Source organism: Nothobranchius furzeri, chromosome 11, assembly GCF_043380555.1.
Source record: "Nothobranchius furzeri strain GRZ-AD chromosome 11, NfurGRZ-RIMD1, whole genome shotgun sequence".
Taxonomy (NCBI): Eukaryota; Metazoa; Chordata; class Actinopteri; order Cyprinodontiformes; family Nothobranchiidae; genus Nothobranchius; species Nothobranchius furzeri.
In genome coordinates, this window is record NC_091751.1 from 26,105,883 (window position 1) to 26,250,061 (window position 144,179).

The 144,179-nt window shown below is 43.7% G+C and overlaps 4 protein-coding genes across 9 annotated transcripts in view; 2 read left to right on the forward strand and 2 right to left on the reverse strand.

Moving 5' to 3' along the window:
* Positions 1-6,907: 6,907 nt before the first annotated feature.
* Positions 6,908-14,379, forward strand: LOC129164590 (uncharacterized). The gene is made up of 2 exons (XM_054745158.2): positions 6,908-14,229; positions 14,297-14,379. Exon 1 carries the CDS (start codon positions 7,188-7,190, stop codon positions 11,547-11,549), a length of 4,362 nt encoding a protein of 1,453 aa, XP_054601133.1. The 5' UTR covers positions 6,908-7,187; the 3' UTR covers positions 11,550-14,229; positions 14,297-14,379.
* Positions 14,380-35,417: 21,038 nt separating this feature from the next.
* LOC107383278 (inactive phospholipase C-like protein 2) lies at positions 35,418-102,867 on the forward strand. Its single transcript, XM_015955806.3, has 12 exons — positions 35,418-35,836; positions 81,259-81,360; positions 81,528-81,677; positions 81,856-82,016; positions 92,679-93,135; positions 93,362-94,570; positions 94,675-94,924; positions 96,290-96,576; positions 97,800-98,003; positions 99,391-99,466; positions 102,339-102,448; positions 102,547-102,867. The coding sequence occupies exons 1-12, from the start codon at positions 35,582-35,584 to the stop codon at positions 102,706-102,708; spliced, it is 3,423 nt and encodes a 1,140-aa protein (XP_015811292.1). The 5' UTR covers positions 35,418-35,581; the 3' UTR covers positions 102,709-102,867.
* Positions 102,868-104,819: 1,952 nt separating this feature from the next.
* Positions 104,820-137,602, reverse strand: tbc1d5 (TBC1 domain family, member 5). Of its 2 annotated transcripts, XM_015955807.3 has the most exons (23): positions 137,481-137,602; positions 124,895-124,946; positions 122,634-122,735; positions 122,052-122,109; positions 121,835-121,943; positions 121,573-121,662; positions 120,591-120,665; positions 120,104-120,171; positions 119,911-120,013; positions 118,844-118,932; positions 117,721-117,771; positions 117,558-117,627; positions 116,149-116,321; positions 115,906-116,048; positions 114,912-115,018; positions 111,591-111,676; positions 109,772-110,058; positions 109,629-109,682; positions 107,994-108,202; positions 107,816-107,915; positions 107,591-107,670; positions 107,265-107,522; positions 104,820-105,861 (listed from the first exon to the last, which is right to left on the reverse strand). In XM_015955807.3, the coding sequence occupies exons 3-23, from the start codon at positions 122,731-122,733 to the stop codon at positions 105,574-105,576; spliced, it is 2,598 nt and encodes an 865-aa protein (XP_015811293.1). In that variant the 5' UTR covers positions 122,734-122,735; positions 124,895-124,946; positions 137,481-137,602; the 3' UTR covers positions 104,820-105,573. The 2 variants fall into 2 exon arrangements, with proteins under 2 accessions (XP_015811293.1, XP_015811294.1); XM_015955808.3 differs by lacking the exon at positions 109,629-109,682.
* Positions 137,603-144,154: 6,552 nt separating this feature from the next.
* Positions 144,155-144,179, reverse strand: part of satb1a (SATB homeobox 1a) — a 29,113-nt gene continuing 29,088 nt past the window's right edge. For all 5 annotated transcript variants that reach the window (XM_054745195.2, XM_054745190.2, XM_054745184.2 and 2 more), the window contains one exon: positions 144,155-144,179. This exon is cut by the window's right edge and continues 984 nt beyond it. The gene's annotated coding sequence lies outside the window, so the exon portion shown is untranslated.

A 144,179-nucleotide genomic window follows, 5' to 3' on the forward strand; every position in this document is an offset into this window, starting at 1 on the left:
AGCTCCGCCAGTGCGCCCTCAAAAACATAAAGAGAACCGAGGATAACTGGCGGCAGACACGGAGAAGCTTGAAGAATACCTCGCGAAAAAACTCTAAAATCATGAACGTTTAATTCCCTGTGACTGGAGGAGTGAAAAGATGCGCAGCAAGCGTTTTATTTGTGGACGGAAATGACAGGAAAAGTGGGTTTAGGTTTAGAGGTGGCGAGCGCATGAAGTGGAATGAGAGACAAATATGTCCGTGTTAAAAAATCTCTTAAATACAAAAAACACAATATAAACACACTATCTTGGACCGATACATGACAGGATACCACAGAACAGCGCTACGCCCTCTGTTGTCCTGCAGGGCAATTGCTTTGCAACACTCTCCAGGAGACGGAGAAGTATGAGAGCAAAACGCTTCCGTCAATCCGTGCGTGTCTGTCCCTTGCAGAGCTGATGGAGAAGCATAAACCAGGCTTTATACACAGTCTGAGTAGAGACAAGAGTTAAAAATAAGCAACATTACCACAGAAAACAAGGGATTGCATTATCCTATGTCCAATTTTAGAGTCTTAATTTATTATAATTAAACATTACCTTGATTTCACCATCTGAAATCACTGCCTGGGTTCCATTTTTCAAAGCCTCGATTGTCCTGTAATTTAGATAAAAATACATCTTATTAGCAAATGAAGAATACAAGCACATGTAAGGAGTTTTGTCAGTGTCACTTGAAGAAGTCCGATATTCATTTTAGATCTATATTTAAGGCCTGTAACTTCTGAATGATTTGCAGCTACATGTGCTTAAATCCGGTAATATTAATATAAACCAAACCCGATCAAAGCAGTCAGTCGACAAAAATATCTATTTTTTATAAGGTTAGGATTATTCTGAAACAGAATCAGAAGGAGGGCGGCATTAATTAGAGAAGCGGCTACTATTTCAAAGTTATTGTACCTGTTGCAGGACACCTGATTTGTGCAACCACAGTAGAATGATCCAGCACACCACACACAATAACTGAAAAATATTTAGAGATATTGAAAGCTAAGCTTGTCCAGAAAATACATTTTATTTCTGGGTGCACAGGACCAGTTCCAGTGTGGGCCAGATGCTGAAAAATAAATTCATAAATCTGTCTTTTTTGAAGTTTCACAAATCAGAGGAAGGTTTCACAAATCACAAACTATGTTTTATGCATTCCTACGAGCCCAGAATAATCTAAAACAGGTTTGAAGAGTGTATGTGTTGTAGGTTTTGAGCTAGAGCAGAATAAAAATGGTCAGAGTAGAGAAAAATTGGGTGTATTAGCCCTTTAGCCATTTCCCGAATCGGAAGCTAACTTTAGCCTCGTATGAAAGCTAGTGATTGAAACCACTTACAAATCTCTGAAAATCTACGCTTTTTAATTAAAAAAGGGTATTAATAACGTTTCAGTCAAGTCAGTATTAGAAATCGTGGTCTTTATATCATATCTAAATTATATATAAAGTTAATATTATTACTTTAACAGTTTTAACAAACAGGGAGACCAGAAAAATCAAATAGCTAAGTTAAAGCTAAGCTAAAATTGCTGATAGCTTTATTTATGTAGCTTTTGTGTTAGCTAGCTTGTGAACTCCCTGCATTAGTTATGTTAATATTGATACAGTTAGCTATGAAACACGGTGCCTTTGCAATAATTCTCTGGTAAAGCTTTAAATGCTATAGTGCCTACATTTAAGAACTAAGAACGGTTGCAACAATTAGTTAATTTCATCCTTACCTTTCCTCTTTGAAGCCCGCCGAGTATGGTTGAAACAAAAACACAAAACCAATGTAGTGGCCGCCAAAAAAAGACCAGACGGAAGTTACGGTGTAACTATGGTTCTGTGAGTTCCTGGATGACTGCCAGTGGCAGTAAACAGAGTGGACTCGTCACACGAGGTCCTTCTGGTGGCGCCAGACTGGCCCATGAGGATCTGGTTTCCACTGCTTCTCAGTCTGCTGAACGGAGAGCCGTGGCGGTTGCCGGCGAGACGAGACCTCCTGTCTCAGATGGAGGGGAGGATTTGGCATCCGTCCCCAGATCATCTTCGGCTCACGGTGTGGCCATTGAAAGGGGCAGGCAGCCCCAAGTCGGCTTAGAGCCCTCCATCCAGCAGGTGCTGGATAGTGCCAGGGCTCCGTCTACAAGGGCCACGTACGCTCGCTGTTGGCAGCGGTTCTCTACCTGGTGTTCCGGCAGGGACGTGGACCCTGGTTCTTGTCCCCTGCATGAGATTCTGCGGTACCTCCGACACCTGTTTGACAAGGGCCGGGCCGCCTCGACCCTTAAGGTACACCTGGCGGCTATTTCGGCCAACCACCTCTTGGTGGATGGCAGGAGCATTGGGGCTCACTGTTTGGTGACCCAGTTTCTGCGGGGCGTGAGAAGGTTGCGTCCTGCCTTGTGCAGGCCGGCACCTGCTTGGGACCTTCCCCTGGTCCTGCAGGCCCTGTGTGGGCCACCCTTTGAGCCGATGACTACCGTCCCATTGGCAGTGGTGTCTGTGAAAACTGCCTTTCTCTTGGCAGTGACGTCAGCTAAACGGGTCAGTGAGCTGCACGCACTGGACATCAGCCCCGCCTGCCTGCGGTGGAAGGCAGATGGGTCGGGGGTGACGCTGTGGCCCAACGTTGCCTTTCTTACCAAGGTTCTGCTCGCTGGCTACGTGAATGCCGCAATCAAGCTGGGGGCGTATTTCCCTCCCCCATTTCATTCGGAGGAACAACGGCGGGCGAATTTGCTGTGCCCGGTCCGGGCACTGCAGCTCTATATTGTGGCCACAAACACTGTCCGGCAGTCGAACCAGCTGTTTGTCTGTCACGGAGGTGTGAACAGGGGTCGGGCCCTTTCGAAGCAGAGGCTGTCGCATTGGGTCGTGGATGCCATTGCGATGGCTTATGCGGCAGTGGGTGCAGTGGCTCCCCCTGGGATCGTGTGCCATTCCACCAGGAGTGTTGCTACATCCTGGGCGGCGATGAGAGGTGTGCCACTGGCGGACGTCTGTGCTGCGGCGTCCTGGGCAACTCCGTGCACGTTTTCACGCTTCTACCGCCTCAACGTTGGCCACGGGTCCGCGCTCGCTTCGGCGGTGCTGCCTCTGGCGGCTACCTCCTGAGTGACGGTGAGTTTTATGTTCCTCGTGACACTTCTGGCATAAGTCATCCACTCTGTTTACTGCCACTGGCAGTCAGGAGGGAACGAAACAGAACTTCCCGCCGAGGTCTTTCGCTCGTCGATTTTCCGGTAAAAGTAATGACACGCCATCTTGTTCTCGACACACCAGCTGATGTCTGCAGCCAGGTCCTACTCTCCAGCTGCCTTGTTCGAGATTAGCAGCATAGATATGTATAAAAACACTAGATGCCTCCTCCCCGCTGTTCGCCAATGGGATGCGACGCAGGAACGTGGCGGCCATCTTACCTCATACAGCTGACCCCTTTCTTTGCACTGGGGTGAATGGTGCATATACTATTTAAATAAAACTAACTTGCTCAGTTTTAAACCGATTTTCAAAAGGTTTGATTTGTTATAAACGCCAGAGATATGCCTATGAAATAGGATGGGTTTGGCCCAGAAATTCCTGTTATTTCACTCCACAAAACATTTAATCTTTCATAGATAATACATTTAATTGTAAGCTACAGCAACTTAAAGTATAAACAGCCCATTTTCTGTCTGTCTGTATATATATATATATATATATATATATATATATATATATGTATATATATATATATATATATATATATATATATATATATATATATATATATATATATATATATATATATATATTCCTGGTTTGTGAAATACGGTTTGTGTAGAGATGAGATTTCAAGGTTCTTTTGAGGTAAAGCCCACATTGACAGAACACCGATACAAAATGTGCACCCCAACAAGTAAGACAACCAACACCCAAATCTGTCAGCCAGAATCGGCCCACCAGCAATAAAATTTCACCCAGCAAATTATTTTGTATTTTCACTATTTCTTAACTTTTGTTTTTTTATTTATTGACTTTAATTTATTAATTATAAGCTCTTTGGAAATGCTTTCTGAAAAAGTTAGGAAATAATCAAAAGATAGATTAGGTTAATAAATAAGATGGATTACAGTAATAAATAAGATAGATGGACAATGGATTGATCTTGTGAAGGAGGTTTTTAACATTCATAAAACCAAATAAACAATGTATAGAAGAAAGCAACTTACAATGTATAACCTATAGGGCATGTTGTGATCTGTGGGGGAAACCGGAGTACCCGGAGGAAACCCACGCATGCATGGGGAGAACACGCAACTCCACGCAAAAAGGCCATAGCCGAGTTTCGAATCTGCGACCTTCGTGCTGCGAGGCAACAGTGCCAACAACTGCACCACCATGCAGCCTTACCGGGCAGTCAGGAGTTTATATTCTTCAGAAATTTCTGGGAAACAGTGCATTTGGTGAGGTTTACAAGGGTTTAAAACAGGGAACAGCTGAAGCAGTGGCTCTGAAGTTTATCACCATTGATTAAGTTAATCGATCACTTTGAATATAATGACAGCTTCTGTTTAGTGTTTGAAACATATTACATGAATATATTTGGTTTATTTCAAATGAGAGAGGGGGAACCACTAGATGTCAGTCAAGTCCAGGTGGTTTGCCCACGACCTGCTGGTGGATCTGAGTGAACTCAAAAAAGGGAAGAAGACAAATCAAAATACACCAGATTTCATTGTTACACAGATCTTGGATACAGAGGTTGATTCTGATGAGGAAACTTCAAAGAATGAAAGCATTCAAAAGAACTCCCTTTAGTTTGAGGATGTCACCATCTGTCAAGGGGAAAGAGTAATAAGACATAATTAGGATGCAGTTTAAGTTTTAATAACTTTTATTTCTAATAAATTTCTATCTTTCCCTTCATGTAAAGATACAGAATACATTCTTAGTGAGTTTAAACTAGTGTCTGATTCAGCTTTTTAACTTTCAGTGCAGTTTTAAATATTTGAAAGAATTCTATTACAATAATGTCCGTCTGTGAACATCAGAGTGGTAGAGGACAAACAAATCTTCATGAGAAACATTTTTAACTTCATTTGTCCATGCAGCTCTTTACTCGCTCCAACTCCAGTTACTAATCCATCCCAACTAGAGGAAGCTGTTTTTATTCTGAGACGGCCATGGTCAGTTTAGTTAGAGATGTAGATCATTTGACAGACAGCAGCAGCATTTGGCATATCATCAATAAAGTAAAATGTGATCATGAACATGAGTAATTATTTTATTTTTTCAGTTTAACCACATGATGCTGACTTCCGTGACCTGCTGAAGCATGCTACACACTCAGGATAACCATGGTAACACGACGTGTCTTCCAGAATAACCAGAGCTGAATCAGGACGTCTGAACAACAGAACCTTGACAACGTTGGTACTTACTGCAGGACTGTTCATTTGCATCTGTTAAATTATTTATCACTTACGGTCAGGTTGGGATTAGAGTCTTTACTTGAAGACAGAACAAGAAGAATTATTAACAATGAAATATCAGCATAAATAAATAACTAGATCATTAATTAATAAGTTTCAGGTCAAACTGCTGCCTTTGCATTCATGTCCATCTTCATGTATTCACATGATCCTGAGTGGTGATGAGCAACAATCAGGTGGGTGGAAGCATCTGGTCTGATCAGGGAAGGAGTAAATGCTGGTAAGTGGAGTGGTGCAGCTGGCTAGGTGATGGGGCCTTTTCCAGGATCACTGGTATTAAAAGGAATGGTAAGGGAGCTAAAATCCCTCCAAAAACACCACCCATCTGTACTGGTGCTGGAGTGTTGGTGGGGGTTTGCTTGTTGTGGTGCTAAATGATGTGTTTCTTTGTTTTTGTCTCTTTTCATCTGGGTTCTGGTGTCAGAGAGAGGGATCCTCTAGTCCTGAAGAAGTCTGGAGCTTGCTGATCTCACTGAAGCAGTTCTTTTGTGGGGTCTCGTGAGACTAAAACATGTCAATGCCTGACTTAAAATGTTTGTGCAGGTTGAACTTATCAGAGTTCTCTGTTATTATGATCTCTGGCTTTTAATAAAGAAATAAATAAAAAATGTTTTTTTTACTCACATATGCTGTTTTCTAATAAGGTTTTAACCAGAAATAGCTTTATTTAAATTAACATTTTAATAAATTAGTTACTATTTTACACTAGTTGTTAGGGTGGAAGGACAATCAGCAGGGTTATAGATGCATTTACAATCACATGTTTTCCCCCAAGTTATTAAAAACGTGTTTTAAATTAGTTTAGATCATCTCATGTTCCATCTGACAGCAGGCAGAGAACAGACAGACTGAAGATTAAATCCTGGAAACAGTTATCTCTCCTGCTTGGAAGATCTGAAGGAACTACTGACATTAAAGTCTATATTAAGACAAAAAGAAGAGCATCTATGCTAGCATGCAGAGAACAGAAGCTCTCAAATTATAAACCACATTCTTTCATTGATAGGTGTATTCTATAAACACTTATTTTTATACAATTATACCTATTTTAGCTAAATACGATCTGTAACCCACGTGTTTTCTACGTTTTGTTTGCAATATATCTTTTAAAAATATAAAGTTGATAAATGTTTGTGGCGCTCCAAAAAATAAATGCTTTGATAAAATACATAATTAGTGTAATAATAAACATACATTATCGGTCAAAAAATATCTGTAGAAATGAGAAAAGGGTCGTTTTAGCGTCGAGTCCGGCCAGTAACCGCTCATGTTGACTAGCAGCGCTGAGCTGTTAGCGTTAGCATTAGCAACTAAGGGCACCGTAAATCACGTGACCACTGCTTTGATGATGCCACGTGACCACTGGGTGCTTTGATTGTGTCACGTGACCACTGGGTGCTTTGATGACGTCACTACTATGCGTCGTCATATAAAGGTCGGATCACATTCCAAATATCATTCTGAACAGATCACAGCTCCAGAGCGGTTGTGTAGCATAAACATCCCTTCTGACAGTATTTAGAAGGACTCATTCTTTTACCGACAGGAACTTGGTGAGTAGCCTATCACAGTCAAAAGCTGAAATCAAATCAGTTTTAAGAGACAATCCATATTTTGAACTTGATAAGATTCAGTTATCAGTCACCAGTCTTTCAGCTTCAGTATTCAGAACTGGAAAACAGCCAATTAAGCTAAAATGCCTCTTAAGTTTTACAAAAACGAGATCCTTACCGGGCGATCTGGAGTTTATATTCTTAAGAAATTTCTGGGAAAAGGTAATTTTGGTGCAGTTTACAAGGGTTTAAAACAGGGAACAGATGAAGCAGTGGCTCTGAAGTTTATGGATCGCCGTGACTCGGCTTTCGGAGAAGTCATTATATTGGAACATCTCAGAGAACTCCAGGCTCATGAGAACGCCCTGATTAAGTTCATCGATAACTTTGTTCACAATGATCGCAACTGTTTAGTGTTTGAGATGCTGGATATGGACTTATTTGACTTAATGGAAATTAGACAGAAAAAACCACTAGATGTCAGTGAAGTTCGGGTGGTTGCCCGCGACCTGCTGGTGGCTCTGAACGCACTGAAGAATGCTGGAGTGACTCACGCAGATATAAAACCAGACAATATTATGCTGGTTAATCATCAGTCGCAGCCTTTCAGAGTCAAGCTGATAGATTTTGGGGTTGCTATAGAAACATACAAACTACGGCGTTATGATACCATACAGGTGTGTGGTTTCAGAGCACCAGAGGTGAACTTAGGTCTCCCTCTGACTGAAGCCATTGACATGTGGGCTGTTGCCTGTACACTGGCCTTCATCTTTCTTGGAGATCATATTCACAATACTATTTGTGAGTTTAAAAATATGAGGCAGATCTTTAAGCTCCACGGTCTGCCTGACCAGGATTTACTTGGCAAGGGAACGAAAGTGGATCGCTTTTTCATTTTTGACCAGTCAAACCAAACTTGGAGGTTTAAAACACCACAGGAGTATACGGAGAGGATAATCATCGATGGCGACAAACATGATGTTGCGTTAGACTCTATCGATGACTTTTTAACAATTCATCCAGAAATACAAGACCCCTTTGAGTTAGAAGATCTGCAGGCTTTCGTAGACCTCCTGAAAAAGATGTTTACAGTGAATCCCTCAGAGCGGATCACTCCAGAAGAAGCTCTAAATCACAGATTTATAACAATGAGCCACCTTCCTCCTACCAGCAATAACTCATATGTGATATGGGCATATAAAAAAATGAAAGTTTATCGAATGGAGAAAGAAGAACCGAGCATATCCCCTGATTTCAATGTAAGACAGACTCCTGACAGAAAATCAGATCTCTCTGATTTCAATCCATCTGATTCTGATCTGTCTGACTTTGATTCATCAGATTCTGATCTGTCTGACTTTGATTCATCAGATTGTGATCTGTCTGACTTTGATTCATCAGATTCTGATCTGTCTGACTTTGATTCATCAGATTCTGATCTGTCTGACTTTGATTCATCAGATTGTGATCTGTCTGACTTTGATTCATCAGATTCTGATCTGTCTGACTTTGATTCATCAGATTGTGATCTGTCTGACTTTGATTCATCAGATTCTGATCTGTCTGACTTGGATACAGATGAAGAATCTAATGAGCCAGCGAACACATCAGATTTTCAACTCCTTAAGATTCAGGAAGCTAATTTTGCAGATATGAAGTTGCACGATTCAGAACTGGAAGGCAGCAGAAGAGACAGACTAGATGAAACATCGTTTGAATTATACAAAGATCAAACAATCACTGGGGAATCAGGAGTTTATATTATTCAAAAATTTCTGGGTCGTGTTGCTTTTGGACAAGAGGTCAAGGGTTTAAAACAGGGGACAGATGAAGTTGTGGCTCTCAAATTTATCCACAAAGACAACAGTGAATCAGCTACCGCAGAAGCCACTATATTGAAACATCTCAAGGAGCTCCAAGCTGACCAGAAGAACCTGATCAAGTTAATCGATCACTTTGAATTTAATGACAGCCTCTGTTTAGTGTTTGAGATGCTGGACATGGACTTATTTGGTTTACTTAAAACGAGAGAGTGGGAACCACTAGATGTCAGTGAAGTTCGGGTGGTTGCCCGCGACCTGCTGGTGGCTCTGACCGCACTGAAGAATGCTGGAGTGACTCACGCAGATATAAAACCAGACAATATTATGCTGGTTAATCATCAGTCGCAGCCTTTCAGAGTCAAGCTGATAGATTTTGGGGTTGCTATGGAAACACACAAACTACGGCGTTATGATACCATACAGGTGTGTGGTTTCAGAGCACCAGAGGTGAACTTAGGTCTTCCTCTGACTGAAGCCATTGACATGTGGGCTGTTGCCTGTACACTGGCCTTCATCTTTCTTGGAGATTATGTTCACAATACTATTTGTGAGTTTATCAATATGAGGCAGATCTTTAAGCTCCACGGTCTGCCTGACCAGGATTTACTTGGCAAGGGAACGAAAGTGGATCGCTTTTTCATTTTTGACCAGTCAAACCAAACTTGGAGGTTTAAAACACCACAGGAGTATACGGAGACGATAATGATCAATGCCGACGACTATGATATTGCGTTAGACTCTATCGATGACTTTTTAACAATTCATCCAGAAATACAAGACCCCTTTGAGTTAGAAGATCTGCAGGCTTTCATAGACCTCCTGAAAAAGATGTTTACAGTGAATCCCTCAGAGCGGATCACTCCAGAAGAAGCTCTAAATCACAGATTTATAACAATGAGCCACCTTCCTCCTACCAGCAATAGCTCATATGTGATATGGGCATATAAAAAAATGAAAGTTTATCGAATGGAGAAAGAAGAACCAAGCATATCCCCTGATTTCAATGTAAGACAGACTGCTGACAGAAAATCAGATCTCTTTGATTTCAGTCCATCTGATTATGAACTGTCGGACTCAGATCTCTCTGAATTAGAAGATTCTGACTCTGGTCTGTCTGACTTTGATTTATCAGATTCTGATCTGTCTGACTTTGATTCATCAGATTCTGATCTGTCTGACTTTGATTCATCAGATTCTGATCTGTCTGACTTGGATACAGATGAAGAATCTAATGAGCCAGCGAACACATCAGATTTTCAACTCCTTAAGATTCAGGAAGCTAATTTATCAGATATGAAGTTGCACGATCCAGAACTGGAAGGCAGCAGAAGAGACAGACTAGATGAAACATCTTTTGAATTATACAAAGATCAAACAATCACTGGGGAATCAGGAGTTTATATTATTCAAAAATGTTTGGGTCGTGTTGCTTTTGGACAAGAGGTCAAGGGTTTAAAACAGGGGACAGATGAAGTCGTGGTTCTCAAATTTATCCACAAAGACAACAGTGAATCAGCTACCGCAGAAGCCACTATATTGAAACATCTCAAGGAGCTCCAAGCTGACCAGAAGAACCTGATCAAGTTAATCGATCACTTTGAATTTAATGACAGCCTCTGTTTAGTGTTTGAGATGCTGGACATGGACTTATTTGGTTTACTTAAAACGAGAGAGTGGGAACCACTAGATGTCAGTGAAGTTCGGGTGGTTGCCCGCGACCTGCTGGTGGCTCTGAATGCACTGAAGAATGCTGGAGTGACTCACGCAGATATAAAACCAGACAATATTATGCTGGTTAATCATCAGTCGCAGCCTTTCAGAGTCAAGCTGATAGATTTTGGGGTTGCTATGGAAACACACAAACTATGGCGTTGTGATACCATACAGGTGTGTGGTTTCAGAGCACCAGAGGTGAACTTAGGTCTCCCTCTGACTGAAGCCATTGACATGTGGGCTGTTGCTTGTACACTGGCCTTCATCTTTCTTGGAGATCATGTTCACAATACTATTTGTGAGTTTATCAATATGAGGCAGATCTTTAAGCTCCACGGTCTGCCTGACCAGGATTTACTTGGCAAGGGAACGAAAGTGGATCGCTTTTTCATTTTTGACCAGTCAAACCAAACTTGGAGGTTTAAAACACCACAGGAGTATACGGAGACGATAATGATCAATGCCGACGACTATGATATTGCGCTAGACTCTATCGATGACTTCTTAATGATTCATCCAGAAATACAAGACCCCTTTGAGTTAGAAGATCTGCAGGCTTTCGTAGACCTCCTGAAAAAGATGTTTACAGTGAATCCCTCAGAGCGGATCACTCCAGAAGAAGCTCTAAATCACAGATTTATAACAATGAGCCACCTTCCTCCTACCAGCAATAGCTCATATGTGATATGGGCATATGAAAAAATGAAAGTTTATCGAATGGAGAAAGAAGAACCGAGCATATCCCCTGATTTCAATGTAAGACAGACTGCTGACAGAAAATCAGATCTCTTTGATTTCAGTCCATCTGATTATGATCTGTCGGACTCAGATCTCTCTGAATTAGAAGATTCTGACTCTGGTCTGTTCGACTCCGGTCTGTCTGACTTTGATTTATCAGATTCTGATCTGTCTGACTTGGATACAGATGAAGAATCGGCATTTGAAAAAAGGAAAGTTTATATAATGTAGGAAGAGGAAACAAACGGCCCGTCACCTGATTTCATCGTGGGACAGACCGCTGACAACAAATCAAATCTCTTTGATCTGAATCTGTCTGATAACAATCTGTCAGACTCAGATCTCTGTGAATTAGAAGATTCTAACTCTGATCTGTCTGACTTAGATACTGACGAGCCAGTGAACACGTGAGAATTGGATGTTGACAAGTTTCAGAAAGCTGATTTATCAAACTTTAAGCAGTACGATTCGGAACTGGAAGCCAGATGAAGAGACAGCCTAGATGAAATGTCATTTGAATTATACAATATTTTCTTAGATAAGTTTATTTAGACAAGTGGTCAAGGGTTTAAAACAGGGGGCAGATGAAGTCGTGGCTCTCAGATGTGTCCACAAAGACAACACGGGAGCAGCTACCAGAGAAGCCACTATATTAAAACATCTCAGGGAGCTCCAAGCTGACCAGAAGAGCCGGATTATGTCAGTCGATCACTTTGAATATAATAGGAGTGGCTGGATAGGCCTAGAAAAAAATGTGGGGTCTGCACTTCAGATTAGTCAGTGTGTTAGCTCTAGTAGAGTTCAGCCTGTGGCGTTGCATTGCACGTTCCTTTATTCTTTCTCATAAAAAAAAGCAAAAAGTCCATTACACTCAGATCAAAATTGAAGAATGCAAAATTAGTTACACTACTGTGGATACAGAGGAAGATTCTCAGGAGGAAACTTCAAACTTAGCATTCAAAGTTTTAACGTTTAGTGTTAGCGTTTAGTTTTAGCGTTTAGTTTTAGCGTTTAGTTTTAGCGTTTAGTGTTAGCGTTTAGTGTTAGCGTTTAGTTTTAGCATTTAGTATTAGCGTTTAGTTTTAGCGTTTAGTTTTAGCGTTTAGTGTTAGCGTTTAGCTTTAGCGTTTAGTGTTAGCGTTTAGTTTTAGCGTTTAGTTTTAGCGTTTAGTTTTAGCGTTTAGTGTTAGCGTTTAGTTTTAGCGTTTAGTGTTAGCATTTAGTTTTAGCGTTTAGTGTTAGCGTTTAGTGTTAGCGTTTAGTTTTAGCGTTTAGTGTTAGCGTTTAGTTTTAGCATTTAGTATTAGCGTTTAGTTTTAGCGTTTAGTGTTAGCGTTTAGTTTTAGCGTTTAGTTTTAGCATTCTAAAACTGGGTTAGGCCATAACAGGGCTGGGGTTAGTTGGGTTAGTAATAAAGTAAACAAACAAAAAAATAAATAAAAAAAAATAATCCTCTACTATTAATCGCCACCTTATCGCGGTGTAGGGGTTTGCGTGCCCTGATGACCCCAGAAGGTATGTTGCCTGGGACTGTTTGTCCCTGTTAGGTTCTGCCATGGCAACTGGGCTCTGGGTCAGGGGCCAGACTAAGAGCGATTAATTAATTCTTATTAGGACTACAAAAGCAGTGGAGAAAAACTCTCTCCAAGACTTTTTAAATGATTGAGTTTTAGTAGTTACGTAGTTGGTATAAAAGAAAAGTTTTCACAGAAAATATTTTCCGTTATCTAGATCAGTGGTTCCCAACTTGACCCTCCAAAGGGGTCCCCACAACTGTGTCTGTGCTGAGGTTGTTGGGTTACAAAGATTATTTATTATTTGTAAAAAATTACTTTTCTAAAATCCCAATTACACGCCCAACTGTGTAATCAAAAATATGTATAGGAGTTACAGCACCGCATGTCTGTGCAGTTTGTAACTAATCATGTGTGATGTGTGTTTGTAGATGGGGTTGGGGGGGTCCTGGCTTGTTTTCAACACTGGTACGGGGGTCTTCATGGTAAACAGTTGGGAACAACTGATCTAGATGAAATATGGTGTTTACTAATTTAAAAACTGTAGAAATTTTAAAGTAGTATATTTTATTCTGAAAGTATTTACAGGAAGTGCCAATCATCTTGTTTAACTTGATATAAACGCTGTGGTAACAGCTTCTGTCCGCAGGAGGGCGGAAACATCCTTCATCGTGAAAGTCAGACAATGAAGGGTTTGCTTGTTTCAACCATCGACATGTGGTTTCTACCCAGTTGATCTGAAAAATTACATAAATCCCTTCAGTCAAATGCTGATTACAAATAAACCAATTAAAAATCAATTTAGACAGAAACATGTATACAAAAGTATTTCTATTTGTTAATGCTTATTTTGTGCATTTGGTTTAGTTTTATTTCTGAATTTCAGAGGTTATTTTTAAAGTTATTGATGAAACAAGGACCAGTAAGTAGACTGGATGCGGTCAAAACTCCAGAAGATGGCAGTAATGCAGCTGTGCTGCTAAACAGCTCTTTAATACCAGGACCATTTATCACGGTCCGTGGTGAGCCTCCTGCATGTAACCTGTTTGTTCTGAGTATTGTTGTAGGTGGGTGTGTCTGAGAGCCACCAGCTGCAGCTGATCCCGTCATCAAGGCCCAGGGGATTTAAGGAGCAGCGTGACACTTCACCACGCCGGATGATTGCTCAGCTTTGGGTTTCACTCCACCCTCCACCATCTCAATACCAGCTCAGATTCCTGCACTTCATCTCATGCTGTCTCCTCCCCTGGCCGCCCGCTCTCAGCCGCTCACCTGCACCCACCAAGCCTCTGCTCCTACCTCCTCTCATATTCGACAGCCCCTCCTCCTTCTGGAGCCTTCCTGCTCACCCGGACCTGACCTAGCCCTTCCAGAGGCTCTCACCACTATCTACATCAGTAAGCTCTCCTCCTCATATTATCCTCCATCATTCCCTCCATATACTCACTCTTTCTCCCTCCTCAGAATCCTCTCCTGGAGCCTTGCTGCCAGCCTGCACGTCGCCTGTTCCCGTTCCTCTGATTTAATAATAAAGAACGTTTTACTTACTTGCCGGTTTCTTGTGATGATTCTGCATGTCGTGGGTCAAGAAACTCTCACCCGCCATGACACCATTAGCTTTACAACAGGTGTTTATTATAAAATACTCATCTGTGTCCGTATGTTTTTAAACTACTGAGTGTGACTTTTATGTTGTGGTTTATTATCAAAAGATTAATGGTTAATAAGTTTTATTATAAGATTAAACTCAGACACATACAGGATTATTGATGTTTCACAGATAATTTCAACTACTGTGAATATTTGATGAGTTTCATTCTGATCGTGATTCGTTTCAGCCACAAACATTCCGAGGAGCTTCTGCAACGTGCTACCTGATGGTGACATGCAGTCGAGAGGACAATAGAAGCTCCAGGTGTTTGTGGAATGTCAGAGCTTGTGTGTGTGACAGAGCGTGTGTGTGTGAGTGGTAGGTGAGTCTGTAACAGTAACTGGTCTGGCTCAGGTCAGGATGTGAGAACGTGTCCATGAGTTGAACCTGCTCCACCGTCCCTAAGCTGGCCTCTCGGATCGCTGCGTAGAACTTCTTCTCCTCCCACGATGGTCCAGTCCAGAAACTGATATCGAAGCTGAAAGGCTCTGGGTGCAGAGAAAAAGGACAGAAAGGCGTCCCGGGAGGTGGGCCATGTGAAAACTGTCTTATGAAACGTGGCTCGTGAGACCAAAGCAAACGCCAGTCAGGGAGTGAAAACAGGAGAAGGTGAGGAGGTCCAGGTTCAGAGAGACAGTGATGGTGACATGGCAACTATCAGCTACACTGCTTTGAAAAACCTCACCAACCAAACCCAGTGGCTCTACTGTCAACTGCAGGCTTCTCTCCTCTGTTGCTACAGAGACTCTGTAGGGAGAAAGGAGTTTGTCCAGCCTACTTCTTAGTAATTTAATTGGCTCGGTGTCTGAAGGGAAAACACCTCTGAGGAGAAGCTGGTGGAAAGCAGGCAGGGCCCACAGGCTGATGGCTATGTTCCTGAACACCACACCACTAATGCCAAAGAATGAGCTGATGGCACCATTACAACCCTCATCGTTTTTATTCTTTTCCCCTTCAGACCTCACATCTCTCCCCCCACTCCCCCCCTGAAGCTGTGCTTCTTTTCCAGCCAGAAACTCGTTCAGCTGAGGGAGCAATGACGGACGCAGCACATATAGACTGCTTTCCACTTCAGGGTGAACATCACTGGAGCACGCCGGCCATAAGCTCTTCATCCTGCTCTCTTTATTGCAGGCAGCTTTTGAAGCACTTGATGCTTTTTGTATGTTTGGATCTTTTCCTTCAGCGGGACAGGTGAGGTCTCTCTGCAGCAGGTGGACCCAGTAACAGGACTGTCACAGTCGTTCACACGACAAGACGGGAGAGAAAGTGGACAACGGAGTCAAGTTTTATCGCTTCCCGAAGTGGAGAAAACATCACGGTAAATGTGTGGAGGAGCTCACAAGGAGACGCCAGATGGCGTGGATAGCTGCAGTGAGAAGGAAAGATCTGACTTTCAACTACATTCCTCCATCAAAGAGGGTGTGTTCTCTTCATTTCTACTCAGGTAATTTCATTTAACACAACTTTTAAAGGCTACACGTGAAGCTAACGTTATAAATGGCATATTACGTTTGTCGACAACCAGAAAGTAAACAATGAGGTGGTGAGTTCGTTCCCCTCATCTAAAAAAAAAAGAAACATCTTCCCTTGGTGCGTGTGTGCGTGCGTGTGTGTTGTACATACTGATGACCATTTTGACCGTTTCCCCTACAAAGTGAGGACATTTTCTTGGTCCTCACGTTTTTCAGAAGCTTACTAGTAGGGATGGGCGATATGGCCCAAAATTGTTTTCACAATAATTTTAGGTATTTATTACGATAGCGATAAATATATGTGTGTGTGTGTATGTATGTATGTATATATATATATATATATATATATATCTTCCTAGATTTGTTGTATGAAATATATACAGTGATAATTACACAATGGTTCAAATAATGACAAGTTTAAAATGTATACAGCTTCTGTATTTATTTGTACTTTTACTGTGCATAAACAGTAGCAAAAATAGTACAAAAAGCAAAAGAAAACCATTTCTCCAGTGCCTTCAGTTGTTTCAAAATTACAACGGAGTGCCACCGTAAGTGAAACCTTATAACATCATATTAGGGCTGCACGATATTAGGAAAACCTGCAATATTCGATAACGGTGCTTAATATTGCGATATTGATATTACTTGCGATAAATGAACAAATACTAAAGTATGCAGTGTTGATGTCGTCTGGCGTGTGACTTCTGCTCTGGGTTCAAAGCAAACAAAAACTAATGCATGAATTCCATGACAACATACCATTTTTATTGCTAAAATATGTAGCTGCACCTGCTACTGTATTAGCAGCTGCACCTGCTACTGTATTAGCAGCTGCACCTGCTACTGTATTAGCAGCAAAACAACAAACTGCATGCATGCAGTTTCTCAGTGACTTTAACACATCACCACCACCATAAAACTTTTTCTGATGCTCCAAATACAGAAAAACATCCCTTACCAGGGTTTTTTGAATAAATAAAAAAACTCAGAAAATAAGTTTAAATGTTAAATAATAGTTAACATCACTTAAACGCAACAGCAAACTCTCTCATTGCTACTGAACATTTTCTCCACCTATGTGGTTATGATATAAGGCTGTTGCTGCAATTGGGAAGTGATCTGTGCTGGGCCAAACTAGGAGAATATTAAGATTTTTTGAGGGAAAGAGAAAAACAATTGTCTACCTTTCAGAAGAGGAACTGGCAAAAAACTACATGGAAAATATGTGAAAACGTTTGTTTTTAACCTCAAATTGAACAAGTTTACCTAGATCTTAAAAAGCAGCTCAGATGATGAAACTGCAACCAGTGGCGGCTGGTGAAAAATATTTTTGGTGGGGCTGTGCTATTTTTTTTTAACAAACTTGTGCTTTCTGAGCTTTGTGCACAACTTCACTATTTCCTGAATTAAGCACAGCTCTTTTATTTCCTGTCTTACATCATTGGACAAACTGATTAATCCAGGTGCGTCTGACTATTGGCACGCTGCCTTGCGGACCAAGGTTGAAAAATACTGCATTAAATTGCACATAAAATAACATGACCATGAATGGTCCACATCCACATTACTGTTTGTGAAACTAACATACTGGAGAATTTCATCACAATAATATTAAATAAACAAGTATGTACCTGATCTTTTGCATGCTGTTGGTGAAGCTCTGGATGACCCCTGTGATGGAGACAGAGTCAATGTTCTTCTTCTGCAGCTGGTTTAACAGCATGTCCACATGTGGCATGATCTTGTGACACAATGCCAGCAGAAAGCCGAAATCTTCTTCCTCCAGCATTCTCACAAAGCCTCCTGCCTCTCTCTCAGTGACTGTATCAAAGTCATCCGAGTCTCTGATCATCTGGAAAAATCTGAGGAGGTCATCCTTGTGCTCATACACTGTGTTGACATCTCTCTCTTGGACAAAATGTGCCGGTTCTGATCCACTTCTTCCTTGTGTTTCTTCACTGCAAGCCTGTGCCCCACGTCTCTAGCTGCATGGCAATGTTAGCTCTGCCTAGCATAGCTAGCTTCATCGTGTTGTCCATGTGTGCCCGGGATAACTCATGTTTCTTCACCTTCTCAGAAAAATGTTTCATGTCTGTAACTCCTGACTCAATCCATGCCTTATCTGTCCCAGCCGTTTTGAATAACAAACACGGAAAGCAAAATAATGCATTAGCGTGATTGCATCCAGCTAGCCAAGCCTTCCTGGTGTACCAATTTCGGGAGAAGCCTGTGTGTACAGTTTACCTCTCTCCTTCTCCTGCTGGCTTATCTTTACGTCGGGCTGATCTGGTTCAAGCTCTTTGACATTAAGTTTTTCCACCATAGTTCTCCTCTCGAACGGATACTGGAGAAGAGACCGAACTGAATTCAGTGGCTGCTGAGATCCGGTATCCATGCTGGTTGTAGGCTCACTGGCGGTGTCCATGTTACATCTGCGTCACGACCAAAAATGTGCTGGAGTAGTCGAGACTCTGCCGAGTTCTACCGAACACCAACGAAAGCCTTGGGCGGTACCTCTATCGCCCATCATGCTTCTGAAACAACGTCGACGCTGATTGGATTCCCATTCCTACCGTTTGATTTTCTTGTCAGCAATTGGCCGGCTGCTTCCGTGCTGTTTGGGCGATTGAAACACAGCCAACAGCCTTTCTGTCGCCTCCACCGCTCGGCAGAGAGCTTCTCACCAATATAGATATATGATTTGTTTTTGTTACAAATCACACAATTAACTTAGAATATGTGATTCTAAGCTAAGACTCGTGCTCTCATTGGTTCCACCCAAGTTCCTCCCACTGACGCTAGAATCGAGACAAAAAGATCTGTAACACTGTAGATTTGAGGTTTGTACCTGTAGAATGAAATGTGTGTTTTGAGAGTTTTGATTTCAAACTTGTACCTTGATTTTTTCAATTTGGAAGTCTGCTAGTTACAAAACGAAAGTTTCATGTTTCTGAATGAATGTTTGATGTTACAAAATGAGTAGTAAATGTACAAAATAAAAGTTTGATTTTACAAAATATAAAATACATGTACAAACCACAATGTTCCTGTTACAAAACAAGAAATACAAGTACGAATTGAGAATTACAAGTTAGAAAACTAAAGTTACAAGTTATGAATCCAAAGTTACATGTGATGAAACATGTTCAAAGTTACAAAACTTGGTACAAGTTACGCTGAATATTGTCCCAATCCTAGCTCCATAGAGGCTAACATCACCACCCGGTGGAAAACTAGCGACATGGAGGTGGGTTGATTCACCGGCACATGTCGAAGTCAGCCCGGTAAAAATGATTAACGACACCGAGCGGACTCACGTTCATGTTTGAAAGCAGCGCTGATTCCAGAAACCTCAGCACAAAGTGTGCTTGTTGCTCTGAGCCAGCGTGCCGAACAAGGGAACGGCGCAGCTAAGTTCGGTTCGGGTGTTGCTTTCCATCCTAAGGGTCTACGTAGGGGGCGGGCGTATTATGTGAACGGACCCATCTGATTGGCCGCATATCAGATGGGCTACATTTGATTGGTCAAATAGTACTTCAGCGTAAAAAACAGAGCTGGTTTACAAAAAGCTGATGTATGACACGGATGGAAATATTGAACCAAACATTTATCGCCGTTTTTGACGTTCTTTGCGATGGGCCTATCGCACGTCCCGTTGTCCCGATGACGATAATTTTTCGATATATTGTGCAGCCCTGCATCATATCCTTGTTAATGTTACCTGATAAACCAATTAACCTATCCCCACAAGCTGCATGTCTTTGGAGACAACTCACGCAAACATGGGGAGAACATGAAAACTCCACACAGAAAGACCCTGTAACAGTGCTAACCACCGTGCTGCCGTAATAATAACATTAATTAACATTGATGAAGAAATGTAAAGGGGCATGCCAGTAGGTGCGTATCAGTTTATAACTAGATAAGGTATTTTGAGCCAATAAGCTGGTTGTTGATCACTGACTACCATGTTTCTTAACATTACCTTACTCCATCTAGTGTGCTACCAGCAGGGTATATGGTAAAATGCTAACGGTTGTTAAAACATTAACCTAATAATATGTGAACTGTAGCTTTTAAGTAAAATGCTAATATTAACAAAAGTGCTGTCATTTGGATGTGGGCTGTCATGAGCAAGTTGTATAAAATTAACATACACAGGAGTGCACTTCAGTGACTACGTTTACATGCAGCCAATATCCGGGTTATGATCACGTTAAGGTCGGTATTCGGGTTTCTGAGTTGATCAGAATAACCCGTTTACAAGCCCGTTTACAGTAAATAGAAAGAGTTCAATTCAATTCAATTCAAGTTTATTTATATAGCGCCAAATCACGACAAGAGTTGTCTCAAGGCACTTCACATAATAAACATTCCAATTCACAGTTCATTAAGCCAATCAGAAATAATGTTTCCTATAGGAACCCAGCAAATTGCATCAAGTCACTGACTAGTGTCAGTGACTATACAGCAATCCTCATACCAAGCAAGCATAAAGCGACAGTGGAGAGGAAAACTCCCTTTTAACAGGAAGAAACCTCCAGAGAATCCTGGCTCAGTATAAGCAGCCATCCTCCACGACTTACTGGGGATCGAGAAGACAGAGCAGACACACACACACACACACACACACACACACACACACACACACACACACACACACACACACACACACACACACACACACACACACACGGAAAAGTAATGTGTCTACAGTTATATTATGATGTCTTAGTAAATATTCTATTTGGTGAAAGATAAACTTTATTGTATTTATCCTAGTGGATCTATAATTAAACGGATAAACTAGTATTAGCACATCAAAAGTCAAGGACACCAAAAAGTTATTATCAGGAGAGAGATAATGTTTAAGTAGTTAGCAGCAGTGTGCTAGTTGATGGCCCCCTCCATGAGGCCACCACAGCTCAGCAGAACGTCATTGTAGCTTCTTCTGGGGAGAAAAACACTTACAGAGAAAATAAAGTTAACAGCTGAAATTGCACAAAATAGTACAGTTAAAGAGCAGACTGTAGAAGAAAGCAGTAGAGTGTGAAAAGTGGTCAGTGTATCCTCCAGCAGTCTAAGCCTATAGCAGCATAACTACAGAGTTAACTCTGGATAACCTATCCTATTTAGATGTAGTCATGTTGGAGGCAGGGCAAGGGAGAGCCGTCTTTACCGACTGTACACTCCACCTCCCTGTACTCCCCCACTTGTCCAGATTTAGGCTAACATCAGATTTAACCATAGGCCCTATCAAATAAAAATGTTTTAAGCCTATTCTTAAATGTAGACAAAGTGTCTGCCTCACGGACTAAGGCTGGGAGCTGGTTCCACAGGAGAGGAGCCTGATAACTAAAAGATCTGCCTCCCATCCTAATTTTAGATATTCTTGGAATCACCAGTAGACCTGCAGTCTGAGAGCGAAGCGCTCAGTTAGGAACATATGGAACAATCAGATCACTGATGTATGATGGAGCTTGATTATTAAGAGCTTTATATGTGAGAAGAAGGATCTTAAAATCTATTCTGAATTGAACAGGTAGCCAATGTAGGGAAGCCAAGACAGGAGAGATATGATCTCTCTTTTTAATTCTCATCAGAACTCTAGCTGCAGCATTTTGGACAAGCTGAAGACTTTTAACTACATTCTGTGGACTTCCTGAGAGTAATGAATTACAGTAATCCAGTCTTGATGTAATAAATGCATGAACTAGTTTTTCAGCATCACTTCTGGAAAGTATGCTTCTAATCTTAGCAATATTCCGAAGGTGGAAAAAGGAAATCCTACAAACTTGTGTAACCTGGGATTTGAATGACATGTCCTGGTCAAAGATAACACCAACGTTCCTTGCTTTGTTTGCGGAGATTAATGTAATGCCATTAAGGTCAGGCGATTGGCTAAGCAATTTCCTTTTCTGGATTTCTGGTCCAAAGATGAGAACTTCCGTCTTGTCTTGATTTAAAAGCAAAAAGTTTAGAGTCATCCAATTTTTTATGTCCTCAAGACAAGCCTGTAATCTACCCAACCGATTAGGTTCATCAGGGTTAATGGATAAATATAGCTGAGTATCGTCAGCATAACAGTGGAAGTTTATCCCATGCTGTCTAATGATTTTACCAATTGGGAGCATATATATATAGTAAAAAGAATTGGTCCAAGCACTGAACCCTGTGGTACTCCGCAAGTAACCCTGGAGTATGAAGACGATTTCTCATGTACATTTACAAAATGAAATCTGTCAGACAGGTAGGATTTAAACCAGCCTAACGCTGTTCCTTTGATCCCTACAACATGTTCAAGTCTTTCTAAAAGTACATTGTGATCAACTGTGTCAAAGGCACAATAGAAAGAGTTACACCTAACTTGCATAACCCTATTTAAATGCGGACGTTGGGGTAGCGTCAGGACGTATGGACTACGTCCAGACGCAATATGCGTCATTTCCGGTTCTTCTTGTTCCGGTATCCGTGAAAACAACAACATGTTTCCCAGTTCGGAAGAGATAGCGACCGCGTTTGTTTGTGCTTAAGTTTCTTCGTCACTCCAAAAGTGTGGTGCTGTGCCGCGACTCGCCATTTTGCTCCCAACTTGTTGTTTACTTTTGGTGTTCTGGCGCATACAAGACGTCTCGCTACGCAAAAGACCAAGATTCCTTGCGAACAGAGCATGTGCAGAACATATGCTTTGATGGGGATATCCCGGTATGCGTTTACACGACCAAACATTCGGGTTAGAAAAGGGTTACCCCCGGTTATGAGCATATCTGGGTTTTTGGCGGTGTTTTTAAGGACCTGCGGAACCGGGTTATTGTGAATATTCGGGTTTTAAAAGGGTTACTGGCTGCATGTAAACACACTCAGTGATTTAGCAAATCTGAACTCAAAGGCTCCAAACAGCTTGCAGAACTGTGAATCTTATGTAACTGTCAATGTTACCTGAAAGGGCCAAACTATATTTTTTTGCAATAGTCAAACTTCTGTAGCCATGGTCACAAAGAGCTATTAAATGAGTGGACTATTAAACACGTGTGGGATTGACACAGACACAGATTTATCTCAACAGAGCCTGGATTTATCTACAAGTATTTTGATGATGAGCAAGGAACATTGACTAAATTCATTTTTGTACTGATCAAATGAATTTTGAACTAGATCTTGTTAAGGATAAACTGGTACAACTCTGCCAAAAAAACAAACGTAGCGACCTGTGTTTGGTTTGTGATCACAAGGGGGTGCTATCATACACATTCTACTTCTGAGAGAAAAAAACAAGAGTTGAAGAAAACATGTGCTAGCTATCTTATCTGCATTTTTAAGCTAGATTCCATGAGCAACTAGCCTGGCAAGCCAGATTAAATAAATGTATTATTTAGTGGCCATGCTCCATTGACGGCTCTCGGTTGTGGGGTGGGTTCTACCGTTGTATTTCAAATGATCTCCGCATTGCACTGGACAATGAATGTGACATACTCTTGTTTCACTCTGTTGAATCATCCCATTCACCAGGCAAATAGAGTGCCCTGATTGGCCCACAAAGCGGATAAAGCTCTGTGATTTGTTCACTAAGCAGATAGAGCACTATGATTGGCCCTCTATTATGGACCAATCACAGCTCTTTTTGTGTTTGAAACCCCTCTAGAGAGCTGTGATTGGCTAGACAGAGTCCTGGTAGGAGCTGCTGAGGTTCCAATGGAGCATGCCTAGACCATTCTTTGCAAAGCAAGAATTTGGTCTAGTTCACTAGGCTAATGAGCAACAGCAGCACAAACGATAATTTTAGCAGCACAAGCCAGCACAAATGTAGCACAATTGATTTACACCAGTTTTGTTTGATTCCATTAATGTGGGGGGGCTGGTTGACCTCTGATGACCTCCAGAAATTTTTATTAATATCTTGAAAACGATAGTAGCACAAACAAAAATTTTTGCAGCACAAACCAGCACAAATGTAACACAATGGTTTGATACCACTTTTGTTGGATTTGAAGAAGGTGGGGGGGCTGGTTGACCTTTTGACCTTTACATTTTCATTAATACCTTCAAGACAGAAGCAGCACAAACAACAATTTTAGCAGCACAAACCAGCACAAACGTAGAACAGTTGATTGACACCAGTTTTGTTTGATTCCATTAATGTGGGGGGGCTGGTTGACCTCTGATGACCTCTAGAAATTTTTATTAATATCTTTAAAACGATAGTAGCACAAACAAAAATTTTTGCAGCACAAACCAGCACAAACGTAGCACAATGGTTTGATACCACTTTTGTTGGATTTGAAGAAGGTGGGGGGGCCAACTTCACTCAGGTACTCACGTTCACGTTTGAAAGCAGCGCTGATTCCAGAAACCTCAGCACAAAGTGCGCTTGTTGCTCTGAGCCAGCGTGACGAACAAGGGAACGGCGCAGCTAAGTTCGGTTCGGGTAGGGGGCGGGCGTATTATGTGAACGGACCCATCTGATTGGCCGCATATCAGATGGGCTACATTTGATTGGTCAGATAGTACTTCAGCGTAAAAAACAGAGCTGGTTTACAAAAAGCTGATGTATGACACGGATGGAAATGTTGAACCAAACATTTATCGCCGTTTTTGACATTCTTTGCGATGGGCCTATCGCACGTCCCGTTGTCCCGATGACGATAATTTTTCGATATATTGTGCAGCCCTGCATCATATCCTTGTTAATGTTACCTGATAAAGTATAAACTTTAGTGTGAAACAATGTTAATGACATACTGTTAGAATGCAAATATAATACTTAGGTAGCTAAGTTGTCAACACCTTTTCCCATGGAACAATACATAAAGATAGTGCAAACACTGTATTGAAAAGTAAATATCCCAGCTGTCTTCAGACAGTTTACAAAATAATGCAAAATAAGACAATAAATAATAACAAATCAATAAATAAAAAAATAACTGTGTATTAAACTGTAAACACTGATACACTCTTGTAAAATGTAGAAATGAGGCTGACACGAACATGTCTGAAGTGCAACTTGTATAATACACATACTAGTGTGATTTGGTAGCTTTTAAGAGAGAACAGGGCTCACACCTTAAGATTTCTGGTCAAGAAGACCAGCATATTCACAGTAACTGGGTTCAGAAGAGACCTTTGGCATGTCACTTCATTTCCAGCAGCGATGAACACCCTCTCTGAGGGTGTACTAGTGGCAGGGATGCACAAGTACTTTTTGGCTAAACAACAATGTTAGGGAAGTTCACCTCATGTACCTTCCACCATGCAAGGGGATTGCTTTCACCATCTGCAAGTGGCCCATGCAGGTAGCTGTTTAATTCAGCCTCAGTTTTCTCTGCTTCAGAAAGTGTGTTCTGCTCTGCAGCTGGTTTCTTGAAAAAACCTCCAAGACTCTTCTTCTGTCTTTTACATGCATTCTCAGCTTCTTTTGATGATTCAGGTGACATTACCTGGGTGGCAGGGCCAGCTTCATTTGACATGACAGAAGGGGATTCCACCTCTCTGACCACTCTGGCTTTGATGACCAGGATCTCTTCTTGGCTCATATACTGAGTGTGGAAGCGTGGCTCAACAGTCGTTGCCATGTTGATCAGTTCCTGAACTTCTTGGTCACCATACTTGGTGTTCATGTAGTCCAATATTGATCTTTTTATTGTCTTTGTTGTTGTTGTTTATTGTTGTTTATGTGCTTAGCAGACGCTTTTACCCAAAGCGACTTACAATTTTTTTTTAACCTATAGGGTGTGTTGTGATCTGTGGGGGAAACCGGAGTACCCGGAGAAAACCCACGCATGCATGGGGAGAACACGCAACTCCACGCAGAAAGGCGAGTTTTGAACCTGCGACCTTCGTGCTGCGAGGCAACAGTGCTAACCACTGCGCCACCATGCAGCAGTGGGATCTGTGTCTTCTTCTTTCACTTTCAGCAGCTCACTGTTGAACAGGTGAAGGGTAGGCTTCAAGCATGACACCGTGACAAAGTTTTCAGAAGGAGGGGCATCTGTAAGTTCAAGAAGAGGCCCAAGGGCTTTGCTGACAGAATCTAAAATGTCAATATCCAGCCAAGTAGGCACCAATCCAATCCAATCCAATTTTATTTATAAAGCGCATTCACAAGGCATTACAACCAAACAAGGCGCTGTACACAAAAAATGTTAATTAAACCGGCGTTATATAAACATGTCGAACACAGATGAAAGATAAAAAGGAAATACAACAAAATTCCCAAAACCAACAGCTAAAAATCAATAAGACACAGGGAGAATAAAAAATTAGAAAAACATTTTAAAAAGAATCTCAATAGTACGGAAGTTGATATTGTGAAGTCCATTTTTAAACAATGCAGATGTAAGTGAGGTTCATAATTATGTGGTATAAGCTAGGTTGAAGTAGTGAGTTTTCAAGCGTGATTTAAAAATGCTAGCTGTTGGTGCTTGCCTCACTAGCAGTGGTAATGCGTTCCACAGCTTGGGTGCACAGACAGAGAAAGCCCTCTCTCCACGGCTTTTTAAACGTGCATTGGGAACAGCTAGGAGGAGCTTATCTTCAGACCTGAGTGCACGCGGCGGGTTGTAGTAATGGACAAGTTCACACAGATATGGAGGAGCTTGATGGTTCAAGGATTTGTAAGTCAGAAGCATAATTTTGAAATTTATCCTGAACTGCACGGGCAACCAGTGGAGAGATTTCAGAATTGGAGAAACGTGTTGTCTTCTGTCAGCTCCAGTCAGCAACCTAGCTGCTGAATTCTGGACCAGCTGAAGTCTAGAAAGAGCTGCTTTACTGATGCCATATAAGCAGGAGTTGGAGTAATCCAGCCTTGAGGTGATGAAAGTGTGGACCACGGATTTCAGAAGACGGACACTCAGGATGTGCTTTAGTTTCGAGATGCGTCTTAGTTGGTAAAAACATGATTTAACTGTGTTATTGACCTGGGCAACCATCTTCAGAGCCTGGTCCATTTTTACCCCAAGGTTTGAGATTACAGAGGATACATTAGGTGAGAGATAGTTGAGGTCAGGTTGATGAGTAGCCGTGGTACTGTAAGGACTGAAAACGATTAAGTCAGTTTTGGAGTCATTAAGATGGAGGAAGTTATCAGCTAGCCATTGCTTGACCTCAAGGATACAATCAGACAGAACTTTCGTTGATTGAGTTGGCTTAAATGAAAAATAGATTTGACAGTCGTCAGCGTAAAGATGGTATGAGACAGCGTGCTTTCTGAAAATGGCTCCTAAGGGCAGTATATAGAGGTTGAACAGTAACGGGCCGAGAAGTGAACCGTGTGGGACACCCCAACGTAGAGGCTGTGATGCCTGGTTGACCTGTCAGCGGCCAGGATTTGCGAAATGGCTTTTTCTTGCTTAAGGATTCGCTGGATAATCTTTTGCCTTGATCCCCATCGTGTTGGCGATTCAGTCACAAGTTTGTGTGGCCAAGTTCTTCTTGAGCATTTTTGAGTGCTCGCTGCTTTTTCCAGCTGTGCGAAAAAAACACTCATGATCTTCTTACAGACTCACACAGCTTTGTTAATCCTGGTGTCCCTCGTGCTTCTCTCTATAAAACAACAAAGAAACAAACAAAACAAAAGAAAGATTAAGAAAAAAGTTAAGGTTAGTTTAAATTAAAATAGATGTAACAAAAAATGTTTAAAAATTGCATTTAATATTCAATCTTAATGCATATAATATGAAGTTTATATGTGCATTTAATATAAAAGGTTAATTTATTTAAGCCTTCACACCAGTAGTCGATTTGGATTCAACATTCAGCTGAGACACGGTTCTTGAAATAGTAAATGTGGTTATCAATTAAAAAAAAACTCTCCAAGTTTGCAAAAAATGTTAACTGTTGCATTTGACTATTGAATAGATTTACTCTGATAATCATAGCTTTATACATGAGAAAGGTCAAATGGCATAGTTTGGCAGTGGCACTTCCATTTTAGAGACTTGGCCTGAACTTTATACATAAAAACCTGATATTGTCTCCGAAATTGTTGATCCTCCGTTTATTAGAATTGAAATTTGTAAGTCAAGATGAGCAAGCCTCCTAAAAAGAAGCTCAGGGAAATTGCATTATATATTTCCATTAGCTCATGTCTACTATAAACATTAGCTAAAAGAAATAATTACTGTTCAAAACACTGCCTATCGCCTTGTCACATTACTAATCCAGAATACAATTCATAAACACAGTTAATATTAAGCTCATGTTTGCTCAGTGTGCATGCATTAAATATAGAATAAACTTACCGATAGCAATGTGTTGATAATAGGGATGCACCGATACGATACTGGTATCGGTATCGGCACCGATACCCATACCAATATCAGTATCGGTATCTGTAAAAGTTAACCGATGCCAGGAACCGATACCAATGCAGTTGCTTGAAAATGGCTTCACTGTAACTTGTCATTTCTGTTCACCTAATATTTTAGTTTTGTGATGATTTCCATTCATATATTTTACTTTTTATCCACCTTACAGCCATTTCTTGTTGAAAGCAGAGAAGAAAATAAAATCTGTATTCCAAATCATTGCATTTTTTTGTGTGGTAGAAGTATCGGTATTGGTAATCGGTATCGGCGAGTACTCAGATCCAAGTATCGGTATCGTATCGGTTTGGAAAAAAGTGGTATTGTTGCATCCCTAGTTGACAATGGCCAAAGCAGGAAAATCTTGTCCGCTTGTTTAGAGAGACTGCTTTTACTATATTGGCCCCACTGTCTGTTGTTAGGCACACTTGGTTCTCATCATTTAAATCCCATTCTTGAAGAAACTGCTTCAAGCCACTTGCAATGTTTTCCCCAGTGTGATCCTCTGGAAAGAAACTTGTATGGAGAAAACGACTATTCAAACTCCAGTCACTTGCAATGAAGTGGACCGTAAGGCTGATGTACGGCTCAGTCGCTCTGCTACTCCACATATCTGCAGTTGAAGCATAACAATCCACTGTAGACAGCGATGTTTTTATCTTACCGCAGCACTCTTCATATAACGCTGGCAGGGCTGTTTTGGAAAAGTATTTCCACGAGGGTATGTTGTATCTTGGGTCCAGTTTATGAATCATTCGCTTGAATCCTTCTTTTTCCACCGTTTGAGCACAGATTAATGAAGCATTTCATTGTAATTATTATAAGTAGCAATAAACAAACGTTTATTTAATGATTACCTATATTATAAGTCATGGAAGAAGTTCATATTGATTTAGGAAATCATTCTTGAATTTAGCAACTTATCCGAGCCGGAGTGTTCCTTATGTGGAGGCCTTGGGGAAGGAAGTTATTGTTGACATGTCATTATTTGTTGTCAGAGCTGCAGAGTCTGTGAGCTCCAGCTGGTATGAAGGCAGGCTCATTTAAAAGGAACACATGCAGTCTTGTGTCTCCTGTTTGACCAGATGTTGAATTGATGTTGAAAGGTCAAACTATACCTAAAACTGACCATTGCTAGATGTTACAATCTCAACCAGCCTCTGCAGCTCATCAGTGGCCCAATCTCAATACTTGCACTTGCACCCTTGCGCACTTCATTTGCACATTCCCGGCCAGGGGTGCGAGTGCGTAGTGTGTCCCGATTCTCAAGTGCAGAAGTTGACCACGCCCCCATTGCATCCTTAATCTGCACTTCACCCAAGTCGGCAGTGAGGCGGACCTCGGGCAAGGGTATTACCTACAAGTCATTGCTGCGGGAGAAAAGGCTCAAGTTCCTTTTCTGAAAATTTGTATTTTCTAATGAAATTAGTTCATTTTAGGACAATTAGTTGATGCTTTTAATGTTTTAGACAAAGCAGCAATGAAGTTAAATTAATTTCAACTAATTACTTTGTTGTTTGTTTGAAAGTTGTTAATAAAGGTTTTTGAAAAAAAAGTGTCACACTGACCAACATCCCGGCATGCGTTGTGATAGATGACACAATGCTCCCTGTCTCAATTCTGCAATTATTTGCACACTTGTGTACTACGCACTCGAACCCTACGGTGTACTTTCTCCAAGTGCACTTTGCTGAAGACTGCAGGGCGCAGTGCGAGTATTGAGGCTGGACCAGTGATCACTCACCTCTTCTACACAAGCTGAGCCAGAGACCTGATCTGGTGTAAGAGTCCATAGTGATTCGGTCACCTCTTGTTCTTCATGCATACCTGTTGTGATGGCCAATGCAAGCTCCAACTGGGCTCTCCTTGCCCAAATGTTCAATACTCCAAGCTTTTGTCAGTGGTCATAATGACATGTGCTACAGGTGTTAAACCTTGGGGTTCATTATTTTAATACATAGCAAACGTGTAAAACTTGTGTGTAAAATAACTGTTTCATGTATTTTAACCCTGCTGTCCCTTTGAATGCCATCATAGTTTGTGCTTGTTTTCACATCACACTCATTCATTAAAGGGATAATGAGGAGTATTTACCACTAATCTCTGGAAATACCCATCAAAATGTTTTTGAAAATGAATGAAATGATGCCCAGTTGTTGAAAAATGTTGGTGGCTTCATAACATCTAACCATAAAAATCAGGTCTAAAATACATGGGAGCGGGTCTAAGGCCCAATCTCAATACTCCCACTGTGCCCTGTGGACTTCAGCAAAGTGCACTTGGAGAAAGTGTGCTGTAAGGCTTTCACTGCGTAGTACACAAGTGTGTAAATAATAGCTAAATTGAGATGGGGAGCATTGCGTCATCGATCGCAACGCATGCCGGGATGCTGGCCGCTGTGATACTTATTTTAAAAACCTTTATTAACAACTGTCAAACAAACAACCAAACAGTTATTTGAACAAAATTTAAATTTATTGCTGCATTGTCTAAATGTTTCAGAGCATCAACTAATCATCCTAAAATGAACTAATTTAATCAGAAAATACATATTTTCAGAAAAGGAACTTGAGCCTTTTCTCCCACAGCAATGACTTGTGGGTAATACCCTTCATCCATGTCTGCATCGCTGCGGACTTGGGTGAAGTGTGGATCAAACGTGCAAAAGGGGCGTGATCAACATCCGCATTTGAGAATCGGGACATCCTTCCCACTTGCACCCCTGGTCGGGATTGTGCTATTGAAGGGGGTAGTAGGAGTATTGAGATTGGGTCTAAGTCTCTGGGCGATGCCATATTAGATACCATGTTTGCTTCTACAGGAGCCCATGAGGACAAAATGCATTTGCTGATTTGTAATGGTTACAAAACGTTCGACATTCCTAAATGTTGTTGTTTTACACATTTACCTCTTCACTTGTTGCCACTGATGAAAGGAAGTATGACGTGCTCGTTATTTTGCTAAATGTTGCACCCTCCAGGGCTTTTTGACCCTAATGGGTTGGTAAGGTCTTACTCCAACACAAAAATACTGCTTGCTTGCTTGCAATGATTTAGGTATTTACTACCCCCCCCCCCCCCCCCCCATCACCAGGATAAATGCACACTGTCACTTTAAACTTATTAGGTGTGTGTTGGAAGTACGGCCTGTGCTGGGAAACATATCACAGAAGTTTTTACATTTATGGGTGGTCAGGACTTTTTCCTCTCTGTGTGTGTGACGTCAAGCCCATCTATTGTGTTTACTGGATGAGATGCAGGGGACACACCCTGAACAGGTCTCCAGACACAGAGACAAACAACCACAGTCAAACACACCTAGGGATAATTTAGAGTCTTTGATCAACCTGACCAATCTACATGTGTTTTGTGGATTTGGAGAAGGCTTTGAACCGCGTCCCTCAGGAGACCTTGCGGGGGGGTACTTAGGGAGTATGGGGTACCAGACCCTCTGATACGGGCTGTTAGTCCCTGTATGACCGGTGTCAGAGCTTGGTTGTCATGATCTGGGGAATGCGTCTAACCCAAGACATGCAGAACAACAACTACTGAAGGTAAAAAAATATATATTTTATAACGAGAACTGAAGGTGCACTGGTAAGTCCAGTGGGGATTGAGAAACGGGAGCGCAGTGTCTGAGGAAGGGAGAGCAGATACAGGTGAGTCCAGGGAGGTAAGTCTTAACTTGGTGGGTGCAGAGAAAAGACTTACTGGGAGATGGGGAAGTCCCAGGATGAGGGAGGGCAGGTTGAGAGCCGGGGTGTATCCAAGAGAGGGGTCCAGGAGAGGGAGTGTGAGTAGGGCAGGTGAGCGGGTCGGTAAGGAGGAATGGAGAACGGTGGAGAGCTGCGTCCAGAAATCCTACGAAGCATGGGTGAGTAATCCTGAGAAGTCGCTGACTCAGCATGGGTGAGTAATCCTGAGGAGTCGCAGAATCAGGGACGTTCCAAAAACCTGGAGACGGGTGATCACAAAATCCAAAGTTCACAATAATCCAAGAGACACGAGAGCACAAAAAACCAAGAATCACTAGGAGGCTAGAAACTACCAAGCTGTAGCAATCATCCGGCGTCGAGGTGTGTTCTCCTTCCTTATGTAGCCGGACCCGCTGATTGCCAACGAGATGCAGCTGGAAACCTCCCTCTCCTGCAACACACAGCTCAGAGGTGGAAAATGAAAGGAGTACTCACCCCGGCTCATGGCATTGGTCTGCATTGCCAGCAATAAGTCGGACTCATGTGGCATGTGGACTCCACCAAGTCTGCCCTTTGTCACCAATTCTGTTCATAACTTTTATGGACAGGATTTCTAGGTGCAGCCAAAGTGTTTGAGGGGGTCTGTTTTGGTGGCCTAAGGATTGAGTCTCTGCTCTTTGCAGATGATGTTGGTCCTGTTGACTGTGATCTTTGGCTCTCACTGGAGTGGTTCGCAGACGAGTGTGAAGCAGCTCCTCAAAATCTGAGACCATGGTCGTGAGTCGGAAAAGAGTAGAATGCCTTCTCCGGGTCAGGGATGAGGGAGGAGGTTAAGTATCTTAGGGTCTTGTTCACAAGAGAGAAAGATGGAGCACGAGATCAACAGGTGGACTGGTGCTGTGTCTGTAGTGATGTGGGCGTTGTACTGATCTGTCATGGTGAGGAGAGAGCTGAACTGGAAGGCAAAGCTCTCGATTTACCAGTTGATCTATGTTCCACATCAGCTTGCCTACCGCTCAAACCGTTCCACAGAGGATGCTATATCCCTCACCTTGCGTACAGTACTCACCCACCTGGAGCAGAGGAACTCCTATGCTAGGATCTTGTATGTTGATTTTAGTTCTGCTTTTAATACCATCAAACCACAGAAATTGGAAAACACTTCTCTTCCTGTACTTTAACTCCACCCTCTGTCACTGGATACTGGATTTTCTGATTGAGAGACTACAGACAGTTCGTGTTAGGAAAAAGACCTCCAAATCCATCACGCTGAGCTCGGGTGACCCCCAGGGATGCATGCTCAGCCCACTGCTATATACTCTGTTGACCCATGACTGTGTGCCAAGACATAAGAACAATCTGTCTGCTGAATTTGCTGATGACACCACAGTTGTGGGTCTGATTCACAGGAATGATGAATCCGGTTGCAGAGATGAGGTCAAGCTGTTTGAGAGCTGATGCAGAACAAATAATCTGCCACTCAACATGGACACGACCAAGGAAATGATTGTTGACTTTTGAAAATCCCAAACAAAGCACACTCCCCTCTGCATAAACGAAAGTGAATTGAAAAGAGCGAAGAACATCAAGTTCCTGGGCGTACAGATCTCTGACAACCTCGGTTAGGCAAAGAACACCTCAGGTCTAGTAAAGCGAGCTCATCAGAGACTGTACTTTCTAAGGAAGCTTAAACAGGCCTCACTTCACACCACCATCCTAATCTCCATCTACAGGGAGGCTGTGGAGCGCATGCTGACCTATGCAATCTCAAGTTGGTTCTCCAGTTGTTGGATGGTGGATAAAAGGGCCCTCCAGAGAGTGGAGAGATCAGCGGACAGGCTTATAGGAATCTCCCTTCCCTCTCTCCAGGATCTGTTCCTGAGCCGCTGCAGAAACAGAGCCCTGAACATTGTGAAGGACCTCGCACATCCCCTGAACTGTTTCTTTCAGCTTCTACCCTCCCAGAAGCATTATCATAGCATAAGATGCTCCACCACGAGGCTGCAGAACAGCTTTCTGCCTCAGGCTGTTCGGTGGTAGCAAGGGATACTAGCACTTTAAAAATCCCACTAAGATATGTGTTAATTGCATGCATATGGAGGGGTGTGAGTGTCTGTGTGTGTGCATGCGTATGTGTGTGTGTGAGTTTAATTTACCAAGAGCTTTTAACTTATTTATTATAGTTTTTAATGCCATTTTAGTCATTGTTTTTAAATTTAGCAGAGTTGAGTATGTATTGTACATGTGACTCGGATGGATCTCAATGGAGAAACTTTTCATTGTGTTTGTACTCTGATATGAACAGAATAACAATATAATCCTGATTTTAATTTGATTTGATTCCTACCTGTACCTTCACCTATGGTCATGAGCTTTGGGTAGTGACAGAAAGAACGAAATTGCAGATACAAGCGGCCAAAATTAGTTTTCTCCGCAGGGTGGCTGGGCTCCTCCTTAGAGATAGGGTGAGAAGCTCAGGCATCCAGGAGGAGCCAGATGAGGTGGCTCGGACATTTAGATGCCTCCTGGAGGCCTCCCTGGTGAGGTTTTCTGGGCATGTCCAACTGGGTGAAGGCCTAAAGGAAGACCCAGGACACACTGGAGGGGAAATTTCTCTCGCATGGCCAGGGAACATCTTAGGATTCCCCCGGAGGAGCTGGCCCAAGTGGCTTGGGTTAGGGGAGTCTGAGCCTCCCTGCTTAGGCTGCTGCCCTCACGACCCGACCCCAGATAAGTGGCCGAAAATGGATGGATGATCAACCTGACATTTCATTGGTTTATGGGAGAAAACGAGTAAAGTCCTCACACATGCTAACTCCACACAGAAAAACCTTCAGCTGGAATTCAAACCTGCAACCTTCTCACCAACAGGAAAGTACCAACTGCGCCGGTCAGGCTTAGAGGTCAGATTTTTCACATATATCCAGACTGCTGGGAATGAATAGGTCCTGTTAAAAACCAATCAAACAAGCAAGCAAATAAAGAGCGTATTTATTTTTGTCTGGATAATAAAGTTTTTCTCTTATTCTGAAAGAATTGAAAACCTGTCGTCATCATAGGCTGCTCACAGATGATGACCTCATAGCTTCCTGCCACACTCTGTGCTTGAATGGTCTGGTAGCAGAATGTGTGTGTGTGTGTGTGTGTGTGTGTGTGCGTGTGTGTGTGTGTGTGTGTGTGTGTGTGAAGTTACTTGTCCCTCCACAGCTACCAGTGAAGGAGGTTTAAGGAGCGTTGCACTTCCTGAACGCAGGCGCACATCCAGCTGTGGAGCTGAAGGTGTGTCGGTCATTTCTGTCGCCCAGCTGTCGTCTCTCCTCCCCCCGCTGTCTCCCTCCCCATTTCAGCCTGTGTGTGTGTGTGTGTGTGTGTGTGTGTGTGTGTGTGTGTGTGTGTGTGTGTGTGTGTGTGTGTGTGTGTGTGTGTGTGTGTGTGTGTGTGTGTGTGTGAGAGAGAGACAAGAGAGAGAGGGGATAAGTTTCCTGTGCTGCTGCTGTTGGCGCACGGTCACAGATCGTTCACTCCGCACGATGGCACGCCTGCGTCCGTGTACCGCGACACCGTCGCTGCTGCGGGAACTCCGCTGAGCGTTCATGAGAGCCGGTAGAATCCCTGAGTGTCTCCATGGCTGAATTTGGGGCGACGAAGAGCGACGCGGGCCCACCGGTTGCTGGCTGGAAAGCTGCGTGCGGGGGAGCAGCCGGGAGGACGAGCTGTGTGGAGACGCACCGAGGAGACACCGTGTCAAACGGAAGCTGCAGCACGCCAGACACCGCCGGGAAGGTCCAGAACGAGACTAGCTGTGAGTCCCCGACGTGGGAGAACACAGGCTCGGAATCGGCTCGTACAGCAATCCCGCGACGCAGCAGTCTGATCAAGGTAGGTCATCAGCTCACCTCACTCAAACCAACCTATAATAGTTGGCACGTTTCAGTTGTCATGCAAATAACATCCTACTCATTACCTGGAAGACCTGCAGGCATGTACCAATTCCCCAAATGGAACACATAGAGTCATAATAACCCAAATACTCTAAAGCAGCAGCCTCGACCTGCTGTCAGCTTCATTCACTGCGTCTCCTTAAGCCAGCTGCTGCTGAGGAAGTCTCTAACCGGGCCATATTTTTTATTGGTGCAAAAAGAGAAACAGTTCTCGGATCTAACATGTTTTGCTGCCATATTCTATTTCCTGGACTTTTGATATTCTGAGTTCAAAGCAAACCATTTCCAAGCAGTTTGCAGGGTTTTGTGTGGGTCCAACAGCAGCAGGTGATGTCTCAGGCAGCTGCAGAAGAACTAGACTATTGTTCTCACATGTGAGATGGTGTCATGGGTAAAGGCGTTTCCCAACAACTCTTCACTTTAAAGAACAAAAGTGGCCTCTAATCCAATGTCGGCTCCATTCGATCAATCCCCCACCCCTGCCTGGCTTAGACTTTATACGGGTTTAGCCCCTGGGCATGTGGGGGTCTATTGATCTCAAAATATTCATACATGGCATCATCTAATTTCTGTTGGCTCGACAGGAAGCAGGCCTGTTGACCAATTTCCTGATACAATTTGTATTGCAATATTGCTATTAATCCAAGCGCAGTTGGTGAAACACACACACACACACACACACACACACACACACACACACACACACACACACACACACACACACACACACACACACACACACACACTCTCTCAACAAGAATGGTGTGCAGGCTCTGGAGCCGTGGTCAGAGTTAGATAATGAGTTTTTATATGTGGTGTCACATTAAATGTGTGATGGAGAACATCACACTGGCTACTGATGCAGGAGGATGGCACTCTCACTGTAGCCATGCTTTGTTTCCAGGCAGACATGAATTGGTGGTTTTGTTTGGTTATTATTGTTTATCTGTTGCAGCAGAATGCATTATGGTTCACAGAGCTCCAAGAATCAAGTTAAAGCAACACTTGAAAAATGTACCCGCTTCTTTCTCCTAGTGAGTGGAATTATGACAGTTGCAAATAAGTCAGCTGTAGCTAGCGCTAACAACAAGATAATACTAGGAGCCAGTTGATCCTCAATAAGCCTCAAATGTTTTGGTGCTGGTTTAGCTGTCCAAGATCACCAGCACCCCATGCTGGACCAGAAAACCAGCACCAAAACACAATATATGCTGGGAGCATGCCGTGCTGGTCTATGCTGGTTTTCTGCAGGGCTTAGAAGTTCAGTAGCAACAAAGCCAGGTCACCGTCAGTCCGTGATTTTGGAGCCTTCTTCAGCTCCCTCAAACAAGTGTAGGCTATGCCGATGTTCACTCTGGCTTTTGCTTAACTTCTTTACTCTCTTACTTTTAATTTCGGGTTCAGCCATGATGCCAACAAAAAAGTGAAATTCTTCTTCTTCTTGTACTTTTCATTGATGGTTGGCAAACTAAAAAGCTAACTGCTAGGCTTTATATGAGCTACAGTACAGTAAACAGCTATCACAATGAAGCAGATAGAGACCTCTAGTGATGGGTACCGAATTCGGTGCTTTTTAAGGTACCGACCAAATTCCATAGTACCGACTGAGCACCAATTCACGTCATTTGAAACGGTGCCTTGTTTAGGTACCCGTCCTTCATAACGAGAACTTGCCTAGACAGCTGCACATGCGCAAGAGCGTTATGATGAAACCAGCGACAACGATCTAAGTGAGACATCCTCATCTTAATCTGCTTCGGTAGGTAAATAAAATGTTTAAGATAACGTTAGCTTGATATGTTAGCTTCCGTTTCGCTAATGGTGCGTTTGCTTTCTCCTCGGAACTCCGAATTTCCAACTAGAAGAACATGAACGCACTCTAAAGTTTGGCTTCACTTTACTAAATGCGACGGGTGATTGGGTGAAGATGAAACCAGCGACAACGATCTAAGTGTGAGGCATCATCGTTTTAATCTGCTCCAGCAGCTAAATAAACAGTTTAAGATAACATTAGCTTGATAAATTAGCTTCCATTGCCACCATTGTTATCAGCTAATGGTGCGTTCGCTTTCTCCTCGGAAATTCTAACTTCCCAGTAGGAAAAATCAAATGAAAAAGGACGGTAAAAGGAATGAAGATACACAGTAAATTTAGTTCACAGTAAAGATGTTTGCTTCAGTTTAATTATTAGCTTATAAAACTACAAGGACAATGTTAAAATACAAACAGTTGTATGTTATTTATCATGATATTTGTCAAATATGGTTATAAATTGAGAAAAATATATATCTAATTATAAAAGAGAATCAAAATATTAAACACTCAAAAGTGTCGAAAATTGGTACAGTTAAGTACCGGTATCGATTCCTAGGTACTGGGAATTAGTACCGAATCGATTCAAATGTCAAAGGTACCCATTCCTAGAGACCTCCCACTAGTGCAGGCCTATTTACCTGAAACACAAAACTGTGATTTCTGGTCAGAGGGCGACATAGTGCTGTCCAATATGAAGTTGCTCACATTTATGGCTCAAGAACCACTGAAATCAGTTTGAAAGCATTAGTTTAAAACTTTATAAAACTCTCAGTCAGCAAAACATTTTTCTTTTGCTATCAATGGCTAAATGCATGATGCCACAAAGCTGGAGTGTGGATGGTATTCCGCTTGATAAACAGGAAACATGACATTCCAGACTGGTTTTAAGATAATGGGTTGTGTCCACTGTGTGTCTTCCAGTTCCGTCAGATGAATTAATTTCATATGCATGTCATGTTGTCCACTGTCCTCATGTTTGTGAAAGACATTTAGTACTTGGCAGCCCTTTAGTCTGTTCATGTTCATTTGGGAAATACCAATATGCAGATACCCATCAGGCACCATCCAATACACACACACACACACACACACACACACACACACACACACACACACACACACACACACACATAGAATGAAAACCATGGAGCACACTCAGCCTACCACCTTTCATGGTACAGTTTTATTCTAAGCTCATCTAATGTGGAGAAATATGTTTATTTTTATTTATTTGGCAGACGCTTTTATCCAAAGCAACTTACAATTTATAACCTATAGGGCATGTTGTGATCTGTGGGGGAAACCGGAGTACCCGGAGGAAGCCCACGCATGCATGGGGAGAACACGCAACTCCATGCAGAAAGGCTGCAGCCGAGTTTCGAACCTGCAACCTTCGTGCTGCGAGGCAACAGTGCTAACCACTGTGCCACCATGCAGCTATGATGTCTATTGTGTTTGTTCCAGTAACGTAGCATCATGTACTATAGGGCTTGTCGTTTTTAGACCAAAATTACAATTTCAAACAACGTGTTATCGTCAAAGCTGTGTTTTTGTACTTACCCAGGATCTGTTGTGTCAACTTCTTTAGACTTTCAGGCTTTTCTTTTTCTTTGGCTTTAACCCTCCCACTGTCCTAATGGGTGTGACCCCGCTAGGAAAGTTGACCATTTAGCAGGGTTGATGGTTTATCCCTTGGGTCCATGTGGCAGCGGTGAGGAGTGAGCACCACCTCACCGCTGCCACATGGACCTCAAGCGATAAACCATCAACCCTGCTCAGTTGTCAAGTTTCCTCGCGGGGTCACCCATTAGGACAGTGGGAGGGTTAAAAGTGTTATGGCATCGAGAGGGGGTGGGGGTTACCAGAGCTGGCAGATCAGCACATTTGGTTATTTTCCCATTTTCCCCCCCTGACAGCTGATCTTAATAATGGCTGTGGCTGTCTGTCGCTGCCACTGTTGTTCTGTCCATCTTTCAGCACCATGGGTGAGAGAGACTGATTCTCCAGGAGAACTGGATTTCCCACAATAGTGGGCTGAGTATTTTACTATAACCCATTGAGTGGTTTGGTACGTAATTTGCCAATACAAAAAATAAAAGATGCAAAAACAATTCAGTTCAGGGGGAAGCCCCTCCCACTACTGACAAAGCTCCGCTTCTGCTACCTGGCTCTGGAACCCAAATCCTTGAGAAGGATCTTAATCTCTGCTATACGGAGCTAAGGCTCCTCCGTTTCCCGTCGGCTCATGGGTCTCCGGAAGATCGAAAAAATGAATGCAAGTCAACGGCGCAAAAAAGCTATTTTCTACTCCGCTTTGCCTTAGACCCTGGATCACACATGTGTTGTACTGCAGTCTAAACGAAAACTAATGATGGGTGTTGTGACCACGCCAGTCACGTACTTTGAGATTTATCAGCTTGTAAAAGTTTGTAATTAGCATGACTACAAACCAGAAAATGACATTCACTTAATATCCTGTCTTCTAGGGTAGCTGCTACATACCACATGACCAGATTTATGGTGTTATTTCCTCCTGAAGGAAGGATTTGAAGTTCGCTGAACTTACAGCCATTTTCCTCTGTTTTTCTCCGTGTCTGGTTTGATGACGTCACTGTCGTGAAGCGCATTTGTAGTCCTGGATGCATTTTTACAAAAAAACTTCAAATAATGTTTCCCCCCATTCGAAAATAAGCACTTTCTTGGGTTTAAAATGCGTCTTTAAATTTCACGGACATCATATCCATGGCACAAAACAAGCAGAATTAGAAAATAGCCTTTTTAGTCCCATTGACTTGCATTCATTTTTTCCTTCTTCTGGGGCCCCATGAGCCGGAAGTAGATGGGTGTGACTTAGGCCCCCTATGCAGGAATTGCTCGGGTGAAAGGCAAATATGTGCTTCTTGTTGCCCCCAGATCCTCTGCCTGTATGTTGGGTTTACCCCAGGGTGAAAACCTGGTATGTTACCTGTGCCTTTGGGTAGGGGAGCCGCCGGGCTAACCCAGGACAAATCGGAGTGACTATATGGCCACACCAGGTAATGCCTTGAGATCCCACCAACTGAGCTAGTGGAATTTGCTGGGAACAGATGAAGCCTCCAGGATTCACCCCCACCCCAGCTGCAGGACATCTATTTGCTGCATGAAGAAAACATTACATATCACGAAGGACCTGAACTGCACCCCCCCCAGTGTTTACACTCTGTAAATGTGTGAACCTCATGCCTCAGAGATGGTTTTTACCCCTTGGCTGTCAGGCTCATGAACACTGATCTGCTGCAGATATGGAGCTTCCTTAAATGCAAGACTCAAAATGCATGTTTGCTTCTAAGTTTTCGGGCTTTCCCCTGTGTGTGTGTGTGTGTGTGTGTGACGATCCAGATTCCTCCAGCAGTTCAAATCATGCAATTGATGCTAATTGGTCATTCTAAAATGGTGGAAGGTATTATTGAAAGTCGGCACCATTATCCCTCTGTTAGCCCTGTGACACACGGATCAGCCTGAGCCTCCAACCTGAGCAGGATAAAGCAGATAAAGCAGATTAATGGGTGGATAAAAGGAAAAGACAGAAAAACCCAGACCCTGACTGTTTTCCTCTCCTCTATGTTGCCCCTGAATCACCCAACAAAGGCTCAAACGACTTTATTGTTTGGGTAATGTTAAATTTAGCCAAACCACATCACAAACCTGCCTCTTTATAATATTTGTGGATAAAAATCTCAACCTGTGAGATAATCTGCTATTTAAAATGTCTGTCACTGCTGGGAAGGTTCAAAGACTTGCGCCTGTCTTCATGGCAGCAGCGTAGCTGTAAATCAGCAGCAGTGCTGCTCCTCACCCACAGCTAAATCACAGGGCCGGGGTCCGTTTCTTTAATCTGGAGCGAGTGTTTTGGACTCTTTGGAGGATTGTTAGCTTTAGGATTATACGTCTGACTGAATTAGAACTTACTCTAAAACGTCTCCCTGGGTTCTATCACTCCCTGCATAGGTAATTGAAAGCATCAATCTTGGACTTAAAGGCTCTTCAGCATAGTGAGTTTCTCTTATAAGTAAATGGTAAATAAAATGGTAAATGGCCTGTATTTGATATAGGGCCTTCTAGAGTCCTGGAACCCCCCAAGGTGCTTTACAACACATTCAGTCATTCACCCATTCACACCATGTTAATAATTAGCTTCCTAAAAAGCATCAGTTTGGAGAAACACGTGTACATCTGACAGGACCAATGAGCTCATGACCACAGGATGAACACAGCCCAGCATAAAGCCCGTCCTAGACAACTGTCGTGAACGGAAACATGAAGAAATACGGTCTGTGGACATCCAGTAGCATGAGAGTAGCATTAGCAACATTGGAGGCTACACGCAGGAACATGTGGAGCACTCCTTTCTGGAGTTTGGTTCGGAGTCTAATCAAAGAAGTGTAAATGGTAGCCCCTTTATGGTTGTTGTCTTGGGTGTCTGTCGGCTTTTAGTGATGTATGCGAGTGTGCTAGTGATGTTAGCGTGACCTGAACGAGTCATTGTGCAGTTTGGCTCACTGAAATCTTGGGTCGTGCAGTGTTCCGTCTCATCGTGTGACACGAAGTTGTCCAACAGCTGAAAAATGCAGTATGGCCCAGGCTTTCAACCAGCACCAATCACCTGAATGCCATGCTGTTGTGTAACATTATTGTTTACAAACCTTCAGTTTTGCACTGAAATTATTTTCAAGCATAAATGTCAAATAGCAGCTAAACATTTGCAGGAGAAGCCAGAAGTGTTGGGATTCAGATGTCAACTTCTACTAAGTTATTCTAAAGATCTAAAAATGCACAAGGTTGCTTTCCATTCTGAACGCTTGCCTCACACCCACAGCTGACTGCTCCTAATGTTAGAATTCTCATCTTCAGCTATCACCTCTGCAACGTTTGTCAAACAGAAATGTGGTAAGGCCTAAGCGAAGATGACCTTTTTGATCAGCCTTTTTCTCATTTCATTTCATTGTGTGTGTGTGTGTGTGTGTGTGTGTGTGTGTGTGTGTGTGTGTGTGTGTGTGTGTGTGTGTGTGTGTGTGTGTGTGTGTGTGTGTGTGTGTGTGTGTGTGTGTGTGTGTGTGTGTGTGTGTGTGTGTGTGTGTGTGTGTGTGTGTGTGTGTGTGTGTGTGTGTGTGTGTGTGTGTGTGTGTGTGTGTGTGTGTGTGTGTGTGTGTGTGTGTGTGTGTGTGTGTGTGTGTGTGTGTGTGTGTGTGTGTGTGTGTGTGTGTGTGTGTGTGTGTGTGTGTGTGTGTGTGTGTGTGTGTGTGTGTGTGTGTGTGTGTGTGTGTGTGTGTGTGTGTGTGTGTGTGTGTGTGTGTGTGTGTGTGTGTGTGTGTGTGAGTGAGTGAGTGAGTGAGTGAGTGAGTGAGTGAGTGAGTGAGTGAGTGAGTGAGTGAGTGAGTGAGTGAGTGAGTGAGTGAGTGAGTGAGTGAGTGAGTGAGTGAGTGAGTGTGTGCGTGCGCGTGTGTGTGTGTGTGTGTGTGTGCGCGTGTGTGTGTGTGTGTGTGTGTGCGCGTGTGTGTGTGCGCGCGCGCATGCATGGGGCTTCAAAGGTTTGCAGTGTAGAAGAGCATCTGCTGCTCTTCGCGCCACAAGGGCATGGGTTTCTAGTCAGAGAACCCGAGACTGAATGATCACCACATTTTCTGTTGAATATAACTCCCAGACTGACCTGACCACACAGAACTTTCCATGCTCTATTTATCTGACGGAAGCGGGCGCGCAAGCACACACACACACACACACACACACACACACACATATGCATGTACACATGCACACACACACATGCATGAATGCACGCACGCACACACACACACACACACATGCGCATGCATGTACGCGCACACATGCACACACACGCGCATGCACGCACGCACGCACACACACACACACACATGCATGTACACATGCACACACACACACATGCATGAATGCACGCACGCACACACACACACATGCGCATGCATGTGCACACACACATGCACACACACGCGCATGCATGTACGCACGCACACACACACACACACACACATACACGCGCATGCATGTACGCATGCATGTACGCACGCACACACACACGCGCGCGCATGCATGCACGCACGCGCACACACGCGCGCACACACACACAGTGTAGTCCATAAAAGGAAGCTAGCTGGAAACAAATCATGACGTTTCCCTTAGTTGTTGGTTCAAGTACCAATTTTAATAAAATATACTTGATCTTTTTTCATTTATTTGAATAATTAGCATCTTGGTCTTCTTTAATGAAGACGTTTGTCCATATTTCAGTAAACTGAACAAAAGCGTCTGAGTAAAAAGTTTTATGTCTTACTGTTGAAGCATTTATTCTTAATTTGCTTTAAACAAAATTCACCTGCAAATATGCTAATAAGGTATCAGAGACCTTGCTTACTTTATGAAATGTTGGTGTTTATTTGTGAAATAGATAGTTTGGTTTATGGGCACATGTTACTAGCCTGGCCTGCCAGACTCCTCCTCTTTAATTCTGCAGAGAAAGGGTCTGGGAACTCTCTTATTCAAATAACCCTACCCCGTGAGAATTTGAACTGAGCCAATCAGCGTTGAGTAGCGTACGTCACACACCACAACGCCAAGTTTGTCACACATATGGCGACTGAAGCGGAGTTCACTGAGGCTCTTTCCTCTGTTCTAAATGACTTGAATGTGTCTTTAAAACCACAAGTAGAAGCTAAAAGCCTTTCTTCTAAAATAAAAGATGCTTGTGCCGTCGCCAGACGTCTTTTTTTTTGTTTTTACTACAGCTAAAAAACTACAGCGTCACGCGACAGTCAGCATTTCTGTCTTTTTTCTGATTGGTTATTTTTGAGCTGCCTAGTCCCGCCCCTCATGTGCTTCTCTGCCTGTGAGTTACCAGACTCTTTCTCTGTGAAGAATTAAACAGAGGACGAGTCTGGCAGGCCAGGCTAACATGCTATGACTTTTTTCTTCAGTTATAATAGTTCTTTGGTTGATGCCAAACATGTTTATGAAGTCCTTGGACAAAATCTCTTTCATGTGAAGCAATTTCAGCAGTTTTGTTCTTGAAAAATTTCTGAACCTTCTAGAAAGAGCCGTTTCAGGGCTCTGTCACTTTAAGATTACAAGCTGGAGCTGACCACACCCACCCATCCCTTGCTCAAGCTCCTTTATGCTGAGAAACGCTGATATCAGGGAGGGGCTGGCAGCAGAGCTGCTCCTCCAGTCTGGAGAGGTGAAAGGTTCTATGCATATTTTTTTAAACTGCTTCTTTTAATCCCATAATTCCTAAAACCAGGCATGGATGGATGGATATTTTAAAGTTTGGATTGTTTATGGAGACAGTAAAGTCTCACAAAGCGGCACAAAACGTTGCAAAAAGCCTGATGTTGAATAGTTCAAAAACCTCTTTTTACCCATCCATGGGAAAGACGATCACTAAAGAAAAGGTAAACTAAAGGGCAAACTCAAATACCAGGAAAGTTCAAAGGTAAAAAGTTGGTTTCATACTTTTAGCTTCAGCTGGAGCTTAAAGAAAGAAAAGTTAACACATTAGTATGTATGAGTAATACATTGATGCCGTGGTTAGGAGTTTGCCCTTTAATCAAAGGCTTGAACACAGGCTCTGTTTGTTTCAGTCATTGTGTTCTTAGGCAAGACTCTTCACTTTGTTAGCCTGCTGGTGGTGGTGGTCGGAGGGACTGGTGGCGCCTTTGTACGGGAGCCACACCTCTGTCGGCGTGCCCCAGGGCTGCTGCTGCTGCATAATAAATCTTCACCATCAGTGCGTGAATGTGCTTCAGTGATTGCACTGTAAAGTGTTTTGGAGTCACTCACTTAGAAAAGCACAATGCAAGTTTGCAACACCTCACCATGCAACACCATCCGTCAACACACAGCACCTTACTACACCACACCATACTGCACCAAACTACACCATACTACACCACACCATAGTAAACCACACTACACCACACCATACTGCACCTAACTACACCATACTACACCACACCATACTGCACCAAACTACACCATACTACACCACACCATAGTAAACCACACTACACCACACCATACTGTACCAAACTACACCATACTACACCACACCATAGTAAACCACACTACACCACACCATACTGCACCAAACTACACCATACTACACCACACCATACTGCACCAAACTAAACCATACTACACCACACCATACTGCACCACACCATACTACACCACACCATACTACTCCACTCCATACTACACCACACCACTGGGTTGCCAGTTTGAACCCAGGCTCTACAAGTTTGCAACATCATACTATACCTTACTTCAACACACCACACCACGCCATACTGCACCATACTACACCACACCACACCAGGGTTTTCCCTGGCTCAAACTGAGGCATCCTGACCATGCGCCATTACATGCATACTCTGTGCATTCAACTGCATCACTTTTTTAAAGGCCAAATATGTTTTCGTTTAGTGTTCTAATCTAAGCTTCTGTTGAATAATTGAATATTCCATTTGACAATGTTTCAAGTGAAACAAAACTGGTTTTCTGCTAAAAAATATGAAATAAAACAACAAAATTATTGGGCTGAAATAACAGACTCTTATTATAAAAGGCTCAATAATATGCATTAGATTGGTTAGACAGTTTTTTTTGTCACACTGTACAGCCCTGCTCTGATGTGGAAGAGCCTGGGGGAAAATCAGAACGTCCATAGCACCAACCAGATATGTACCAACTAGTGAGAAAAGCAATTTTTTATCTTCTTTTCTGCAGTGGTTTTAGTGCTTTTCGGTGCACCGTTGCTGATACAGCGTCCCTGAAGTGGCGCAAAGCTGCAACTTGCAGTTAAAATAACATCCATTTAGCTGGGGGCAGAGTGAAATCAGGCTGGGCAGCACAAAATAAGCTGGAGGCGGCTGCCACGCAAATTTGAATGCAGGAAAAACTTTGCATACCTTACCACGCCACGCCACGCCACACCACACCACACCACACCATCCTGCACTATACTACACCACACCACACCACACCATCCTACACTATACTACACCACACCACGCCATAGTTCACCACACTACACCATACGTACTACACCATACTACACCACACCATACTACACCACTCCATGCTACACCATAAAATAAAAATAAACAATCAATGATGAACCAGAGTCTGCTTCTAGACCTGCAGAAGGATAAAAAAGAAAAACAACACACAACAATACAACAGGAGCAAACAATCACTGCGTCAACCTGATGAGGAAATACAAAATCAACATTATTTTACTGAACAATCAAATGATAATAAATCACAGTGCATTAAGTGCCAACCACAGCCTTAAGACATGTGTTGAACGGGCCCAAGTCCATACTAATGAGAGCACCATGTGAGCGCCTGTGTGCGTACCCACACTTGTATATGTAAGGTTTCTCTACAGGAGCGTCCAATAGACAGTGTGAGGGGCCACAGATCTGCCCCCCAAAGATATGTAGAAGATGGAAGGAGCTCCAAGTCTCAGAGATCCAGGAGCTGCCCCAGAGCGCAGGGACCCCAGGGAGACTGCAACCAGAAAAGCCCCTGCCCCCCTCAAGAGGCGCAGAGGATTGCCCCGGGGGGTCACAACCAGCAGCCAGCAGAGTCCCAGCGGATATCAGCAGCAAGCCCACAGGCCCGCCCGCAGCCTCCCACCCCCAAGTCGGCTGAGCCCGGAACCCAGTGACTCGGGACCCAGAGGCAATCAGCCCCGATGGGGACCCAACAGAGCCCAGGGACCCAGACCCCACCAGGCAGCCACCAAGATTAATCAGGCAGATGCCAAAAATCTTAAACCCCCTGACCCGGGAGCCGCGAACACTCAGGCAGACCAAGGCACCACACAGTACTACACCATACAATATCACACCACACCATACTACACCATACCACATCACATCACACCACACCATACTACGCCATGCCATGCCATACTACACCACACCATACCATGCTACACCATACTACGTCACACCACACCATACAATGCTACACCACACTACTACAGTCCAATCCAATCCAATCCAATTTTATTTGTATAGCACATTTAAAAACAGCATGTCAGCTGACTAAAGCACTGAACAGAGTTAAACCTGAAAAACCATTCAAATTTTCATACATATACATAAAACACAGTTAAAATTGTTATGAAAGAGTTTATTTTATTTTTCTCTGTGTTCTCCCCTCGCCGCTCCTAGATGTCAGAGGGGACATAGCATAATGGGGGCTCGTCCAGGATTATTTCCTTCTGTGGTTTTAAGTCAGCTGTGTTGAATGCATACGAGCTTGGTTTTAAGTCATCTGTGTTGAATGCATACGAGCTTGTGCCCAAAGCTTATTGGCAAATGTTTAGAGCCATTTCCCATAAAAGAACTAACCAATTTGTTGAGTTCTCTAGAGAGAAGGTTCTTTTATTTGACAAATGGGTACCAGCCTCTAAAGTTTCTACTTTTACTGAGTTGAAAGAGTTAATTCTCCTTGAGGAATTTAAGAGATGTTTGCCGGAGCGCACTGTGCTTTTTTTGAACGAACAAAAAGTAACGACTCTGTCTTCAGCAGCACTATTAGCAGACGAGTTTGCATTAACCCACAGCGGTGGGTGGAAACTTCCCTATCAGAGATCCCAAGCTCCCTTCCGTGGTGAGTTCAGCTCCCACGGTTCCTGGACATTGTAGTTCACAGAGGAGGGTGAGCCAACAGAAATGTTTTTACTGCCATAAGTCTGGACATTTGGTAAAAGATTGTTTTAAACTTCTAAGAAAGAATGAGCAGAGTGTGTCCCCACCACAAGAGATTGGGCTGTTAACCAATCCTCGAGTAAACAACAGATCAGCCGAGGCGAGTGTGAATGAATAGTTTAGTCCTTTCCTGTCCAAAGGTTGGGTTAAACTCACAGAAAACGCACCTGATCCCTTTCCTGTCACAATTTTACGTGACACCGGGGCTTCCCAAATGCTCATTTTAAATAATGTCCTGCCTTTTGGTGAAGCTAGCTCTACTGGTGTGTCAGTTCTTCTCACCAGTTTAAATGCTGAACCTGTTGCTCATCAAATGCATAAAATATATTTGTCCTGTGATTTAGTGCAAGGAAACTTTGATGTAGCCGTGTGCCCTTCTTTACCTGTTGAAGGAATAACACTCCTTTTAGGAAATGATATTGCAGGAGGAAAGGCTACTCCTCCATTACAGCTTGTGAGTGATCCTGTTGCCTATCTGGGGCCATGTGTGGATGTGAAAATTGGATTTATCCAGCCTGTGTTTTAACACGTGCCCAAGCTAGACAAAAGGAACAAACCTTAGACATTTCCAGGTTGTTTGAAGAAGGTGAAAGTAAAATGCTTGAAGTTCATGGATTAAATGAGGATGATCTTAAGGCTACTGTCAAAGAGGAACCCCCTTCCCCAAACAGTTTTCCTATCACAAGGTTAAGTCTGGGAGAAGAGCAAAAGAATGATGAAAGTTTAGAGAAATGTTTTTTAGAAGTCTGTAAACCTTTCGATAAAAATGTTGGATATATGATGAATGAAGATGTGCTGATGTGTCGCTGGGCTAATTCTGCAGCTAAAGGTGCACCATGGGGTATAACCACACAAATGGTTGTACCACAAAAATATCGCCATAAAGTTTTTGGCTTGGCACATGAAAGCCAGTGGGCAGGACACCTGGGTACCAGAAAAACATATCAGGTGATCTTGGAACATTTCTTTTGGCCTGGGATGAAACGAGATGTTGCTAACTTTTGTAACCACTGCCATGTTTGTCAGCTTGCAGGAAAGCCAAACCAGAAACCTGCACTGGCTCCTCTGCATCCTATCCCAGTGGTGGGGAACCCATTTGATACCATCATAGTAGATTGTGTTGGTCCCTTACCTAGAAGCAAGTCTGGTAAGAGGTTTTTGCTAACAATGATGTGTCCCTCTACGTGGTTCCCTGAAGCCATACCACTTGCATCCATCACAGCCAAGTCAGTTACCAGAGCATTGATGTCCTTTTCAGAGTTTGGGCTGCCACGGGCTTTACAAACAGATCAGGGATTAAACTTTAAGTCTGATTTGTTTAAATGAGTTGCCAAAACTTTAGGCATCCAGCACATTTTAGAACGCTGGCATCAAACCTTCAAGAAAATGTTAAGAAAGTACAGTTTAAATATGGGTTGGTGATGGGATGAGGGAGTCCCATTTTTGTTGTTCACAGCTAGAGAAGGCCCTCAAGAGTCATTGGGCTATAGTCCTGCGTAACTTGTTTTTGGCCATACCCCAGCAGGTCCTTTGACAGCTCTTAAAGAGCAGTTTTTGCAGATCCCTGAGTCAAAGAAAGAAAAAGGAATCACTACATCAAACAGTTTCAATGGCGATTAAAACAAGCAAACAGGTTGGCCAGAGAACATATGAGTGTAGCTCAGAAACGGATGAAGGTCCACTATAATGTCAAGTCATCCAGTTGAGAATTGCATCCTGGTGACCAAGATTTGATGTGGTTTTAGGTAAAATCAACGCTACCACTTTTAATATCTCCACTCCCCATCGCAGACGCAAATCTATAGCATGTCATATTCATATGCTTAAACTCTAACATTCCCCTCAGGTGTCTGGCATCTGAAGCTGCGGTGTGCGCAGCTGCAAGCTTCATATCCACCACCGAGGGAGATGTTCACCTCAAAATAACTAACAATGTTGTCGCCGACTGTTTGTTGAGTGGATTTGCTGAGCCATAAGAGACCATGGCGTTCTGAGATTAAGTGTGTGTGTGAGCCAGTGTGGTGGTTTCCCTGGTTAGGTTTATGTTTATTTATTTGGCAGACGCTTTTATCCAAAGCGACTTACAATTTATAACCTATAGGGCATGTTGTGATCTGTGGGGGAAACCGGAGTACCCGGAGGAAAACCACACATGCATGGGGAGAACACGCAACTCCACGCAGAAAGGCCGCAGCCGAGTATCGAACCTGCAACCTTAGTGCTGCGAGGCAACAGTGCTAACAACTGCACCACCATGCAGCACATGGGATATCCCTTTGGGATATATCTTGTTTTTTTTTTAGCATTGCCTTCAGCGGGCTAGTGTTAGTGATCATTTCGCCTTCTCGGGAGCACCCCAGAAAGAGCGGGGGCTAACCCCCCTCTCTTTGCTGGTTTGGATGTGCAAATGCACATGTGCTTAATCTGCCCACCTGTGACGCGCATGAAGACTAGGGTCTAGTAAGATTTGGCTAGGCAGTCAAGCCTGATTCATGCTTCTCCGTCTGCGTCAGTGCGGAGACACGCAACGTCCTTGCGGACCTGCCGGAGAGCTCCGCAAGGACGAACGGAGTCGAGCTCTCTTTTCTAAACATCCGTCGGTTGAGACGGACAACGCAAGCTGAGGTTCTGCTCTCTGCTCTTCACCTGGTGACCTCCTACTGCAGGCATCAGCTCCTGCAGGCCTGCCACACAGCACCATAGTCTAGCAGAGTGATGTGGAGCAGCTACACTGAATATGCAATCATCTGCCCCTGAAGCCTTTTAAGCCTCCTCACTCCACTTTTCTGAGAGACACAGTGACAGAGGTGACACAGTTTTAGAGCTGTCTGTGATCTCTTAGAGACTCTGTCTCTAGTAATCCAACTGTTATCTCCAATACTGGGGTTTATGGTTAAATGTTTAGTGCCCCAGTTTTGTTCAGGTTAATTTGTGCCTTTTGCCACCCGTTTTGTAAATCTCCAGTCCTCAGTTTAGTTTTTCTTTGTGTTTTGCCTTTGAGGATTTTTAGTTGGAGATTTCTAGCTTACTGGTTTTGATAATTGTGGGTCTTTTGGTTTGGTAATTAGGTTTATTCTTTTAGTTCTGTTGTGGTTGGTTTAGTTTTGAATAGGCGTGTTTCCCTTTTGGTCTCCTCTCTCTGTTTAAATCCGAGAGAGCCACTTTAAGTTGGTTATTATTTGGCGTACTCCCTATTTTAGCAGAGGGAGTTTATTTAGTTTAATTATTATAATACCCTTTATCCAACCTTTTGTTAATAAACCTTTTTGAATTGCCAATTGTTACCCTCCTTCCATTCATTCAACGCCATCACAGCGAGACACCATCCCTCTGAATTAATCCTTTTTATTTTCCATTATTTTATTTTTCTCTGTGTTCTCCCCTCACCGCTCCTAGATGCCAGAGGGGACTTAACAGTATTTGAAAGAAATCTTGCTGCGGCATTCTGGACTTTCTGCAGACGATTGAGGACAGATACATTTGCACCGATAAGAACTGAGTTGGAAAAGTTGAGTCTGGAAGTGATAAATGCACGAATAACGGATTCTAAGTGCAGACTCTTAAGAATAGGCTTTAGTTGGGTAAGGTGACGAAGCTGGAAGAAGCGATCGAACAGTGGCATTAACATGTGCACTTACTGACAAATCGGCATCCAGTTTAACTCCAAGGCCGATCACACAGGAATTAAGGTTGAGGGGTGAGAGATCAAAGGCAGCAGAAGTATGCAGATTATGCTTTGGTTTGAAGAGAATGGCCTCTGTCTTATTTTCATTGAACTTCAGGAAATTGGAAGGTAGCCAGGTTTTAATTTCTGAGAGACATTCTGAGAGCTGAGTAATGGAACTTGACTGATTTAAAGCCATATAAATTTTTAGACAGTCATCAGCGTAAATGTGCCACGTTTAGCAATGATGTTTCCCAGTGGAAGAATATATATAGAAGAGGAGTGGACCTAGAATAGAGCCCTGGGGAACTCCCCAGGGGAGCGAGACAAAAGGAGAAGAGCAGTCACCTATGTGAATGCTGAAACTTCTATTAGACAGATAAGTGTGAAACCAGTTTAGCACGGTCCCTGTGACTCCAACAAAAGATTCCAGCCTGGTTAGCAGAACGTTATGGTCAACCGTATCAGATGCCGCTGATGGGTCTAGCTGTAGTAACAGAACAAAGGAACCAGCATCAGTTTCTGTCAGAATGTCATTTAACACACGAATATGTGCAGACTCAGTGCTATGATTTGGCCTAAAAGCAGACTGAAAATGGTCAAGTAGTGAATGTTCCAGTAAATGATGTGAGAGCATGTACCACTTTTTCAATAACCTTGGATAAAAAAGGAAGTTTGGAGATTGGGCGGAAACTTGCATAATCATTTTGATCCAGGCCAGGTTTTTCCAATAGCATTTGGACAACCGCCTTCCTAAAGGATTCTGGAAACACTCCAGAGGACAAACTGTAATTTAAAATATTCAGAATAAAAGGACCCACTACTGGTTGTACCCCAAGTAGCAACATTGGGGGGAGAAGATCCAGTGGGGAACCTGAGGGTTTCATAGACCTGATTAATTTATCAAGATCTTGAAGGGAGACATGATCAAAATCAGAGAATGGAGGAGAACAGAGCGACTCTTTCTGGGAAACAGGTCCCAACAGATTATGTCTAATAGTACAGATTTTTTCCGTGAAAAAAAAAATTGAAAATCTGTGCATAGTGCTGTAGTTGGTGCGGAGGGGGCAGTGGATTCCTTTAGTGAAAGAACAGAGTTATTGGTACTGAAAAGCTTGCGTTGATCACCACGATGCCTCTCAATGATCTTAGCAAAATAATTATTTTTAGCTGATCTGACAGCTTTTTGGTAAGCTGCCAAGGAGTCTTTCAGCATTTGGAGCGAAATTTGTAGCTTGTCCCTTTTCCATCTACGTTCAAGTGTCCTACGCTGGCGTCTGAGATCACAAGTGTTGTCGTTTAACCAGGGATCAGAGATGGTCTTTTTTTGCCTGAGTAGAATCTAGGGCAACAGAACAAGCCATATTGAAGGAGTCCACCAGACCATCTACTCCCACAGATGTAGTTGGGGAGAAAGATGTTAATAGGCCAGCCTCCAGGATAGATGACAGCATAACAGAGGACGAGGGAGCAATATACTGAGCGTAACGTTTAGCCTTGTAGGGAGAGATACTAGGTTTGAGATATTAAAAATGATTAGAAAATGATCAGAGATACACACATGATCTACAAATAAATCAAAAACAGAGTCCAAAAGATAAAACGAAGTCCAGTGTATGGTAGCGTTCATGGGTAGGATCCTTGACCAGTTGCTGTAGATCAAACAAATCTAAAATGTCCAAAAACTCCCTTACCAAGGCCTTTGTGGGACAGCAGATAAGAATGTTAAAATCACCAAGGATAATCCCTCTTTCATTTTTAGGGAGGATATCAGCTAAAAGTCTGAAAATTCATTTAGAAAGACTGAGTTATATTTAGGTGGACGATAATAGAGAGCACAGAGCAGCAGTCTAATTCAAACACTGACAGCTCAAAACTGGAGGGAGTCACAAAACCAGAGAGTGGTTTCAGAAGGAGAAAGGAGTTGTATAAAGTAAGTAAACCCCCACCACAACCAGAAGGTCTAGGCTCGTTTAAGACTAGGCATTCAGGAGGACAAAATAATGATAGAGGGGCCGACTCACCAGGCTGGATCCAGGTTTCAGTCATAAAGAACAGATTTATTGACTGGTCGATGAAATAGTCTTTCAGAAAAACCATTTTTTCCCCAATTGATTGGACATTCATGAGAGCAATCCTGAGGAGTGAAGCGGACGTCTTGGAGCCGGGTTCAGAGCGCACGCCAGAGCCGATCACCTTAGGATAGCTAAGGTTAGCCAAGTTTGCCCCACTGATTCGCCGCCGCCGAAAGCCACCATCTATGCGATCACTCTCAGGGGGTCTTCCGACAGAGTTTGAATGGACTCCACCTGCCAGTGACAGAGTTGAGGATCCGGTTGCAGAGGAATGATAGTTATCAAAGACGAGGACCTTGGTGAAGGTTAGCTTCGCTCAGCATCCCCCCACCTACCGATTCGGCGGCGCCTCTTTCGGAACCATACTGGACGCGGGGCGCTGAGCAGAAACGCTGGGACCATAGTAAACAGCGAGCCAAAAGACCTTCCAAACTCACGACTGTGGAACTGAAGAGATCCGAGGTTCTGCCGGAGATCGACGAGGGTAAGTCGGTCATATGAGATAACAGTACTGGATTCGGTAATCCAGAAGTTTGTAAACACAACAATAAGAAACAAAAACAGGAGCAGCAGACAAGCAGCCATTACAGCAGGCACCATCTTCATTTGGTATGCTTAGGTGTACTGACCAAGTACGTATTCGAAAATTGCGCTCCCAGGTCCCAGATCCACACCACACTACACCATACTACACCACACCATGCCATACAACACCATACTACACCACACTACACTACACTACACCACACCACACCATACCATACTACACCACACCATACCATACCACACTACACCACACCATACCATGCTGCACCATACTACACCACACCACACCATACCATACTACACCACACCATACCATACTACACCACACCACACCATACCATGCTACACCATGCTACACTATACCACACCACACCATACCATGTAACACACCACACCATACCATGCTACACCATACTACACCACACCATACCATACTACACCACACCATACATGCTACACCATACTACACCACACTACACCACGCCACACCATACCATGCTACACACCACACCATACCATACTACACCACACCACACCATGCCATACTACACCACACCACACCATGCCATACTACACCACACCACACCATACCATACTACACCACACCACACTACACCACGCCACACCATACCATGCTACACACCACACCATACCATGCTACACCATACTACACCACACCATACTACACTATGCAATCAGTCAACGAAAGTGCCTGAAATTAAAGCATATAAGCACATAATCAAATGGGGTAAAAAAATGTACTAATAAAGAATAACAATAATAGATATAATGTCAAGCCTGTTTGGTCAGGGTGGGGCTGGGCAATAAATCAAAAATTTATCGTTATCGAAATTTCTGACTCTTTTCAAGATAATTTTTCACATTTCAATAAATTTGGTAATAAAAAAATGAAAAGATGTGTGTAGGTTGGCAACATTCATGTCATTTTAAGAAACTGTACCACCTTGAGTCACGTAAAAATGTGACTCAACGTGATACTTGTGACAGTTGCATCTAGTGGACCAATTTTGATTCTTCGCATACCTGTAGTTATCGTCTATTTATCATTATTGAGGTGAAATCCTCAATATATTGTGATATTGATTTTGGGCCATATCACCCAGCTCTAGGTCAAGGTTACATATTGTGGACAATCAAAGCTAAATAAACAGGCCTTTGATGTTTGTAACAATTATTCTCTGATGTGTAGATGAAATGGGGTGCATTTTGTATTTGTGTTTGTGTTTGTCATGACAAACTGATGGATGGTGGATGCTAGGTTCTGAGCTTCTAGAGAGTCCAGGGTAGCTCAGCAAATTTGGAAGAGCTATGATGATAACCTCCTCTGTTTACCAGCTGGATGTGTATCCAAACTGGTGGGTGGGTGGCCTTGATGTGCCATTAAACTCATCTCTCAAAAACCCTTCATCAAGCTGACACAAATCCAATTGGCCCATAGTTGTTAGGACAATTGACAGATGGGTTTTTGGGGACTGTGGTGATGGTGGATGACTTAAAGCAGGGTGGAATGATCGCTCGCTTCAGGGGACATATTGAAGCTCTCAGTGTAGAGAGATGGTGAGTACATAACAAGAGTACTTTGTCAGGAACTCCATCAGCACCAGCAGCATTTTAGGACTGATTGGATGGTAACTGTGTTCCACTGAACACAGAAATGGAAATGAAAGGGAAAGGAAGAAAATAGAAGGAAGTGTGTGTGTGTGTGTGTGTGTGTGTGTGTGTGTGTTGGGGGGGGAGGGGTTAACAAAAAGCAGTGGCAGATTATCTATAGGGGGCGCTAGAGCGCTGCCCACTCTAATGTGAAAGAAGAAAAAACATCTAAAAAGTAGACAAAATCTACAGATATTTACTATACGCAAGTCCGTTTTGCTAAATTGTGTGTGCTAACGTCGATGGTGCTAACATGTAGTCTCAATTATTTATAATTTTCACCAGCTGTCTCTAAACAGTGAAGTTTCTCCAACAAACACTCATGCAGCTAAACAGCCAATCAGTCTTTTACTGATGAGAATATTTGGCCACTCTGATTTTACGGTCTCCTGCTGCAGGAAACGACGAGCTAGCATGGTAGAAGTCCTTTCCCATCCCTCTTTCCACCCCCTCATTAACATAAACTCACTCTTGGTTTAATATAGACCTGAAATCATACCAGCAGTTGTTGCAGTAAAACATGTTTATTTGTTCTCATTTAAAGTGATTATAATGTTCAAAACAATATATGCAGTTCAAATGTTATGTTGTGTTAGTGCCACCTACTGGTGGAACCGAATATTGCACTTTGAGGTGTGCATGCTTTGAGCCGATGATTGGGGCACACAGGCTGCTGGAGAGCTGGAGAATAAAAATTAAGGCCAAAATAAAATCTGAATGAGGATAAAAACAGAAATTATAGACTGTAGTTGCTGTTAAAGGCGTAAAGAGTAGGGTTGTGTGTTTTTATTAGTATTTATCTGTAGATTTCATTGTTGACCATCTGTAAAACTGCTTATTTGGAGAAGGGAAATAAAAAGTATAAAGTACATGAGGTACAAGGAATCTGCTTCTAGACCTGCAGAAGGAGAGTAAAAAAGAAACAAAAATACAACAGAACAAAGATGTCACACTGCTGATCAACACATAGGTACAACAATAACAAAGAGCACATAATTTGTTTCTTTTACATAATTACACAAAGTGTGTTCTGTAATTGGAGCGGGCTCCCTTTAATGTTGTTCGTTTTGTTGACTGCGCTCATCAGGAATGTCAAATATAAAAGTTATTTACAAGTGTTTGTCCCTCCTGAGATCTGCCCAGCCTCTAATGTCGTTCTCTTAGTGTTTCTGTTTACTGAACTCGCCAGAATAAACACAGAATGTCCAAGGACGAACTGCATCATGGCGATCCTTCAGTGTTTACCTGCACAACACAGGAGAGATCCTGTTACACCTTCATTACTTCAGCTGTGTAAAGTCCAAGCGTGTTGAATACTACTACTACTACTACTACTACTACTACTACTACTACTACTAATATTAATATGTAATGGAGGTTAAAGAGTTACATTTTAATTAATGACCAGAGATATTAATGATCCATATCCAGTATGGACCCCATCTCTGGACACTGGGCTATTTAAATCAGAAGAGTGGTTCTTTTTATTACAGAGAAATGTAATACACTTTGCATGAACTGAGAGACGAGAAGAGAGAGAGACCTCCAAACGTTTAAGCAAAATTTATTATCTAAATGATTTTAAACAGTTTAACAGGACTAGCTCTCTAGTGATGGATGCTCATGGAATGGAATGTGAGGTGGAGTGTGTGTTGGTGCGATGTCAGTTCAGAACCTCCGTTCTGGAGAAGCGAGTCTGAGTGGGAGATGACGTTTTGTTCCTAACTGATCAACATTTGAACCGTGGTCAGAAAACAACATGAGACGCCATCTGTGCCACTCTACATACCCTTCAGTGAGACCTCCGTCTTATATCAGGCTGCCAGGTTCACGACCTTCCACTGGTACTGGAGCCGATGAAACAGCGTCTTCAGCACGACAAACCAGTCTTTGGATAGTCTCCAGGTAAAAGCGACAGATGTTTCACAGCATCAAAAGGGACCCTCTTTGGGTCAGCGAGTTCAGCTTTTATTCTGAAAGAACCGTTGTTTTGCTGATAACGACAGGATTTCCCAGCTTGGCAGTTCTCAGCTTAAAAGTAAAAAGTACAGATGGCCGGTCCATACTTCACTTTGCAATGATGAACTGCAGAGGATCTAGAGATCTGGCTGAATACTGAACTCAAAATGGCGTTGCGCTGTTTTATTAATCTTGATGTTTATAACTCTGGACGAATCACAGCTGACCGATTAAATAAACACCACAGAGACTCTGCCACGCTTCAGATGTGAAGGTTCTGATTGGATTTGTGACCGGAATGTGTCATGATTGTTTATCTTTGTGTATCACGTGACTAGTGGAAAGAATAAGTCATTTACTTATTAAAACATTAATCATAACATTGTGATTTCACAGATCGGTCACATGGTTATTATTGACTAACAGTTGTTTTGATTAGCTTTATTAAAATAGAGTTCTTGGTTTAATAAATGAAAAGAAGAGTCTTCTCTTCTGTCTTCATCGCTGGAATGTAAACCGTTTAGAAGTGAATGCATGACCTTGGCTGTTTCATGCACTCTGTCACGGTGTCAAAAGGAAACAGCTGTTAGAGGGGAGAAATGGCTCCTTCATCACGTTACAAATAATAATAAATAATTGTAGATAACCCTATAGCAGCAGTTCTGAGGACTGTTGTCTCAAAGCTCGTTGGCTATTTCAAATGGATCTGGGAGGTGCGTGCTAAACACCGTTAGCTTTGAGATATAAACTTTTGATCATGGATATGTTAGATGATCTAAAGTAGCATTATCTAAAGCCCTAGGTTTTATTTTGTAGCTTCAATGGCAGAGATGCAGCTCTGGATGATGGCCGAAGAGGGTCCTTTTGCCTTCCAGCGTTGGGCGGATGTGTGCTATTACCCGGATGTAAACAATAACATTCAAGGGATCTATAAGTTTTCTCCAGAGGAGTGTTTCTAGGTGTAAGGTGTAGGGACGGGTACCGAATTCGGTACTTTTTAAGGTACCGACCGAGCACCGATTCACTTCATTTGAAACAGTGCCTCATTTCGGTACCCGTCCTTCACAACGAGAACTTGCCTAGACAGCTGCGCATGCGCAAGAGCGTTATTTCATCGGTCGCTGCGAGCGAGTTGTGAACAGAGCAGCTCCGGTAGGTAAATAAAATGTTTAAGATAACGTTAGCTCGATATGTTAGCTTCCGTTTCACTAATGGTGCGTTCGTTTTCTCCTCGGAACTCCGAAATTCCGACTAGAAGGACATGAACGCGCTCTAAAGTTTGGCTTCACTTTACTAAATGTGACGGGTGATTGGGTGAAGATGAAACCAGTGACAACGATCTAAGTGTGAGGCATCATCGTTTAAATCTGCTCCAGCAGCTAAATAAACTGTTTAAGATAACGTTAGCTTGATATGTTAGCTTCCTATGCCACCAATGTTATCATCTAATGGTGCGTTTGCTTTCTCCTCGGAAATTCTAACTTCCCAGTAGGAAAAATCAATTGAAAAAGGACGGTAAAAGGAATGAAGATACACAGTAAATTTAGTTCACAGTAAAGATGTTTGCTTCAGTTTAATTATCAACTTATAAAACTAAAAGGACGATGTTAAAATACAAACAGTTGAATGTTATTTATCGTGATATTTATCAAATATGGTTATATATTGAGAAAAATATATATTTAATTATAAAAGAGAATTAAAAATATTAAACACTCAAAAGTATCGAAAATTGGTACCGTTAAGTACCGGTATCGACTCGTAGGTACCGGGAATTAGTACCGGATCAATTCAAATGTCAAAGGTACCCATCCCTAGTAAGGTGCCACAGATCTGCACCCCAAGACCCATGGAAGACAAGGAGATCCGAGCCCCAGACATCTAGAGGTGACCCCCTCCCCTCATATAAGAAAATTCCTGACAGAAGAAATGACCTAATAGTTTGTTTCTAACCCTTTTTGAGATAGCACCAATAGTTAAATCAAGTGGCACTTTAACCTAAAGCATTAGTGTTGTTGCCATGGTTACAGGCAGCATAATAGCTGACAGGGGCGGATTTAGCAATTTGGGGGCCCATGGCGAACACAGACATGGGGCCCCTTACACTAAATTTTCGACAATCTTACCTTTAACTAGATTTGCAAAACTCTCCCCGCTTCTGACACGAGTTATTTTCCCTTTTTATTAGTCCTCCTCTTTTTTTTCCTGTATTTCCCGCCCTTTGAGCGCTTTAAATATTTGCTCTGCTTTCTTTTTCCTGTCAGTGCTCCTGCGCTTTAGCCTTAGTTATTTTTTTTTCTATTTTCCATTTTGGTCCATGTTTTCCTCCCTTGAAACATTTTGCATTGTCTTTCCTTTCTGCTTCCTTTTGATGTTTACATCAAAAAACGACGTCACTTTTAGAAGTGAAAATAAAAGCTTTTATGAAGCAAGCTGCTTCTTTCTCTTATTGGAGCCACTAGGATAACTCAATTTCATGCTTAATGTTTTGACTACCGCTTTGAGTTTGTTACGAACGCTCCCGCCTCTCTTCTTATTCTTATTTGTGGTCTTATGGCACTTGGCAAACAACAATTTGGTGCATTACCGCCACCAACTAGATTGGAGTGGAATGACTACCAATCACTTCCTGTTTGTGCATCGCCGTCTTAAAAACCCTCCTATGACCATAATTATAACAGGGCCGCCTGGTATTTTTTAAATCTTATGGCTGTAAAATTGTAATAAAAAGTGCAAAGTGTGTGTAACTCTTTCAGAACAACCTCAGCTTTCAGTGTATAGTTTGTATTTAGAATTTATTTCTATTACAGCCTTTAAAAAATCAGCTTAAAAGTGAAAAAAGCAAAAAACAGATTAGAATTTTTTACATTTATTACTGAACAGGAACTTCAAAATTACTGAGCGAACAATTTAAACTTTGAACTGAAATGCATCTATTCTTAAAAAAGTTTGAACCTTGGTGTCTTTTAGCAGTTTTTAAGACTTTATTTTTGTAAACTTTCAGACGTTTTCATTTGATGTTGTAGACCTTGAAGCAGTTTCTCTCCAGCTGCAGGCAGAGTCCTGCACACCTCACACTGCCATGTGGTGCTTCTCTGGCACACCGTGCACTGCCATACCAAAAACTTTTGTTTTAGCAAAAATAATTACTTATTGTAAAAAGATAAATAATGCTGGAATGAAGCTGAATCTTACAATTAGCAAATAGTTGAGGGTTGTTCAAATAAAAAAATTAAGTTCTGAACAAACATTCATACCCTGGTTCACCGGAGATCTGCCCTTCTTAGTGGTCACTGTCTTCAGATATAAGCCTTCTGGGACACCTAATAGAGCGTGTTGATTTTCTTTGAGGCATTTCCATAATTTCATGCTGCTTTTTATGCTAATTAGCTTCCCCGTTCCGTTATCCGCTTTCACGGCAGCGCTGCGCTCCGTTTCAATCAGGCTGTACAGCAGGATTTCCCCTGTAGCGATATTTTCTATAACTCTGATTGCTTCATGCTATAGATCGTTGGAAAGCTGCTTTTATGTACTTTTAGGAATCGTTGGAATTTTTTTGGATCTGATCAGCCATTCAAAAGTTATAAAACGGAGCATTTTGGATGACAAACTCAGCACGTCTCTGAATCTGTGTTGTGATTCGTTGCACTCAAGACAGGGAATCCCGGTGGCTACCGTAGTGTATTGTATATGCATGAAAAGCCCCATTTTTAATCTTTTCAGCACTTTTGGAATTTTAATGATATCTTGAACGGTTCAGGAATTATGGTAATGAGAAGCATGTCCAATCTCGTCTGGTAATAAGAATATTGTGGCATTAACAGAGGGGTGCCGGTGGTCAGGGCTAGGGGGCCCCCCAACACAAGGGGGCCCCAGGCGGCCGCCTACCTACGCCTAATGGTAAAACTGCCTCTGATAGCTGATACCTTGTGATTCAGAGCAGTCTACCTATCTAGAGTGATGTCTGAGGTTTTTGTTTTCCTTTTATACCGTGCTGCCTGTGTGTTTCTGATCGATGGTGAAGCTTTAATATTTTACATGTTTACAACACACACGCACACACACACACGCACACACACACACACACGCACACACACACACGCACACGCACACACACACACACACACACACACACACACACACACACACACACACACACACGCACACACACACTCATATTTTCTCTCACCTAACAACTGTCTTTTCTCCTCTTTCAGTATTAGTTACTGGATCAGATTTGCCACCTGCTAATGACCCACATCTTCACTCTGTTGACTCTGAGAAGCTGTAATTAGTGATATGAGCTTGTTGCATACAGAAACTCTCATGAATTATACCATGCATGCGTGTAAGCTGCCTGATGGAGGCCCTGGCCATTGATGGTCCCTTCCAGAGAAACACACCCAAGACACACCAATCAACATCCTCAGATTAAGCAGATCTACAATGTTCATTTTTGTGCTCAGCTCCAACTCTCTCTCTCTTTAGTGTCTTCATCATCTCACGTATTCCACTGTGATAATTGCATTTAATGAGCTGAACTTTCCACTCCTGTTGTTTCCTCACACTGGATTTGTTCCATCTGTCCATCTGTTGGTGTCACTCTGCAACAAGAGCAGAACATTTTCAGTTTCTTATTTGTCTCCAATAATCTTCAAAATTCAAAGGCTTTAGCTGAAGAATTTTATATTAATTTAATATCTTAACTTGAAATCACCAAGTATCACATGGAAGCAGGACATTATCGCTCAGCTTGGCTCCAGAGGACTAAAGAAGACTCCGGTTAGAAATCTTGGTGTCATTATTGATTCAGACCTGAGCTTCACTGGTCACATTAAGGTAATAACTAGATCAGAGTTTTATCATCTGCATCAAATAGCATGACTCAAGAGGTCTCATGTCCAGACAAGACCTAGAGAAACTCATTCATGCGTTCACCTCCAGCAGGCTGGACTATTACAATGGTCTCCTAATTGGTCTTCCCAAAAAGCTGTGAAGCAACTGCAGCTTTTTCAGAACGCTGCTGCTAGAGTCTTAACAAGAACCAAGAGAACTGAACACATCACTCCTTTTCTTAGACCTCTTCACTGGTTACCAGAAAACTACAGAATCAATTTCAAGTGCTACTATTAGTTTACCTCACCTGACCTCACCTTCCTCCACTTATCTGGGTCCAGGTCATAGGGGCAGCATCCCAAGTAGGGCCTCCCGGGCTGCCCTCTCCTCGGCCAAGTCCGCTAGCTCTTTAGCTGACACACCCAGGCGTTCCCTGGCCAACCTAGAGATGTATTTCCTCCAGTCCTGGGTTGACCCGGGGGACTCCTGCGGGCAGGACATGCCCAAAACACCTCCTTAGGGAGGCATCCAGGAGGCATCCTGATCAGATGCTCAACCACCTCATCTGGCTCCTTTTGATGCGGAAGAGCAGCGGCTCTACACCGAGTCCCTCCCGGATGTCCGCACCTTCTGCACTGCAACTACTCAGCCTTTAACTTAGTCTTTTATCTGATTCTTAAATCTGGATTTAATTAGTGTATTTAATTAGATCTAAATGTATTTGTGTATTTTAATTATGATCAGAAAGCACATCGAAATGACACTGTGCATGCATGTGTTGAGGGTCTGACCTCATGAGGAAATTACTATGCAGTGATTTTCTCCAAAATGACTGTGCTTAAATTGCTCTGAAAAGCAAATAATCACATCAGCGCCAAGAAACTTCATTTCCCATGATGCTTTGCACACGGAAGCATTGTGATGACGTCACCGCCTAGTACCAGAAACACGTTCTGCGCATGTGCGGGAAGCCGTGGACTTTTCCCGCGAACTAAGACCATAAATCTTCAGCAGAGACAAAGAAACCTCGTTCTTTTGCCCAGGATACCTGGCGGTGAGGACACGCTTGTCGAACGCTCCGACTTCTTTGAGCACGCGGAAGCTCTAAGAGCCAAGTTGAGCCCACGGGACCGCTGATCTGCTCGTTTCTGCTCCCCTCCAGCTGATGTTTGAGGACACAGAACCCGCGGAGGGAAACAACAACTCCATCCAGCTCTCAGAAACGCTGTAAGTTATAACTCAGCACAGAAAGAAACTTTGCTGTCTCTGTCCAGCCCGTGGAGAAACACTCGTGAACGCCAAACAACGGAGAAAGCATCAAACCGACGGATGACGCCGGAAACTGCGGAGAAAAACGGAGAACCGTCAAGTCATAACAGCGGGGGACGCCTTGCTGCTTTGGTGATCAGGAAACTCATTTTTTTCTCTCCTTTTCTTCTCCCGTTTCCTCTATAGTCTCAAATAAGCAATAAACCGCGTCTATTGCTTAAAAAGTAGCTTCGTGTTTTCCTCTTTCGTCCCAAACACGTCCGTCGGGTCATTTTGAAAGAATAAACTGCTTATTGATCATTGTTTGGTATCTTAAAATGGTTTCTGTCATGGCCAGGCTGAAACTAAAAGATATTAATTTGTGATTAATCTTTTGTGTTGTTTCATGATCTTTTGAAATGTTTTGAGTGATTTAAGGTTAAGTTACTACTGATTCTAAGTGCTTTGGAAGTTAAAGTGCAAGTTGCCACCCACACTTTAGCCAGACAAAGGGGTCAGCCATCTTGTATTCAAGACTCCATTTTGAATCCATACACACGCACACACACACACACACACACATACACACTACTCCTTTGTGAGAACAAAGGACCCCATTCATACATCCTCCATCACATGCAAACACATCCATCTTCAATCATATCACACGGTTATTATTCATCTATTCCACTGTTTATTCATTTGACAAATTGTTAATTAAATGTTATAAAATTCAGATTTTTGTGTCCAGTAGCTTTGTTGTGTCGAAGAGAAGTCTCTGCTCCAAGGATTCTACGAACTTCAAGAAAGACTGATAAGAGTTTTGGATTCAATTTTTCCCCGGAAAAAGGGGAATGGTGCCCCGTATATCTAAGAATATCTTAATTAATTAATAAATCAGTAAATATTTACATATTTACAGAATTTATTGAAGAATCCAAAAGTAAGTTAACGCTTACGAATTGTTCGCTCCTAATAACCCCAACATTTTATTGGTGCAGCCCGCGTGAGGCTTGGATACACAGAGATTTCTATCCGGCACAAACAAACAAATAAATCCAAAGAGCTTGAATTAAAAATAATCCGTTGTTCAGCCTTGAACCAGCAACAGAGTGGTGCTGATTTCGCTGAGCAGGAAGCTGCATCGAACTCTCACCAGTAACTCAGTGCTTCTTTAAAGGTGCAACGTGTAAATTAATTCTGGTTAACCTTTTAGGTTAAAATTCAGCTTTTCCTTAAAGGTGCAACGTGTAATTAATTCTGGCTAACCTTTTAGGTTAAAATTCAGTTTTTCCTTAAAGGTGCAACGTGTAATTAATTCTGGCTAACCTTTTAGGTTAAAATTCAGTTCCTCATTAAAGGTGCAGCGTGTAAGTAATTCTGACTAACCCTTTTAGGCTAAAATTAACTGCTAATTTAGCGACTTTAACTCACAGTGGCTATTGTAACTAACTGAAACCTTCACTCAAAGACTGATAACACCTTGTTTGCTAATATTCTGAAGGAATAACTAGCATATTTAACACTGCAAGTGTTGTAAGACGTTGCTACGGCAACGCACCAGCTTTTGCTAAAATACTGAAAGGAATAGTATTTTAAGCATCAGTCACGGCATTCCGTGCAATCTTAAAACGCTAAAACCTGTGCGCACAAAGGTTAATTTAGTGTTTTTCTGCTACAAAGCTAGCAGTTGCTGCCCAAAAGGTGCAGCTTGAGCTATCTGCAGAAGCTCTACTAGGCTATTTTTGGTTCGGTTGTTAAAATGGAGGGACAGAGTAGTGAACTGACCAACTCCCGGCAACCAGGTGGCGCTGCGGCCCACGACTATGAACCTGGCCTACTTTCTGGACAAATATTGTCCAAACTGGTCGCGGTTGCTCGAGAACCCGACTACCCTTCTAGGGATTTCACTGAAGAACAGCGTAGCGACGAGCTAGAAGCTGTAATTGATCAAATAGAAAACCCGGATGGTACAAAACCAATCCAGGTTCACTTAGCTAAGTTAGCCTTGATCCTCTATCAGAGAGAACTCCAACATGATCGAGAGATCATGAAGCTCCAGAGCATGCTAGCTGAAAGGCAGCAAAATGGAAGGCAGAAGGATGACGAGGAGGAAGCCAGCACCGATTCTGGGGAAGATGGGGAGAAGACCCCGCCCCCTTCTGCTGATGACAACAGACAGTGGGAAGGGGGGGAACACCGTGACTCTGAGGCTGAGCCAGAGTGCTCTCCCACACCGGTACGAAAGCAAGCCGGCAAAGCCAACCAGGGTCCGCCCAGGACGATCGCCAAAGACCAATTGGTTCCCTCCACCCAAGGTAGCGAGGGACCGCCGTCCCGCCGTAAAGGTAGGCTACCTCCTGATACGGCTCCATACGATAATCAACAGTATGTGGTGTGGGACTCTCTGGACGGACGCACGCCGCAGGGGAGAGATGAAGCTTATCTGTCCCAACCTTCGGCCCCGTTCCCTACACACACTATAGGGCATTCAGGACCATCTAGGGGCCGAGGGCAGTTCGCCCTCGAACCCCAGGTTGGACCACCACCCTCATCTTCACGGCCTTCTCAATCAGTGAGAAGTCGACCAGCTGAGCGGCACCTCTATTTAGACCGCTCCCCCAGTCCACGAAGGGTGCAAGGTGCCGATTGGGGTTATGCACCCCAAGCTGCACCTCCACCATCCACCCATCCTAGCTACTCCGGTATTCGGCATGCCGATAACCAGCTGCAGGACAAAGCATCATACGCCAGTCCGTACCCGGACAAAGCGTATTACGCAGATGCCCCAGTTGAAAGACGCAGGCTGCACTACGCAGACGTGCCCCGGGAGGAGGATCTCCCAGGACACCCACGTGACGTGCCAGCAGCCCGCCACAACATGCCGGACCCCGATTTGGGCCCCAGGAGTCAACATTGGGAGCCCAGAGCACACCAGCGATATCCAGCGCCCTCTGAGACAGACCGTGGGTCAGCGTCAGAGGATGACGCGCCGTACCGTGAGTCAGGGCTCCGTGTACGTCAAATTGAATCGCTAGCTAAAGACATAGAACGCTTTGATCCTAACACCAATGAATCCAATGTCGACGATTATCTCAGGGAGATAGAACGTTGTCTGCTTGATCTTCCAGCACCCTCTTCAAGGGAAAAGCTCAAGCTAATTTGGAAAACCACATCTAGAACGGTGCACGGTTTCATGGAAACTCTACCATCTGACATTCGAGATCGGTACTCCTCGCTCTGCCGAGCGTTGAGAGATGAATACGCCACGTATGCAGACTCTGCGTCAGCTACAATGGGGGCCTTCTCCATCAAACACGGGAGGAACGAACCCCCCAGAGAGTATTATCGCCGACTCAAAAGTGCTTATTTCCAAGGTCGAAACGGCCCTGGGCTCGAGGAAGACCCTGCCTTCAGATCCCTGTTCATTCACAACCTGCACGAGTGTGTTCGCTCCGAAGTCTCAATGTATTGTCGGATGAAGAAACTGACAACTCAGGAGATTAGGAGATACGCTCAACAGGCTTGGGAAGCCGGCGGAAAGCCCCAAAAGCCTGACGCACATCACCGCGTCATGCACCTAGCTCCCGACGCCGAGCCGCGTTTGGAGCTCGAAGGCACAGAAGCTCCACCCACTAAGCCAAAATCTGCTAAACCTAGACCTGTTAAACCGCGAGAGCAGTCCCAATCTCCTCAACAGGGGAAGGGGGGTGCTGATTGGCCACCTAGGTCTGGACAATCAGACAGGAAGTGGCCCAACCAAAACCAACGGCAGGCAGGTCGGAACAGTGGAAGGTTTAAGGAGCGCCGCCCACAGGTAAGTCCTGAACACAAGTCCGCAGGTGAGTACTTGACCAAAGCCGACCTCCAGGAGATGTTTCAGCAGTTCCTAGCTAAACAGAAGGAACAGCTGAGATCTGCAGATGAGACCCCTGCACCAAAGTCGTCTTCTAAGAAGCCAGACCCAGAGCCAACGTCAGCATGACTAGGCGTGGCTCAACCCCCCAGCGTGGCCAGGACCTACCTGATCAGCTGGGGGAACACTACTGGTAGATCACAGGAGTCTCCTGAAATCTACCCCCCAGAGAAACCTGATACTAAATTTCTGAAGTTCCTTGGTGACTTAACAAACCATGATCATGCTCGCCGTTTGTACTGTAGCACCAACGTAGGTGGGTGCATACAGGTTGATGCTCTGCTGGATACCGGCTCAGAAATCACCCTGATGTGCTCCACACTGTTCCATCGCGTGTCTGACACCATGCGGTCGCTCGGGAAACCAGTCCAGGTAGAACCCTGTGACCTGAAAATCACCAGCTACACCCAGACCCGGGAGTGTATCACTCACCGGGCGTGGCTGGACATCACCTTCCAAGACATGACTCTGGTTCACCCGTTTTATGTCTGCCAGCTAGACACTGAACCACTTCTCATTGGTCAGGACCTGCTTGAACGTCTAGCTCCCCTCATTGACTGCCAGAAGGGTCAACTGTGGGCCCAGGTGGACACACCTAAGCCCTGGAACCCAGATAGCAGCCGACCATCCTCCATTCTTGAAGTCAGCATAAGTGAGCCGCAAAACCCTTGTTCCAAGGTCATGCCCCTTCCTACGGCTCCCACAGACGATGTCCGCCTGCAAAGGCACGAAACCGCTCCTGGAACTCCTCTCTGCACACATTCATCTTTTCTCTGCTCGCTGAAGAACGTCAGCCTGCAGCCATATGCACCACACATAGTTGGTGGTCTTACCATCAACTGCACCCACATCTCAGATGCTCGCCTTGCTCTTTGGTCGGAAAAGTCAGCCATCAGCCAGCAGACGTTTGAACACCTGCGTCAGAAGGACCCCCTTCTGGTCAGCGTGACACGTAGCCATCGGCTCTTGTCACCTACTTGGCCGCAGAGGCTCCTGAAAGCGCCAGAGGTCTGCTCTCTGACTATCCAACTTGGAGCAAGACAGCTCACACATACATTCAGCATCATACCACAGCTTGATCCACCTGCACTCATTGGAGCAGATCTGCTGGTTCGACTAGGTGCCCAGCTGGACACTTGCAATCAAGTCCTTTGGGCCCGGGCCACACCATCCTCTGAGCCTGGCTCAGAAGGCCGTGAACACTTGCTGTCCGGACAGACCATTCCACAGGCCTGCCGTGCAGTGGTTGAGGCCAGCACGGTTCTGCCCCCACTGGTCAAAGGAGTGCCTGTTCGTCTGACTCTGATGAAGCATCAGAAGCTGCCAGGCACACAGGCCTTCTTCCAGCCATCACCACACTTCTTGGAGCTCAACTTAGCCGTCTGTGGCACGCCACTCTTGGAGCTGAACAATCGTTCTGCGTACTTGTTGGTCGAAAATCCGACCCGGAGTCCTATCCACATGCCGGCAGGAAAGCCCTTGGGCATGCTGATAGATAGCTCATTCCATGACTTCGAACTTTCAGTCCCCGTGATCGGACAACTTCCGTTGTTCTTGAACGACAGACAGGTTGGTGTAGACACATTCAGTACTTTCCCTTCACAAATGATTACCATCAAGCGGCATGAAGCCCTTCCTGAGGAACCCATTTGCAGTGCAACCTTAGATACTGACGGCGGTCAGTGTCTAACGGTTTTTGCAATAAATACTCAACCCTCTGAGTCACCGGTTGAAAGCCCGGAACACCAGAGACCCTCCTCCTCTGAACCTTATGACGGCTTCGAGGCCGAAGTCAGCCAGCAGCTTGACAAAGCGGATGCGCTGGAGTCAGAGGAGCAGAGAGCAGAGCTTAGAAGCCTGTTCTATGAGTTTCAGTCCGTCTTATCCAGGGACTCCCTGGACTGTGGACTCACAAACCTGCACACGGTTCGCATTCCAACGAACCCGAATGCCCCTCCTACTTTTGTACGTCAGTACAAGATTCCCCTCGCTGCTTATGAGTCGATCCAGGAGATCCTCGATCAGCTGAAGGAGAAAAACATCATCAGAGAGTGTAACTCCACTTACAACTCTCCCATCTGGCCGGTTCTGAAACCGACTGGGAAATGGCGTCTCACCATAGACTATCGTGCACTGAACAAACAAGTACCTCTCTCCAGATGGCCTATGATCCATTTAGATCAAGAGCTAGCCAGAGTCAGAGATGCTCGTTTCTTCTCTACGGTTGACGTAGCCAACGGCTTCTGGACCATGAAGGTTGAGCCGGCGGACCAGTATAAACTAGCTTTCTCCTTTGGAAATCGCCAATATACTTGGAACCGCTGCCCCTTTGGCTACTCTAACTCACCTGCCGAGTTCAACATCTTCCTCCACAAAGCCATGTCAGATGCTGCTTCCAGAGGGAACCTCATATATGTCGATGACATCTTGATGAGGAGTCGAACCTTCGAGGAGCACCTGGCCGAACTCCGTCACGTGCTGCAACAGCTCGCTGACGCCGGAGCTAAATTGGCGATTCTCAAGGGACAGTGGTGTCGAACCAAAGTGGAGTATGTTGGACTGCTGGTTGGCCCTAATGGAGTCGAGCCCCAAGCGGGACGCATTAGAGCCATTCAGGACATCAAAGCCCCAGCTAATCTGACCGAACTCAGGAGCTTCCTCGGAGTCTGCAACTACTCCAGACAGTTCATTGAGGAGTACGCTGAAACAGCGAGGCCCCTCACTGAGCTGCTTCGGAACGACACACCTTTCGTGTGGGACAGACCCCAAGAACTCTCCTTCCAGTTTCTAAAACAGAAGTTGGCGTCCGCACCCTGTCTGGCTTACCCAGACAAGGATAAAGAGTTCTACATAGAGGCTACTTTCTCCTCTCACTGCCTGAGCGCTGCTTTGAAGCAGAAACACGACCAGGACATGAGAGTTGTGGCATACGCCAGCAAGCCTCTGAGCAAGGTGGAACTCCAGTTCTCAGACTGTGAGAGAGCCCTCCTCTCTACAGTCTGGGCTGTCGAACACTTTCGTAGTTACATCGGTGGACAGAAAGTGATAATTGAAACGTGTCATCAGCCTGTCACCTTCCTAAACAGCCAGCGTCTGCGCGAAGGAAGAGTGTCAAACAGCCGCATTGCGACGTGGATGATGGTGCTCCAAGGATACAACATTGAGGTCAAGTATGGTCAGAACACCAAGCTAGCGCTAAGACAAGGGCTAGCAGGCTGCCAGCACTGTGACTCTGACTCCGTCATGGGCCCCCTGGACACACCTGCCGCAGTCTACCCAACCGCATACAATCATCGCTACTTTGATGAGAATGTTTGCCAAGGGCTTCCGAAAGTTTACACTGACGGATGTGCCTATCTTCACGAAGGCCAGCTCCGTGCTGGGGTTGGAGTCGTTTGGGTGGACTGTGACACTAAGCAACCAAATCACTACCGGTTGGGCCAAAAGTCTAGTCAGTACGCTGAAATTGCTGCAGTGTTGATAACCCTCCAGCAGGCGGCAGCCTTGGACATCACTCAAATCGTCCTTTGCTCAGATTCAAACTACGCTAGACACAGCTTCATTTCTCACTTCCCCATGTGGAAGGAGAACCACATGAAAAACGCCAGGAACAGAGATGTGAAACACTCGGAGTTATTCCTAGCGTGTGATCTGCTCACCACTGAGAAAGGCATAATGGTCTACTGGAAAAAGGTCAAAGGTCACTCCAGGACCATAGGTCCAGAGAAAGATGGTAATGACGAAGCTGACCGCCTTGCTAATCTCGGTGCTGACCAGGGAACCTGCTGGGAATTCAAAGACGAGTGGCTTCCACCCAAGGCCGTTCACGAGGTCTGTACGATTACTCGTCGCCATGCTAAACAGGCAGACGAACCTCAGAACATTGGGGTACCCGTGTTTCTAGGCAGACAACCACAGGACGCGGACCTAGTCACCATGCAGGAACAAGATCCTGACCTGAAGCTCATCCGCGAGCTTCTCCAAAAGGGCCCGATGTCTAAACAACCATCACCACCTATTGGTGCAAGCCAAGATTTGGTAACCCTGCATCGTCAACTCGCGCATCTGAAACTACAGAACGATTTGTTAGTTTACATACGTGACGATCACAGCCCGCCGCGCTGGGTTGTTCCACTCGACCACAGAGGAGTGATGCTTGCCTACGCCCACGACACTCCGGTTGGAGGTCACCGCGGAGCAAAAGCTACCCTCGCATCACTGACAGAAGTAGCATATTGGCCGTCGATGTCCAAGGACGTACACAGCTATGTCCAAGGCTGCCTCATCTGTGCCCAGTTTCAACCCTCCCAGCCGCTTGCTAGAGCACCACTGCAACGCAGGGGAATAACCTTCCCTTGGTCCCACCTGCAGATCGACTGGGTTGGACCGGTTCCCAAATCGGCAAGAGGAAACAAATATATGCTAACTGTAACTTGCAGTTTCACAAAGTGGGTGGAATGCCTTCCAGCGCCAAACGATACAGCCGTCACAACCGCTGTACTGCTGATTAACCACGTTTTCAGTCGATGGGGACTTCCACTCTGCATTGACTCTGACCGGGGAACTCATTTCACATCCAGTGTAATGACGTCCCTGTTTGAACTTCTGGGAGTGGAAGTGAGATTCCACCTCCCCTATCACCCACAGTCATCCGGACAGGTCGAACGGATGAACCGCACGGTCGTCTCTATGCTCAAAAAGTACGTCTGCTCCACTGGGAAGGACTGGGACGTCAAGCTCCCTCTGGTCCTGATGGCCATACGGTCTACTCCCCAGCGATCCACGGGAGTTACGCCCTTTGAGATGATGACCGGCAGACTGATGACTCTACCACTGCACCTCCTGTATCACCCAGAGGATGTCAGTGTTGCCACTGCCTATACCGCTCATCAGTATGTGGCAGACTTGAAAACACACCTCAGAGCTACGTTCGCGCATGCTCAGAAGAAACTGGAGACAAACGTAGAAGGCGCTAAAGCCTACTACGACCAAAAGACAACCAGCCGCGAATACGAGGTGGGTGACAAAGTATTCTACTTTCGGTTCGCCCAACCGGCACGCAAAGCTAAGAAGTTCCTGCCCCGCTGGTCAGGACCATTTGAGATCGTGGCAAAACTCTCTCCAGTTGCATACAGGTTACGCATCACCAAAGCGAGACAGGAGCCTGTCTACAAATGGGTGCATGCAAACCAAATCAAACCCTACGTCAAACCATCCCTGCGGGTACAGAGACCAGACTCCCCGCAGGAGGTAGACGTAGTCTCGACATAGTTCTATGCATGGAAATGGAAAGGGGGGGAAAGTGCACGTTTAACCCACTAACATGTACTAACCGACAAAGAACCAAGCCCCCCCGCCGTCACTTTCACTAACCAAGAGAAACTCCTTCCTAGACCGCTAACAGGATGTACCTACTAAAACCTTACAGAGTACTCTGGTACCTATACTAGGCTCTGATTAATGAATCTCTACGTGCAATCAAGACTTTGTCTGAAACCATACATCAGGATATTGTGTACACACGAGTGGTGAGAGATTTGATGCAGGACCTGCTCAGGGAAGTAAGTTCCACGCTGGACAGCTTGGTTGAAAGTCGTATTTCCCCGTACTTGGTACCACTGGACCTGCTCAAAGTTAGCTTGACAGCTGCTACCCCTCTACTGTGCACCTTTCACAAATCCACCTAGCGTACAGCCTAGGTAGTGCAATTCCCATTCACGTTGATGCAGAACATTAGAACTCGGTTTCCTGTTAAACGTTCCCATAATTGTGACACCTCACATCTATAGGTTTAGGTCGATGCTGAACATTGGTATTTGAAAGGACGGTAGGCATTTCCACTTTGAACTAGAAACCTGACACTCCATCACCTCAACCTCGAACAGCATGACTCAGAGTTTGAGATCATGGACGCTTTCCTGGGTTATAACTTTGCCTTCGATTTAGAAATTGACCAACAATTACTGATTGAAGGAACCAACTTTGTTAAGTTCACACAAAACCCGCGTGAACTTACTTTGACGCCCAAGACGCTACATTGACACAGATTATACCACCTTAATCTGCACATTGGTCGCCCTGGGGATGGAATGGCTCATCACGGCCGTGATTGCTTATTCCGCCTACAGGCGTGTTAATAAACTCCAAGATAAGATGCACTTGCTCACCTACGGTGTGCCTCGTAACCGCGTTCGGGGAGACTCCAAGCGCGAATGTACCACACCTGTCTAAAGGGGGTGAGCAACATTTTCTTTGTTATTCTGTAACCCTAAGAGTAGTTCTCATTTTAGTCTATCTCACATATTTATCTGAGTGTTGCAGTATGTCACATTCTTTATAAGCTACACACTGAATGTATGACCTAAGAATGTATTTTATGAGACCTCAAGGTTGCTATGAATTTTCTTGGATGTTATATGTTACATGTTTTTTTTTTTTTTTGGGTTTTCTGTATTTTTGTTTCTTACTTGGTCACATATTAACTAGTGGTTATGTGCTGGCCCAGCTCAGTCTGTCAATGACTCTGTCTGACGCACCAGCACATTGTAGTACCTCTTAGTTTTATGGTCCTTGTTTTAGCCCAAAGACTGTCCTGATCCACCCTTTGGACCAAAAAGGGGGGAATCTTGGGACCACATAGGTCAATGCGCGTTTGCGAACTATGGACCTCGTACATCACCGCGTGCTCCATAAACTGAACTGTATGGCCGGCGGTGAGATGCCTTTGTGTCCCCTCGTGGAGTTAACCGCCCACCGACCTTCCTCCTTCTACACTACTACCTCTCGCATGGACGACATCATCATTGCGTACCACCTGCGTGAGTGGCTTCTTCTCGTTATGCGCGTTGGGGACTATCCCGTTTCCTATCCTCTTTGTGCCTGACCAGGATCAAAGACCAAAGGCGCCAGGATCCAAGACAAAGACCAAAGACAAAGGCGTCCAAGGAGACCAACGTCCTAAGGAACAAACCCACCTGTGCTTCCGACAATCAAGTCGACCTACGTTCATGAGGAACAAACCCATCTGTGCTTCCGACGATCGAGCTTTGGGCGCGATCCCCGAAACCAAAAGGGGGAATGTTGAGGGTCTGACCTCATGAGGAAATTACTATGCAGTGATTTTCTCCAAAATGACTGTGCTTAAATTGCTCTGAAAAGCAAATAATCACATCAGCGCCAAGAAACTTCATTTCCCATGATGCTTTGCACACGGAAGCATTGTGATGACGTCACCGCCTAGTACCAGAAACACGTTCTGCGCATGTGCGGGAAGCCGTGGACTTTTCCCGCGAACTAAGACCATAAATCTTCAGCAGAGACAAAGAAACCTCGTTCTTTTGCCCAGGATACCTGGCGGTGAGGACACGCTTGTCGAACGCTCCGACTTCTTTGAGCACGCGGAAGCTCTAAGAGCCAAGTTGAGCCCACGGGACCGCTGATCTGCTCGTTTCTGCTCCCCTCCAGCTGATGTTTGAGGACACAGAACCCGCGGAGGGAAACAACAACTCCATCCAGCTCTCAGAAACGCTGTAAGTTATAACTCAGCACAGAAAGAAACTTTGCTGTCTCTGTCCAGCCCGTGGAGAAACACTCGTGAACGCCAAACAACGGAGAAAGCATCAAACCGACGGATGACGCCGGAAACTGCGGAGAAAAACGGAGAACCGTCAAGTCATAACAGCGGGGGACGCCTTGCTGCTTTGGTGATCAGGAAACTCATTTTTTTCTCTCCTTTTCTTCTCCCGTTTCCTCTATAGTCTCAAATAAGCAATAAACCGCGTCTATTGCTTAAAAAGTAGCTTCGTGTTTTCCTCTTTCGTCCCAAACACGTCCGTCGGGTCATTTTGAAAGAATAAACTGCTTATTGATCATTGTTTGGTATCTTAAAATGGTTTCTGTCATGGCCAGGCTGAAACTAAAAGATATTAATTTGTGATTAATCTTTTGTGTTGTTTCATGATCTTTTGAAATGTTTTGAGTGATTTAAGGTTAAGTTACTACTGATTCTAAGTGCTTTGGAAGTTAAAGTGCAAGTTGCCACCCACACTTTAGCCAGACAAAGGGGTCAGCCATCTTGTATTCAAGACTCCATTTTGAATCCATACACACGCACACACACACACACACACACATACACACTACTCCTTTGTGAGAACAAAGGACCCCATTCATACATCCTCCATCACATGCAAACACATCCATCTTCAATCATATCACACGGTTATTATTCATCTATTCCACTGTTTATTCATTTGACAAATTGTTAATTAAATGTTATAAAATTCAGATTTTTGTGTCCAGTAGCTTTGTTGTGTCGAAGAGAAGTCTCTGCTCCAAGGATTCTACGAACTTCAAGAAAGACTGATAAGAGTTTTGGATTCAATTTTTCCCCGGAAAAAGGGGAATGGTGCCCCGTATATCTAAGAATATCTTAATTAATTAATAAATCAGTAAATATTTACATATTTACAGAATTTATTGAAGAATCCAAAAGTAAGTTAACGCTTACGAATTGTTCGCTCCTAATAACCCCAACACATGCATTGCCTTGCAACAGAAATGATCCAGATATAAATTCAGGCAGACAAAAATAACTCTTATGACATCTCAGTAGTGCCAACTGTAATGTTTTATCATATGTTGTGCCTACATTTGCTCTCTAAGATTTAAAATGGCATGATCTGGCTCTTTTAAAATTCCCTCATAATGTGACGTTGGGGGTTGATACAAAACACATTTCTGAGGATTTTTGCATAAAATCCCTCACACAGAAAGAAATATCAGCATTTTTATTACTATATTCAGTACCTGCAGGAGGAGCCTTTTCATGGCTAATGACCCCTTTTGTGACGTCACAGACGGGACTTTTACAAATGGGTCATTTGGGGCAAACGTGCACTGACAGAAAATGGTTGAATGGGTTTTATTCACATTTGGAGTGTTTATGGAGGCTTTAGAGACCCACATGGCAGCACAAAAAGATGCAAAAGATGAATTTTGCACAATATATTCCCTTTAATCTCTGTTGTTTATAAATAGTTGAAAGACGGCTTAGATCTCCTTCAACACTTGGTTTCAGATGTGTGCTCACAGCCCTGTAGTTAGTCACATACATTGTGGAACCGGTGGAAAGTATTCTAAAAACGTTCTTTATCACATACTGAGATCACTCTGAAACCAAATCTAGATTCATGTGGGTTTGACACACCGTTGCTGCTCCCTCCCTCTCTCCCCTCGTTCTGCTGTCGGTGGAGTTACAGGAAACTCTCTGTGACGGGCTGATGGGCTGCTTCCTGTTTTGAAGCACACTGGTGGTTTTGAAAACTCATCTAGTTTATGTGAGAGAACAAAATCGGCCCACCGTCGTGCAAAAAGGCTGAACTTGTTTTTTTTTAGTGCGTGCATGTATATTTAGCTGTATCTGATGTGTGTTTTCTGTAAAGTAAATAGATGTTTATTCAAGTGTTTATTTAGCTGTTTCTTAACTAGTGGGACATAGTTGTATGCTGATCCTTTAAACAGTTTTAGTAGCAGAGTCTTTTAAACTCTGTCATTTAGGCTATTGACCAGCGAAGGTAAGCCGCCTCCCTGTTGATGATTATCACGACGACGGTGTGAACCGAACCACCTCAGCAGCCTGTCACTGCTGGAGGCGATGGTGCCTCAGGAGTTGACTTTTTCAAATCCAGGCTCCCGCAGTCATGTCAGTCGTTGTGTCCTTGGGCAAGACACTTCCTCCTCCTCGGCTGCAGGTGGCGGTCGGACAGATGGGTGGTGCCTGTGCTCCGCAGCTCTTTTAAACCTTCCCTTGTGGAAGAATTCAAATCCCTTTTCATAGTTTGTTAGTGAATCTAACATAATTTACCTTCTCCAACAACACTAAAGAAAAAGACGTGATCTCCTGTACGGGTGGAACCACGCTTTTATCTGAAGTTCTTTGTACTTCATTTGACTCTTAAGATGTGGTAAAAAATAACTGAACCCCTCTGAGAAAAATTTCAACGAGTACCAAGTTTTTAAAATAAAAACCCTGACTCTGGGTTTTCTGTTTGATTTTGACGTGATTTTAGAGATGTTGTTGAACCATGACAAGATTTTATTAAGCACACAGCCCAATCAATCTACAAGTCAGCCTTTCAAAGTGGTGATGTGCTAACGGGTGAAGATGACAGAATTCCTACGTCTCTTTCTCTTCCCTTAATTGTCCCAGAAGAATTGGCTTGTCCACATGCTTGATCTATCCCTGTCCTACAATCCTACCCAAAGGGACAAAAGACATTTCCTGCTCTCTCAACACCTCACCTTTAAAAGGGAGGGAAAAAGGAGGCAATTGATTTTTAGAGGATTCGTAATGATCATGCTTCTTCTTCTGTGTTTGACGGATTACTTATCTTATCCTGCTTGTGTTCATTCAGATTCTTCAGATGAAACAGCACAGCTGGTCTTTTATCTCTATCGTCTCTTGAAGCCTTTCATATCTCATGCTTTTTATGTCGAGGGTTCGCTCATCATCTTACATAAAAGACCCAAGTGCACTTGGGTTAATAAGGAGTCTTATTAAAGAGCTAGTTCACTTAGGGTGACCAGATGTCCCGCATTTTCATTACTTTTCACGTGCCCCGTAAATTGAGACTTGTGTCCCGCATTATTGAAAGTTTCCCTTTTCGAGTTTCAATCTTATAGAAGAAACGGTGGAAAAATCTGCCTGTTGCAGTCAATCAAACGGAGGCGGGACTTTAACGCAGATCCGGAGCGTGTGTGGAGCCGCCCGAACCACCAAAACAAGCGTGAGTGAGCACGGAGGAGAAAGTGCGGTAAACTCATGAATTAAATGTGTTCAGAGATACTCAACAGAGTCTGATATGAAGAGGTCAAAAGCAGGTTTTCCAGTAATTAGACAGGTCCATGATGAACACAATAGTGGCTCTTACACAGACAAGGTGCTGCGGTTTCAGATACTTGCGTACATGCTGAGCCTCTGAAAGCACAGTGAAGAAATAATGAGAATAAATGGAAGCTTTGATCACTTATTCTCAGACATTTGAGGCAAAAAGTAACTAAGAAACTATTATTAGATTATATCTGATTTTTTTTAGAGATTAGAATCTGATGTTTATTCTCTCATCTAAAATTAGAAGAGATGTGTTGTCATGTTTAAAAAAATTTTGTTTCTGAATTATGAAAAAAATAGCTAAAAAGTATGGATATTTTTTCTATGATAAATGATTTTTGTGGAAAATTAATTAAAAACAAAAATTAATAGATCTAAAAAATATTATTGGTAATTTTACAGTCATTCTGTTGTGGAAAACATTCAATGAAAACTCTGAAAAGCTGCTTAAACCTGCATGTTTTTATTATTGTGGGCCTATCTATACTATTAAAATGATCAGAGCCACTACAGAGTCATGTTGTCGTAACTTGAGAGGAACTGTGAAATAGTAAAGCTTTTGCTGTATGCTTCTTCATGGTGAATTCAAATAAAATATATATAAGAAATATATGATGATATTAGGAATAATAATTTTATGCATATGTAATATGTAAAAAGGCAGAATGTACGTTTTGTTTGTTTGTTTTTCTCTCATTGCATTGGAACTTCACGTTGTCCCACATTGAGTAGTCTCCATCCCACATTTGGCAAGTTGGGATCTGGTCACCCTCAGTTCACTCAGTTTTTCAACAGACACTAGCATAAATCAATGCCTTGTGAGATGATCTCTGTATGGATAAAAAGCTCTGGCGCTCCTGTTTCAGGAAGTCGAAGTTAGCTGGAGAAGAGGGGAGCAGAAGACGGCAGGATTTGGAGTCTTACTTACTAATATTCGGACCTCTCACCTCTGATTGGCTAACAGCAACATGACTCTACCACTGACTCAGTTATCTCTGCAACGTTGATGTTTTATTTCCAAAAATAACATAAGCCTGGAGAAGTTGTGCCATGTTGGGGAGTAGCAAATGCTAATGGTTAGCTTCTACTAGCCTAGACGTGCTCTGCTCTCTCCTCTCTCAACAACAGCCTTCCCCGTTATGAACCAAGATGGCTGAGTCCTTGAATGAATGCCCCAGACCATTACACTACCACCACCATGCCTGACTGTTTTAATGTTACTTTGACTCCAGATGTAACGGGACACTCACCTTCTAGAAGTTTCACTGTTATTTCGTCCGTCTTAAGAATATTCTTCTGAGGATCAGCAAGATGCTTTTTGTAACAACGCTTATATAGAAAAATATAAAGTACTCGTTGTTGAGTCGTGGGTGCATTTTTGTTAGCTTTACCTGAGTCAACAATAATTAGATTATCCTGCCTATCCTACCTTATACTGACCTCTGTTAGCCATTTAATTAGGTTGTATCTGTACAATTGAATAGATTTTGCCCACATGCTATAGGCTGTTATCCGTTAGCACGAGGCTCTTTGTGTGGGTGACCTCTAATTGGTCAATAAATCAAATGGCTGAGCTGTGATGTTGTGCTCAGATAAACTGATTGAGTCTGCCTGTGATGTCGTGGGAGGGGTAGAACGCTTCAGCCTGCTGCCTCTGTCTAGTCAGGTATGATTAATGGTGGTGGTGAAGGGCAGCCACGGCTTTAAAGTGTGGCTTTGAGACAAAACAATAACAGAGTTGAACGAAAACCTTGCTGAGTATTGGTTCTAATTTGTATTATGTGGTGTTTGATCCTTTGAGGACTGGAAAAATGTTTGCCATGCAAGGAATAGTCCTCAAAGAGACGACTGTCTGTCCTCTTTTGACAGATTCTTCATCTCCCTATTACACCACCCCCTCCTTCCTCTGTTTATCCTTTCATCTTTGTCTCCCTCCTGTTAAGGACGGCTCACGATCCAGTCGGGAGAAAAAGAAGACCGTGTCCTTCAGCAGCAGCCTGTCAGAGAAGAAGATCAGCAGTGCTGCCGGATGCATCCACTCCATGGTGGGTCAGCTGCCATGTGTTGCATCCCCTGAATGAAATATTTAGACTGAGCACACATCATGGTGTCTGGTAGCTGTCAGGCTTGTCAAACATTTACCACAACTTGTTATTGAGATGAGGTGCTCTGAGCTCTACAGGTGATGGCTTTACTCCTATCCTGTTTCCAGGTTGAAGGGAGTGAGCTGAAGAAAATCCGACCCAACTCCCGTGTTTACCATCGATATTATCTTCTAGACGCTGGCCTCCAGGCTCTATGCTGGGAACCGTCTAAGAAAGAGTCGGACAAAGCCCGGATATTTCTCGACTCAATACGAGAGGTCAGTGTGGACAAAAAGTTCCAAATCAATCAGCTTTTCACCCTCGTGAATGACCTCGCTGATGCCTTTGAGAGTGGAGCTGTATTAATGTTTAAAAAGCCTGCACCTCATGCAAGAGAAAGCAAGATTTGGTTTTATTGTGGGGTTTTAACAGGTTATTTCTGGTCACAAATTCTAGGTTCGGACGGGTCGCAACACAGAAACCTTCCGCACCAGTGGAGTTTATGAGCAGATTTCAGAGGACTGTGCATTCTCAATCATCTTTGGAGACGTTTATGAAAGCCTGGACCTGGTCGCCAACTCTGCTGAGGTGGCCAACATTTGGGTGACTGGCCTGAGGTATGGCATCGCAGAGAACACAGCTGTTTTAATTCATCCCCCCCCAAAAAAATCACCAGCGTTTTTTCTGCAACACATCCAAATATGAGTTTGGTTAGTGGGCACACAGCTGGTGACATGTATGCACAAAAGGCTTTAACCAGGTTTTTAAGTGTGCAAGAAGTAGTAAAAATGTGAATTTGTCTAAAAAAAGTGCCATTTCTAACCCCCAAATTCCACTACCTCCGCTCCGCCACGAACTCCGCAGCAAAATCGGTTGTAGTCCATCAGAGCTATTCCACTACTGCGGCCGTGCAGTGCAGTGCGCCGCCCACCGTTCCGGCATCTGGCAAAAATAGGATCGATTCTATTTTTGCCGGACGCCGGAGCACCTCCGCAGTCAATGGACAGAAATCACAACCGCCCAACAGGAAAGGGAGCAAGCACAACTTCTGTTTTTTCACAATAAATCGATAAACAAAAAGCGTTTTTTGTTTCATGTGCACCGGTTTAACAACTTTTAACAACTATCAATGGCGGTTGAACTTTAAATGCACAAAAATAAGCCATAAATACAGTTTCCACTATCAAAACAGTCACACTTTGTTGATCCACACCTGATCCAAACACTGCTGATCTCTCAACACAAATGATGGGCAGATTAAACGGTTCATTTCGATGCTTCTCCCGCACAACGGGTGTTTGGATCTAACTTCCGCGTTTATTGCTCGGACTGTATCGCAAGATCTCGAAAATCCCGCGCATGCTTGTTTGCGCACCTTAGGTCTCCGCACCGGAGCGGAGCCGTTGTAGAGCGGGTACCAGTAAACATTGAGTTCGGAAGTGAGCGGCTGCGGAAGGCGGGGGCGGACCGGAGCGGAGGTAGGGCCCTTGCTGCAGGTCACATTACTAAAGTAAGCAGCCTCTAGTACTGATCTGGCCAGTCATTGGCTGTTTCTGGACTCCGCCCAGTTTGAACGACATTATCTGCAGGTAAAGTAAGATAAATAACCAATAAAAGATCACTTAAAATGATTGAATAAGCCTCCTGTAATAAAGAAAATAGAAATCACAAATGATAAAAAGGTAAAGCTCCCAGTGTGAAAGCTAATGGAAATTCAGAGTCCTTCTAAAATGTCTTCACATAATTTTGTCCAAATAAAACATAATGTTCACTTTCTAACTCTCTTGAAGCATCTTTCTGTGGCATGCCTGATTTCAGAGAGTCAGATCAGGTATTCTAGGTCTCTTCTGGAGCATAGTTCAGAGATTAGAGGTCATGTCTTTGTTTCGTAGTGAGATTTAAAGGTGAGGAGGCTTGTAACTGTACTCTGAGCTGGTTCTGTGTTGTCACATTACCCTGCTAATGTAAAAGACTCATTGAATGAGAGGCTGTTAAACAACGGAACAGGATGGTGTTCAAATGTGTGGAGGTGGAACCGACCCTTGGTGTTGTTTCCGTTTGGGTTTTGATGATGATCTGCAGTCTGTGTGATGGACGTGTGGTCGAACAAGTATTGACAGAAATGAAAGACCAGGTTCACTGAAAAAACATTTTACTTGTTATTTTTAAAATGTGATTTGTCTGAGTTTAACGTGCAGGCTAACTGTGAAAGTGGTGTTCTACCCCTAGTTCCTGGATTAGCCACCAAAAGACAATAAGGAGCCTAAGTCTCCTCCCTTTCCGGTCGGCTCATGGGTCCCCAGAAGAACAAAAGAATGAATGCAAGTCAACGGGGCTAAATATGCTATTTTCTAACCCGCTTTGCCTTACGCCCTGGATCACACATGTGTTCAGTGGCGGTTCTACATGGAATTACTCCCCGGGCGAGGCCCCCTTTGAGGAATTTTTTCGAACCTTTTGAATATTCGTTTCAATATTTCAGCCCTATTAGCTCTGTTAGCAATTAGTTGACCGAATTTAACCGTTAAAATCCCAGTTAACTGGTTCAAAAAACTGAAAACATGCATCATGAGAGCGTACATACCTTTATCTTTCTCCTCTTTTTTTCTTTTTTTTCCCCCTGAATCGGGCACCTGGTGGTTTTAGCCTTTTTATGTTCATCTCTTCTGTTTGGCTCTTGACTCAATAAGTTTCCTTTAGTCAGGACTAAACTATTTGACCTTGATGGGGGGGTGACCACAAAATCGTTTTGTTTTTCCTTTTTTTATTCGGCCATTTCACACAATTCAGAACAACCTGAAAGAATGATAGGCCTGTGTTTATGATATTATGAATGAAATGTGCGTTAAATGGAAGAACATCAAGATGTGATTGACTTTAGCCGTGTTAATACAGTTGATTCAGCCCCTACCCGCTCATTTCATTTGGGAAAGACCCAGAGGTGAATTCCCCCGCCACACCCCTCCCCTTCCTCTTCTTCATACACACACGGTGCACCTGAACCCTCTCAGTCAGCAGGAGCGCCTGCAGCTGCAGGGGACGCCAACTTGCTGTTTCCAATCCAGACACTGTCATATGACAGAATAGAAAACCTCGGTGCGGCACAGATTTCTTTCTTTTTTACTTTTTATTCAGCGCTTTTGCGCCCCTTTTGTGTCATGAAAAAATGCCGCCCCGGGCAACTGCCCTGTCTGCCCGTGCCTAAAACCGCTACTGCATATGTTGTACTGCAATAGGGCTGCAACAACGAATCGATAAATTCGATGAAAATCGATTACTAAAAGCGTTGGCAACGAATTGCGTCATCGATTCATTGTGTCGCACAACTCTTCCAAAAGCGCCCCGCCTTCCAGCCCGCCGTTGCGCGCAGACCAGAGTAAGTCAGATCAGCGCGAGGGAGAGCCGCAGATCAGCGCGAGGGAGAGCCGCAGATCAGCGTGAGGGAGAGCCGGTACCGGCAGACTTGCGCTGCTGCGAACCGGTTCCACATTGTTGCACAGCGATCCAGGCAGCTGCTTCCAGCGCACGGTCCATTCTCAAAGTGGCGCAACCAAAAAACTATAATTAGCATACGATCGTTCATGTCCGCACATGTTCTCTATTTTCTGTCTTATTTGTGCCTGAAGCTCGCTACTGCGGAGCTCATCACCTGTGCTGTGGTGATGTCACCTCACTGACGCAGCATTGAAAACGCGCTCTGCGCTTTTCGGTCAGGAGATCCCTTTGATCTGCTCAAAAGTAACTGATGAGGTGAAAAGGTAAGAATCCAGGCAACAGATTTTCTGGAGAATTATGAGGAGATGCAGGAAGATGAGAGACATACAGGACAGGAAAATAGTTAAATAAAAACAAGAAAACAAAACAAAGTGTTGAAAAGTAAAATGTAGGTAGATTTATCTCCACTACACGTTTTTACCAGTAAAAAACAATAAGTTCTACACATGTCATATTTATACATCTGATACAATTCAGATCACCTTCAAAACTCAGTCACACACCCAGGGCCGTTTCAAGACATTTTGGGGGCCAAGGCAAAATGCCCCCCCCCCCCAAATAACTGGGCTCCCCAGAAGCCTCTGTGTAATCCATACCCTCTCCAGTAGTGTTAGTTATATGGTGTTTATAAAAGCCCCTCAGACATTACTGACATGTTCTAATATTATCAGATGAAAAACTAAATTATCAGACATGCTGTCTCATCTGCTTCTTTTCTAAACTTGCAAAAAGTAACAAAACCATTTGAAAGCCACTATTTGTGGATTCTCTGAAAGTTTCCATGGAGTGTGTGACAACTTATTTTTTCATTGATCCTATCGTCTAATCTCACAGCTGAAACAAGCATCCTTAATAATCTGTGCACAGGAAGCTTACCGATGCTGTAGTAAAACAAAAGGTATAATAATTTATTATTAATAAAACCTTGTTGCAGCACTAAAGCAGAAAAATTAGATTTTGCATTAAATATGCAAAATATTTACATATGAGTTGTTTTAGAGCCCTTTTATTGGCAGAATCTGATATTAATTTAGTTCTTACAAAAAATGGGTCCCAACATGGTTTGTGTGGCGTTGCCATAGTGTGACGTCATAGGCACAGATCACCTGTCCTCTTGTTTGGAAATGGAAATATGATCACCCTACATTAAACAAACTGTCCACCCGGGCTTTTGCACTGCACAGAGACGCTTCGCTGCCTACGACTGAACGTCAGTTGAGAGTCAGTCTCATGCAGACTGACCAATGAAGAGAGTTAAGAGTTAAGAGTATGAGTTAAGACCCCCTCCTCATTGGTCAGTCCACACGAGGTGGGTCAAAGGTTACTCTGGGCGGGTTACGTGTTGTCAGGCATTCAAGTATTGAGTATATTTACTGCATATTACAGTAAAATATTCTGTATGTGACCACATTATGGTGATCCTTGGGTCGTGATGATGGAGCCCTTGAATATTGTTGCCCAGGGTACAACAAAGTGTTAATCTGGCCCTGGTTCCGCCGTCACATTTCCGCAGAAACTGGTTGATCACACCGGGGCCAGACTACTAGCATGTGGCTTTACAGCCACAATGTCCTCAGAAGCAAAAACGCTTTTCAAAGGGAGGGAGGAGTCCTAACTGTTGCTGCAGGCGTGTTGTGTGAGAGTGCAGTTATATACTGGTTAATATATTTTTGGGTTCAGTTGCTTTCATGTGGCCTAATGTGAGTCTATTTGGGATCATTGGAATGATCAGCAGCATTTCTTGATGTGACTTTATGGCAGTTGCCCAGGGCATCATCGCAAGGAGGATGGCATTCATTTACTTTTGTTTTATTTGGTATTTTTTCAGTCATTTTTGGAAATAGTGATCAATTTTGATTAATTCACAGCCTATGTTTAATTACATTTAAAATAAATGTCAACAGATGAGATCAAACAAAACAGATGAGAATTGCCCTTAAGCTGTTTAACTTGGACCAAGCATTTTAGGTCACAGATAGATGTAGCTTAGGGTCTCTGTCTATACACCTTATAAGACAATTTAGGTGATGGCATGTTGTTTTTCTGCTATTGAACTGTTTTCTAATAATGTTGTGTTAAATAAAGTGAAGGAAGGAGAGAAATAACATTTCCCTAGCAGTTTTTAAAAATTTCCCCATGTAATCCGATTAATCGATTAATCGTGTCGAGACCCCATCCGATTAATCGATTATCCAAATAATCGTTTGTTGCAGCCCTATACTGCAATTTAAATGAAAAGTAATGATGGGTGCTTCGACCACATCAGTCACATACTTTGAGATTTATTAGCTTGTAAAAGTTTGTAATTAGCATGACTACAAACTAGAAATCGGCACCACATAATCTCCTCTCCCCTAGCGTAGCTGCTGCTTACCACATGGCCAGATTTATGGTGGTTCTTTCTTCCTGTCGGAAGTTTGCTGAACTTACAGCCATTTTCCCTCAGTTTTCTCCGTGTCTGGTTCGATGATGTCACTTTCGTGAAGCGCATTTGTAGTCCTGGACTTATTTTCACACAAAACCTAAAATATCGTTTGCCCCTGTTCAAAAATAAGTGCGTTCTTGGTGTCAAAATGTGTCTTTAAAATTCACGGACATCATATGTGAAATCCATGGCACATAACAAGCGGAATAAGAAAATAACGTTTTTAGCCCCGTTGACTTGCATTAATTTTTTCGTTCTTCCAGGGACCCGTGGTGCGGAAGTGACTTAGACTCCTTATAGACGGCAAAACACTGGTTTAGAAAGTCTGACAACTCCACATCACATTGTAAAATTCGCATTCATGGCTCACGACAGGAAAGGCTGTCCAGGAGAGAGCAGAGCAGTCTCCGCTAGTAGAAGCTAATCATTGGCATTAGCAACTCCACCACACAGCAGAACTCCTTCAGGCTTGTGTTATTTGTGGAGATAAAACATCAACGTTGCAGAGCAAATGGAGTCAGTGGTAGAGTCGTGTTGCTGTTAGCCAACCAGAGGAGAGATGTCCGGATATCCAAATCCTGCCGATTGCTGCTCATCTCTCATCTGGCTCACTTCTACACAGCAAAACCTGAAAGCTTTGTTTTTAGAAATTTTATCAGTGGCTTTAAAGGTTGAATATGGGAAAATTGCATGGAAAGTTATATCTTTAAATAGTACTTCCATTGGGCGTTTAGAAGTGTGCAGAATGAAGTGACATTATTTCCTTTAAAAGCTATATTTTAAATAAAAAATATGAAATAATTATTTTGACGGCCACAACACTGGGTTTGTGTTTACATCTGCCAGACAGTAGAGGGCACCATTGCGGCACCACATTTCCTCTGCGGAGCCCTCTGCCTTGGGGCCGGTGGTCGGCGCTCCTCGGGTAGTGCCCGGGCAGTGGTGGGGGTTTATGCCCTCCCCCACTGGGCGTCATGGGCCGGTGTCTTGGCTGCTGCTGTGGATCTGCTGCTGTCAGGGCAGATGGCTCCGCTGATGATGTGTCGTTCATTACCTGACCCATCTGAACTCAGCCTATTGTTTCCTCTGTTGTTCACGTGTGTGTGTGTGTGTGTGTGTGTGTGTGTGTGTGTGTGTGTGTGTGTGTGTGTGTGCATGTGTGTGTGCATGGACAAGTGTGCGGGTGATTGTATGTCCACTTTGGAAGTTGGGTGCAGGAGGGGAACTGTAATTGTCAATTGTTTTATACTTGGGGAGGGGGGCTGGGATGGGAATATGGGTTCTATGGGGCCATTTTAATCTGTAAAGCACTTTGAGTTGCATTTTTTTTGTATGAAAAGTGCTATATAAATAAAGTTGATTTGATTTGATTTGAAAATAGTGGGCTTGGCAAGTCAAGCAGCTGCTTCTGAGTTAAGAAGATGTGGTTATCCTTCTTAGAAGAGGGGCCTCGTCTCGTCTCGTCTCGTCTTCCTCCGCTTATCCGGGTCCGGGTCGCGGGGGCAGCATCCCAACTAGGGAGCTCCAGGCCGTCCTCTCCCCGGCCTTGTCCACCAGCTCCTCCGGCAGGACCCCAAGGCGTTCCCGGACCAGATTGGAGATGTAACTTCTCCAACGTGTCCTGGGTCGACCCGGGGGCCTTCTGCCGGCAGGACATGCCCGAAACACCTCCCCAGGGAGGCGTCCAGGAGGCATCCTGACCAGATGCCCAAACCACCTCAACTGGCTCCTTTCGATCCGGAGGAGCAGCGGTTCTACTCCGAGTCCCTCCCGAATGTCCGAGCTCCTCACCCTATCTCTAAGGCTGAGCCCGGCCACCCTACGGAGGAAACTCATTTCGGCCGCTTGTATCCGCGATCTCGTTCTTTCGGTCATTACCCAAAGCTCATGACCATAGGTGAGGATTGGGACGTAGATCGACCGGTAAATCGAGAGCCTGGCTTTCTGGCTCAGCTCCCTCTTCCCCACGACAGATCGGCTCAGCGTCCGCATCACTGCAGACGCCGAACCAATCCGCCTGTCGATCTCCCGATCCCTCCTACCCTCACTCGTGAACAAGACCCCGAGATACTTAAACTCCTCCACTTGAGGTAGGACCTCTCCCCCGACCCGGAGGTGGCAAGCCACCCTTTTCCGGTCGAGAACCATGGTCTCAGATTTGGAGGTGCTGATCCTCATCCCAGCCGCTTCACATTCGGCCGCGAACCTACCCAGCAAGAGCTGAAGGTCAGAGCTGGATGAAGCTAGGAGGACCACATCATCCGCAAAAAGCAGAGACGAGATTCTCCTGCCACCAAACTCGACACACTCCACACCACGGCTGCGTCTAGAAATTCTGTCCATAAATGTGATGAACAGAACCGGTGACAAAGGGCAGCCCTGGCGGAGTCCAACCCTCACTGGGAACAGGTCCGACTTACTACCGGCTATGCGGACCAAACTCACGCTCCTCTGGTAAAGGGACTGAATGGCCCTTAACAGAAAGCCACCCACCCCATACTCCTGGAGCGTCCCCCACAGGGTGCCCCTGGGGACACGGTCATAAGCCTTCTCCAAATCCACAAAGCACATGTGGATTGGTTGGGCAAACTCCCATGCCCCCTCCATCACCCTTGCAAGGGTATAGAGCTGGTCCACAGTTCCACGGCCAGGACGAAAACCACATTGCTCCTCCTCTATCTGAGATTCAACTATCGATCGGACCCTCCTCTCCAGTACCTTGGAGTAGACCTTTCCAGGGAGGCTGAGGAGTGTGATCCCCCTATAGTTGGAACACACCCTCAGGTCACCCTTCTTAAAGATGGGGACCACCACCCCGGTCTGCCACTCCCTAGGAACTGCCCCCGATGACCACGCAATGTTGTAGAGACGTGTCAACCATGACAGCCCTACAACATCCATAGCCTTGAGATACCCAGGACGAACCTCATCCGCCCCCGGGGCTCCGCCGCTGTGTAGTTGTTTGACTACCTCAGCAACTTCTGCCCCCGAGATCGGACAGTCCATCCCCAGGCCTCCCAGCTCTGGTTCCTCCTCGGAATGCGCATTGGTGGGATTGAGGAGCTCCTCAAAGTATTCCTTCCACCGTCCGACTATAGCCTCAGTTGACGTCAGCAGCTCCCCATCCCCACTGTAAACAGTGTGAGCGAGTTGCTGCCTTCCTCTCCTGAGGCGCCGGACAGTTTGCCAGAACCTCTTTGGAGCCGATCGATAGTCTTTCTCCATGGCCTCACCAAACTCCTCCCACGCCCGAGATTTTGCCTCGGCAACTGCCACTGCTGCACCCCGCTTGGCTATCCGGTACCTGTCTGCTGCCTCCGGAGACCCACAGACCAGCCACGCCCTGTAGGCCTCCTTCTTCAGCCTGACGGCTCCCCGAACCTCTGGTGTCCACCAGCGGGTACGGGGGTTGCCACCACGACTGGCACCGGCCACCTTACGACCACAGCTAGCAACAGCCGCCTCGACAATCGCAGAGTGGAACAAGGCCCACTCGGACTCAATGTCCCCCACTGCTCTCGGGACGTGGTCAAAGCTCTGCCGGAGGTGGGAGTTGAAGACCGTCTTGACAGGTTCTTCTGCCAGGCGTTCCCAGCAGACCCTCACTATGCGTTTGGGTCTGCCAGGTCTACGCGGCATGTTCCCTTGCCATCTGATCCAACTCACCACCAGGTGGTGATCAGTTGACAGCTCCGCCCCTCTCTTCACTCGGGTGTCCAAAACATACGGTCGCAGGTCAGATGATACGACTACAAAATCTATCATCGACCTGTGACCTAGGCTGCCCTGGTACCAAGTGTACCGGTGGGCATCCTTATGTTCGAACATGGTGTTCGTTATGGCCAAACTGCGGCTTGCACAGAAGTCCAATAACAAAACACCGCTCGAGTTCTGATCAGGTGGGCCGTTCCTCCCAATCACACCCCTCCAGGTCAAGCTGTCATTGCCCACGTGAGCATTGAAGTCCCCCAGCAGGACAATGGAGTCCCCTGATGGAGCACTATCTAGCACTCGTCCCAGGGACTCCAAAAAGGGTGGGTACTCTGAACTGATATTTGGCCCATACGCACAAACAACAGTCAGGACCCGTTCCCCGACCCGAAGGCGCAAGGAAGCTACCCTCTTGTCCCCCGGGGTAAACCCCAACACACAGGCAGAGAGTCTCGGGGCTAACAAAAAGCCAACCCCAGCCCTCCGCCTCTCACCCGGAGCAACTCCAGCAAAGTAGAGTGTCCAACCCCTCTCCAGGTCTCGGGTTCCAGAGCCAATGCAATGTGTCGAGGTGAGTCCGACTATATCTAGCCGGTACCGCTCAACCTCTGCCACAAGCTCCGGCTCCTTCCCCGCCAGCGAGGTGACGTTCCATGTCCCAAAAACTAGTTTCCTTGTCCGGGGATTGGACCGCCAAGGCTCCCGCCTTGGTCTGCCACCCGATTCACATTGCACCGGACCCTTCATGTTCCTCCTGCGGGTGGTGGGTCCACAGTTGGACGAGCCCATGTATCCGGTTCGGGCTGGGCCCGGCCGGGCCCCATGGGCGAAAGCCCGGCCACCAGGCGCTCGCTCACGGGCCCCAACCCCAGGCCTGGCTCCAGGGTGGGACCCCGGTAACCCTCCGGGCCGGGTACTCCGACTCTTCGTTTTCACCGCCATGAAAGATCCTTCGAACCGTTCTTTGTCTCACCCTTCACCTAAGACCAATTTGTCATGGGAGACCCTACCAGGGGCACTAAGTGCCCCAGGCAACATAGCTCCTAGGATCATTAGGGCACTCAAACTCCTCCACCACGATAAGGTGACGGTTCAAGGAGAAGAGGGGCGATGACAAAATCTAAAACCAGAGCAAGTTTAGGTGAAGCCTACAGTAGATGGACCCAAATACAAATTTCACGTAACTGCAGCAAACCTGGTCCTTCGGCTAGAAAACGTGTTATTTTGTTGTAACTACAACCTCGACACACTAGATGTTGCTTTGGTGTTCCTCTTCCATATTAAACCTTCAAATTACCTAAATAATCAAATTTTAGATTTATTAGCTGGTTTTAGGAATTCTAGCCAAGCAACTTGTGCTCATCCCATCGGCAGATTTTTTAACTCGAAACAAGAAAATTTGGGTCATATTCAAGAATGTACGCCTTATTTTAAGTAATATTTTTCTAGAGAAGACATCATTTTTCTTACACTAAAAACACGATTAAATGTCTAAAATGTAGGCTTTTTAGCCTTTTCAGTTTTTTCCGCGTGGTTCCTGAAATATGGGCACAAAAGCTTTTTTTCCCACTGTTAAAAAAAACATTGCTTGGTCTTTTAATTTGATCTTCAGCTTTCTGATGTCCATCCTTCTTTTACCTGCTTTTAGATATCTCCTGCAGTATGGAAAACACGCCTTGGACATGCTTGCCAATAGTCAGGACAGTCTTCGTCTTCGCTGGCTGGAGCAGTTGTTCTCCTCTGCTGCTCGGTTTGATCCTGAGGAAGGGATTCCCCTGCACTCAGCTGTTAAACTAATACGAGGTGTGAATCCAGGCGTCAGCACCGACAAGGTGGAGCGCAGGTTTAAAGAGCTTCAACGGGTCAGGGAGAAGATGAGCGAGCTGACGCTGGAAAATGCTTCTGGGGTTAAAGACTGCAGCCCCAACAAAAAGAAAACCGAAAGAAAGGAGCGAATCTCCAAGAAGGAGTTCACTGAGGTCTTCCACGACTTTTGCACCCGCCCAGAGATCTACTTTCTGTTGGTGCAGTTCTCTAGCAACAAGGAGTACCTGGATGCCAAAGACCTGATGAGGTTCCTGGAGGCTGAGCAGGGCATGGCTCAAGTGGGTAACAAAATAATCACATGTAGTTTTGTGTAGTCTCTGTAAAAAGGTCATTGTGGATATATTTGCAGATTTGAACTTTTATTAGCATCCAGAAATGGATTCAGTCTTGCTTCATATATGTGCTTTCAGAAAACTTTCCGGCATTTTAGACTTTGGTTTTCCTGGTGGAGAGTATGTTAATGCGTGTAATTACTAATAAGTCTTCTTCTGATTTGTTCTCCAGGTGAGTGAGGAAACCAGCCTGAAATTCATCCAGACACACGAGCCATCAGAGGAGGGACGGCAGCAAGGCCACCTGTCTTTAGACGGCTTCACCAGCTACCTCACTTCAGGGGAGTGCCACCTGTTTGACAGGGAACACGATCGTGTTTGCCAGGACATGTCTCAGCCTCTGTCTCACTACTACATCAACTCCTCCCACAACACCTACCTCATTGAGGACCAATTTCGAGGTCCCTCGGATGTTTCTGGCTACATCCGCGCTCTCAAGATGGGCTGTCGATGTGTGGAGGTGGACGTGTGGGACGGTGCCGATGAGGAACCTATAGTGTGCACGGGACGCACCCTCTCCCCACCACTGGCCCTGCGTTCCGTTTTAGAGGCAATAGGAAGGTTTGCATTCGTGGCTTCAGAATATCCGGTAATTGTGTGTCTTGAAAACCACTGTTCACTTCAACAGCAGAAAGTTCTCGTGCAACTTCTGACCAGGATACTGGGGGAGTGGCTGTACAGGAATCCACCAGAAGAAGGAGCCACATACCTACCTTCACCACATGACCTGAAACATCGAATTCTGCTTAAGGGAAAAAGTCTCGGGCCAAGCACCGATGGGGAAGGTGGGGAGGTGAGTGAAGAAGATGAAGGAGCAGAAATGTGTCAGAAGATGAAAGCAGTAAAGAGCAGCAGTGGAGGAATTGAGAAGGATGCCGTGCAGAAAGGTGTTTCTTTCACGGCTCAGTCCAGTCCTTCGCATCTCGCCTGCAAACCCTTCCTGCTGTTCAGGGGACTTTCTGATTTAGTCACTCTGTGCCATTCTGTTTGCTTCATAGACTTTCAAACATCCTCTAAATCCCAGAACCCGTGGGAAATGTGCTCCTTCCATGAGTCTGTGGCTTTAGGTCTTGCTAGCGAAAGCCCCGGTGACTATGTCAACCACAACAAGCGTTTCCTATCACGGGTTTACCCTAACCCCATGCGAATCGACTCAAGCAATATGAACCCCCAGGACTTGTGGAAGTGCGGTTGCCAGATTGTGTCGATGAATTTTCAGACGGCAGGACTGATGATGGACCTGAACACAGCCTGGTTCAGGCAGAACGGAAACTGCGGTTATGTCTTGCGTCCAGCCATCATGCGGCAGGAGGTGTCTTATTTCAGTGCTGACACCAAAGGCTCCGTCCCTGGTGTGTCTCCACAGCTACTCCATGTGAAGGTAGACACTAGTTACTAGTTACCTGGGTGAGATCAGAACGATCAAAACTAGATCTACTGAACAGGAAGTTCTCATTATAACACGCTTCTGTAATCCTTCCTCAGGTGATCAGTGGCCAGAATCTGCCAAAGCCCAAAGGCTCTGGGGCCAAAGGGAATGTGGTGGACCCATACGTGTACGTGGAAATTCACGGTATCCCAGCTGACTGCACTGAGCGTCGCACCAGGACTGTGACTCAGAACGGAGACAACCCCATCTTTGACGAGAGCTTTGAGTTCCAGATCAACTTGCCCGAGCTCGCTATGGTCCGGTTCGTGGTTCTGGATGATGACTTTATCGGGGATGAATTCATTGGTTAGTATCAAATATGAGGTGAGGGACGAGGTCCTCCCTCAGGTGGAGGAGTTTAAGTATCTCGGGGTCTTGTTTACGAGTGAGGGAAAGATGGAGCGTGAGATTGACAGGCGGGTTGGTGCTGCGTCTGCAGTGATGCGGGCGTTGTACCGGTCTGTCGAGGTAAGCCGATTTACCGGTCGATCTACGTTCCTACCCTCACCTACCCTCACCGATGGTCACAAGCTTTGGGTAGTGACCGAAAGAACGAGATCGTGGATACAAGCGGCCGAAATGAGTTTTCTCTGCAGGGTGGCTGGGCTCTATCTTAGAGATAGGGTGAGAAGCTCGGTCATCCGGGAGGGGCTCGGAGTAGACCCGCTGCTCCTCCAAATCGAGAGGAGCCAGTTGAAGTGGCTCAGGCATCTGTTCTGGAGGCCTCCTGGAAGCCTCCCTGGTGAGGTTTTCTGGGCATGTCCAACTGGGAGGAGACCCAAGGGAAGACCCAGGACACGGTGGAGGGACTATGTCTCTCGGCTGGCCAGGGAACTCCTTGGGATTCCCCCGGAGGAGCTGGCCCAAGTAGCTGGGGAGAGGGAAGTGTGGGCGTCTTGGCTTAAGGTTGGTTTATGCTTGACGCGTCCGCGAGGTCCGCACGGCTCAGCGCGGCGAAATTGCGTCATTTTAACAACCACGCCCCTCCACCGCGTCTCCGCATGGCTCAAAATTTCCGCAACGCGCACCTCGGAAAATTTCTAACCATGCGGACGGACGGACGCGGAAAAACATGGCGGACCGGCAAGAACTAGTATGGCAGAGGTTCGTAAATACAGACATTTGTATGATTCAGCTCTCAGAGATCACCGTGATCAACATGTTGTTAATAATTCTTGGAGAGAAATAGCTCGCACTGTCGGAAAAGACGAGGACGCTGTTAAAAATGCTGAAATGCCATGTTGTAAACAGTAATTTCTACTTCTACTATGGTGTAGTGTTGGATGCATGCCGTAGAGCTCCATGCTGCCGCCTACAGTTTGGGAGAATATTGGCTCACCGCAGAGACAAGCCGCACAAACCATAAACGCTGCGAGTTGTGAAGCGCGTTCCAGCCGCGAGCCGCATCACCACGCGGAAAGTGAATGCGTCAAGCATAAACCAAGCTTAAGGCTGCTGCCCCCGCGACCCAACTCTGGATAAGAAGCTGAAAATGGACGGATGGAGTATCAAATATCCAAAGAGTATGTAGACAGCTTGGTATTTTTCCTCAATTGTTCAGATAACATTTGCTCTTACATCTGAAGGTACAAGAGGGAAAGCTTGTTGAGGTGTTGGGGTCATGGAGGGTCTCAACCGACGGAAACTAAAAATATTGCTCTACCCTTTTAGGTCAGTATACCATTCCCCTGGAGTGCCTCCAACCAGGTTACCGGCACGTACCCCTCCAGTGTCTCACAGGGGAAGATCTACCACACGCCAAGCTGTTTGTCCATGTGGCCCTCACAAATCGACGGGGAGGTGGGAAACCTCACAAAAGAGGTCTCTCGGTACGGAAGGCTCGGAGGGGGAGGGAGTACACGGCTCTGAGGAACCTTGGAGTTCGGGCAGTCGATGAGGTTTTCAAGATGGCCACTCCGTTTCTGCGAGAAGCCACCGACCTCAGGGGCAACATGCAGGTGAGAAAGACTTGGATATTTAATTATTTTACATATGAATTTAAAAATGAGACTCGGAGAACAGAAAACTTTGAAAGGTGCACTCCCTGTGCTTGTGTGTCTGTGGGCAGATCTTATCAAACCAACGACCGTGCAACGACAATGAAGATAGGAAAATATTACAGTAGACTTTTGAGGACTTGTCCAACTTGATTCCAATGAGATGTGGAACATTTTAACCCATTGTAACCACTTGTGCACATTCTGTCTTGATTTAGAGCCTAAACCAAAAAATGTTTTAAAAATGGTAAAAAATGTAAAACCAAATAAAAGAAACAAAAGTTAAATAAACTGTAAGGGTGGAATCGTTAAGAGTTTAAACTTAAAGACCAAGTTCACTGAAAAAAAGCTTTTTCTTGTTATTTTTGAAACATCATTGATCACTCTGAGTTTCACATGCAGGCTAAATGTGAAATTAGTCTTCCACCTCTATTTTCTGCATTAGCCGCAGACGGGAAGTAGACGGGCAATGTGGACTAGGAAAGTCAGCCAGATGCACTTTATAATGTCAAATTAGCATTCATGGAGTCCTCCATCTTGGCTCGCGACAGGGAAGGTTGTTGGTTTAGTGTTCAGGAAACCACAGAGAACGTCTCGCCTGGTAAGCTAACCATTAGCATTAGCAACTTCACCACGCAGCAGCACTCCTTCAGGCTTGTGTTATTGGTGGAAACAAAACAACGTTGCCGAGTAAACAGTCAGTGTTGGAGTCGAGTTGCTGCTATTCAGTCAGAAAATAAGACTCCAAATGCTGTCGTTCTCTGTTCCCCACTCCTCAGACTCACTTCCAGTTTGTGAAACAGATGTGTTCTCACAGAGGTATTCATTTATATTAGAGACCACTGCAAAAGTGTTGAACTACTTTAGCCTTTTAACTTCTGAAACGTTTGTGATGTTAGCATTCTGACACCAGCAACACCTACTGGACTAATGTTGTCTCTGCTGGTCAATGGCCAGTCAGTGACCATGTGTGTGTGTGTGTGTGTGTGAGAGAGAGAGAGAGAGAGAGAGAGAGAGAGATGCAGAAAACCAAATATTCCATGTCACATTTCTCTGCGTGAATTTGGATGTGACATTTTTTATCTCTATTTCTGTGTTTATATGCAGCCAGAGAACAGTTAAGGAGGTGCAGATTTTCGAACCTGCAGAGGTTGCTCATCATCTTTTTTTATACGATTTAATAGAACTCAGTGGCGGTGTTCAAGGAGCTGTGTGGGGTGTCAGCTGTGGCTAACCTCATGCAGTGCGTGCTTGCTCTGAGCTCCAGTGTGTCGGGCCCAGAGGGGACATCTTTATTGCTGTTTAACCTGAAGGACAGCTACCCCATCCTGGAGCCCCAGGGTCTCCTGCCGGATGTTCTTCGTCGAGTCGTTGCTACTTATGAAACGGTAAGAAAAGGACACTTTATCCTTTTTCAGAAATCAGTTAAAGCAACTAAAAGTGTGACCCAACATCACAGAAACCCCTGTCACCAACCTAAACATCCGAAGCACAAAGCGAGCTCTCGCCGCTCTGCAGGATACAATCGTTTGTTCTGATCTCGTAAACCCATCACCGTCTTGGCCCAAAGCCACATTGTGTTTCCATCCCAATTCACCACACACTCTTATTGACCACAGCAAAAGTTATTTAACAAACTTAATTTATGTAATGATTTCTAAAAATAAACCCAACTGCCCCATAGAAAACGACAAAAGGAACAGACGAGGATAAAAGTCGTCAGGCTGTTAATTACAGACGGTCTAGAAATCAGGATGAATGACTGCATTCCAGTAAGTTATGGCTGCTTAGTTCAGGTCTCTGCTCCGAGTCTTTCAGTACTTTTATTTAACGTTCAATACTTTTTACTCTAATGTCAGCCCGCAAGCCTGAATGTCAACCACATCACCTTCCTCAGTCAATATCTCTTTTCTGTTCATGCCATCATTCCTCTAAGTGGCTCAAGACAGGTTCAGCAGGCATAACAGGCCTTTTGAAAAACTTCATAAAGTGTCACATGTTACGAGTTTTCAAGCAGAAACGGAGAGCAGCAGTAAGTGGCTCCTTCTAGCCTCATTCAGTTCTGATTAAGGTTTTGGTGCCTAATCTGTGACGCATCAAATTACCAGCAGCTGTTTATCACCACTCTGCATCTTGTTTCTGAGACTGCATTTTTGTGCAGGACTGGTCTGAGTGGGACCGTGCACACGGCCTGTTTGTGTCTCTGCAGCCACTTCCGTTCCAGCCGAGCGGCTCGGAGCTGGAAAAAAACTGGCCGTGGTGCAGAATATCATTAGCATAGATTTGAATGCCGTGCGGCTTAATGGATTCCTTACATCACCCCGGACACATGAGAGTAGAGACAGGAAGTGGGGACATGTACGCACATGTGTGCATGTCTAGTTGGACTGAATGTAGTTGTGGTTAATCCCCTGTTTGTTGCACTGTTTCTATTTCTCCACATCAAGGTCAAGTCCCTGCAGACGGTCCGAGAGGAAGTTCGGAATAATCAGACAGGGATTTCTCATGTTAACCCCGTGTGTGTGTGTGTGTGTGTGTGGGGGGGGGGGGGGGGGGGGGGGTATCTAGCTGGCATTTTCAGCACTTTAACGTAAATATTAATGCATCCTTTATATAAATAAATGTGTTCTTGTGTTTTTATAGGCTGATAGGTGTGTTCCACCACCGCAGACCATAAAATATGTGCATGTGTTTTTACTGTAACCGTGTGATGCTTGGTACGTGTGTGTTGGTACCGCGCTAACAGGGTGTCTGTTTCCTGTTTCTCTGTATTAGATGGTCGATGCCAGCAAAGCTGTGATGGAGCTTTCAGATGGAATCTATGACAAGATCCTGCATATCCAAGCAATGGGTGAGTGTGTGTGCGTGCATGCGCACTAGTGTGCAAATGAGATGCTGTGTTAAGTATTTAATATTGCTTGTGATGGACATCGACCAGGCTGTCATCATAATCCCAGTGCCTTTGTGGCAGCTCCCTCACAAGGTTTCATCTCCAACGAGCCTCTCCTCTCCCTCCATTTATCTATTTTCCTCTGCTTAGCCGGGGCCCTGACCTTAACCTTGGATTCACCCCAGATGATCAGCTGTTTCCCCTCTGGGTGCATCAGATTCACATCAGGAAGTGGAACACCGAGTTTACCGTCATTCTCATCTCAGCTGCTCACAGCTCAAATGGTTGTCTTTGTCTAAGCGGTGGTCAGGATGCAACGTGTGCTGTATCCTGATGCTTCAACCATAAAGAAACCTCCAGTTCAGGAGTGTGTGTGTGTGTGCGCATGTGTGTGTGTCCCTTTAATTGCTCAGTGAGATATTGTTCTCTATTGGTTTTGCCTCACAGAGAAAAGGAAACTAACACAGACACGCTACACTGGCACGTGGGCTTCGAGTTGCCTAGCAACTGTGTGGTAAAGGTTATTATTAAGTCAATTTATGTAGGTGTGAGTGTGGAGCAGGGTCTACGTATGTGTGTGCAGCTGTGCCTCCATGTTGGCAGACGTTTAGTAAAATGGGGGTGTCATGTGTGAAAAATTAGTTTTCCACCCAATTTGTGTGTGTGTGTGTGTGTGTGTGTGTGTGTGTGTGTGTGTGTGTGTGTGTGTGTGTGTGTGTGTGTGTGTGTGTGTGCGCGCGCGCGCTTGAGAGAGAGAGAGAGAAGCATGTGACCCATAACTTGGTATGCTAAACGTCTAGAATCTCAAAGTTTGCCCCATGTTAACCCACTTTCGGGTTTCCATGGTAACAGTGAGACAGTGGCCCGGGGCAGCCTGAGGAGACCAGACACATGGAAACAAGTCGACGCACACATTCTAACTAGCCTCAAGCGAGATGGCCTCATCTGCTTCCCAGATTTTCTGTCGACCTTACTATTCCTCATTTCCATCCTTTTTGACTTCTCGTTTGTAAAATCGTCTCCCAAGGAATTCGGAGCTGGGAATGTTTCGACTCACCAGTCTCAGCTGGAAGAGTGCTTGAAGGGTGCGTCTTCAGCCATGGATGAATTTACATTTTGCATATTGATTCACTAGATTCAAATGAGACATCTTGTGATTTCTTTTTAACGTCATAATTGTTCTACGGTTGATACAAAACGTGTTCATGACATTTTTTACACTAAATCTCTCTAAAATGAAGCTATTTCAATTGTTGTAATTTTTCAGTACCTTCCAGAATGTTACTGTAAGAAAACGAGCTGTTGCTGGCCACGCCCACCCATCCTCTGATTTAATCAATTTCCCTCTGGGATTAATAAAGTATTTTTGAATTGAATTGAATTGATTGGCTGTGCATTTATCACAGTAGAAACATGAATTACTGGTCACACAGTGGTATAGTTAAAGCAGTGCGCCACATCCAGATGACTTAAATCCAGAAATCTCTTATGTCAGTGGTGTTGACACTTTTCTACACGAGAGCCAAATTGTCATAATAGGTAATTTAGTATCAGTCTGAACATAAAATGGTAGAAAAGCGTCAATCTACAGGTCTTTCTAAAAATTAGCATATTGTGATAAAGTTCATTGTCTGTAATGTACTGATAAACATTAGACTTTCATATATATTAGATTCATTACACACAACTGAAGTAGTTCAAGCCTTTTATTGTTTCTAATACTGATGATGTTAGCATACAGCTCATGAAAACCCAAAATTCCTATCTTAAAAAAATTTGCATATCATGAAAAGGTTCTCTAAACGAGCTATTAACCTAATCTTCTGAATCAACTAATTAACTCTAAACACCTGCAAAAGATTCCTGAGGCTTTTAAAAACTCCCAGCCTGGCTCATTACTCAAAACCGCAATCATGGGTAAGACTATCGACCTGACTACTGTCCAGAAGGCCATCATTGACACCCTCAAGCAAGAGGGTAAGACACAGAAAGAAATTTCTGAACAAATAGGCTGTTCCCAGAGTGCTGTATCAAGGCACCTCAGTGGGAAGTCTGTGGGAAGGAAAAAGTGTGGCAGAAAACGCTGCACAATGAGAAGAGGTGACCGGACCCTGAGGAAGATTGTGGAGAAGGACAGATTCCAGACCTTGGGGGACCTGCAGAAGTAGTGGACTGAGTCTGGAGTAGAAACATCCAGAGCCACCGTGTACAGGTGTGTGCAGGAAATGGGCTACAGGTGCCGCATTCCCCAGGTCAAGCCACATTTGAACCAGAAACAGCGGCAGAAGCGCCTGACCTGGGCTACAGAGAAGCAGCACTGGACTGTTGCTCAGTGGTCCAAAGTACTTTTTTCAGATGAAAGCAAATTTTGCGTGTCATTCAGGAATCAAGGTGCCAGAGTCTGGAGGAAGACTGGGCAGAGGGAAATACCAACATGCCTGAAGTCCAGTATCAAGTACCCACAGTCAGTGATGGTCTGGGGTGCCATGTCAGCTGCTGTTGTTGGTCTACTGTGTTTTATCAAGGGCAGGGTCAATGCAGCTAGCTATCAGGAGATTGAGGACCCTTGATCTATGTCAACTACTGAAGAGACAAAAAGTTCATAGCTGAAAGGTAACTGGGGGCTGAGGGTTGCGATTGGCTTCCAGGCTGGACTTTGGACATGCCTGACTTAGCTTGTGTCCTCACGCAGAAGAAAGAGGAGCAGGACACAACGCTACGCCTTTTAGCCACCCAAAGACATTTGAGAAATGAAAACAGTCTTGTTGACCAGTTAATTTAGTTAAATAGTGGTTTTGTGATTTGTTAAAAAAAGCTCCTTTTTTTATTTTAGCTATGGAGTTTCATGAAAATCTGCAAACCCAGGCGATGAAGGAAGGGTTGAAAGGTCCCAAGATTAGTCGAGCTCTCGAGAGCTTCAGCTGGAACATCACCATCCTGAAGGTCTGTGACTCCCATCAGAGCAGATCAGTTGACTACTTTTAGCCAGTTGCTTGTTCTGGTTTTAACCACACCTCTACTGTTCTGTCCTGCCAACGTAGGGCCAGGCCGACCTGCTGCAACGCGCCAAGGCTGAAGTCCTGGAGAACATGAAGCAGGTCCACGATGCGGCGCTGACTGGAAACCTCACGAAAGAGGGGGAGGGAGTAAGAAGAGTTCGCTCACAAACGAGGCGAGGTCAGGACGAGAACACAAGTGCTTAGAGGAGACGGTGTGGTAAACTCATCACACGCCAGCGGTTTCTGCCTTTTCTGTAGACCCAAACACCGCCGGTAGAGCTGCAATGCTGCAGGGATGAATGTAAGGCCTGAAGACCGGTTCCAGATGTTTCTACTGTCATGAATGCACACCACATGTTTATTCTGGACCTCTTTGTGTATTTGTCTTGTAAGGTGTGTGTGTGGAGACTGCATTTGTACAAGTCTGGTCAGTTGAAACTGCTAAAATTCTTTTGATGACGTTCAAAAGTTTGTCTTTAAACAGGACGGTGGAAACCAGTTCAGGTGACTGCCCCCCCCCCCCCCCCCCCCCCTAGTTGCAGTTGCTCGTCTATTAAACACCTTTTGCTCCTGTACTGCTGCTCTGGATTCAGTTGCCATGAGATTGCCTGTTTTGCACCAAACTTCACACAATCACCCTTTAATGATCATCTGTCAAAGTATTCTATATTTTTGTATTTCGCTGAACTGTGAGCTAATGAAGCTACTCCGCCATAACGATCAACTCCAGAGGTCCTGACTCTGAACCAGCCGGTACTGTTGATGAAAACACTGTACAGTATTTTAATATGTGACTCAATCCTGTTTTGCTGTAAAGAATATTTTAAATAAGTTATTGATGCTGATTAAGAATATTCCAGATACATGATGATGTTGCATTAATGAAATCCGACCAGCATCAAAGTGGAAATAAACCCATTTTAAATGACTTTTGCTTTTTATTTGGACTCATCAGGAAGTGCACATCTGTTCCTGAAAAGTAGGAACGAAGAAGTCCAACAGCATCTTGTGAAGCTTCAGTGCTTCTCATTAAAGGGACAATTTGCAACTTTTTCATATTTTTAAATCATTTTCTTGAGCCCGGATGTGCTAAAGTGACCCTTTACAGGGTTAATGAAAGGCCACCCAGCCCCTATCGCCCCCCTGTGGCCAGAATATCGCACTTGCAACATCAGTTGCTGAGGTACCCGACGCTGCTGTCTGGCTTCAGCACGTTTCCAGCATGTTTAAGATCATCACCTGATTTGTTTAATTTAGTGATGAATCATTCCTCTAGACACTTGGGAACGCTGGTAGACGTTTCAGCTGGTAGATTAAGGTGTTAATAAGACAAACGCACAGCGAGGAGATAGTTTTGCTTCTACAAACGGACACGAGGTGCTAAAACTAAGCAAAACTGCTTAGTATCCCTTTAAAGCTGCAATGGCAAATTCGCAAAGCAAGCTAGCTTACATTTTTTTCCCCATGCCTCTTAACTTACAGTTTCAATATAAATATATTGAGAAAAAAAATCATGAAGTGGTTCTCTAAAATTTGTTTAAAAACTTCCAATAACACGGCTCAGTCCGACACCAACCATTGGGCCATCCAGTTGCTGGTCTCACCGAAGCGTTCCACTCTGCTGTGTCCTCCGTTACACACTTGCTTATTTAGCAGCAGATCACCACTAGTGTGAGCGGTTCTCTGCTCAAGATCAGAGAAGGAGAAACAGCTGGCTGCTACCACTTCAACTTTAGTGTCCCAAACAGAAAAACACTGTTTAAAGTAACGAACAATAAGAGGTTTGGGAAATGGCGACTGGTGTTTAGCGCTCTCGTTTCCTCTAGCAATGCTGGTTCCAGCACCGGGGGCGTGGCCTAAAGATGATAGCCAACAGGAGGGGTGAAAGGTCTGTGACTGTGTTTGTGTTTAAAAGCTAGCTTGTTTTGCAGATTTGCCATTGCATCTCATTTCCATGTGTGATAAATGCCCAGCTCATCAGGGAAGGGGTGGGCGTGGCCAGCTCCAGCTTGTATTCATAGTGACAGAGCACTGAAACGACTCATTCTGGAGGGTACTGTAACTGTCAAGAATAAAACTGCTGAAAGGACTTCGTGTGAGGGCTTTAGAGTAAGCAATGTCACGAACATGGTATGAGTTGACTGTAGAGCAATTGTAACCAAAAAAAGAACCACAACATTTAAAGGTGCTAGTTTTTAAACTAAAATTAAAAAAGGCGTCGAGTCCTCTGAAAGATAAATACTCTTGAATATAGAAGTGTAAACCCAAGTAAAATCTATAAAGTGAGAAAAGCACTCCCCAGAGAGCCATCAGCATGTAGTAAGAGCAATGTGTTTTATTGATTTAGGATTAATTACGCTAATTGGGCTGCTGCCTCACAATTTCCACAGAACAAGAGAAAAACTCATTTCTACATGAGAACCGAACACTTACATTAAAATATTCTTAGAGAAACATCCTTGATTATTTAATCGATTTACCTTGGAAAATGGGAAACTAAAGATAAAAAAAAATTATCGAGCTACCAGCAACAAAAAACAAACAAACCAACCAACCAAAGAATAAGATCACAGGGTTGAGAAGAATGGTCAGAGGCACTGGTTTTAGAGGACGCTTCCCTCGACGGTGACAGGAAAACGTCCTCCTTTCTTCTTTACAGTATCAGAGAAGAGAAGCAGACAAGACGATGGCCGCTCAGAGGTCACACATGCACACTCGTACACACACACACACTCAAGCGGACAGGCTCTAATCCTTTAGATGTAGTGACACAGTTGAATGGCGCCCCCTATCAGCAGAGGAGGAACTACAACAAGCATTACAAGGGAAAGCCAAGGGACCCACACGTAAGATGGGACATGGTTTAGACGTGGCACACGGGACATTTAAAGAGACGGAGGAGAAGGTTTCAATGACTTCTGGCGTCACGGTCCAAATGTGCAATTTTAACAGCAGTTTTAGGGGTGTGCCATCAAAAGCAGCTGCTTCCACCTCCCTCTGAGGTCCGTTTTCTTTTAGACCACCAAGAATGGAAACAGAAGAGGAGGAGAACAGGAGCAAGGGACTAATTCACAGGTCGTTTGGGTTAACAATGGTAAAGTCGGAGTCTTTGCTGTGGGTGGAGCCTTCCTCTGGGCTGGAGGAGCCTGAGGTGGTGCCGGCCATCAACAGTGGGTCGTGAAACGTCCCAGAGGCACCCTCTGGCTCCAGTCGCACCACGCCAGGCCCTCTCCGGATGGGAAATAAGCGGTCAGACACAGACCCCGTGTCTCTGGCGTCAGCCAGAAGGTCTTCGTCCTGGGACACCAGGATGTAATCGTCCCAGTTCTTCCCCTCCGAGCCAAGAGAGGACACCACCTGCAAACGTAAGATTCAGATGTGGACATTAATAGAATTACCAGGAGCCTCATTTGTGAAGCTGGCTAATGCAAAAAACAGGGTCTGACAACCACACAAGTCCTTTTTTCTGTAAATGTGTGCTTTAGAGAGAAAAATGTGAAAATGTGCTCAACTTTAAGCTAACTCTTACCCTAGCGTAGCACATTTACAGGCTTGTAGACCCTCGAGCGCACACACACACACACACACACACACACACACACACACACACACACACACACACACACACACACACACACACACACACACACATGCTAGCAAGACTTAGCCGACAGCATGGTGTTTGTTCGATACGATGACGACATTTCCTGTTAAATAAATGTACCCCTTAGATCTGGATTATCTCGACAAGACCCGAGCACTGTTCTAGAGGGCATCAGTGATTATTGCCATCTTCCTCTTTTCCTCCACCTTCAGATCCGACCACTTCTTTATCTTATTATGACCACAACAAAACACTCTGTCACTTCCACAGACCACAGCTGCATTGCAATCAAACGTTTTCCATCCTCTACCTCACCCACAAGCATCTTGATTTCAGCCTCAGTGAAATTACATTTTCTAGTCCTCTCCGTTGCCAAGGTTACCTGAGAAATGCCACCGATCAGCCAGCCCATTTATGAAATTGCTTTGCATTGACCACTAGTGGCAGAAGGTGGGTGTGTAGGAGATGGTCCAGAAACCCCGGAGCTCATTTCTAGGACGGTGTGATTTATGTACGTACATCTAAATACTGCCTAAGCAGAGTTCTGGTAAAGAGTCTATAAATGAGCCCCTGAACATGACAGAGGTTCCTGCTGAATGAGAAGTAAAACTCACAGATAGGGATGCACCGATACCAATGCAGCTGCCTGAAAGTGTAACTTGTCATTTCTGTTCACCTCATATTTTAGTTTTCTGATCATTTCTAATAATATATTTTATTTTTTTCTACCTCACAATTGTTTCCTGTTGAAAGCAGAGAAGAAAATAAAGCCTGTATCCCAATCCATTGCACTTTTTTGTGTGGTAGAAGTAACGGTATCGGCGAGTACTCGGACCCAAGTATCGGCATCGTATCGGAAAACATCGGCATCAGTGCACTCACAGAGTTTCAAATATTTGTACTTTTTAAAAATTTTAAAATAATCCTCTGACTTAAAGCTGCAAAGGGATCAGATGGTAGATTCACGGTGCTGTGGACGTGGCGACTACATTTAACCCAAACTCAACCTAACGCGATGCTGACTCAGCAAACGGGGTCACTTCTAACAACGATGCTGAATTCTGAGCAAACCTTTTGCTGGATTAGTTCCAGACCAGATAGTTGGTTCTGGCCCGTTAAAGACCCAGTTTTAACTGTGAGAGGTCACACTACTAACCTGTTGGTTGGGTGGCGTTGCCGCCAGCTCCTCCTCCCTCTCGTCCGTGCTCATGCTCCCGTCCAGGTCGGAGTCCCGGCTCGGCCTCCCGGCTCCTCCTGCTTGCTTCTTGCTGTAATGGTTGACGGAGCTCAGGGTGGACTTGGCCGCTGACGCTGAAGAGGTGTAGTGATCGTCTGCGATGGTGATTTCTTCGTTCTCCTCGGCCTCCAGCTGACTCTGATTGAAGCGCAGCGCCCCCTTTAGGATGTCTTTGATCTGACAGGAGAGAAATGAAATGAAATCACAGAAACGGAACAGATGAGGTCTTGTGTAAAGATCCAAACCTGTTTAAGTCCAGCCAGTGAGACCAATACTTCATCCTCTTTACCCAGATTTTCCTGAAGAATCACTTCCTGGATTTTAACTGCAGAGAAGAGAATATTTGTAAGTCAGAACCTTTTGTTTCTCTGAATAAAGAAAAAAAAACACACGCAGAAAGACTAATTTAAACCACGTAAGTAATCAAAACTCAAGTTTTCTCTTATTTGAACATCTGGACATGAACTCACAGATGTGTGTGTTCATCATCTTGGCACAGTACTTGCTCATGGCCTCCAGGTCATTGATCTGACCCTGCAGGAAAGACACCTGAGCTTCCAGGTCCTCCTCCTGTCCACAAGAGCCAGACAAGGAGTTAAAACTGAGGGAGGTGACGGGAGTGGGACAAAGAGAAGAGCCACAGCTCACCGTCTCCCTCCTGCCCATGCTTTTACTGTGGGAGCGAGAGCGGGTGATGGTGAAGAAAGATTCCTTCTTTGTGGCAGAGAGAGGAGGTGATGAGGAGCTGACATCACTCCCTCTGGAGGGAGGTGGAGGTGGGGAGGCATTGGACTGACCACGCCCACCAGAGAGGCTCTCTGTGCTGGGGGAGGAGCTAACTGTCCTGGAGCTTTGGCCTAGGAGAGAAAAAAGGTTAAAAATTAACACCACTGTGCCTGACTGCACCACAGCATGTTAGGACGAGTAGAGAGGACCAAGAAAAATAAACCAGGAAACGAGGGTGAGATTTTATTATTATTAATAGATTATTATTTCTACTCTGTACCAGAGGAATAGAACCGTGCTTCTGCTCCAAGGCTCTGGGTGTGATTTTGCTGACTCAAAAAGAAACAATCTGGGGTTTTAAGGTAATCTGTGTGTCCACAGTAAAAGAGCTTCCTCCAATCTTTCAAAATAAGAGTCTCGATCAAACATGTCCCTCAAAACACTGCACTAAACAGAAAGTGTGTGTAAAAATCCTGCTGGCTTCTCCTCTTCAGGCTGATGTTTTCTATAGCGCCTCTCAAGACAAACATCACGAGGCACTTCACAAGAGCAAAAAAAAAAAAAGATTCAAAGGAATTGGAAAAGAATGGGAGAAAAAATTAAACAGTTTAAATTTAAATAAGAATAAAAACAAATAAAGTAAACAGGGAGCCCAAAAAATGCAGAACTGACAGAAACAGTGGCATGAAGAGAAGACGAGGATGAAGAGGTCACACCAAAGCCAACAGGTGAGTCTTCAGCTGCTTTTTAAAGGAGACCACCGAGTCCACTGATCTCAGGATCGGGGAAGAGAGTTCCAGAGTCTGGGGACCACAGCAGCAGATGATCTGTCACCTTTGGTCATTAGCCTGGTGCTGCACAACCAGTAGGCTTTGGTCACAGGACCTCAGGGACCTGCTGGGATAGTCTACTTTGAACTTTTTTTTGTCCGTAATAGTTAAAGTTAAAGTTCCATTAGTTGTCACACACACAGGTGTGTGTGCGAAATTTGTTCTCCGCATTTGACCCATCCCCTGGGGGAGCGGTGAGCTGCAGACACAGCCGCGCTCGGGAACCATTTGGTGGTTAAACCCCCCATTCCAACCCCTTCATGCTGAGTGTCAAGCAGGGAGGCATTGGGTCCCATTTTTTCAAAGTCTTTGGTATGACCCGACCAGGAATCGAACCCCTCATCTCCCAGTCTCAGGGCGGACACTCTACCACTAGGCCGCTGAGCTGGTTCCTAAACTTTTCAGTGAACCAGTTTATTTTCCCTTTATTGTCACTAATATGCAGTCAATTGATTGTTAACTATTAGGGTGATGACCTTAAATAACCTGAAGACGTGCAGCAAACTGAAAGTGAAGCCCTTGTGTCACAAGAGTGTGTGTGTTCCCTCAGTGGGAGGAGAAACGTGTCACAAGAACTGGTCTTGTGCACACCAGCTGTGATCGCCCTCTGCTGGCTGCCACATGCACATGCACACAGCTCAGAAGCAGAAACATGCACAGCCAGTGACTAGATCTTTGTCAGATCAGGGTGGTGTGTCACACCAGTGGTTGCCAGGGCAACAGTTACCTTGTGCGTCAGTCTGAGTCTGTGTTGGGAGAGAAACTCCACCTGAAACTCCATCTAGCAGACAAAAGAGTCAAAGCTGATGCTGCCACTCGAAACAACATGCAGAACATTAGTAGATGATCGGTTACGTTTCTCCTGCTCACCTTTGCTGAGGTGGGCCGGCATGCTCTCAGACTTAAGCAGGCGGTAATTGTGAGGTTGGCTTTGTGTCGGCGCTGCAGTGGGAGGATCAGGGAGAATGGGTACAGCTGCTGAGGGGAAAGACGTGGATGTGGGTGAAGTAGAGGAGGCATACACCTCGCTGTTGATGGGGGAGACACCTCCAGAGACGCCAGACACGGCCGGAGAGATGAGCTTCCTGCCGAAGCTCAGCAGGCTGCTGGACACCTTGTTGATGTTGATGGGAGCAGCTTTGGTCCCAGAGCCAGCTCTGCAGACAGACAGGACCAAAACCATAGCAACGGGATTTTAATTCAGCTGGAAGAAACTTTGTTTCCTCACTAAGTGTTTAACTTCACCTGCTGATAAAGTAAATAAATCATAATGCGCTAACAGCTAGTCCAAACTGTACAGCTATTGTCTTAAAGAGACAATGTGTAGTTTTTACCCTTAGTTTCTGGAAATATCCATCAAAATGTTGTTGAAAATGAATGAAATGATGCCCAGTTGTTGAAAACTATTGGCCGCTTCATGACATAACCATAAAAATCTGGTCTAAAACACATGGCAGTGGGTCTAAGGGAGTTTCTCAATGCCAAGGAACCTCGCCTTGATGTCTTGGCCCCGCCCCGGTTGCCTAGGAGATACGTCATCAGGAGCCGCCAAGACGTGTTCCAATGTTCATGTTCTACCGAGGAGTGTGTTCTCCGTTTGTTAGCCGTTTAGCTAGCTGAGCAAGGATACACGGGAGGTGTCTTGTAGCCTAGCCTTGGTCAAAAATTACCCAGAATACACCGCTGTATTTTCAAAAGGATGGCGGATCAGAAGCCGGCAGCTACTTCTGGGGCAAATTTCAAGTTTAAAAGTAAGTCAACTAATTTAAAATGTTTTTTAGATCCAAAGAAGTTATCTATGGTTGGTTAGTTGCTTACTAGTTGCAGCTTTGGTAGCTAGCGGGTACTAACTCAATTATATATTTTATTTAACAGATATATACACAATTTAAAAAGTAAAAGGGTCGTTATATATTTATATTAAAACTAATACATATAAAATATAAGGCTGTCTCCCGTGTCACATGACATTACGTGACCGCCTTGGAAGCCGCGGTCATGTGATGAAAGTCTGTTCCATTTAACCGTTTTATTTGACCACTGAAGGACAGTGTCCTCGTAAGCAAGGCGCCTGGCCTCACAAGACATCGCCTTTCAAGGCCAGGTGCCTTGACATTGAGAAACAACCTAAGTCTCTGGGCAAAGTCATATTAGATGCCATGTTTCCTTCTATGGGAGCCCATGAGGATAAAATGCATTTACTGATTTGTAACAAGCGGTTACAAAACATTCGTCATTCTTAAATGCTGTTTTACACATTTACCTCTTCACTAGTTGCCAGTGATGACCGGGAGTCTTATGTGCTTGTTATTTTGCTAAAATTAGCACTCCCCAGGGCTTTTTGACCCTAATGGGCATCCATTGGAAAGGTATTACTCCAAGACAAAAATACTGCTTGCTTGCAATGATTTAGGTATCTACTGCCCCTATCGCCAGGAAAAATACACAATGTCACTTTAAAGCGGCTCCAGTTTCTTAAATGATAGTTATTTCTAAACCTTTACACCATCATCAGTTCTGCATCATTTAGGCAGAAACAAAGAAATTCCTGCTGGACCAAACCCCTGCATGCAGCTGATGAGTTACCTACAATAACCAGGATGGTAATTAATCAACTTTAGTTGTTTTTAATTGAACCGCTAAAACTTCTGTGTCTGTGCTGTAGAGAAGAGGTGTGTTTGTGTGCTACCGGCTCTTGTTCATGAGGTCGGCTCCTCTGGTTTTATAGTAATCCAGGTTCTGTTGGAACTGATAGTTGACTGGGCGAGGGTTGTTCTATGGAAAGAGACAAAATAAGGAACATTCTAGGACCAAAAATCTAAACAAGGAAATACAGCAGCAACTCTGGCCTGAAACACTTTCAGAAAGTTTTGTGTTGAGGAAACTGACAACGTGTGAACTGGTAGTTGTGTTTTCACTCTGACTAACCAGCAGCTCGTGCTACATGAACACTCGTAGGAGGAAGTGGCTCATCGTGTTTTCAACTTATCACTGATAAAAGGGACCTACATGTTTAATGCAGGACGCTCCGCGGTAGGTAAAATCAGAATAAAAAGAGCTGACAGTCAAAGACGAGCAGCAGAGTTTTAACGTCCACTCTGTAGTTATTTCTGAAAAGACCCATTATGGCAGCTTTAAAAGGTACAATAAGTAAGATTGTCCTCAAAGAGTCTTATGTCTCAATCACGTTGGATAGAAGGTTACATTTAGTGATGTCCCGATACAACTTTTTCACTTCTGATACGATACCGATATTGCAGCCGTCAGTATTGACCGATACCGATATCAATCTGATATGATATCAGCACAAATCATCCATACCATATTTTCACGACCATAAGGCGCACCTAAACGTCTTAAATTTTCTCCAAAATGTACGCCGCGCCCTATGGTGCAGTGCGCCTATTGTGTTGTTGTGAGACGCGAACGTAGTAGAAGACAAGGGGCGTGGCATGATCTGTGACTCCATGCGCGCTCATCTCAAGAACGGTGTGAAAAAACAGATCACACTATTTTCTTAAGCCTATTAATAACATACATGATTTTGTTCATGTGGAAAGTTTATGTGGTTAAATCCACCAACTACCGGTAAACACATTCTGAACTTCAACACAGCGCATAAGAAGAGCACGAGCCGTCAGCGCACGCAATGAGGAAGTGCACGTGCGCTCTAAACCAGGTCTGAACCAGGACTAGACCAGTAAAGTGAAACATGCTTTTGACTGTTTATAATTTTCACAGTGTCTGGTTTGCACTGATATGTTCCGAGTCCCGAGCCTGCACAGATGTTTTACCGGTACGTTTTACCGTGCCCGCGCCCTATAACCCGGTGCGCCTTTTGTATGTGTTAAATACCAAAATGACATCCGTAACTGAAGTTGCGCCCTATAACACTGTGCGTCCTATGGTCATGGAAATAGTGTGGAATGTATGAAAGGCTTGCTCAAGTGATATTACTCAATTGGAGAACATGAGCCAATAACAGTTAGTATGAAAAAAACAAACAAATTTTTTTAACCATTGCTTGCAAAAATGCAAACCTTAACGGACTGCTTATATCGGAGATTTTTGATGCTGTCCGATATAATGTTTTTGGACCGATATCAGAACGGGACATCCCTAGTTACATTGAAACAGATTTCCTTTTAGCCGGCTGGGGTGTTGTTGGTTTATCTCCTTTTAAAAAGGCCAAAGGGGATGTAGTCTTTGTTTAAAGTCTGTGAGTTTGTGAGTCTGTGCCAAGCTAAAGTAGCAGCACAGATATTTGTGATTCGACACCAGCACACAAAAAGCTCCAGAGTTGTTTAAAGAGCCAAAACAGAAGTTATTTCTTGTACCCACGAGAAGCCATGGCATCTTTTTGTTTTACCTTAATATCAGGCGAAGCACGCTACAAGCTAACGTTGAGCTAACAATGCTAACGGTGAATTATAAGCAGCTATAAAAATACCCCAAGCTAATTTTTTGATTACCAGCAACTGGATTTACAGTGAAATTTATGTGTGAAGTGAATAATGAGACAATGGTGGCGTTTTACTTCCTTTAATAAGTCGTTCAGAACAACAACAGCAAGCTAACAGCAAGACGCCAAACAACCACACTTCCTCTAATGCTCGAAAATCATTACTGTAATAAGTGTAGTAAGTGCTCCTACCATAAAAACCCAAGAGTGCCAGCACCAGATATGACAACGTATTGATTTACTCAGCCTAATGTGTATGACTCGTCTTTTCTTGTCATCTAGAATCTCCTGGTGCTGATCCGTAACTGCAACACTCATGAAACTCACTGAGCAGCTGAGAAAGTAGCTTTTTGTTTTTAAAATGGACTGCAGTACCCAAATTTGATCACATGACACAATTTTTAATACTTACAAATTGCACCTTTAACTAATATTTTTAATAAGATAATTTCATGTGTTTCTTTTCAGATATTTAGTAAATATTTGGCTGCATATAAACAGCTAATAAAACTGATTCTCAGAGTTTAGTCTGAGTTAAAAATATCTTTTAAAACATTTGATCTTTTCATCAAATTTGTTTAATGTTTATCAGAAAGTCATCTAGTAGCTGTTGAGAATAAATGTTTATTCATTTCTATTTTATCACCTTGTTTTCATAGCAATAGTTATGACTAAAGCAAAAATGTCTGAAACATTGATAAAAGCTATTTAACGAGCAAAAATACATCATTTTTGTTAACCTCTAAACTAAATTTAAAGCTCTTCTTCGACAACGTGATAAAACCTCTCAGTTTTTATTCAGTTCACAGAAAAAAACGTATTAGCATTTATTTCCTTTTTGCTGTCAGGCACCGACATCACTGAACCATGATGTAGTTTATATGTTTCTCAGGCTGTGTGCTTTATTGGTTCATGGAAAGACCGTTATGAAAGAGTGAATGAATAAAATGATCAATCTGACTTGGTCGGAGTATTTTAGTCTTAAGTGAAGAGTTGCTAATCTGTGTCATTTAGAGCTTTCAGATTAAAATTGTACTAACCCTACCATAAGGTATGAGTATCAAACGCAGCGACACAACCTCCAGTTAATAACCTGCGAGTTCACCTCTCTGGCTGCACACGCGCTTCATGCATTTCCTGTAAAACTGCAGTGAACCAGAGGAAATAAAACTTTTGCTGCCAGCTTTTTCATGTTTTTTATTTTGTTCAGCCTTATCACTTTGTCACAGCCCTCCAAGATGTGTCTCTTTCCCTGTCGAAACCAGAAGACTGCAGCTCAGGGAGATTTGCATGTGGGCGTTTCACTACTGCAAATCTTTTCCCACTGAATGAAAAATCAAGTAAATCCCTCTTAAGGCGTAGCAAACACCAAATATCCAGGATGTAGGAGGAGGAACTGCCAAGCTTTAAACACCAATTTCATTCCAAATTGCTCCCTTATTTAGTTTGTGACAAATCAGGCAGCAGAAAACCTGCAACTGCAGAACTTTCTGGAAAACCGTAGTTAGGAAAAAAAAAAACAACTTGGATTTTATTCTGGTGACTTACTTTTGGATCTCGGAGGAACAGAGCCTTCTGCAGCAAAGCATTGATATCGCCTGTTGGAGGGTAGTGCATCAGCAGACCCAGGCAGGTCTGGAAGTTACTAGCAATTACTGAAGACGAGAGAAAAAACACAGTAAATGAAAATATGGTTAGGGTCCGGTCTACTCCAGCTACTCCTCATGACAGGAGGAGGAGAGCCTCTAAAGCTTTACTCAGATCTAAAAAGACAAATCTGAACAGAAAAGGCCCAGAGGAGCCCGGCTGGGAGGGAAGAACGTTCTCAGGTGTGACTGAAGAGCTGCAGCTCACATCTAAAGGAACTTCAACTGGCTCCAATTTCCACTAAAGATACTTCAAATAAACGTTTAAAAGCAGCCTAAACAAACTATGGGTGCTTGTTTTAAGCTGAATATGTGACCAACATAATCCTTATAAGTTATAGTTTTGTTATAACTACTTCTCCTGGTTAAATGACACTTAGCTGTTTTTTGTTTATACTCTTGTGCAATTAGCCCATTACTGATTTTAATAAAAAATGGTTTTAAAATGTCCATTTTGTTGATCTACAGAAATAAAATCCATGTTATTGTAAGTCAGGAGTCTGTAATCTAGCTACATGTGAGCAAAAACGACCCGAATCCTGAATGTTGTTGAAACCAACAATAAAAAATTAGGATTTTAGGTTGTTTTTCTGTAATCTAGTGAAGGTTTTAACCTCATAATCTCATGCCGGCCCATGCCTAACTGTGCTCCAGTTTTAACATGAGATGCTTTATCTAAACGCGTCTGAAAACCTGGTGGACCAACACAGCTTGAATCACGACCACGCTCGTACATCAGGCAGAAATGGTCCCATCTATTCTGCTCGGAGCAAAATGACTCCACATAATTAACCGACGCAGAATAAATCCTGTTCTTTCAGATGAGTGCCTCTTATGAAATTACAAGTCACAATCCCACGGCTGCTTTGGGTTATTTAGGTCATTAATAAGCTTACAAGCATCTCGGATGTAGAGCAGCATGGCCACGAAGATGTAGTCCACCAGGTCCAGGGTGATGCTGTCAGCAAAAAGAGCATCCCACACCACCAGAAGGTCCTGAAGAGGAAACTCACGGCCAAACAGCAGGCGGACCCAGCGGCTAGGAGACAACAGAGACAAGGTGCCTGAATCTGAGCAGAGGGGAGAGCCGAGGAAATGCCTGGGAAAGACGAAAGGATGTAAATACTTAGAATACTGACATGCCATAGATTTGGGGGGCAATCTCCAGCCGGTTTAGGTGCATGTGCAGTTCTACGTCGTGCTTCTTCACCAGCTGGTCCTGGATACGGTTGACTTTGGTCACAATGGCAACAGACGGCCCAGAGTCCTGGGGCCGTGCGAAGGGGATGCTGGTCAGCATCTCCTCCTTCCCCTGAGGTAGACGAGCATCATTTCATCAGATTTACAGAGTTTCACAGAGATCAGGTTTATCCGACCACTCGGCTCCTGATCCCTACGCTGGTGTGTCACACACCAGCATGTCTGTTAAATGCAAGTCTTTGTGCCAGGATTACAGAACGAAGGAGCCCAGCTGTTTAGAATGAAACATTTTGTTTATCTAAAATTCACTCTATCGCCAATTTTAAAGCTACAATGGCAAATCAGGAAAACAAGCTAGCCGAAAACACGTTTGTCTCGCCTCTTAACAGCATTCTAAGGTCTGGAATATACTTGTTTTTAGCCTCGTGTTGGTGCAGGCTGCAGCTCTGCGTCGGTTCACATACTTGCTGCTGGAGGATTCCCCTAGGGGGCACAGTAGAGGAAAGGCTTTTAGCTTCTACTTGTGGTTTTAAAGACATGTTAGAGTAATTTAGAACAGCGGAAAGAGCCGCAGCGACATGTTTGTGAGAAACTCAGCGTTGTGGTGTGAGTGTGTGTGTGTGAGACGTACGCTGCTCAGCGCTGATTGGCTCGGTCAGACTTCACCGGGGGTGGGGTTATTTGAATGGCTGGCTGGTCAGGCTACAACATTTCCGAAGCTGAATCAGTTTTTGAACTCTGAATTTAACCAACTGTTAAATCTCACCTTTGTGCACTTCTCAGTGTTAAAGTCAGACACCTAAATAACTTTAGAGTATTTACTATGCAGATGTTATTAGTGAAAGTCAAAATACCTTTAAATTGAATTCTGCAATAGCTGCCCGAGGATGTGCCCGACTTTAAATCAGCTTTACTGAGGACAACCATCGGCCTACCCCTGGTACGAAAGACCTCTAAAACAGAGATGGAGTGACCATGGTGAGTGCGTCTCGCTCGTTTTGGTTACTCCGATTCTGCAGCATTCAAAAGCGTTGCGTTCATTTCGGGGGATGCGCACAAACAACGCTACAAATCAACGCAAGTTAGACAAGGCAGCCATTTTAAACACGCGTACGCGGCGTTAAACAGCAAGCGTCTTCCAGGCCTTACATGGTATAGCTATGACTACTACTGAACCCGTCTCAACCAACTATTGTTCCAGTGAACTCGCTCTAAAAAACAACTGCCTTGATCTGAATTAGCCAAAAGACACCTGCCGTTACCACGGCTACGAGCAGTTTGAGTCAAATCCAGCAGGACCTTTATGTGCTTTAACCCCAGGAAGGCTTGTATCAGGCAGGAAACTGACCTTCCTCACTTCCCTCTCAAAGCTGGAGAACCACGGCTCTGCTGTGTCCATCAGGTGTGAGAACATGGCACTGCACAGGAAGAAGAATCGTGAGTGTGTGTGTGTGTGTGTGTGTGTAGAGACAGAGGAGATAAAACACTCTGAACAGATTGCCTTTACTCACTAAGCATCGTGCTCCAGGTACGCCGGGTTCAGCAGACACTTCATCTCCTCACTGTAAAAGTAAAACGACCCGATGGGCGTTAAAATCAAGGCGCAGCTCAAAGAATTACAGAAAAGTTGCATCACTTTTGTCAGAAAGTGAGCCTCGTGGATTATAATGATTCATCACACAGAGAAATATCTCAAGCCTTTGTTTCTCATTGTGATGATTATGGCGACAGATGAGAAAACTTCAGTGTCTCACAAAATTTGAATTGTGCTATCTGGACTTTATACATGCAACTTTTACAAATCTTGGTAACCTCCCAACCTCAGCACAGACAAAGATGTGGGGGGTCCCTGAGGGGCCACAGACCCCAGGTTGGGAACCACTGTTGTAGCTCGCACCCTACCTGTGAAGTAGAAACATTAACAACATTGATCATTTCTTCAAGCTTCAGACTCATCAGTGCGATGATGGCAGAAGAGTTAACTGCATGCCCTGTAACTGGAGGGTTGCAGGTTTGAGCCCCATCTGTCACAGTTGTTGTGTCCTTGAGCAAGACACTTAACCCACCATCTCTGCTGGCGGTGGTCTGAGGGACCGGTGGCGCCTGTATTCAGCAGCCCCTTAGTGCCCCGGGGCAGCTGTCGCTCCGTTGTAGCTCATCACCCCTAGCGTGTGAATGTGTAGGCGCGTGAGTGACTGGTTGTGTTGTAAAGTGCCTTGGGGGGTTGTAGAACTCTAGTAGGCACTACATCAAATACAGGCCATTTACCTTTCATCAGCCTATCTGACGAACGTTAGTAATCTTGTCTTTTCACGTTGAGGCTTCTTCAGACCCGCAGAATGCTACTGCCCACAGCCATCAGCACATGTACCACTTCATCGATAGCCTGGGCCTCACCCTCACGTTTGATTTAGCTTAGGTCTTTACGTTGGAGGCCCTTCACGACACAAGCCTCTGCATTTATCCAGACTCACCGGCACAAAGAATCGCTGCTTTGTGAACTCTTTTAGTTGCATTTGACCTCGCTTTTCTTATCTGTAACCACAATCATCGCAGCTATAGGAAACAAAATGAGACGTGCTTGCACATGGGCTGGATGGTAGCTGAATGTTCCAGAGCTGAGAAGAGACTGACCTCGGGCTGGAGGTCTCGCTGGCGTGCTGGAAGGCCTGATGGTCGCAGTGCAGCACAAACACGATGGGAGCCAGCAGCTCGTGCATCCCCTGCGCGCGCACGCACACACACATGCACGCGCACACACACACACACACAAAACGTACTTATGAAGGTAAGTCAGAGAGAAAATGCACTTCATTTGCAGTCTGTCTTTCTTTAATAATGATGCACGAGGTTTCTAATCTGTGATGGCAGCTTTAATTTAGACGTTATTAGCCGCTGCACTGCCATGTGTCACTTCCACTTTGCAGAGAGGAGGTGCTCTGCACACCATCGCTTGTCCTCACTGGCACCTGACACAGACACCCATAATGATCAGGTCACCATCTCACTCACTCACACACACACACACGCACGCACGCACACACACAAACACACACACACACGCACGCACGCACACACAAACACACACACACACGCACACACAAACACACACACACACGCACGCACGCACACAAACACACACACACACACACACACACACACACACACGCACGCACGCACGCACACACAAACACACACACACGCACGCACGCACGCACGCACAAACACACACACACACACGCACGCACACACACAAACACACTCACACACACACACACGCACGCACGCACGCACGCACGCACACACAAACACACACACACACACACACACACACACACACACACACACGCACGCACGCACGCACACACAAACACACGCACGCACGCACACACAAACACACACACACACACACGCACGCACGCACACAAACACACACACACACACACGCACGCACACACAAACACACACACACGCACGCATGCACACAAACACACACACACACGCACGCACGCACACACAAACGCACGCACACACAAACACACACACACACGCACGCACGCACACAAACGCACACACACATGCACGCGCGCACACGCACGCACGCACACACGCACGCACGCACACACGCACGCACGCACGCGCACGCACGCACGCGCGCGCACACACTCACTCACACACACACACGTGTACACTCACACTACCTGTTTATACAGTAACTGCTCGTTTTCTCTGGCATAACAGAAAAGAATGTCTGTCAGCTTGGTCCTCACATCCTCATCCTGGAAGTATCGGATCTCAGGGAATCTTTGGCAAATGAAGAGAAAAGATCATTCCTCAATGCTAACGACAGAAAAAACAGGCTCAGAAAAGCGGGGGAGGTGTAGATCCACGTACGTTCTAAACACATCCTGCTTGATCATCCCCTTCAGCTCTTTATCCTGGAAGAACTTGTTCCACAAGCTCTGAAAGCACAGGAAAACAAAACAAACGCAGAAGAAATCAGAAGCTTGTAGAAAGTAAACCTAATCTACTCAGACTCCATTTTTGACCCGTTTCTAATTTTCTGTTTATTCACATATCAGCACATCAGTTAATGAGAATCCATCAACAGGAAGAGTCGAGCGTTAACTCAGCACCAAGAGTTCATGTGACTGACGCAGCTCTCCAAATGCCACCAATTTAATGAAAAACTAAACTAAATCCAAAAACTGTTTAAAGGAAAATAACACGACCTGCACGTTTATAATTTCTAAAATAATTACATTAACTAACAAAAGGTCTTGTGTTTGACGCTAATAACCGCCAGTCATGAATAAAAATCAGACCCCAACATAACAGAGGCTAAAAGGATTAGAACATGTACACATGCCCAGAGCCTCACCCCTTCATCCTGAGACAGAGGGTTGTTGACCACCAGGTCCTGCTGGCCGGCCGCCTTGCGGGGGTTAGTGATATGCTGTAAGAAATATCAAAGAACAGTAAACAATGATTGATTCCTTCACTATAGTATGGTTTAACTTTTTCAAAACGCATGCTAGTAACTGGGTTTATTCAGTTCCTTGTTGCTAAGTAGAATCACTTCAGTACAACACAGTGAGATCTTCTAAGCAACAAAAAGTGGAATATGTTAGGTTTGTTACGGTGTCTTCCTTATGGCTTCTTTTGATACGGCAGCTACAGAAAACAGAACAGGTTACGTGTCGGCATGAGGATGCTGATAACTAAATTATTCGAAATGTGTAGAAGCAACACAGGCTCACCCCTTGAGTTAGAGGACTTTTTCATAGCTTTAAAGGGGACTTATTATGCAAATATGACATTTTTCTTTGTGCTGTCATGAGTCTCTACTGCCTCTATAAACACCCAGCCACATGTTTCTTGCTGTTAAGAGTTTTCCTCTCCACTGTCGCTACATGCTTGCTTAGTATGAGGATTGCTGTAAAGGCTTACAGCTGTGCTTTGACATAAAGTAGTCCCAAGTCTAAAACAGCATCTGTGATTCCTTTATGTTACTAATTATCATCACTTGCAGTCAGTCTGATTATTTAGGTCACCAAGCAGAATTAGGATCGCTACCGAGTGATTTTAAGGACGCTTTTACTCACAATGCTAGCTGGACCCATTCACTTACTGTGTTTTATGCTAAACTAAAGCTAAATGAGGACAGCCAGGTCAGGAGAATTACTGGGCTGGTTAAAAACTGTTTACCCCACTTATGGGGAATGATGTCAACAGACAAAATGTAAATTTTGGGTGGAATATCCATATAACGATGATGCTGCTGGTAGAGAAAGCAGGAATGTAACTTGTAATTTCTCATTTTTACTGTGAAATGACTCACATCTGGTAAATGGCCCACTTACTGTCTCTTTGATCTTCTCATACTGGGCCCGCAGCTCCTTGGTCCTGTTGATCCACTGCCCCTTATTTTCAGGAAGAACCTCCAGGTATATCTGCAGACACACAGTGGACAGAAACATTCTCATTGAAATAAACAAATACGTTTCTTTTAGTCTGACACAAATAGAGCATCGTTTTAAACTTTGAGCTCAAGCTTTACCCAAATTCATTTAAAAAGAACGTCCTTCTGTGGAAATAAACTGACCAAAACCCTTCAGCAGTTACCTTCCAGCACACACTTCGGAAGCGGCTGCTCCTCAGTCGCCCGCTGATGCCAGCCTGTCGGATCCTGGCCAGGTAATTACTGTTCAGGAACAAGTCATCCCATTCTTTCCTGAACGGGGTGGGGGAGGGGGGTGGGGAGATTTATGAGCTTCTTGAAACAACGTGGAGACAGTTTCTCATCTAAAGCGCCAATTGGTAGCAGACATGGTGAACGTACCTGTAAGAATGGAAGGTGGACTGACACTGTGAGTTTGAGCTGCTTTCAAGAGATCCTCCTGATAATACGAGAAAAGAGGATTCAATACCTGCCAACGCTAGCTCATTTTAGGATCATTAACATAAAAGAAAAAGATGTTTTTATCGACTCCAGTTGACCTAACAGGTGTAATTATGAGGCTTCCCCCCCCCCCCCCAAAGAGAAGAAGTGGAGCAGAAAACAGCCGTAAGCCAAAAGGGCATGACACAGTAAAGTAAAGCTCCGTATTTCCTCTTTACTGGAAATGATAAATCTAATTTAGCCTGCAGGTGAACACGCATCCAAGTCAGAGAGCTGTCTGTCAGCGTTAGCTAAAGGAAGTCGATCACTCTACAGGGACACTCAGAATATTCGTCAGCTCCACAACGTGCCTCGCTATAAGATTTTCATAAACACAAAAACACCTAGAGGCTTTGCTCGTCACGTCTGAGTCACACCCCAGTCAAGTCAGATTTCCACGTCTCCTAAAAAACACCCCTCATTTAAACTAACAGGCCCAGGAGGATATTTAAATTTACGGTTTGACACCAGGAGTTGACGTACTGCTGCGATTCTTGTTGAAGTTGTGAAGCGGATCAAAACCCGTCTCCTGCTGCTCCTCTGTCTGGAGCGGGTGTCGAGTCTCAAAATTGGGGTGCTGCATGACTTGAAGTGCGATTACAGAGAGAGAGAAAACACAAATACACAGATTACGGTTCTGAGATTATTTCATTCACTGTTCACATGACTAAACAACTACACATCACCCCCTTCACCCTCTGAAACAGGCAAACAAATGGAGACGAGACGGAAAAAATATCGGTTCGGTTTAATTTATCGAACCGATATGTTAAAAAATGACTACATCTGCCGATACCGATATTGATTCCGATATATTGTCCATTCCTAGTCTAAATAGTGTTTGAGTCTAACGTCTTTGGGGGACACCATATTAGACTCCATGTTTCCTTTTGCGCCTGTCGATGACATCACACCAGATGATTGGCTGGATGTACAACTTACGGAAGTGACGTTACCACATTTAAAAACTCTTAGTCAGCAAGAAACACAAAATGAATAACATACTGCTAAACTCTTTCCAATGCATATGTGAAAGAACCGAATGGAAAAAGAGGTGCAATATATTTTAGCCGCGCGGCGATGCCGTAGCATGACGACATCACTGGCAGGCGCAGGACCCCGAGAAGATACGGGAAGTACGGCGACAAAAACAATATTTTATCTTCTGTTTCAGTTCCTTAGATTGGTCGTGTTTTGTTTTAGCCTGTGCAGCACTTTGGGCAGCTCCCATGCTGCGTTTTAAACGTGCTATATAAATAAACTACGGTATGGTATAAACGGCATTGTATTTTCTCGATGGAATCAACTGTCTTAGGAGTCACGCCGAGGTTACATGCTATCTGCTCCACAGGTAACAACATTGTCTGTAATGTATTTTACACTAACGATATGGTGCAAAACTACCCTAGAGTGTACAGCACCCCAGCGGCAGGAAACTACGCACTGCCACTTAGGTGAGCGAGGGGAATGGAGCTAGAGTTTTGGCTAACAAAACTAATCACAACAGGATTTAGAAAATATGCTTTATCTCTACGTATGGTCACTGGGATGAGATGTCATATCACACAGCCTTTAACGGGGATGGTATATCTCCAAGAAGTTGAAAAAATAGATTGAGATATTTTTAGAGCAGACTATTTGCTGTTAATTCACAGTTAGCATTTTTAGCGCAACGTTAGCCTCTAGTTTGCTTCACCCGATATTGGAGTAAAACAAAAACATGCCGTGGCTTCTTAGAGGTACAAGAAATAACTTATGGGTTGCTCCTGTTACTGGCTGACATGCTTTCCACAACGCCGCTGCTTTTTTGTCCGCCGCTATTGAATTACAAATGCTCTCAGAGACTTGGCAACCTTGTGGGCTCAAATATGATTGGCTCTGGAACCAGGAAGTATGAAGGCAGGACAGAGAGAAAAGACTACACCCCTCTTATGTCAATTTGAAAGGTGAAAAACTGACAATCCCTCAACCGGCTAAGTAGGAAATCTGTTTCAATGTCACCCAATCCAACATGACTGAGACATTAAGACTCTTTTATAATTATTTTACTGTATAATTATTACATGCTGCATCTTTGATGGTGTGGATCACTAAAAATGTTTTAAATATTATGTCTGATTCTAATGGGTCACTCTGTGTTTCGTGCAAGCTGAACATGAAAATAGTCGCCTACACCTATCTCCTGCATTAGCTCTGACAGAAAATAGACGATGAAACTCTAGGATTAGGAAATCCTGACAGACGTACGTCACACTGTCACTAACATTCATGGACTCACCCATCTTGACTCACGACAGGGAAGGCTGTTGCTGATTTAGCGCCCAGGAAACGGCAGAGAATGTCTCATCACTAGTCGAAGTTAACTGTTAGCATTAGCAACCCCACAACACAGCAGAACTCCTCCAGGCTTGTGTTATTTGTGAAAATAAAACATCAACGTTGCAGCGCACACACTCAGTGGTGGAGTCATATTGCTGTTTTCCAATCCGAGGTAAATGTCTAAATATCAGGAAATAAGACTCAAAAGCTAATTTCTCCGACTTGTCCTTCATGATTCAGACTCATCTCTAACTCATTCTTTAACTCATCTGAACCCCGACTTTCAATGCGTTTCGGTATTTCAGCCATTAATTTATGTCAATTTCCCCCATTAATGGTTTATTAAATGAACTTTGCCTTTAGTCTGTATTAAAATCTTAAAAATGTTTTCCACTAAACGTTGCACGTCTGACCTGAGTACTTACTTTCACAGCTTTGGGACCCTCCTCAGTCACGACTCAGAAGAACAGGAAGTTTCTGTGGAAAGAAGTCAACACAACAATAAACCAAGCGTCTGAAAGCTGGGAACAAAAACAAAGGTGTTAAATGTGAGTCGGTGTACTAAAGGCCACCTAAAAGAAACACCTTAAGGTTTTCCTTAACACTGACATTACTTAGCTGAGATGACCAGGAAGTGTTTGAGAAGCTGATGTTCCAGCTGAGCTAATTAAGTCATCAGGCAAATTCATGCACCAGTTAATCAGGCTTTGTTCAACACAGAAGAATATAAATTGTAGTAATTCTGAGATAATAAAGATAATTTCAATGAAATCAAGATCATCTGCGTGTCTTCCAACCACTGACCAGTTTAACAATTTGCTTGCGCAAGCTCGACTAATGTTTCAACACCGTCTGTGTCTTCGCCAGAGGAAATTTCTTGCATGTTGTTTTTTTTATATTATTGAGAACCTCATTAGCTCCCACCCTAGTGTGGAGCTATTCTTCCTGAGGTCTCTTCCAATTTCATTACAAATATTTTACACCCCCCCCCCCACACACACACACACACACACCCCACAACAACAAACTCCAGGAGCTCCATTATAATCATACTAGCTCAATTGCAATAATGATATACCAGTAAGTTACCACACACTTCAGCGTTCATGAAAAATCTAAATAAGTAAATATGGAGTGTTTACACAGAGCAATAAATAAATATATCCAAGAATCAAAAATCATATCACATCACATCCATAACAAACAAAAATTATAGAAGCTGTCATATTAGTCACATTTACAATTCATTGTGCAAAACTTACTGTTGTGTAAACAAAAAAGCTTTAACTTCTTTTGAAAACATCTTCTGTTATTCTCTAATAATAAAAGTCTAGGTATGGCATTCCATGCAACCACGGCTCTGTAATAAACCGCTCTTTGCCTGTGATTAGTTCTGCAGCGCGGTAGTGCACACCTTATGTCACTTGTCTGTCTCGTCATGTAATCATGATTGTCCAAAAAAATGATAACTTGTCATAAATTATTCTAGGTATTTTTGTAGTTATTATATTTCTTATAAATGTTATCAGTGAATACGTTAATCTACATTTCACTGTTAACCAGGCCAACCTATCGTGCATCATACTTACATTTGTTCTATACTTACAACCCAGAACAATTCGTGCAGCTTTATTTTGTGCCACTTGTAACTCATATAAAATCAGTTCACTTGTATTAGACCAAATAACATGCATAATCTAAATGAGACAGTACTAATGTTTCAACTAAAGTTTTTATCAGCAAACGAGGAATAAATTTACAACAATAATTGACTGTGCCCATACTTCTTCCAAGTTTCAGCAAGACATGATTTATGTGACTAGTCCATGACAATCTAGAATCCAAAAATTACCCCCAACAATCTTGCTTCTTCTACCTGCTCTATCTCCATATTACCTAGCTTCAAACGCAGTCTAGGTGTCATCTGTAGTGTATATTTATTTCCAACTTTCATACATTTAGTTTTCTCTGTATTGATTTCCAGTTTGTTCATTCTAATGTTGAGGTGTTTTAACATTCAGCACCACCTCAGGGCCCAATGATGGATCAAAATAAACAACCTAGTGCTCGGGACAGGCCTTGATGTTATTATTTGTACGAGCTGCACTGCAGTGAGGTCTGCTGTTGTCAAAGGAAGGGAAGAAAAACAAATTGATTTCCACCCGATAGAGAAATTCTCTTTAATAATTGTCATTTAAATATTGACCTAAATAATCAGTATTCTGATTGTTCCTGAATTACACAGCCCTACAAAAAATGCTTACTTTAATTAAGGTCTGTCTGGTGGTTTACAAGACTTTTGACTTGACTTTAAATTGTTTTTGGCAAGGTTTGAATCCAAAAGCTAAAAAGCTCAGTTAATGAATGACTCTGACCTGACACCAAATTTGAGCCATTTCCAATTCATTGGGTGTCTTATCTGGAGTTTTCCCCCTTTCAGGAATTGTGTACCATTTCTTTTAGAAATCAATCAAAATCAAAGTCTCTTATTTATTGCAAAGCTGTCCCCCATCCCGTAAAGCCCCGTGCAATCTGAACTGACTGCCGTTCACCATTAACCAATACATCCGCTTACATACACATGTCAGTCACAGAGCATGCACAAGCGTTTGAGGACATACCTAGACATAAACACTGACAAAAAACTCATCTCATAAGTATCTTTATTGATTTTAAAAAAGCATTCGATACAGTGGATCATAAAAGTCTTATTAAAAAACTTAGTAAATATGGCATCACAGGGATGGCCTTAAAATGGATAATAAGTTATCTTACCGATAGGCAGCAATATGTTCAAATAAACAACACAAAATCACAAAGAAATAACATTACTTGTGGTGTACCACAAGGGTCGGTATTGGGCCCTAAACTATTTATCATTTATATAAATGACATTGTTGAGGTATCCAATATATTAAAATGCACCTTATTTGCAGATGATACAACTTTTACTATTCAGGAGATAATGTTGAGCAGATGATAGAAGTGATACAAACAGAGGAAAAAAATTAAACTATGGTTTGATGGGAACAAACTATCATTAAACAGTGATAAATCATGTGTTATGATATTTAGTAATACATATTCAAATGATGAAATTTTTTAAAATATAGATGAGATTAATATTAAAAGAGTTAAAGAAGTCAAGTATCTGGGAGTCATCACTGATGAAAAAATGTCTTGGAAACTGCATATAAACAGTGTCAAAATTAAAATATCTAAAACTATTGCACTGTTACATAGAGCAAAATGGTTGCTTGATAATAATTCACTATATTTGTTATATAACGCACTGATCATACCATACCTGAACTACTGCATTGAAATCTGGGGAACAACATATAAAACTTACACAAATTCCATTTACATCTTACAGAAAAAAGCAATAAGAATAATCACAAGGAGCAACTACAGAGATCCGTCCAATCCCTTATTTATAAAATTAAAAACACTAAAATTCTATGATCTGGTAGACTACAATATTTTAAAATTTATGTATAATGTAAACAAAAGGAACGTACCTGCAGGATTAATCAAAAGATTTACAAAAAGACATAGTAAATATGATTTAAAAGGACATGAATTATTTAACATACCTTGACATCGGATACTCATAAAGGAACATTGTGAGTCCATATATGGAGTTAAAATGTGGAATAAATTAAACACTGAAATCAAGAATGCAAAAACAATATTGACTTTCAAAAAAGAGAAAAAAAATGAAATGATAAACTTATATAGATCTGTTAGATAAATGCGTGAGGGGAGGGGGTTGGGGGGATGAAAGTAAAAAAAAAAAAAGGAAACAAGTCTATGTATTCATATGTGTATATATGTATGTATATAGGTCTATAACTTTATGCTTCTTTCTGTGTAACTTGTTTTCTCTCTTTTTTTTCAATTCATGGGTTGAGGTTGTGTCTGCCAACCAGTCCAGGGACTATATTGTTCAATTTTTTTTAAGAATCATATGATTGTTTCATTTGTATTAATGTTATTTTAGTTAAAAGGGGCAGATAACATAAGTTTTTCTTCTTTCTGTCCCCTCTTTCATTTTGGCTTGTAGCAATTTAGTTCTGTATTTTTATTTTAATGTCAATAAATGAAAATGAAAGAGAAAAAAAAAATATGTAGAGTTAGCGACACTTTTCGTGGACAAGTAATTCTGTAAAAAAAACTTACCGGAAGACAATATGAACGGTTCTTTACAAGGACTCGGCTCTCATTGTTTACTTTGAAGAGTCGTTCAAAAGATTTGAGTAGTTCGTTAACGTCACACCATTAGTAGGGCTCCACAATAGGGAGCCTAAGTCACTTCCGCATCATGGGTCCCAGGAAGAATGAAAAAATTAATGCAAGTGAACCGGGCACAAAACGCTATTTTCTAATTCACTTTGCCTTACGCCTTGGATCACACATATGTTGTGCTGCAATTTTAATGAAAACTAATGATTGGTGTTTTGACCACGCCAGTCACGTACTTTGAGATTTATTAGCTTGTAAAAGTTCGTAATTAGCATGACTACAAACTAGAAATCGGCACGTCGCATATGTGACGTCACCACATATTCTCCTCTCCCCTAGCGTAGCTGCAACTTACCACATGACCAGATTTATGGTGGTTCTTTCCTCCTGTGGGAAGTTTGCTGAACTTACAGCCCTTTTCTTCATGTTTGGCTCAATGACATCACTTTCGTGAAGCACATTTGTAGTCCTGGACTTATTTTCACACAAAACCTAAAATAGCGTTCCCCCTGTTTGAAAATAAACACGTTCTTGGTATCAAAATGTGTCTTTAAAGTTCATGGACATCATATGTGAAATCCATGGCACAAAACAAGCAGAATTATAAAATAGCGTTTTTAGCCCCATTGACTTGCATTCATTTTTTCGTTCTTGGTGCAGAAGTGACTTAGGCTCCCTGTATGTTGCAAATGTATAGTAATGGCAATTTCGGCACGCACAGTGCGCATATCACGAAAAACAGCAAAAACATAATGACTGCTCAGCTCAAATGTTTTCTACACATAATGCATTTTGTCAGTCAAACGGAGCATGAAATTTTTGAAAGATCAAAATCGAGCTTTTCAACCATTTGGCCAATCTGATGGGTTCTTAAACGTTAAATCCCCGCCCCCTAGGTGGACGGCACTTAATCTGGATGGCTAGCAAACACTTGGGGTGTTTCTCAGTGTCAAGGAACCTCGCCTTGATCCTGCCCCAGTTGCCTAGGAGACACGCCATCAGGAAACACCAAGGCGTGTCCAATGTTCATGTTCTCCCGAGGCATCTGTTCTCCGTTTGTTAGCTGGTTAACTAGTGACCAAGGATACATGGGGGGTGTCTTGTAGCCTGGCCTTGATTAAAAATTCCCCAGAATACAGTGCAGTATTTTCAAAAGGATGGCAGATCAGGAGAACGCAGCAGCTACGCCTTGACACTGAGAAACACCCCAGGTGTTACGTTCTGCTGTTTCTGCCAATTCTACTTTTCCCAGGATCGATTACCTTTCCTTGTTCATTTTCCCCTTTCTCGCATCTTTTGATCACACTTTTTGCTTTTCCCATTTTTGATATTTTGAAATTTATTAACTTTTTTGATTCAGATTTTTTTTGTTCTTGAGTAAAGTATTTATTGCAAGTCATATCATCCTTGCAATATGAATCATTGTGATCGCGCAATGCAGGCTTTCCTGATATCGTGCAGCCTTAATCACTAGAACAAGAACTGTTTGAAGGCAGTAGAGTTGCTCCTAAACTCTAGTAAGTCTTTTTCCATTAAAAAGTATGAAAGTATATGACATGAATTGGGACTGCCGTAGTACCCTACAAAGCAAACCTAAAATGATCTGCCAAGTTTCAGAGGACTTTTTCTCTACAAGACGCCCCAATCTGGTTTAAGCAGTTTCATTCTTTAAACAACTTCCTTGTTCGTGAAAATGGGTTTGCCCAATACACCAATGTGTTCTCTTCTCCATTATTAATAGAGGAAATGACAAAACAAAGGCATCTCTTAAACCTATTAACTACATAAATGAACCACGGCTCAGTAATCTGGCTGTACACGCCACAGAATTAGAAATGATCCCATATAAATAATGCATGGCCTTTTTTTCTGTTGGAAACATCTGCTATGCTCAAAAACTACTGTGCTCCTTGGCCAGTGGTTTATCCTCTCTTTCTTCTATCATGAAAACAACATTATTCCACTAAGTAATCGGAACGAAATCACAAATATGAAAGAGGAAAATATTCCAGTATTACTCGGTTTTCTTGGTTTTATTCCAAAAGAGCAACAATGTGGAGCACAGAGGACTGACGCAAGACTTAGTCGACTGGTGCCAGCAAAACGACCTCCTGATCAATGCAGGGAAAACAAAGGAGATGGTGGTGGATCCTCACAGACGCCGGCCTGCAGTCCCCCCCACCAGAGAACATCCAGGGAACGGACATCAAGAGAGTGGACTCCTATAAATACCTGGGTGTTCACCTGAACAACAAACTGGACTGGTCTCACAACACAGACTCACTGTACAGGAAGGGCCAGAGCAGGCTCCACCTCCTGAGGAGACTACGGTCTTTTGGGGTGACGGGGACACTCCTGAAGACCTTCTACGACTCTGTGGTGGCATCAGCAATCCTGTATGGTGTGCTGTGTTGGAGCAGCAGCATCACAGAGAGGGAGAGAAAGAAGCTGGACAGGCTGATAAAGAAGTCCAGCTCTGACCTGGGCTGTCCTCTGGACTCATTACGAGAGGTGGGGGACAAGAGTGTGCTGGCAAAACTCAGATCCATCCTGGACCATGAGTCACACCCCCTGCGGGATGCCTTGTCTACTCTGGAGAGCAGCTTCAGCAACAGACTGATCCACCCTCGCTGTACGAAGGAGAGATACCGCAGATCTTTCCTCCCTGCTGCTGTTACTCTATAATAGTCACTGCTAATAGAAGCCATACATCTGTAACCTTTCACTGCAAATATCTTCTTTTAAAAACATGTGCAATATAACTACTACTCTCATTACCATGTGCAATAATTATCTGAACTTATTATTACTATCTACTCTTGTGCAATATCTTGTGTGCTACTGCTGCTATCCTGCTATACCTGAGCCATTGCAAAATTGCAATTTCCCCAATGAGCGACTAATAAAGGTATTCTTATTATTCTTATTAAGTTTTACGGTCTTTTGTGCCTTTAGAAATAAATATACCAATCATCAAGAACTAACATTAATTGTTTGAATGCTGTAAAACTATTGTTCTCCCGTTTCTCTTTATTATTCTGCTTCCGTACATCTTTTTGGCATTTAACTACTTCCACAATTCAACTATTTACACAATTTTGGTATCGAAACGTTCAGCTCGTTCAGCGTATGCCGGCAATGACTTTTGGCATTAAAATAATTTATACTTTTTGAGATATTCAGCTTTTTCTGTGAGTTTTGGTCCCATTGAAATGAATGGGATAGCTCAATTTTCAGCTCAATTTTTTTGAACTCTTACTCTTATAGGTTAACTTTAACCTAGAGACTTCATTCAAGTTTCAACAAACTCTCAAGTCCTTCAGCTATTACTGGTTAAAAAATCGTTTTGGTAACTATTACAGTTTTTCTAAAATCACAGGTAGAAGTTGAGGTACGGCTTGAGATTTTCAGAAAAAAATCACAAAAATTATAATGGCCCTCCTTTGCTCCAATTTTTAACATTGTCCTGAGAAAACCTTAAGTCCGATTGAAATGAAACGCACACTGGCTTGCAGCTAACGGATATACCTTCGTTTTGAGCTACAATTCGTGGCCGTTTTATTCATTTCTTTGAGAATATTCAAAATTTAAAAAATGTCTCTCACCACTCTAATCTGAAAATTCCACACTCGAACTTCACCTTTTCTGGAAACAACTCTTTCCATCACCCAGACCGTTTGGAGTACCGAAACAAAATTATATCTCAAAAAGTGGGAATTTTTCCTCAGCTTTTCAGAATGGGTTTTACTTTGCCCTTAAGTCTTATGGTTCTTTCTCTACAAACCTCAGAAAGACGAGAGACCCTGACTCTGTCTCATTAGCTGTTTTTATAGGACCATAGCGTTTTCCAAACAGGATTTGCTGCGGCACCCTGGGGAGGATTTTGGCATTTATAGAAGCAAAGCTGAAGCTAGAATATACTGCCATCAGACACCTCTCCAACCAAGACGGGATATAGGGAGGTCGCTGGGCGGCAACCCAACCCCCCCCCCCCCCCCCGACCCCCCCCCCCGCATGTGACGTACAGGGTCGTGCATTCAGCGTCAGACGGAAGACATGTCAGACTGATGAAATTTCTTTTTCAGGACCTTTAGTTTTGATGTGACCTGCTTTTTGTCCCGCTAAACGCTCAGCCAGTGTTTTCACCACTCTGTCGAACAGATGGCTGTCTCTCACCGTCCCCGTAAAAAGGCGACTAATCTGTTCGTCCGCTCGCATGGCCAAAAGCTCCATGGTCTCCGCGTCCGTCCAGCCGGCTTTCCTTCTGGCCGGCACCCGGCGCGCAGTACACGTGACTAACACGACCACCCTCTTTTGCGGGGGAGCCTCCCACAGTCGCTCCAAAGGGATTAGCAGGGCTGACGTGTTTAAAAGTCAGATGCGAGGGGCAGATGCAGCAATATTATTACCAAGCGAGGCGGAACGAATGCCGCAATATTCGCGCAACACCGTGCCGGCATGGCGCATTTATAGACATACTATTGCGGTAATATTACGCCGATATGCCGGCATGGTGTGTCCTATAAAAGCACCTATTTTCTCCTCCGATCGGCTTCAGACAGCTAAAATGTTCTCATCATAGCTTTTAGACAATTCATGGTGGGCACACAAAAATTCACACAGATGACCACCAAAGCGTTCTGCCGCTTACATTTTTTGAATTTTTCCAATAGGTGCAGCAGTTTTTGAATGGCGATGAGACGTTTCAGAGGTCTGAAATGGCATCTGAGCACTGTTAAATGCATGATTTATGAAATCTTGAAACAGAAATTTCCACCGACCACATCTTTTATAGTACACTAATAATTTTCTCAAATTTTGTAAGTTTTTTTGTCAGCTTCAAAGTGTCTCACTGAGACAGATCTCAGCCAGATCCTGAGACGCTCCTGCCTGACATTTTTATTTTATTCACGGAAAAAAATCAGACTAGTGATTTCTCTTGGCGTTCAGTTTATACATTCAAACAGCAAAGCACTCTATTTAAACTACTTACATGTAAATCTGTTATTTGTCCATCCATCCATCCATTTTCATCCGCATATCCGGAGTCGGGTTGCGGGGGCAGTAGCGTCGAGAGGCCCAGACTTCCCTCTCCCCAGCCACTTGGGCCAGCTCCTCTGGGGGAATCCCAAGGGGTTCCCCAGCCAGGTCCGGTAAGAAGTCCGCTCCGACAGCTTCTGGCGTTTTTAAAAAGTATCCCAGGGGCACGGTAAGGGTCCGAGATGTTTAGTCTATTTAATTTCTGACTATATAAAACGATTTCTTCGGTTTTAAAGTGTGAAGTAAACTCTGACAAAGTAAAATCCAAGCCGATCCCGTTCATTTTGTTTACATTTGTTGCCTGCCAACATGGTGCCTACTCTCCAAAAACGTACTAAATATTATAGATTTATAAATAAAAAGCAATATTTTGTGTGTGTAGCGTCATGAATGGCCTCTAATTTGTGAACCAAAGGTCACACTTTGCCAGCTGGGTCAAGCTGGGTCGAGCTGTAACTTTGTCCCACAGATTAACCCAGGAGCCGTGATGTCTGCCATCTTTATCTGCTGCTGTTCCGTCCCAAGATGAAGGACACTTCAAGATTTTAAAATAATAATTTTTAAATAATAATTTTAATAAACTCTTTGACTTTATTACTGTTTATTACAATCATCATAAATAATCATCTTGGTTCAGTATAAATGCATTTAATTAATGGAATGATTTATTATGCTTTGTGTAATAATTATTATTATTATTATTATGATAATCAGTAATGTGTGTTCAGTAAACCAGAAGGTCATTTGCACGTTAACCACCTCATGCAGAGGGTGAATCCCGGGTAAAGGTAACCTCCTCACGTCCTTACTTCATGACATCAAGCTTTCTGACGCTGAGGGCGTGTTGTGAGGTTTTGTTAAAATCAAATCTCCGCAGCTGAAAGTCAGTTCTTGAACCCACCAGAAGACGAGGGACAGCCGCCCAAGTCTCTGCTAAGCATTCTGTCACGCCGATAGACTTGCTTCGAATAAACGCACCTGTAACCAGCTGACGCAAAACTCCTTCAGAGTTAAGCCAGACGCAAGCTCGACACTGTGTACCCTGCGACAACTTTGGACCAGAGTCGGTCCCACTCGGGTCTTCTCTACCTGATCGAGTACCCCGAGGCTAACAACATCCTCCTTTGACCTCCGGATCCACACAGAGGGTCGTCTGATGGGTGAGGTAGCACCCAGATGGTGTCCGATGCTGGTTTTCTCTAAGAAACAACTGAGTTAGCTGCAAAACAACGTTTTCCACCCAGTACGCGCTTCTCTCTCAGAAAGAAACCTTCTGAGAGTCATTCACGCATCCAAAACCTCACATTTCATTTTAGCTTTTCATTCACAGGTAAAGCTTTTAATTACAAGTTTTACTATCAAGCTGTTTCAAATTGTCAGTTACAAATTGTCATTTTAAAAAGTGTTAGTAATAAATTCTTAACTTTTAAAAACCTGACTCTTCTTTGAAATGAAACACAGAATGGTGTATATATTTTGGTTATTGAATAAGCAAAGATTCCTTTTGCTATTAAATTTAATTATCTTAAATTAAACATTAATCTTTGGTTTAAAATATAGACCACGACAGTTAGTGTATGAACTTCTATCGATTGCATTAATATCTTAGATATTTGTGCATAATATAAGTTCATATGCTAATGTCCGATCTTTTCTCAGGATCTAACCCAAACTGAAGCAAACAAATCCTAGTATGTAGATTAACCACGCTACATGTGTTTCTAACAACATAGTTTGGTACAACAGAAAACTTGTGGCTTATTAGGACATACACGTCCTCATAGCCGGAGTTCCTTTTAAAAACTAAATCACTCCAACATAAGAGAACATAATGCATTATCCAAATGAGTTAGACGGGTAAAACAAATACGGATTCAACGATTAGAGGAGCTGTCAGGATTTTCTGCAGCTGCAGTTGAGTCAAAGTGGAACACCACAGCTAAATAAACTCACATGCCTTGACGTCAGAGCCCAGCGAGAGCTCAGAAGCCTTACGTCACATGATCAGAGCCGGGGGACGAGCTTGGACCCTCAGAAATACAGAATGAGCTCTCAGCATTAGGTAAGCTACAAATAACCTATACAACTAGTTGGAGCTAAACTGGACATTTGAACAACCACAAAGGGATATTCTGGAAAATGTATTTTAACTAGCATAAGAGGCAAACTAAAATATAGTGGTGCTAAGGCAGTAGTAATGTTCCAAACATTTGTTCTCATATTATTCTATTAGTCCTTAGTTGGTGTTTCTGTTCTTTTCCTGCAGAGATTTAAAATCAAAATGTGATCACAAAATTCAAACGAAGGTTTCCTCTCTCTTCACAGGCTTCACTAACAAGTACCTTGTGTTTCACAGAAAAATATCTGCTGCTGATATGTAAAACAGAAAAAGGAATGAAAAAGACACTGGCTGTACATTTGTATCAAAATCTATGGCAACATCATTTTCCAATAATGCCTCTTACATGCTTCAAACAGCATTCAGGTCTCTGCTCTTACAGAAGCACTACTCTTCCATGTCATTTGTGACTCTGTCTGAATTAATGTGAAGTGTGTTTATGGTCCCTGAATAAGTAAAAGTAAATAAGTGATTAAACGTTCAAAAATTAATCAGGTCAATATTTCACATTTATATGGAATTATCACATCTGATTGATCACATGTTACATATGTAGCCACTCCTTAATGCTATATGATCAACTAAAAAAAAATTAAGTTTCATTTATCTAATTATGCTTTATGGTAAATGGCCAGTATTTATACCGGGTCCCAAAATCTTCCATGGTGCTTTACAAGACATCAGTCATTCACCCATTCAAACACAAATAAGGACAAACCTTTCCATGGTAACCTATGCTGATGTTAGTGCACTAGGTCATTTAATTAACTACTAGTGCAACTCTGCCTCCTGCTTACGTAAATCAGTGCCTGCAGTCTCCTTAAAATGTGAACTCTGGATTGTGTTTCTTCGTGCAATTAATAATTGTGATCTTGATTCAACATTGACCAAACCACGTGGAGCCCTATTAGATAGAGACGTCATTGCTTTTTCTTGTGTTGCAGATATCACTGCTCTGCGCACACGCACACGCGCGCACACACACACACACACACACACACACACACACACACACACACACACACACACACACACACACACACACACACACACTCTAGGTAGTGAGAGAGCAGCTACAGCTCTGCCTCAGACCAAATGGCAGACGACCAGGTCCAAACAAAGCAGTTCAGACGCTAAACGGCAAAATATGTAACGAACAGAAATGATTCATCCGCAGCTTTAACCGTGGAGGGTTATAACTTGTGCTGCTTGTTTGTTTATAGTTGAATCAAAACGCGACGCCGAAGGAGCCGTGAGTGACGCACTGATGCGGATGATAGCCTCAGCTAGCAAGGAGCTGCTAACAGTGCTAAAGCCATGCTAAACCAGCTAAACATGCTTCATTCTGAGAGCAGAAGCTCCCGTTGGAAGCAGAACATAACTTCCGATGACAAGGAGAGAAGAACTAATGATACTAGCCAAGCTGTTAGCACGTCTACGAGTCATCACACGGGCCTCCCGCTACTTCCGAGTCACACACAGACACAAGCCAAAGTTGTAGGACGAGCTTTATCGTGCTAACACGCAGACGAGGAGTAAAGCGAGCACAGCTACGAGTGGAGATGTGTGTGCTAATAATTAAGTACTGGCTAATTATGTTTAAATACCTGTTCGGATCATGCAGGGATCCTCATTCTGGTGTTTCGGGACAGTCTGCTGATTTGTAAACACAAGCAGATCAGGCGGATGTGCTGGAGATCAGCTGACTGGTCACGTGACTGCAGAGCTCATGGGTACTCAAATAGAAATCGCTGAAAAGATGGGGCTTTTCGTGCATATACAATACATTACGGTAGCCACCGGGATTCCCTGTCTTGAGCGCAGTGAATCACAACACAAGATTCAGAGACGTGCTGAGTTTGTCATCCAAAATGCTCCGGTTTATAACTTTTGAATGGCTGATCAGATTCAAAAAATCCAACGGTTTTTAAAAGTACATAAAAGCAGCTTTCCAACGATCTATAGTATGAAGCAATCAGAGTTATGGAAATCCTGCTGTAAAGCCTGACTGAAACGGAGCACAGCGGAGCGCAGCGCCGCGATGAAAGCGTAAAATGGACCTGGGAAGCTAATTAGCATAAAAAGCCGGCATGAAATTATGGAAATGTCTCAAAGAAAACCAACACAATTTATTAGGTGTCCCAGAAGGCTTGTATCTGAAGACAGTGACCACGAAGAAGGACAGATCTCCGGTGAACCAGGGTATGAATGTTTGTTCAGTCTTTTTTTTTAATTTTATTTGAACAACCCTCGGCTATTTGCTAATTGTAAGATTCAGCTTCATTCCAGCATTATTTATCTTTTTACAATAAATAATTATTTTTGCTAAAACAAGATTTTGGTATAGCAGTGCACAGTGTGCCAGAGAAGCACCCCATGGCAGTGTGAGATGTGCAGAGTGGGACTTTTGCCTGCAGCTGGAGAGAAACTGCTTCAAGGTCTACCACATCAAATGAAAAACGTCTGAAAGTTTACAAACATAAATGGTCTTAAAACTGCTACAAAAAAGATACCAAGGTTCACACTTTTTTAAAGAATAGATGCATTACAGTTCAAAGTTTGAATCGTTTATTACAAACTGTTTGCCCAAGTCATTTAGAAATTCCTGTTCAGTAATAAATGTAAAACATTCAAATCTGTTTTTTGCTTTTTTCACTTTTAAGTTGATTTTTAAAGGCTTTAATATAAATAAATTCTAATTAAAAACCATACACTGAAAGCTGAGGTTGTTCTGAAAAGAGTTACAAACACTTTGCACTTTTTATTACAATTTTACAGTCACAAAAAAAAAAAACCAGGCGGCCCTGTCATAATTATGGTCATAAGAGGGTTATTAAGACAGCGATGCACAAATAGGAAGCGATTGGTAGTCATTCCACTCCAATCCAGTTGGTGGCGGTAATGCACCAAATAAGAAGAAGAGAGGTGGGAGCGTTTGTAACAAACTCAAAGCGATAGTCAAAACATTAAGCATGAAATGGAGTTTTCCTAGTGGCTCCAATAAGAGAAAGAAGCAGCTAGCTTTAAAAAATCTTTTATTTTTACTTCTGAAAGTGACGTCGTTTTTCAATGTAAACATCAAAAGGAAGGAGAAAGGAAAGACAATGGAAAATGTGGAAAACATAGACCAAAATGGAAAATAGAAGAAAAAAAAACTAAGGCAAAAGCACAGGAGCACTGACAAGAAAAAGAAAGCAGAGCAAATATTTAAAGCGCTCAAAGGGATGGAAATACAGGAAAAAAGAGGAGGGCCAATTAAAAGGGAAAATAACTCATGTCAGAAGAGGGGAGAGTCTCGCAAATCCAGTCAAAGGTAAGATTGTCGAAAATTTTGTGTAAGGGGCCCCATGTCTGTGTTCGCCTTGGGCCCCCAAATTGCTAAATCTGCCACTGCCAGCAGGCAAGGTGGGTTAAGTGTCTTGCCCAAGGACACAACGACAGCAAAGGGCTGAGCAGGGCTTGAACCTGCAACCTTCCAATTACGGAGTGAGCACTTAATTCCTGTGCTGCCATCGTCAATGCTGCATGGGGCTACATGCAGCATTTATTTTTGAATAAATAAAATAATAATTTAAAAATAGTGCAACTATTCAAATCAAATCCTTTGAACGGTTCATCAAAATGAATGAGAGCCGAGTCCTTAGAGAACTGTTAATCTAGTCCACCAGTAGCCTTTTTAATTATGGAATTTTACAAGCTAATAAATCTTATATTACGTGACAGACTTAGTCAAAGCACATAGTAACTTTTAGTTTAAATCGATGTACAACATATGTATGACTCAGGGCGTAAGGCAAAGGAGATTGGAAAATAGCTTTTTAGCCCCGTTCACAAGCATTCGTTTTTTTTTTCTTTGTTCCGGGGACCCATGAGCCGAAGCTCCCTATTACAGTTATTTTTGACCTGAAACAAGGTAGCTCAAACTGTCAGTGCCTTTTATCAAACAAGTTTATCAAAGTATGCTACCAGTTGACTCCAAATCCCAACAAAGTGGTTATAGCAGAAAAAAGTCAATACAGAATTAGTTATTAGAGACCATATCTGATTTAAATATGTGAATGAAAATGATATATTCAAGCGTTTGCCGGAATATGAGGTAACACAAGGCAGAAATAATGACCTCCATCACTATTACCATCATTATCCCAGGCTAGGTATTTGAAGAGCACCATTATGATCATTATTATAGCTAATATTACTGATGACGAGGCTTTCATGGCCTTTCGTTGGCCCCGACAAACTATTGTCATGGAAACAGATTGCTAGTAGTGTGAAGCTATTCTAACCAAACAGTGTTGGAAGGGTGCAATTTCTCTGGTTGCTAAAGGAGCTATGATTAGAGGAGTTTCAAAGGGAGACAATCAAGGGGCAGAGATGGAGAAAATAGAGGCATGAAGAGGGAAAAACCACTGATGAAATAAAAGAATCACGGAATAGAAGACATAAAATACTGACAAGGGCCTGTGGCAGTAGAAAACCACAGATCAAGTGATACATCAATAATAAGCATGATAATATATTGTCTAATGGCTAAAATAACAACTCCCAATTCACACGTTCACAGAAAAAGGAAATCGTTTGACAAAAACTGAGAACACCCCAACACCAAAACATGTTGTCATAGATCTCTGAGCACACTTTAAAGGGGACATACTGTTCCGACTCTATAAACACTCCGAACGTGAATAAGAAAACGCATCCGGCCCATCATTCTCAGTATTTGCCTTTATAAATGTATGCCTAAAACAAGCGGTTTCCAAAATTCCCTCATTGTGACATCACAATGAGGAAAATTACTCCCCCCTCACTTACCTGTCAACTTCCCAGTAACCACAGGAATATGACCTGTAAATTCCCATTATCACAATTGGTAAACACCCAGCCTATAAGGGGATGCCTTCTACAAGCCATTCCATTCTCTAAACATCTTCCTAGGAGTTCCTGTAGCATCATTTTATAAACATTTAGATGTGCATCATATGATTCTTTCAGCTGAAATACCCAATCTGTGGATATGCCGCAGCTACAACATTTGTTTACAGTTGGGAATAGCCATGTAATGCGAATTAACAGCAATGCAAGTGTGTTAAACTTTGTGTGCAAGATTTGCTGTGAATTTGCTAAAAATTGGAGCAGTTCTACGATGCATTAGACTTTGGTCTTGGCTGAGCTCAGGCAAGACAAAAGCTTAAATGATCCCAATTACACCAGATGTGTTGGTCAAAGATTACAAAATTACTATTCCTTTTCAAACAAGAACAAAAAAAATAATGAACACAAAAAGGGTCTAAAATTCTACTTGAAATGGAAAATTAATAATTAAACCAGAAAACTTGGAGAACTTTTCTAATTTATGATTATAAAATTTGTGTATAATTTAAATTTTCGTCGTCTTCCTCTGCTTATCCGGGTCCAGGTCGCGGAGGCAGCATCCCAACTAGGGAGCGCCAGACCGTCCTCTCCCCAGCCACCTCCACCAGCTCCTCCGGCAGGACCCCAAGGCGTTCCCGGACCAGATTGGAGCTGTAACCTCTCCAACGTGTCCTGGGTCGACCCGGGGGCCTCCTGCCAGCAGGACATGCCCTAAACCCCTCCCCAGAGAGGCATCCAGGAGGCATCCTGACCAGATGCCCAAACCACCTCAACTGACTCCTTTCGATCCGGAGGAGCAGCGGTTCTACTCCGAGTCCCTCCCGAATGTCTGAGCTCCTCACCCTATCTCTAAGGCTGAGCCCGGCCACCCTACGGAGGAAACTCATTTCGGCCGCTTGTATCCGCGATCTCGTTCTTTCGGTCATTACCCAAAGCTCATGACCATAGGTGAGGATTGGGACGTAGATCTACTGGTAAATCGAGAGCCTGGCTTTCTGTCTCAGCTCCCTCTTCACCACGACAGATCGGCTCAGCCTGCAACACTGCAGACGCCGAAACAATCCGCCTGTCGATTTCCCGAACCCTCCTACCCTCACTCCTGAACAAGATCCCAAGATGCTTAAACTCCTCCACTTGAGGTAGGACCTCTCTCCCGACCAGCAGTTGGCAAGCCACCTTTTCCGGTCGAGAACCATGGTCTCAGATTTGGAGGTGCTGATCCTCATCCCAGCCGCTTCACACTCGGCCGCGAGCCTACCCAGCAAGAGCTGAAGGTCAGAGCTGGATGAAGCTAGGAGGACCACATCATCCGCAAAAAGCAGAGACGAGATTCTCCTGCCACCAAACTCGACACACTCCACACCACGGCTGTGCCTAGAAATTCTGTCCATAAAAGTGATGAACAGAACCAGTGACAAAGAGCAGCCCTGGCGGAGTCCAACCCTCACCGGTAACAGATCCGACTTACTACCGGCTATGCGGACCAAACTCACGCTCCTCTGGTAAAGGGACTGAATGGCCCTTAACAGAAAGCCACCCACCCCATACTCCTGGAGCGTCCCCCACAGGGTGCCCCTGGGGACACGGTCATAAGCCTTCTCCAAATCCACAAAACACATGTGGATTGGTTGGGCAAACTCCCATGCCCCCTCCATCACCCTTGCAAGGGTATAGAGCTGGTCCACAGTTCCACAGCCAGGACGAAAACCACATTGCTCCTCCTCAATCTGAGATTCAACTATCGATCGGACCCTCCTCTCCAGTACCTTGGAGTAGACCTTTCCAGGGAGGCTGAGGAGTGTGATCCCCCTATAGTTGGAACACACCCTCAGGTCACCCTTCTTAAAGATGGGGACCACCACCCCGGTCTACCACTCCACAGGAACTGCCCCCGATGACCACGCAATGTTGCAGAGACGTGTCAACCACGACAGCCCTACCACATCCATAGCCTTGAGATACCCAGGACGAATCTCATCCACCCCCCGGGACTCCGCTGCTGTGTAGTTGTTTGACTACCTCAGCAACTTCTGCCCCCGAGATTGGACAGTCCATCCCCAGGTCTCCCGGCTCTGGCTCCTCCTCGGAATGTGCGAATCTTTTAACAAGCACCACAACATGTCAATGTTGTTAATAAACATTTGAAATGAAATCTTAGTTGAATTAGCGTGTGTGCTGTGTATGTTGTAAAGTGCCTTGGGGGGTTGTTGAACCCTATAAAGTGCTATATAGATAGGCCATTTACCATTTTGATCATGTCTTACAGGCTTTTCCATATTCATTACCTAATCAAGCACTTTGTCGTACCAGTGGTTACAAAATATTTTAATGTTGTGATAAAATCCAGACTGATGCTCCTCTGTCAGCTGCACCATCATGAGACATGAGCAGCTGAATGTCAGGATGTCACATCAGCAAATGTAAAACATTGTGGAAAAAAATGACATAACAAGAATAAAATGTTTTAACACAAATGAAAATATGCTTAAGACATTTTCTCTATTACTGATTTTTTTTAAATCAACTATCCACACAAACAAACCTTTGAACAGTCACAGTTATTTATCAGTGTCTCAAGTGCAATAATGATGCTGAATAAAACTTTAAAATCTATGATAAAAACATGCTCTTCTTTAATGGTTTTACATTTAATCACATTATTATATCATAAAAAACCTCATTGTCCAATAGGTCAATTCAATCCAAGACCAATAAAAACACAAGAAATATTAAATAAGTGATGAATTTAGCCAGAAGTCAGAAAAAAAAACAAGACCAAACTTGGATTTGTAGACATTTGGAGCCACTGTTAGCAGCAAGTAACTGACGTACTGGGATGTCACATGTGATGTAAGATTTTTATTTACAAAGGCCGATTTAATGTTGCCGAAAAATAAACCCAAATCATCATTCCTCCACCACCGTGCTTTACAGCTTGTGATCAAACATCACTTCAGTCACATCCATTTACATGAAGTCAAGCAGTTTTTCTGTGTGACCGCTTTCTTTCCACTTGGCAAATCAACTCTTGAACAAATAAATGTTCACTTTTAGCTGTAATTAAAGTGTTTGGCACTTAGGATTTTCACCTCACAGCAGAAAGGTCTCTGGGTCAAGGGCTGATGGTTTATGTCTGTTTTATGGAATTTCTTTGCTGTGTCCGTGTAAGACCCACTCTGAGTGGGCTTCTCAACCTTCTCTGGGCTCTCCTTTCTACCCATAGAATGGATGCACAGCTCTTTCAGGCATTTGCTGCTGCTCAAGTGCTTAACCCTCTCAGGCTCAAAATAAGTTTTGATAAAAGGACGAACAACTAATTACTTCAGGGGTACTTATGAGTTAAAAAATGCTCATGAAATACATATGTGGAGTAACCAGGTAGGTAGGTAGGTTTTAACTGTTGCTAATCTGCAACGCCTGCCTCCAGAGGGCTA

Coding starts and splice junctions, on each gene's coding strand:
- LOC129164590 (XM_054745158.2), top strand. CDS start 7,188: ATGCCTCTTAAGTTTTACAAAAACGAGATCCTTACCGGGCGATCTGGA.
- LOC107383278 (XM_015955806.3), top strand. CDS start 35,582: ATGGCTGAATTTGGGGCGACGAAGAGCGACGCGGGCCCACCGGTTGCT. Junction 82,017..92,678: donor ATTTGGGTGACTGGCCTGAG/GTATGGCATCGC, acceptor ACCTGCTTTTAG/ATATCTCCTGCAGTATGGAA. Junction 94,571..94,674: donor CACAGCTACTCCATGTGAAG/GTAGACACTAGT, acceptor ATCCTTCCTCAG/GTGATCAGTGGCCAGAATCT.
- tbc1d5 (XM_015955807.3), bottom strand. CDS start 122,733: ATGCAGCACCCCAATTTTGAGACTCGACACCCGCTCCAGACAGAGGAG. Junction 122,110..122,633: donor CTTCAACAAGAATCGCAGCA/GTACGTCAACTC, acceptor TCGTATTATCAG/GAGGATCTCTTGAAAGCAGC. Junction 117,772..118,843: donor AGCGAGACCTCCAGCCCGAG/GTCAGTCTCTTC, acceptor TTACTTTTACAG/TGAGGAGATGAAGTGTCTGC.